Source organism: Mirounga leonina, unplaced genomic scaffold (genome assembly GCF_011800145.1).
Source record: "Mirounga leonina isolate KUSES-001 unplaced genomic scaffold, KU_Mleo_1.0 Mir_101595, whole genome shotgun sequence".
Lineage (NCBI taxonomy): Eukaryota > Metazoa > Chordata > Mammalia > Carnivora > Phocidae > Mirounga > Mirounga leonina.
In genome coordinates this window covers 1340591-1483030 of record NW_023270158.1, presented here as the reverse complement: position 1 = coordinate 1483030, position 142440 = coordinate 1340591, and the positions used below count along the sequence as shown (strand labels likewise).

At 43.3% G+C, this 142440-nt stretch overlaps 5 protein-coding genes across 20 annotated transcripts in view; all 5 read left to right on the top strand.

Moving 5' to 3' along the window:
- Positions 1–14315, top strand: part of PIR (pirin) — a 103473-nt gene extending 89158 nt beyond the window's left edge. For 3 of the 7 annotated variants that reach the window (XM_034999896.1, XM_034999852.1, XM_034999859.1), the window contains 3 exons: positions 2187–2269; positions 8803–8869; positions 11639–12138. In XM_034999896.1, the coding sequence (XP_034855787.1) occupies positions 2187–2269; positions 8803–8869; positions 11639–11829 (341 nt within the window). In that variant the 3' untranslated portion in view covers positions 11830–12138. Of the gene's footprint in view, positions 1–2186; positions 2270–8802; positions 8870–11619; positions 12141–14017 lie in introns of those variants that run through there. The other 4 variants (XM_034999867.1, XM_034999878.1, XM_034999906.1 and 1 more) reach the window with 4 other exon arrangements.
- Positions 14316–14395: 80 nt separating this feature from the next.
- VEGFD (vascular endothelial growth factor D) lies at positions 14396–52228 on the top strand. Of its 2 annotated transcripts, XM_034999831.1 has the most exons (8): positions 14396–15270; positions 35393–35603; positions 39879–40069; positions 42934–43082; positions 45139–45239; positions 45454–45516; positions 50576–50771; positions 51567–52228. In XM_034999831.1, the coding sequence occupies exons 1-8, from the start codon at positions 15181–15183 to the stop codon at positions 51688–51690; spliced, it is 1125 nt and encodes a 374-aa protein (XP_034855722.1). In that variant the 5' UTR covers positions 14396–15180; the 3' UTR covers positions 51691–52228. The 2 variants fall into 2 exon arrangements, with proteins under 2 accessions (XP_034855722.1, XP_034855732.1); XM_034999841.1 differs by lacking the exon at positions 45454–45516.
- A 6495-nt stretch (positions 52229–58723) lies between these two features.
- PIGA (phosphatidylinositol glycan anchor biosynthesis class A) lies at positions 58724–71251 on the top strand. Of its 6 annotated transcripts, none has more exons than XM_034999778.1 (6): positions 58724–58763; positions 60738–61512; positions 65793–65925; positions 66690–66822; positions 66981–67187; positions 68919–71251. In XM_034999778.1, exons 2-6 carry the CDS (start codon positions 60795–60797, stop codon positions 69183–69185), a joined length of 1458 nt encoding a protein of 485 aa, XP_034855669.1. In that variant the 5' UTR covers positions 58724–58763; positions 60738–60794; the 3' UTR covers positions 69186–71251. The 6 variants fall into 6 exon arrangements, with proteins under 6 accessions (XP_034855669.1, XP_034855710.1, XP_034855703.1 ...); XM_034999819.1 differs by having other exon boundaries at positions 68362–69052; XM_034999806.1 differs by lacking the exon at positions 58724–58763 and adding an exon at positions 58803–59133.
- Positions 71252–73774: 2523 nt separating this feature from the next.
- Positions 73775–105023, top strand: ASB11 (ankyrin repeat and SOCS box containing 11). 3 transcript variants are annotated; one of them, XM_034999747.1, is made up of 7 exons: positions 73777–73996; positions 82118–82197; positions 85599–85706; positions 89329–89479; positions 92536–92670; positions 94225–94416; positions 104439–105023. In XM_034999747.1, exons 1-7 carry the CDS (start codon positions 73816–73818, stop codon positions 104561–104563), a joined length of 972 nt encoding a protein of 323 aa, XP_034855638.1. In that variant the 5' UTR covers positions 73777–73815; the 3' UTR covers positions 104564–105023. The 3 variants fall into 3 exon arrangements, with proteins under 3 accessions (XP_034855656.1, XP_034855638.1, XP_034855646.1); XM_034999755.1 differs by lacking the exon at positions 73777–73996 and adding an exon at positions 74700–75061; XM_034999765.1 differs by lacking the exon at positions 92536–92670 and having other exon boundaries at positions 73775–73996.
- Positions 105024–110882: 5859 nt separating this feature from the next.
- ASB9 (ankyrin repeat and SOCS box containing 9) lies at positions 110883–139280 on the top strand. Of its 2 annotated transcripts, none has more exons than XM_034999724.1 (7): positions 110883–113176; positions 121214–121293; positions 128587–128694; positions 131031–131181; positions 133540–133674; positions 134925–135116; positions 139070–139280. In XM_034999724.1, exons 1-7 carry the CDS (start codon positions 113086–113088, stop codon positions 139192–139194), a joined length of 882 nt encoding a protein of 293 aa, XP_034855615.1. In that variant the 5' UTR covers positions 110883–113085; the 3' UTR covers positions 139195–139280. The 2 variants fall into 2 exon arrangements, with proteins under 2 accessions (XP_034855615.1, XP_034855625.1); XM_034999734.1 differs by having other exon boundaries at positions 134925–135184; positions 139070–139155.
- The last annotated feature ends 3160 nt before the right edge of the window (positions 139281–142440 follow it).

Here is a 142440-nt window from a genome sequence, read left to right as displayed (position 1 = left end):
ATGTGGTTTATCTGCCATCCAGTGATTGCTCTGAGTTCTATCCATGGGTCCAGGGGCTGCACTGACTAGGTTAAGAACTCCCACTCGGTTAGAATCCTATTTCACATTTGCAAACATCACAGTGAGCCTTGTTGCTTCACACAGGTTATCTCCCAAGTGGAGTTTGCAAGGGAGGATTTCTCTAGAAAGAAAAATAGCTTTGTTTGGACTCCAGTAGTCACAAAATTCACAAATTAGGTGTCTGTTTATATAATAATTCCTCAAGCTATTATTTTCATTTAAATAAGCACCCCCTAATTGATTAATCAGCTTTAACGTGTCAGGGGGATGCCCATATTTATATCCCCAAATGTCGTGAAGGTGTATCCCTCTTAGATGTCTCTGTGGGCTTTTCTCCCTGCTTGCAATCTTTTCTCTGTTGTCCATTTGCATGTCTTGGTTTTTTACCCAACTGAAAGAACCAGCCCAAACCCCACCTCCTGTCTCCAGGCTCCTGTGGCTATTCCAGCCCACCCTGGCTTCTCCATTCCCTACCCTCGTGCAGAACCACTGCTGTCATCTTCAGGTCACTATATTATTCTGTTCCTAGTGAGGATCCTATTGGACTCCTCTCTCCCACTGTTGCCAAGTCCTTTAGATTCTTTCTTGACCCCACCTCTAAAATCCGTCCCACTCTCTCAGTTCAGATTGTAATTCGATTTTATTTATCCATTTGAGAGAGAGTAGAGAGCACATGTGTGCGTACTAGAGGGGGGCAGAGGGTGAGGGAAAAGGACAAGCAGATTCCCCACTGAGCATGGAGCCCAATGCGGGGCTCGATCCCAGGACCCTGAGGTCTGAACCTGAGCCAAAGTCAGTTGCTTAACCGACTGAGCCAGCCAGGTGCTGCCAGACCGTAATTCATTTTCACTGAGACTGATATTAAACACCTAACAGGTCATCCTAACTTCACTCTTGCCCCCTCATTCTATTCTACACTCTGCTCCCAGAGTTATGTCTTCAAGACATAGATCTGACCATTTCACACCCCACTCTCTCCTCAGAGGCCCCCCACTTTATATGGATAAGCATGGCTTCCAAATCTTATCTTGATCTGAAGCCAGTCTACATTTCCATCATTCTTCCCAGAGAAACGTTGCAGCAGTGGTAGAAGGATCACCCTTCCCCTAGAGACGCCCTGCGTGTTCCCCACACCTTACCTTTGCACAGGCTATTGTCTTGTCTAGAATGCCCTTTCTCCTAGCTTTTCCCAGTGTAGGTCTCTGTAATCCTGCAGAGCTCTATTCAAGTCAACTGCTCCACAACAAATCCTTAGGGCCCCTAGACCTGAGTTAGCACCTACACCTCCGTTCTCTCATTGAACTTTGCTCATTATTTTATTGTTGCACTAAGACACAATTTCATCTGTATTTCATCTGTCAGTCTCATTATAGAAGGGATAGAACCGTAGCCATCCTGAAAACACCCCCCCCCAACACACACAGCATTTAGCACAGAGCCTTGTTCATAGTTCACTAGCTATCCCACTTACTTATTTTTCAAGGGAATTACTCTCTGATTCTTTAATGAAAATATATTTAGCTCCTCCCAATGAGATTTGAGTTATTTGTTTAAAAGGAATCTGAGGGGTGCCTGGCTGGCTCAGTCGGTAGAGCTTGCAACTCTTGCTTCTCAGGGTCATGAGTTTGAGCTCACGTTGGGCATGGAGCCTACTTAAAAAAAACAACAACAGGAATTGGCTTTGCTCTTCTTTGGATTTTCTCATAGTACTAAGCACTTATGGGTGCTCCATAAGTACTTGTTGGCAGGAATTAATGATGGCATTTACTAATTTTCCTAAGTATGCTTAATTCTTATGAGGTATGTATAATGTGCTCAAGGAAGCATTCTTATTAGCATGTAATCCTGAAGACGTTGCTTATTAATTGAACTGTTAGACCTGCTATCAAAAGTATAAGTGGAAACATGATGCAGGATTCATCTCCCTGTTTTTTTCTACATTGGAAGCCAGCCAGTTTCAGACTTTAATACTTGCAGATATAATCAAGAGATTTAAGGAGATTCCTAAGTCTCTTATGTCTGAAGTTAAAATGAATATTACAGTGCTGTGGAGTTAACCACATTTGTAACCATGTGATAAATGTACTATAAAGAACGTTCGATTTCATGGGTCGTCTTCTTTATAGGGCCTGATGATGCACAACAAAAAATAGAACCTCATCACACAGCAGTGCTGGGGGAAGGTGACAGTGTCCAGGTGGAGAACAAGGTAAGTATTAAAAATCGTTAATTTTCTTAAATTGCACTTTCTACTAGTTTACAGGTAAATGCCTAAATCTCCAGTGCAGCTGGAAATTTTTCTCTCTTTCTTAGGCAAAGAAACTATACCCCACGTTTATTATCCCCTTTCATTAACCTCTTTATTTCTATTGGTTTGTTTTAAGGTTTTCTCTATACCCATTGCTCATCTTCTGGACTCACCTGAAGTCTCTGTTGTTTACCCCTAGACATTTGAATCTGGAGGCAACATGTCTTCCTTGTCTCATAATTTTCTTTCTTTAGACACTTGATTTATTTTATTTTTAGATTAAGTGAAAATGGATCCGCCCTCTGGGAGTATAAATATAGATCTCCATGCTTACTCACAGAGAGCCCTTTGCAAGTCAGCCCCATTTCGAACCGAGAGGAGCATATGATGCATTTCATAGTCCCTCTTGTGTTGAACCCCTGCTTCTTAGGTAGAGTTTCTGAGATTTTAGGAGTCCCCTTGCCTAGTTTCTTCCCTGGCTCTCTTTCATTCCCTTGGGTGATTCTCTTACTGTCTTGTGAGCCTGCTAAGCCAATCTGATGGCTTTGTGTCGTTTTCATAAAGAGGATTGAAGAGACAATTGTGCAAAAGCCTCTGACAAGCTGAATTTTTCAAAGTAGGGATGAAAACTACTTCAGTGTGTAGGTGACTGGTGGAGAGGCAGGCTGACTGCCGTGTGGCGCTCTGCCCCTGGGGTTGTAGAATGCAGTGGATTTGAAGTATTACTACATCCTAGCCCACTTTTCTGGCAGCTCACCTACTGCTGCTTTAGTTATCCATGGCACCACCATGAACTAGGAATTAAGTAGAAGAAAATCCTCCGGGGCACCAGAGAAAATGCAGATCTCGGGGTCCGTGCCCTCTCTTATTAGGTTGAACTGTTTGAAATTGCTACTTTTGACCTACGGAAATGACAGTTTCCTTTGTGCCGACCCCATGCAGGAAAGAAGCATGGAAGCTACACATAGGCCAGAACCTCCTGATAGCAGATTTGTTTGTAACATTATCCGATTTAACTTGACACCTCCGTTCTTCCTGTAATCTAGCAGAGGGCACATTGCAAATGAGAAGGACTCAGAAGCTGGAATGAACCACCAGAAAGTTGCCGAGGAGAGCCAGAAAGACAGGAGGCAGCTGGGAGAGCCAGGAGTTGGCGAAAATGTCAGTTCACTGGCTCCAAAGGCACCGTTCTGTTGTGGACACTTCTGTCATTAATGCTATGTACGAGCACAGCTGGAGCAGCAAGGCATGAGAATGATTTCTATGAAAAAAAAATTTTAGAAAACTAGCATTTCAATGGGTGTGTCATGCTTATGTCCGTGGGTAGCCCCAAGTCCCTGTAGATTACAACGGAGAAGGAATAGTGAAGGTATCTAGGTAGCTTAGAAAGTTCACTATTCTGAACGCCTAATTTAATAGATAGTCACGTCAGATACATGTTACCTAATGAGGATTCATACTTTAGGCCCAAAGATTCAGGGCACATAACGGTTTCTAGAGCTAGAAAAAGCCTCTAAAGTGTCCTGATTCACTCCATGGCCCCAGGTCAGGGTTATCTGCACTGGGAACTGAGCTTGAGGATTAAAGAAGGAAGATGTGACTTCCTAATGCTCCCCCTAATCCCATTTGCACTGAGTTGTGGTCAAGAATAAGGATTTGGTATACTCCCTGGCTTCCGTCTAGCCCTTTCAGTACTCCTTACTTCGGAGTCTTCCACAATCATGCCTGTCTACCTGGTTAACCAGTGGTATGTGTGGTTTCCTCTAGAGTGGCCAAGCCTCTGGGGCAGGAGAGGGGGGCACTGAAGGGTTGATGTGGATCACGTCTGTCCCCAGGTTTCCTGCTCCATCTTAGCATTTGACTTGTCTTAGAGTCAGCACATTTTCGGCTACAGGGACCCCTGTCTTCTTGCAGAGGGTGGATTGTCCTCTGTGACTATTACTCTGAAGTCTTCCATGGCAGGTAGCAACTGCAGGGGGCCTGGTTTATGCCAGATTTCAGAGTCTTTAAGCCAGACCGTTGACTTTTTGGAGGAAGCCCTAACTCCCAACAGTGGCTTCAAAATAGTCTTAACTTATTCATAGTTCTTAGAGATTGGGATCAACCCCATGCTGCACTGGGCATTTAATCCTGGACTGTACTGATGACCCTGAAACAGCGTCTGTTTCAGGGAGTAAGGCTCCCTGTGCTGCTTTGGCCCACAGTTGGTGCTCTGGGTGTCAGGATGGCTCCCTGATCAGGAGCACATTGGTTTGATATGAAAGGCTAGATGTCACCTTGAGAGACATGTCCTATTGAGAAAGTCTTAAGCCTCACGCATCAGCAGATTCACTTGTAGTTTGTCAAGGTAGACAATCAATTCTTCATTGGCTGCCCCCAAAACAATATTTGAGAGTCACGATACTCTTAACTGCCACCATTCATGGGGAACTCAGTAAATGAATACAGATTAACCTTTTGATTCAAATACAGATCAAAAGACAGAAATAAAACAAAACACCCTATTTAAGCTAGAGACAACTTTTTTGCTTATTTATGGGTAAAAATTCATAACCATTAATTTTTAAAAACTGGTAACAGTTCACTGTTTTATCTTTAAATTGGCCTAAGAAGTGTGAACAGTGAAATCCAGTAAGAACAAGTGCATGCAATTAAGTCAAGCTGAAGTTCGGTTTCTTCCTGGTAATTGTTTTGCAGTAATGTATCACTATGAAAGGTGTCCTTAAACCAAAAGCATGCCCCTTAACTCATTCACAGAGTCCTACTGCCATCTCAAGCTTCAGAATCAATCAGACTGTGAGTCCATACTAACAGTGGAGAAGTTATCAACACTTTCAGTGAATCATAGGGCCTTCACCTGGGTATTGATCATTTATTGTTGGTATCAGTGGAACTCAGGACCTATCTTGGCAATAATATTTACGGGATAACAAGAGCAATTTGTAAGAGGAAATTATTCAGTAAACCCAGAAGGGCCTAACTCTGAACTAAGAACTCTGAGAAGGTTCACTGAAGTCAAAGACATGGTCTGGGCTGGAAGTGATGATGATCTTCAGGTGGGGTAACTATACATGAAGCAGTAAGTGGGCTCCCGTTGCCTTTGTATGGGGTCTTTTCATCAAGCCCTAAAAGGTATTTACTGAGATCCTCACAGGGACTCCTGTCTGAAACAGCTCTTCATTCTCTTTCCTTGTGCATGATTTTCATCATTTGACATTATACACAAGGACACCGTAGATGAGGACTTTTCAAGGTAACAGCAGTTGGGACTTTTAAGCACATCAGCACTCTACTAAAGTACAGAAAGATGATTAGCTTTCACCAAAGAAGGCTAGACAGGGAAAGAAAAAAAGATACATTTAAGAAACAAGAAAAGGACATCAAACATCTGGTTTGGGGTAGAGGAGAAGGGGCTACTGAGAGGTTAATTTAGTGGAAAGGTCATTAAAGGAAGTGTGGACCATCATTCAGGTTTCTGAAATGGGAATCCAAACTCCTGACCTCCTCAACACCCAGCAGTGAAATCATTTTTCATTTCCCATCAAATGTAAGTGTCCCTTTATTATACTGTCCAAATTATAAGTGGAAAGTCATCATTTGATCTAAGTAATATCAAAAGAAGCAAAACTCTTATTTTTAAGCTTGATCATCATTCCTAAATGTGTAAACTGGAAGATACTTTGTCATTCACAAAAGGTGCATCTTCTGAATTAAGAAACTTACATTCTTGGGACACCTGGCTGACTCAGTGGGTGGAGTGTGTGACTCTTGACCTTGGGGTTGTAAGTTTGAGACCCATGTTGGGTACAGAGATTACTTAAAAATAAAAATTTTTTTTTTTGAAGAAATTTACATTCTGAGGAGTTGGCACATCCATGACCCAAGGAGGTCGGCCATTCCTCGCCCCTTCTCCCGTAACCCCCAACCCTTTCTCCGCCTGCTGACCCTAAAACTCAAGTGTGTCTCTAAAAAAGCACCTCAAATCATTATGCAATGACATCTTCATTCACATTAAATTATATATGATATAGTACCAATGATCAGAACTATTTTTCTAAAATACTTTTCTTTCACGTGTCTTTTGATTCACATTTAAATTTCACCACTCCATAGTCGTTCGGGAATAAAGCTTTCTTGATAACTGCATTTTTTAAGTTGAATTTTTAGTCATTTAAACGTGATGTTGGAAAAAAAGATATCATTTCCGATAGAAACCCCACCCTTTCCTGTGGGCTTAGTGTATATTATACACAATTTAACTTGTTCACAACCTTGGATCATCAGCATGTGTATTAATTATTGTCCTGAGCTATAATGTATGATGATGTCTGTAGAGCCTGTTGGCTTCACTAAGTGGTCCTAGACTAATTTTTAAGCTTCTGTGCCTGTTTTACATAGTCTTTTTTTTCATTTCCATCATTGATCTTAAGCTATTTTCTTGTATTGCTCTATAGTAGTTACTTTTCTGTCTTCCAGCTCTGAATCCCTCATAGATCTGAAAACCACAAAGCCTAATTGTTAGCATGATGTCTAAAGCAAGAATAAGTAGGGACTGAGTGTCTGCACTTAGTTTAAAGCGCTAATCTTTAGTATACGGAGTTTATGACATCTCTTTTTAAAATGTGAACTACCAGAAGCCTTTTTAGGCTTTTTGATTTTCAGGTGAGTTCATGTTAGCATACTGTGACAGCAGGTTGGGTTATCGATAGGTAAGGTGATGATGTATAAATAAATAGAGCCTGGAAATGGTTAAACAGAGATGTTTTTTAAACACGAAGAACTGATTAGTGCACCCGCTGGGTGGCTGTGCTAAATGGCACCAACCCTGGGACTGTAGGGGGTAAGTTATGACTTTTGCAGAAACCGTTCTACCCCAGTTTGCCTTTTAATACTTTAAAGTTGGAGGCAGAAGGAGAAATCAATTTCAGTCCTGTACAATACGAATTTTTTTTTAACTACATGGAAGTCTAAAAAATTATTTATTTTTGCTGAATCTAGATAAGTCTTCTGGTACTAGTAACATTATAATGATTTCTACTTAATAAGTTTTGTATTAGAAGTATATAAATATAATATGATGTAGTATAATTATCTTACCACATATTTAGAAGTAATGCTATATTAGGGGCGCCTGGGTGGCTCAGTGGGTTGAGTGTCCAACTCTCAATTTCGGCTCAGGTAATGATCTCAGGGTTGTGGGAGGGCTCTGCCCTCAGCAGGGAGTCTGCTTGAGATTCTCTCTCTCCTCTCTCTGTCCCTCCTCCTGTGTACGCTGCCTCTCTCTAATAACAATAAATCTTTTTTAAAAAAGAAAAAAATTTAAAAAAGAAATATGCTATATTATTAGAATAGGGTGAAGTTTTAAACAATTTTTGAAGGCTTTGTTCTAAAGCTCCTCATCATTATTGCTTTATTTATTATTTTATTCTAAATTAGATAGACCTAAAAGATGCCTCCAAAGAACGTTCAGTTCTCTATTAGTGATTAACAAATCATCCTAAACTCTAGTGGCTTACAACAGTTACTGTTTCTCACAAGTGAGGTGGGGGTTCTTCTGCTTTCTCTGGCATTGCCAGGTCACAGGACATCAGCAATAGTGGGGGTTCGGAGTCATACTGTCAGTGTTCTCTGGAAGGATTCCTGTAGCAGCTTAAAATCTCCCAAATGATCTATAAACGTGTCTTTTTCCCTGCATCCACACTGGCACTGGACATTGTAATTCATACTTCCAGTTTGGGGGAAAAAATCGTTCTAAGGACAAACTTTTAGAGACTTTAATATAATAGGACCCGTTTGGAGAGAAATTTACCTGAGCAGATGTCACCTGGATGTTTTTAGAAGGTTCCATTTAGTGCAACATTTCTGGGTCATATTTTACATTAATAGCAAAAAATGTCAACAGTAATCAAACCTTACTTTTGGATTTGCATAGATAATGTTCCCTTTTAAAAATTGTTAATGGGACATTATAAACCCTGTAATACGATAAGCAAATCCCATGGTTTGTCTTAAGGGTGTTTCCGGTTAAAGAAAATCTTTTAATTTGCATTCTCCTCCTTTATCTGAGAAGGTTAATCTTTTGGCCGTCTGGACGTACTCTTGAGTGCTGATTGAGAAGACCAATCATCTTAAGGAATAAATGTTTCCATATTGAGTGTTACACAGAAAATACTTCTGGAATTTATATTCAGAATTAGGAACATCATCCTTCTGGCCAGCATGTCAGTTTCAAATTATTCCTAATTTGACATTCAGAAATAAGCATGTTTAGGGTGCTGCCTGGGTGGCTCAGTCAGTTAAGTGTCTGCCTTCGGCTCAGGTCATGATCCTGGGGTCCTGGGATCGAGCCCCATGTTGGGCTCCCTGCTCAGCAGGGAGCCTGCTTCTCCCTCTCCCTCTGCCCTTCCCCCTGCTTATGCTCTCTCAAATAAGTAAATAAAATCTTCCAAAAAAAAAGCATGTTTATTGTTTGATGTTTTCTTCCTTCACTTTAGGATCCTGAGAGAAGCCACTTCGTCCTAATTGCTGGGGAGCCATTAAGAGAACCAGTTGTCCAACATGGTAAGCCCCAAACGATGGCAATTTTCCTGGTTGATTTCTTTTTCTTTGAAACTAGTATACATGTATAGTATTATGGGGAAGAATAGCTGGATTTTTGTCCTCCTTACCTACAAATTCGAAGATTTTGTTTCATTGTTCCATCATCGGAGGAAAATATATACATGGTATTTATTTCCATATTCATTCTCTCCTTCTTTTAAAGGAACAGTTCTTGAATACCTATCACGTGTAGGACATTGAGCTTAGAACTGTAGGGAAACAGAAGTAGTGTTTTGCATTCTGTCATAGGAAACTTCAACTTACAGAAAGATTTTGTGGCCTGCTGCTGGAATATCATTTTTATCTTTACTAAAAACAACAGTGATTTCAATACTGTTTGTAATCCATTGTATTTTTAGTGAAAAATAGGTACCTCTTAAGAATATCTCTTGTGGCAGTTTCGAAAATATTTGAGTCACTCCTTCTTTGTTTAAAAAACAAAAATGAATAGAGGGAACTGTGGTATAGTAGAAATAGGACTTTAGTTGGAGGCAGAAACTCCTGGAATAAGTAACCAGTCACTTCACTTTGTCTTGACTTCCTCATAATATTGTTGTTTTATTAAATGAGGAACATCTAAAAGCACCTAGAATCCAATTTAATATTCATTTTTATTAAGAAATTTTTTTGCCAACTTATTTAGATAACTGCCTATAAAACATGTCTACTTATCTAATTATGAAATTTAGTGTGCCTTAAAATCCCATCGTATTACCTTGCCTTGCGTGAATTCCCAGGTATACACAATGATTTCAGGGAAAAAAGCCCAGCTGATAATACATTTCAAGAACAACTGATTATTTAAAAAACATTGTTTTTGTTCTATTAATAACTTGAGGGGAAAACATTAAATTATACTCCACCTAGCCAACAGTGGTTGGCCTCCATTTTGCATGCTTCAGTTTCCACTCCAAAGGTGCATGGTTCTAGTTTCCTTTTATCTTGATTGAAGAGCACTGAAATCATTTGTTCTTCTGGAAGAAGCCTGAAGACAGATTGAGAAGGGTCATAATATTTATTCATAGTGGCTAGAATTAGGTGGGAAAAGGACGTGTGGGATGTCTTTTGAGTTTAATAATTGCCTCTGCACCAATGATGAGAAATGAGAGTCCGACCAAATGAGGTGACAGACCGAAGGGGTAGGTTTGCTGGGGGCCCCGCCTCCGTTCGTGTTAGGGGAATCCTCTCTCAGAGGCTTGGATCTTGGGAACACTGCATAAGCCTGCACATTCAAACTCAGATTAAGAAGGGAGGAGCAAGATGGTGGAGGAGCAGGAGACCAAACTCAGATTAACCAGACAAGATAGATAAGTGCCTTGACATCTGTTAATGAGAAGCAAAGCATTTTGTTTGGTTTGTTTATTGTGGAATTTTTTGTTTGTTTATTTTTACTTTTTAAACCCCAGAAAGTTTTTCTTTTACCTGTGTGTGTTTAAAGACAGCCACAACCATCTCTTGGCTGTTTGGGAACCAGTACCAATTTAATGAACTAGCCAAGGACCTTGTTTTTCTTATCAGGGAGTGTCCTTAATAATGTGTGTACAGATTAAGCATGGAATGTCACAGAATGTTGGAATAGGAAACGTCTTTAGCATCGATGTAGTCATGTCCCTTTTTATAAATGAGGAAAATGAAATCAATATATTTTATTTATTTACGTAACAGATACTTGGGTAGTATTTATCATTGACTATGATGGGTCAAAGTGCTTTCCATCTATTAATTCATTTAATCTTCAGGACAACCTTATGAGGTTGGTACCCTCATCCCCATTTTACAGATGAGGAAGTGGAGGTACAGAGGTTCATTGGCTTGTCTACTGCCACATAGCTGGATTCACAGTCGGGCTGTCTGATTTCCAACCACCCTGCCCTTCTGCTTCTTACTGTGTTGGGTTGACCCTCGCTCTGCCCTCTGGCTTCTCTGTTGGGAAGTGATGATTAGTAGTGGAGCTGGGATTCGAACCCTAGTCTTCTGACCCCATGCTTTGTGCTCTCCACTATACCAGGGTTCTACATAATGAGAGCTTGAACTCACACCATTTTTATTACTCAGGAGGGAGTATAAAGGTTTAAGTAGAGAAAAGATGAAAGCTGTAGTTTGAAAGAGTATTTACGAGATTATTGATGACTATCAAATAATTTCCTTGTTTATAATCCTTACAGTTGATCGATTAAAAAACATGCTTTCTGGGGGATGTAATGTGCAGCATGGCGACTACAATTAATAATACTGTAGTGCATATTTGGAAGTTGCTAAGGGAATAGATCTTAAAAGTTATCACCAGACTGAGGCGCCTGGGTGGCTCAGTCAGTTAAGCGTCTGACTCTTGGTTTTGGCTCAGGTCATGATCTCAGGGTCATGAGATTCAGCCCTGTGTTGGGCTCTGCACTGGATGTGAAACCTGCTTAAGATTCTCTCTCCTCCTCTGCCCCTGCCCTCCTCCGTTCTCTCCCCACCCCCCAAAAAAGTTCTCATCACAAGAAAAAAAAAAATCTGTAACTTTGTGTGGTGATGAATATTAACTAGACTTACTGTGGTGATCATTTCACAGTACGTACAAATATCAAATCATTATGTTGTACATCTTGAGACTAATACAATGTGTGTCAATTATGCCTCGATTTCAAAAAAACAATAAATTTAGTGATATAGTATGCAAAAAAAGAACAAAAGGAAAAGAAAAACAAAAACATGCTTTCTGGTTTTAGTTTTCTTCTTCCTCTTAAGGACTCGAGGAGACAAGCTTCCTCAGCTCGGCTTTTGAAGGCTCCAAGCTTCCAGTGCTTCCCTTGTTTCTCAGTGTGGCCCACGGACCAGCAGTATCTGCATCACTGAAGAATAGTGAGAAATGCAGGGTTTCAGACTCCACTCTAGACCTCCTGAAACAGAATATACATTTTAATAAGATTCCCAGGTGATTCACATGCACATTATAAATTGAGAAGCAGAGCATCATACTGTAGAAAAGTGTCAAAATGGAAGCCCAGAAGTATACCATTTTTTTCAGAAAAATAATCAAGGGATGGGAGAGGTGCTCCACAAATCCAGACTGTAGTGGTATTATGACGTGCAAGAAATTGGTCCTTGGCCCAGGATCTGCTCTCATTTTGAGTTCCATTTCCCTTTCTTCTATATGTCCTTTAAAAGTTGACTTCTCAGGGCACCTGGGTGGCTCAGTCAGTTAAGCGTCTGCTTTTGGCTCAGGTCATGATCCCAGGGTCCTGGGATCGAACCCCGCATCGGGCTCCCTGCTCAGCGGGGATCCTGCTTCTCCCTCTACCTCTGCCTGCCACTCTACTTGTGCTCTCTCTCTCTCTCTCTCTCAAATAAATAAATTTAAAAAAAAAGTTGACTTCTCCAAGGTGTCCTCTTGGATTGATTTTGTATATGAGAGCTCTTTCATTCTTTCCTACCTGATATAGTCCAGGTCTCTATCTCCAGATGAAATTTATCTCATGAGCCCCAGATCCATGTTTCTAGCAACACACCAAGCACCTCTGCCAGGAAGCTGTTCTCTTGTCTCCACTTCCTTCATGTCAGAATATCCAGAGCTGGACTCCTTGTTCTACCCACAGCCTCCTGTGTCTGGTATCTCAGCTGCCCTTAACAATTCTACCATCGGGGCGCCTGGGTGGCTCAGTCGTTGGGCGTCTGCCTTCGGCTCAGGTCATGACCCTGGGGTTCTGGGATCGAGCCCTGCGTCGGGCTCCCTGCTCCGCGGGAAGCCTGCTTCTCCCTCTCCCCCTGCTTGTGTTCCCTCTCTCGCTGTCTCTCTCTCTCTCTGTCAAATAAATAAAATAAAATCTTTAAAAAAAAAAAAAATTCTACCATCAACTCAGCCTCACAGGCCAGATACCTTCTCTATCCTGGTGCCAAAGTCTTTAAAAACTGCAAATCAGATCACATTACTGTCTGCTGAACCCTTCAGTGACTCTTGATCGCCTGCAGAATTATGCCCGAACTTCTTCCCACAGACCACATCCAAAGCCCACAGGGGTCTGGCCTCTTCCTGCATGGCCATTCTTCCCCCCTTCAGTCTCTCCTTCTAGCACTGTGCCCCCATCCTCAATTCGTCCACTTTGAGCAAAACCCGAGTTCAAATGTAGGAATTAGACAAAGGCGCCAACAGGCTGTGACCCGTGGGCCAAATCTGCCCACTGCATGTTTTTGTAAATAAAGTTTTATTGGAACACAGCCATCCCTATTCACTTTCATATAGTCTATGTCTACTCTTATGTCAACAGAAGAGTTGAGTAGTGGGGACAGACACTGTTTGACCCACAAAATCTAAAATACATACTATCTGGCCCTTCACAGAAAAAGTTTGCCAACTGGTAGAGAAACCAAAATGTGATGGTTTCTTGACTCAAAATGTTTGTAATCTCCTGTTTATTGCCAATGAGTTGCTGCTAATTTTCAAAAGTGACTCAAACCCCTCATATAAGGGCACAGCTTTGTACACTGTGTAGACACCAAAACTGTGACATTTGCCAGTTCTTTGGATCAGATCGGTTCAGTTCTTGACCTCAGCTGTTGCTATCAAACTAACAAACACAGGAAATCTTAAAAGTTCCTACCATGAGAAAAAACAATTCTGTGTGTGGTGACAGATGTTAACCAGATTTACTGTGCTGATCATTCCACAATATATACAAATATTGAATCATTGTGTTGTCCACCTGAAACTCCACCTGAAAATACAACATAATGTTGTATGGCAATTACCCCTCAGTAAAAAAAAAAAAAAAAAAAAAGGAAGAAAAAACTCACAACTATAAAAATTGTTTTAATGGAACCAAGCCCAAGAATATTTCGAATGAAGAGATTACCATTGCCGATGACAACTTGCAACAGTGACTTGAGTGGGATGCAGTTGTTTATGTGATTTGTTTATCTGAAGTTTGGCCTTTATAATTCTACAGAATACTAGTCAAGAAACTTGTATTATAGTCCTTAGGGATTGGACGCTGCGAAAATCACCTTTTACTGCTCAGATATGCCTGGATTGGTTTCCGATTAAGAACTCCAGAAATATATATCGTTTTTAGTAATAGAAGAAAATATTATCGTCACCCAGAACTTTCAGAATGTCTCTTTCTGCCCTAGGTCCATTTGTGATGAACACCAATGAAGAGATTTCTCAGGCCATTCTTGATTTCAGAAATGCGAAAAATGGGTTTGAAAGAGCCCAAACTTGGAAATCAAAGATTGGAAACTAGTGAAGAGCACCAGACCAGGTCTCCGTGCTTTCTAGAATTTTGCCAGGCATCCATCCATTCAGCACATTGAGTTTCCAAAGCTGACTGAGCCGATGCTTCTAAAGTGATAACACGGTTTTTATAGCAATGCACACGAGATATTTCCTGGTCCATGCAAATAAACCTAATGGTTGCTTCTTTAAAAATCAGTGTTCTTCATTTTGATCTAAGTTACTAAGTTTCTGTTTAAACAAATCATTTTGTGTATGTCTCCCTTTTCATGTGTATATGAATGTTTTGTGATTTTTGCGCACGGGTGAGTTTTGTAAGCGTATCTGATTGCTTTCTGCGTGTCCCTGGCAGTGGATGTGTGAGCGTCTGAGGTCCCTTCCCGGGCAATGCAGTTTCCATGCAACATTCATGCCTGTGTGCTGGGGTTTCACATTACGGGTTATCTGCGTTAAAGTAACAGCAGTCCTGAGGGTTTGAGTCAGTTTTTAAACCGGCCCTGCTATTGGTAGGGACGCGACAGGATTACAGCCAAGACGTCCCTGCATTTTCTGCCAAAATCGCTGTCAGATTTAAGACACATGCTTCCGCAACCTTCCATGAGGGTTGCGAGAAAAGTTTGAATCCAGAATTGGGTTCCAGCCTTCTGTGGCTGTGACATTGGTGGCCACATCACCTCCTCACAGAGCAACTAGAACCTGGGGCATAGGGTGGAAGGATTGTTTTTGTTTTTGTTTTTTTTAATTTGCTGGACGTGAAGTGAATTTCGAGTGCTTTTTCATGTCAAGTGCAAGTTATGTCCACCTCCTGATTATTTTTGGAGCATGAGAGCATTTAAATTTTTTTTTTTTAATCTCTCTCCCCGCATAAGATTGAGCAAAAACGTTCCTTGACTAATTGAAGTCATTTCATTGGATTTTGATCACAACTGATTATTTGTTTTTTTCCATGTGAAGTCTTGGGGTTTCGAACTTTCCTTCTGGAGAATGCCTTTTGAAACAGTTTGCTCTCGCTGCCTGATGTCAACTGCTTGGTAAACCAGTGGATATTAAAATACTCAAAATGTACAGACAATGGGCCATGCTGAATGTTTTCATGATGTCTTATCTGCAGTTGGTGCAGGGCTCCAGTTATGAACATGGACCAGTGAAGGTAGGTGGCTTAATTTTTAGTGTGATGCAGAGTTTTCTTATTGGCTTATACAGAGGACTTTCTTTCTTTGCCCCCCATTTTCCAGACAATATAAGACACTCCTAGTAGTGGACAGGATATATCTTGCATTGGTTAATGAGTATTCTGGTTCTTAGGCTTACTAAGATTCTTGCCATGCGTGTTTGAAAATGCTGGGTTTTTTTTTGTTGTTGTTGTTGTTGTTTGGAGATGTAATAGAACATGAATGAGCCTTCTGGGCACTTTTCAGATGGCTAAGTTTCTCCTTAATTAGATATGCAGATGGCACAGTGATTTTCTAGTGAAACACTGATTTGTTTTTGTGACACGGATAACTGTGTGGGCCATTTATTCACATTGTTTATAAGCAGCAAACGTTAGTTTAGTTTAATTTCTTTTGTAAATCGCAAACTGCAATACTTTCTCCAGATAGTTTCTCTCTGGTTTTCTAAAATACCCATAGCTACCATCTAGAAAAATGTCTTCTTGGAAGTCGTTTGGTTTTTGGCTTTTTGAAATGTGTAAAATTCAACAGTAATTGAATCCTTGGTTCTATGGGCAAGCCTCGGAGGCGGATGAGTTGAGAGTAATGCAAAAGAATTAACTGGGATGTTACTTGGCGAGCAATATTTTGCCCAGTTTCATGTATTTTGTAGATTATACTGTTTTCTTCAGCTCTTTAGTTTGAAAATGATTTGGATTTAATTGTTTTGACATAAGCGGTGCTGAATTGTTACTGATTAAGGAATTTCTGGCCACGAGCAGTCAGATATGAACTTGAGGTTTTGTAGCTGTTGTTAGGACACACATTTTCAGCAGGGGTGATATCGCCCCCAACAGGAGAAGATTGGTCCTTGGGGTGAACAAGTCTTCCTCTCATTCCATGTGGAGTACAGATGTACACACGGTGCCTAAGCAGACACACAGTTTGTCTGTGAAGGTTGAACGCTGTGCTGGGGGACAGCCACCTTGTCTGGCAGTCTACTCAAGTCTTTCTAAAAAAAAAAAAAAAGAAAAAAGAAAAAAGGAAAATCTAGCTTCCCAAATTCCACATGCACTCCGGAGAACCCACAGCTGCTGTTCGGCTCCCCCTCATTGCCACCGGCGTGCGGGCTGCATCTCGATGCCAGATGGCAGGCGAGAGGAATCCACTGTTGAGCCTAGGTGACAGGGGAAGAAATTGGACTTGTTCGAAGCAAATAAGACTTCTCAGGCTGTTCAGCTTTTTTGAAGTCCACGAAACTCAGGAATCCTTTAGATGTGCTGGGTTCATGGAAGCTTTTTTTTTTTTCTTTTTTCCTCTCCAGTGTTACGCATGGATTTAAAAAAAATGTTTCCATTTGACTTTGAACGTTACTGCATTGGACAGCACAAGAGGAGATTTTGAATTGTTGGAAAGAAGTAATATGCTTGAGGTTCTTCCGCTCTTTTAAAGAGCTCAGACACCAGGAATTCTTTAGGTGCCCTAGGCATGGTGAGGTTTTAAGTGTTTCAGATGTACTGATCACACATGAACTTATTTCGTGGGGCGGTGGAAGAAAGAGTTTGAATTTGCATGTGACAGAAGACATGTCCTTACACATGGAAGATGCAGCATTATATGCTTAGTAATATACTATTAGCGATTTTTTCATATATGTCTGAGTTTCCTTTAAAAAATGAAGCTCCAGGGCGCCTGGGTGGCTCAGTCGTTAAGCGTCTGCCTTCGGCTCAGGTCATGATCCCAGGGTCCCGGGATCGAGTCCCACATCGGGCTCCCTGCTCTGGGGAAGCCTGCTTCACCCTCTCCCACTCCCCCTGCTTGTGTTCCTGCTCTCGCTATGTCTCTCTCTGTCAAATAAATAAATAAAAAATCTTAAAAAAAAAAATGAAGCTCCATATATTGCGCTTCTGTCTACCCAACCCCTAGCTAAATTAAATGTTTCCGATGTGAAGGGCGGGGGTGCCTGGAGTAAGCAGAAGTTTTGGCATAGATGTGACTGGGTAGTGTGAGGGATAAGGAGCTGCACCATATTGGTTATTGGACTTTTCCTTTAGCCCCTTTTTCTTAAGAGAAAATCTAAGAAGAAATATGCTTCTTAATGTTCTTGTTTAAATGAAAATTTAGTATGGAAGTGTATTCGAGATGGTAACAAACACTGGGATATGAATTTATTTTTTTGCTCTGGGATATAAAAATGTTCCATTTATTATTAGACATTTTCAAGTTCTTCCTTAGTAGTAGGTCCATGAACGTGTTCTTCTCTCCACCCTCCTGTCTTCTAGCCCCCTCTGTTCCTAAATGGATGGCAATGCCAATTCTGTTCCCTAGGTTGCCCTTCCCTTACAGTCCTCACTTTCTGTCCTTGAACATTGTCCTTGTCTTCAGGTTAGACTAGCATTGCCTCTACCCTAATTATACGAGTCTGTGAATATTTTTCCTGCAACAACCATGCATCCAGCTACTGATACCCCAGACGATTGCACTTAATGCCACTGGAGTGTGAGGCATCCTAATTTCATTAGTCTTGCTACTTGTATTTAGGAGAGCTGTTTGGGGTCAGCAGTGCATGGACTTTGTGAACTGAGATAATTCTGTTTGAAAATCTCAACGCAAATCTGTATATACTGTTTAGCTGCTAAGTTTCTCAATCTAAGCAGAACACATTTTCTTCTAGAAACAGGGTTAACCCAGTGCCTGATCTTGGCTCACTGATATAATCAGATTAACCATCTAGATGTGGGATTTATTGGTGTCTGTTTTCTCCAGATTTTTTTCTACAGTTGGGGTAGTCCTATATAGTTGCACAGGATGTGCACTGCCCAACTCTAGGAAGCTTTACATAGACTCACATCTGTATGTGACAGCCCTGAGTACCACAGTGTTCACATTCTGGGCATTCGGTCATAATTACCTATAATTTCACTGTCCAGTCGTTCACACTGACTGTCTGGCCAGCACTATTTCTGGTTTATTTGATAAGCAGTTCTTGTCATTGGGAATCCTGGCATCTCCTTGAGCGCTCCTATGAAGCCAGCCTCCATAAATCTTTTCAAAGTCACTGATGCAAACATACCACTAGAGTGATGAAGGAATAACTGCAGGTTATGGTAGGCTTCCCCCACTCTTTTCTGGCAAAATTGGTTTCCTTCTCCTCCACACTACCTCCTAGCCCCCTCTTTCTTCACTGGTGGATGAATGTTGGTGGGTGTTGGAGCCATTCAAACTGTATGTGATACCAAGACCCACTGGAACGTCTGAACTTTCATGAGAAGTCCCATGGCCGACAGGACTTCATAGGCTTGGTGTCACGTGCCTTCTCCTGAAATTGACTCTAGAGTGAATTGAATAACAAGAACTGAGGGCACCTTGCTTATTTCACTCCAGGAAGCAGACCCTCTTTTCCCCTCCCTCTTTTCACTTCCTAAGTCATTCACTGGAGAAGTCCATTGACTCTGTTGCTGGTCACATGGCCCAATGAGTTCTTGTTCACTTTTCGATCAGGCACAGTCCTTGGCACAAAAGACATTTGAAATGTTTTCTATTAACGTCTTCATTTATGAGCCTGTAGCTAACTGTGTTGAATTACATGCTTCTATACACAGATCTGTTCTACGCTAGTCAGTCACTTTTAACTGGTGGTTGAAGCTTTTTTATCACCATAGCATGTTATTGGTATTCAGGATACAATAGAACCCACCGTATCTTACATCTTCCTTGTATGACTTATTTTTTAATTTAAAAATCCTGATTTGGACTTGTGGATAAACCTTTATTGTAGGCCCCTACGAGCACTAGGAAAAAAATACCAGTAATGCTAAATGTTGAACGAGTTCCATTATGGAACCCCTTTGGGGAGCAGCTTATAAAACGTAGTTTATGGGATGAAAATATAGTATTTGGACACATGAACCCTTCCGTGTAGAGCCTGATGTAAGATCTGGAACTCCTGGGTACATTTATCACTACCACAATTGGCTGGAGGTCCTAGAGAAATAAGGACACACATGACAGTAACCTTGTTTCTGAGCACATTTCTAAACTTAACTCTTTCCTACCACTCGAGATTAGCAGAGAGGGTGGGGAACTGTACATAATTGGGAATGTCACTGAGATGAGAGGCAAGGAGACCTTTCTTCTTAGGTGGCTTCCATGCAAAGTCCAGTTTTTTCTCTCTTGGCACAAATTCTTATAATCTCTAGCAAGATACTAGGACATTATAAAGCAAAGACACACTGAGGCCTCCCTGCATCGTGAAAGATTTGACCGATCATAAGGTCCCAGTTGGTAAAAGATCTCCCTTGCCTCGCGTTAGAACTTAACTGTGTTCGACAGTTCATTCACTCAGTTGTTGAGTGCCTACGATGTCTGGGCACTGGCGTCAGTGCTGGAAATGCAACAGGAAAGAGGACGGTGCTTCGACTCTCCTGGAACTTACATTCCAATGGCGGGGAGAGGCAGGCAGTAGCAAATCTATAACCTGGCAGGGGTCGTGCCATGGAGAAAATCAGGCAGGAGGGGGAGACACAGAGTGATGGGTGGGGGAGACTTCTCGGATTTGATTTCACTTGTGCAGAGCCCTGAAGGAAGTGAGGGGGGCCGCGGCAACCGTTGTGCACTGGCCATGGGGAGGGCAGGGAGGTGGCTTGGGGGTTTGGGTCGTAGCCAGGGGGCCAGTGAAGCTGGAATAGGGAGGGAGGGGGCGCCAGAGCCACAGTTGTTGAGGTTGGCAAAGTAGCCAGGGCGGATCATATAGGGTGTGGCTGTGTTCCAATAAAACTTTATGGATACTGAAATTTGAATTGCGTATCATTTTCATGCATTGTGAAATAATCCTCATCTTCTCTTCATTTGTTTCTCCCACTTAAAATTACAAAAAAATCATTCTTAGCTCATGGGCCATAGTAAAATCGGCTGTAGGCTGGATTGGGCCCGCGGATCATAGTTTGCCAACCCTGATCTATATCATTACATGATTTTATCTTCTGCATTGTATGTATCAGTACTTGAAATTTTTAATTTGGTGTAAGTTTAGTGCTTTGTCATCTTCCACTAGAAGGAAAGCTTTTTAAGAACAGGAACTTGTCTCTTTTTTTTTCTCTCCTCCTTCGTTTTAAGAAGGTGCTTATGCTCCTTGGCGTCGGGCATGCACCCCTGCTCCAGCCCCAGCCAGAGTTCCTTCAGAAGTTGCTTATGCTCCTTGGCGTTGGGCATGCACCCCTGCTCCGGCCCTAGCCAGAGTCCCTCTGCCCCAACGGCAGCCAGTCCAGTGCACCTGCGGCGTGTCCTTCTTACCACCTGCAGGGTGCCCTGAGCATGGGAACTCTGCATTACGTGCTTCGGCATCTCAGTCACCTACTACAAAGCCCGTGAGAGAGTAGATACTACAAGAAGTGTGTGTGGACTGACTGATGGACAAGGCATCTGGGATTTTGAGATACCCAGCTTATAAACTGCTGCATTAAATAATCTCCAACATCTACTCTCACCATGGCTTGTCTGATTTCAATTGTTTACATTTGGAAGCATTTTTGATAAGGCAGTAGATTCACCCTGTGCGGTTTGCCTCTGGGGATTAGAGAGGGTTCACATGGCGTTATCAAAGAACCCTGCAGTGTCCTTTTAGCCACAAGCCCTCCCGTAAGGTGTTCACTGCTAGGAGCCAGTTACAGAAGGAAGTCCCCTTTGCCCATATTCTAGCCTAGTGGTCACAGAAAGAGAGACAGGCAGAACAGCATTGGGCCACACGGCAGCTCTGGATAAAACACGGACATCGTGATGATTTCCTTCACCTTGGAGATCCCTGAGAAGTGCTGTCCATGTTTTCATCTGGTGATTGGTGATTTGTGGGGATGTGGTAGATTATGGCAAAGTACTCTGGTTGGATACTTTATCAGTCAGCATAGGCCAGGATTTGCTGCAACAATAAGCACCCCCCAGATCGTGGCAACTCAGAAACAGGTTTATTTATTGCTCATACCAAAGGACCATCCTGGTTAGTTCAGGATGAAACTGGCTGAGCCTCCATATCTTGAATGTCATTAATCACTGTGACAGAGGGCAGGAGAGCCCCAGAGAGTCTTGCCTTGGCAATTAAATGTTCTGGCCCGGAAGTGACACATGTCCATTGACCCATTGCTCCATCGAACCACAAGGGGCCAGAAAGTGCAGTCCTTCCATGTACTCAGAAGATAAAAAGCTGGAACTATTTGGTGAACGGTATTAATGACTAACACAACTCTGATTGCTTCTAAATATTTTTGAACATGTCTTTGAGATGGGAAACAACCATGGTTGGATACTGGGGTAGAGTCGCTGAAGGAAGGCACTTAAGTTTATTTCTCCTGTTCAAGAGTAGGTTCCTTTTCCCTGGAAAAAGAACAGCTGTACATTCAGTTCAGTAAGTATTTGTGGAATGTCTATGATGTGCCAGGCACATGAGTGGAAATGATATTTTTATGAAATAAAGATGTCTTAGTTATTTTCATGTCTTACCAACAACCGAGGAGTTCAGTTTGGCCTGTGGGAAGGATAATTTTAAGGCCTGGAACTTTAGGTAATAATGTAAATTTTTAGGAGTCTTTTTTTGGTTGTTGTTCATTGTTACCTAAATAATTATAACACTCACATGTTTGAGAAAAGTGTTGCTTTTCTGAAATCTAGGTTTGGCTAAAATTGTTTCTGGAGAGAGATAATGACATTTGGGGGATATTTTGTTGCTGCTTACGGTTCCATTCTGCAGAGAGTTAGGAAGGGTGTAATTTTGACTGGGTGAATGCCCTGATTCATCCTAAGTTAAGATTCCTCAAAAAGGGGTGCCTGGGTGGCTCAGTTGGTTAGGTGACTGCCTTCAGCTCAGGTCATGATCCTGGAGTCCTGGGATCGAGTCCCACATCCGGCTCCCTGCTCAGCGGGGAGTCTGCTTCTCCCTCTGACCCTCCCCCTTCTCATGCTCTCTGTCTCTCATTCTCTCTCTCAAATAAATAAATAAAATCTTAAAAAGATTCCTCAAAAAGAAGAGTGGGATGAAGAAGTAAATGCAGACTTTGCAGTGGTGTGCTTGGTTCATAACTATACCCTCACAGCAAGACTGGGGATCATTGGGCATCTTCGATGGTGCAGAGAATATTGGCAAGGAAGAGAAGGAGAGCCCTGGATGTTGATGTGAGACCATTGTGTCTTTAGAAGAAGGGAAAAGTGGGACACACTGGGCTGACTGCCAGCAGTATAGTGGGGTGCCTTGCCAAAAAGACATGAAGTTTTACGTAAAGATTCTCTGCCCATCCAACAGATTGTGGTACACTTAGGCTGAAATAGGGCTGTAGCAGTTAACTGTGCCACAATAACGCTGTGTAACAAACCAGTCCAAACTTCAGTGACTTCAAAAATCTATTCTCACTTGTGTTGCTCTGGGTCAGCTGGGAGTCAGGATCAAGGCTCAAGCCATCGGTTGAGTGTGGGTCTGCCCCACATGTCTCTCATCCTCCTTGGATCAGTGGGCTAGCAGGGGCAGGTACTTGTGATGGCAGAAATATAGAAGTGTACACTCGTGAGTACATTTCAGTACTCTGTGTCATATCTTGTAATGTCCCACTGGTCAAAGCAAGTCACATGGCCCAACATCAGTAGGGCTTAAATACTTCTCCCTTTTGGGGCGCAGCGGTGAAGTTGTTTTTAACAATAACCTAATTACCATGAAGGCTTTGAGTTGTTTCCTTACACATTGGGCCCTTGATCTTTGAGATCAGTGATAAAGAAACTGTAACAGACCTCAGGAGTACATACTCTTGGGGTTATTCAGAGCACCCTTTTGAGTCTTGCCACTCAAGTCCATCCCACATTCATCTACCCCACATTTCCTAAGCACAGATACATCAGATGGGAGCAGAGGCATTTGAGTAGAGCCTGGATTTAAAACATGTAAAGGGGGTGGTGCCTGGGTGGCTCCGTCAGTTAAGTGTCCAACTCTTGATCTCAGTCATGAGTTCAAGCCCCACATTGGGCTCCATGCTGGGTGTGGAGCCTACTTAAAAATAAAAATAAAATATGTAAAGGGGGATGTTAACTAAATTGAATTTAATAAAAAATTTTTTAATATTTAGACTTAAAAAAATGTAAAGGGGGGCATAGACATCTCCCCAAATCTCCCCACTTGGCGGGGGAGAAAACCACCCACAGGATTCATCAAACTGGATGATGTGGAGGTCCCAGGCATCTTAGTCCTCCAGTATCCCCCTAAAATACCCAGACACCTATGCACACACACAGAAATACATGCACACGTGTGCGTGCTTGTGAGTACATGCAAACACACACAATTTCCCTGTGTTTGCGATTCCTTTCCTTAGTCAAGTTTAATTAAACACCCTAGGTTTCTCATGTATATACATTTCAATACAGAACTACATAAGTCAAAGAGCCACCGAGAGCAGGAGGCCCCCAGATGGCCAGGTTCCTGGATTTCAGAGAAGCAGGACCCAGGCCCTCGGCTGCCTCTGAGCAACTCCAGCAGTAATTACTAGCAAGCCTGTATTCTCCTCCCTGCCCTCAGTTGGTGCACCCCGTTCCATTAGGTACCATCTATCTCTAGGTAAGGCCAGACCCCAATAACAGAACACAAAGGTTTAAGAAGTGGGTTGTTTGTTTCTTCACCCATCTATAAAGATATAGGTAAAGCCTGAGCAGATTACTTTGAAATTGGCCTTTCATCTGAAAACACTTCCAAGAAATGTTAAAAAAGAAGACGAAAAAGCTTGTCCTTGCTTTACCCTGGAAAAGTTTTTCTCTTTTCAATTTTTATTTACTGTGATTGAGGTTGCGCCATCTTGCTCTTGTCAGACTCACCTCTGGTTACTGAGGGAGACATGGGGCCAGAAGACACAGACCTCTGAACTGCAGCATAGGACCAGTCTCCCCCCAACCCCCAAGAAAGGAAAGAAAGGGCATTAACTTTGCTAGACACCTACTCTATGCCTGCCCCTTTCCCCCATGAGACCTCATGTAATCTCCCCATCAGCTCGCCGAGGTGGGCACTGGGAGCATCACCAGCCATAAAATGAGGAAAGGAAACCAAGCCTTAAGGAAGCTGAATAATTGACCCTCAATCACATAGCTAAAAAGGAGCAGTGCCTTGATTCAAAGCCTGCTTACTTTATGTTTTAAAGTCATTAATTTTTTTTTTCCCTTTTGGCGGGCAGTTCCATGAATTTTCACACACCATAGAGATTTGTGTAACTAGTGCCGTAATCAAAATAGGGAAACATTCATTTATGCTCTCCTTTCCACCAAGCTCTGGCAGCCTCTGATCTGTCCTCCAGCTCTATCATTTGGGTTTTTTGAGAATGTCATAAATGGAGTCACACAGTAGGTAACCTCTTGAGATTGGCTTCTTCCACTGCTGATGCCCCGCGGACCCATCCGAGTTGCTGCACGCACTGGATCGTTCGGTTTTCTTGTTGAGTGGCATTTCACAGAATGGATGGAGCAGTTTGCTTAACCACTCACCCACTGAATGACATACGGGTTGTTTCCGGTTTGGGGACGATTATGAAGAAAGCTATTGTAAACATTAGTGTAAAGGGTTTGGGGTGAACATAAGTCCTCCTTTATCAAGGGTAAATTCCCAGGAATGTGACTGCTGGGTCATATGGTGAGTGTCTGCTGAACTTTGTCAGAAATTGCCAACATGTTTTCCAGGGTGCTGTTCCATTAAAAACCAGTCGTGAACAACTCAAATCCATGTGTTCCCCTCTCATTAGCTGTGGTTTATGGATATCAGGCAAAGCTTCCTTTCAGGGAATGTTATTTTTACTTGGGAGCTACGGGAGGCAAAGGCAGAAAACTTCATTTGGACTCAGCAGAGTAACATGGCCCAGGGATTCGAGGGGCAGGGGGAACAGTCTTCGTGGAAGACAGCTGGGAGCATGACTGTGCCACCTGGACCCCAAACCAGGAAGAATTCAGTGGTTTTGGCTAAGCTTTAAACGTTTTGTTGGAATTGAAATGGAATTGAAATGCCAAATGCTCTTGCCGCAAAACAGAAGTTACTAAAGAGACGGAGGGAACGCAGAATTATTTGTGTTGCAACCTGATCCATCTCCCCAAACCCACTGCAAAGGGAAATTGCTGACTGCTTCAATGCCCCGACCTCCAGGGGCAAGTAATAGAACTGTGTCCCCAGGCAACACTTGTAAATCCCTGAGCAAATCTAGAGAGAGTCTTGTGAAATGTGTTCCCTCCATAGCTCACCCAGAAGCTTCTGGATTTTCCCCGATATATAAATTCTGTTCACTCCACCTCCTTATTACCGAACTTCCTGAAGATATTGCCAACATGGTTGACAAAATAACATTTTTTTAAAGTTTTTTTTTTTTTTTAAGATTTTTATTTATTTATTTAACAGAGAGAGAGAGCACAAGTAGGCAGAGAGGCAGACAGAGGGAGAGGGAGAAGCAGGCTCTCCGCCAAGCAGGGAGCCCAATGCGGGGCTCGATCCCAGGACCCTGGGATCATGACTTGAGCCAAAGGCAGCTGCTTAACCGACTTGAGCCACCCAGGCGCCCCTTTTTTTAAGTTTTTAAGAGGCTTGGAATCCCAGGCTTAGACTCCGCATTCTCAAAAGGTCCAGGGAGGAATTTTGCAAAATTAGTCTTCCTTATCTAGGACAGGAGGATTCCTAATAGCATGGGACTGGATGGCCCAAGAAAAGCTTTTCCTGGCGCTTTGAAGAAAGTAGTCAGCAACCCCACTCCGAAATTGCTTGCCAAAAGTCTGAGAGCTCGGAGCCGGTATCTGAGCCCTGCCGTGTACTCCAAGCCCTGTTCCTGCCGCCTAGGCATCCATGTTTATACTCCTTATTTATGTTTTCTTTCAAATACTTTATGGACTGCCTTGTGAAAGGACTCTAATTTACACTTCCCTGTTGAATTCCAGTAGGTCAAAGCACTGCCTATTATTTTTATTTCTGTTTTGAGAAATGGGTTGTTTTGAGTCCTTGGAAATTTGAGAAGCAATTTATTGTCATTTAGCCTGGTCTCAAGAAAGGCAGCTGACCTCCTCATGCTCTTTGGCCTGGAAAACGTTATTGTTGGTCTTCAATCTTGAAAAAGGCATACAGGTTGGGAACTGGTCCACCATCAATCAATCAGCTGACTTGAGTTAAGACAGGCTTTGGAAATCCAGTAAAGCAAGATACTTACACAAATATTTTGAATCCAAGGTGTAACCCAAAAGGGTTTAAAGAATACGATTATTTCTCAGCATGCGTCTACCATTTATTCCCTACTGAATGGACTAACCAAGGTCTTTGGACTTTCACCAGCATGCACCATCCCCCAAATGAGTGGTTCTCATTAAAATCACTTGGTAAGATTTTTTTTTTTTTTTAAGATTTATTTGAGAGAGGGAGAGAGAGAGCACGAGGCGGGGAGGGGGGAGGGGAGAGAAGCACACTCCCTGCTGAGTGTGGAGCCCATCCTGGGGCTTGATCTCATAACCCTGAGGTCATGACCTGAGCTGAAATCAAGAGTCGGCCGCTTATCTGACTGAGCCACCCAGATGCCCCAAATCACTTGGGAAGATTTTTAAAAATAAACTTTTTATTTTGAAGTAGTCTTAGATTTACAGAAAAGTTTCAAAGGTAGTATGGAGAATTCCTATATATCTCCCGCCCATCTTCCCCGAAGACTAGCAAACACTCGGAAAGTTTAAAAAAGAATAAAAAATCCTGATGACAAAGCTGCAGCCCAGACCCATAAAATATGAACCTCTGAGGATGGGATCCCAAAGCATCAGTATTTCTTTGAAGCTTCTTCCCCGGTAGGTTCAACGCAAAGCCAAGATTGAGAACCGCTGCTACAAACCCTTACTTCTCCAAGTATGGTCAGCCAAACAGCAGGACCACCGTCACCCGGGAGCTTGTTAGAAATGCAGCATCCTGGGGCACCTGGGTGGCTCAGTCAGTTGAGCGTCTGCCTTCGGCTCGGAATCGAGCCCCGCATCGGGCTCCATGTTCAGCTGGGAGCCCGCTTCTCCCTCTCCCTCTGCCTCTCCCCCTGCTTGTGATCTCTCTCTCTCTGTCAAATAAATAAATAAAATATATATATATAAAAAAAGAAATGCAGCATCCTAGGTCTCGCCCCAAACCTCCTGCATCAGGATCCGCATTCTAACAAGATGACCAGGTGATTTGTATGCACATTAAACTTTGAGAAGCACTACTCTATACAAAACATTAAACAGACCACACAAACCTGGGTCTGATTGCTCTTTGTCAAATGCATGTATGTATTTATTACTCATCAGTTTCTTCCTCACATATGTAAGTGCTTATCGTGTAAAAAGGACGAAGCAGACATGTATTCTACCTTCAAGGAGATCACAGTCTAGTGAGGAAATGCAACGTGTTCATAAATCATAGAGTCTAAGTTAGGGACATCATATAAAGCTTGATGGAGGAAGCGGCATTGGATTTGGACTTGGAAAGAGGACACCTGGAGGAAGATACTTGAAAGATAAGTGACGTAGTTTGAACAAATGAATAATCTCAGGGTTAGATTTTCTCTAGCATTTGATGAATCCATTTTTTTCATATATTTAATAAATCTTTATTTAGCTCAGACATCTCATTTCTGCTTCAGTAGCCCTTACAACCCAGTGGGGCAGACAAACACTAAGCAAGTAATGACACAAATAATTCATTAGTGTCAGTGGTGATAAGCGCTGGGAAGGAGAAAAATGGGGTGCTCTGAGTCCATGTGACCTAGGGACCAGACCCAGATGGGAGGGGGTTGTGGGGGAGGTTTCCCTAAGAAGGTAACACCTGGCTAAGAAAGGCTTACCTGGACAGAGAGTGGAGGGCACTCCCAAGCAGAGGGAACAGCGTGGACCAAGGCCAGAGCAAGAAGAAATGAACAAAAGAGCAAACCAATGAAATGGATGTCCAGTAATATTCAGCTCTCCAGTGTTTTCCATTGCCTCCTGAATTGGTACAAGTAGCCTGGCCTTTAAGCTTCCAACCCTTCCACTTTTGGTTTGAGACAGTAATGGTGATAGACAATCTACATACCCTAAAACTTACGCATTCACCTGTTTTAAGTAAATCGATTTTTAGGAAACTTACTGAGTTGTGCAGCCATCATCTATGTAAGATCCCTTGTGCCCTTTTATAATTAACCCTCATTCCCACTCCCAGCCTCGGGTGGCCAATAATCTATTTTCTGTCTCCTGGTGGAATACCTAGGAGTGGAATGGGTTGGTTGTGTGGTAAATTTATGTTTAACTTTTTAAAGAACTGCCGAACTCTTTTCCAAAGTGGCAGCACCATTTTGCAATCCCATCAGCAACGTAAGAGGGTTCCCATTGCCCCACATCCCCGACAGCACTTGGTGTAACTAACTGCTAGTCTTTTTGACTCTAGCCATCCTAGTGATGTGAAGTGGTACCTCTTTGCGCCAACCTCTCCCTAATCTTATTTGCCCGTCCTCCCGCTCTTCAACTTGCTCCGTTCCCAACCAAAGTGACCCTCCCACTGTTCTTTTCAGTGTGGCTTCTTGATATCCCCAAATCATGCCTCTGTTTGCTCTTTGAATGTGTTACTTGACTAGATATTTTTGAGGAGGAGGGGGGATGGAAATTTAGAATTCAAATTATCAGGCGTACAGGAGGCCTTTGGTTTCCCCACAACACGGACACTTCCAAACCCCTCCTACAAACCCAGCCACCATACCTTTCCAAGCATCTTGCCTGCCATTTTAATCACACTTGGCCCAGATTGCCGACTAAGCCTGAGCTGGGGAGCTGCTCCTGCTTCTTCGGGGGCGAGTGCCCCGGGAACTTAGCAATTAACAAAAGGAGAAATGGCTACTCTTCGTCTTGCACTGCAGAGAACAGTATACATTTAAATAAGGAGACAATCTTGTACAAAGACTTTAAGCCTCATGTTTTAGAAACTGGCTGTGGTAGCCAGGACATCAGAGAATGATTTGTTACTTAGGAGTGAAATTGCTAACAGTATCGGATTAATTATTGCACACATGAATAAAAAGACAAAAACAGAGACCGGGTAAGCCTGCTTCCCTTCCTTCCTCTTGCTAAGTGCTTTCTAATTACTTTAGTTTTGACTAGGACTTCCACTAGAAAAGAGGAAGAAATTATGAGCAACTTATTTGGCAAATGTTTGGTAGTTAAAACTGTTGAAATCAATGGTTTAAATTAGATATGGGACTCTATTTTACGCTTGGTGAGTTTAATTTTTGTCTTCCCAAGCAGATAACATCAAGTTAATTATACAAAAATCAACCAGTGCGGAAAGTCTATTGGAGACCAACAGCCTTTCTTGACCCTTTGTAGATGTATCCCCCGATGAATTAGTTGTCAGATTTCAGCTGATGTTGAGTGGTTAGTACTCCCACTTGTAATAGTGAAATGACCGTCTGCAATTTCTCAGCTATTTCAAACTAGATTTTAAATTATGAGGCTTAACGCATGCTTAGATAACTCTGAGTATTTGAGTAAACACTGCGTTTTTTTATGATGAGCAAATCATATGAGCCGTTTGGTGCCTTTCATGCAATCCAGAGATTTGATATTTTCCTCCCGAGCTCTCAGTTGGATATTTTAAAAACATTCCTGAGATTGAATTAAAGCCTGTCAGAACTATGGATACATACATCACTCTATATTTATGGATGGTATTGAATGAAATTTGCCTCAATAAATAAAAATCCTTTCGCTACAGCATGATTTTTAAAACATTTAAAAAGCTGTTTGATTGGTTTCATTATTTTCATGTGGAAGCAACGCTGTAACAAAATTTTATTTCAAAGATGATGTTGAATATGAAGAAGTAACACTGTCCAACCAGAAGAGGCAATGAATAATCAGGAAAAGCTCGATTCATTCTGTCCCAGTATACATCTAATAATCAGGAAAAGACAAGTGAGCCTTTAATGGAGAACCATCGCATTTCCAAGTTGCTTTGAGACATGAGCAATTATGCAGTTTCATCCCCAGATCTCCTAGATGAAGAAGCTGTGGCCTGCTGCTTAAACTTGATGCCTGTTCCACAAACCCTGTCTTTGTTCTTCAAGCTTCCTCCTCACCACGCTCCCTGAAAATTGCCTTGATTTAAACTTCACAGAGAAGTGAGAAATCATAGGTCACAAGCGTCCTTGCTGTCTACAAACCCATGTCATTCTCTGCGAGGCTCCTATTTTGGAAGGTGATCCTCTCATCCATGAATCCATTTATCTCTGGAACTTAGGTCAAACCAACCCCTCTGCTTTCTCTCTCCTGCATATGTGTTCAGTGTCTTCCTCTCTGGTGGCGCTTTCCCTCGGCTTAGAAATATGTTCAAGACTCCCCCGCTTTTATTAAACACACATACATTCATATCTGAACTTCCAAGCAAGATGACCTTCTCAATTCATGTTTTGAGATCTTTTATAGTCCATAGCCGTGATAGGTAAAATAGAAAATCGATCAAGGGGCACCTGGGTGGCTCAGTCAGTTAAACGTCCGCCTTCAGCTCAGGTCATGATCCCAGAGTCCTGGGATTGAGCCCCACGTCGGGCTCCCTGCTCAGCAGGAAGCCTGCTCCTCCCTCTCCTCCCCATTCATGCTCTCTCTTGCTATCTCTGTCACTCTCTCTCAAGTAAATAAATAAAGTCTTTAAAAAAAATTGATCCAATGCTGGTAAACATCTGCAGATGGCAAACATTGGCAGGAATGGTACCAAAACCAAGAAGCTGAAAAGATCAACACGTTGTACAACCCTAAACTTATACCAAGTTGTATGTCCGTTATATCTCAATACAAATAAACTTTCAAAAAACATGAAGCTGAAGCTGCAGGACTGGGTCTGGAAGGCGGAGGCCCCCGAGAATTCAACCTCAGTGGGCAGTGTGCTCTGTGAGTGCGTTCCCTCAGCTCCCTGGAAGCCGAAGGAAGAGTTACCGCTCATTGCTGCCTGGAGCGTGTCTTCTCTGACACTGTTTAACTAGGGGCAAAGGAAGAAGCAGATACTTCCTGGCAACCAGGACTCGAAATAAGCTGATCCGAGTCATAAATACTCAACAAGATTCTGGATTCAGGGCCCTGGGAGTCAGGGGGTGCAACCACAGAACTTCTCAATGAAGAAAGAATAGAGAGAAAGAAAGACAAACCCCCCAATGAAGGTGAAACTACTAAACAAAATTCCAAAGCACATACGGGTAATTATTACTAAGAGACCGTCAATAACATTTATCATCAGGATATAAGTCATATATATTAAGTTAAAATAGAATTTGAAGAAATAAGTATATTTGGGACCCTCAAAGTGATAAAGGAATAATATAAGATAAAATGACAAATTAGGAGAAACATACAGAAATGAAACAAAAAGGAAGGAGAAGGAAGGGGAAATATTTGAAATTAGAAATACGGTGATTGAGGGTGCCTGGGTGGCTCAGTTGGATAAGCAACTGCCCTCGGCTCAGGTCATGATCCTGGAGTCCCTGGATCGAGTCCCGCATCGGGCTCCCTGCCCGGCAGGGAGTCTGCTTCTCCCTCTGACCCTCCCCCCTCTCATGTGCTTTCTCTCTCATTCTCTCTCTGTCAAATAAATAAATAAAATCTTAAAAAAAAAAAAGAAAGAAATATGGTGATTGAAATGAAAAACTTACCAAAATAAACTCTAGGCTCACACAATTGGAAAATTGGTGATTGGGAAGATGAATCAATTAATTTAACACATTGAAGAGAGGTGAAGGGAGAACAAAACAGATAAATATGAAAGCACATTTAAGAGACATGTAAGATCATTAAAAGCCTCCAATATATGTCTGATAAGTATTTCAAAAATAGAATTGAGACAATATAATACATGGAATAATGAAAAATATAATGCCTGAAAAGATAGAGAATTGAAATTTGAAATGGCCTCAAGGTTCAAACTGCTGAGAAAGTCTCTGTTACAACTTTTCAACCCTGCCATTACAGACAATATGTAAATGAATGTGCTTGGTGTGTGCCGATAAAACTTTACTCATGAAACAGGCAGGTGGCAGGCTGAATTGGGCCGGGGGCTGTAGTTCGACAGCCCCTGATCTAGAGTAGGAACCATTGTTTATATTTTCATGTACATCCCTCCAGATATTTTGTATATATAATTTTACATATATGATTAATGATGGTTAATTGCTTATATATGCATACATATATCATGTACATCATACACACATAAATTAAAAAGGCATCATAACTGAATCGTACAAAACTTGGACCACACTTGCTCCTCTGGGCACCCACTTTTGGACAACACTCAGTACCCATCATTGTATCTAAAAACAAAAAATCCTACTCCTAAAATACTGATGAACGATGCAGGTTTTAACTAAAGTTTCTCAGGGGCGGTGGAAGGGGGTGTACATCACACCACTCAACATAAAGCTTCCTGAAGGCCCCATTTGCTCACCTCTCTTTCCCTGCTGTTCCTCCCCCTGCAGCAGGCAGCTGATCTCCACCTCTCTGTCCACCTTCCTCAGTACCATCCTGCAGCTGCCCTGGTCCCTCGGTCCCCTCCTCATCCAGCTCTAAAAGTCCCCTCAGCCTGCATATCCCAGCTGCCCAGGAAAAGATCCAGAAACCACAGGCTCGGCAGGAGAAAATCCAGGTGCCTAACAATGGGGACAGACCACTGTATCATTTCTCCAGCACGTTCCAGGCAGGAGCTCGATTCATTCTGTCCCAGTATACATCTACATCACTGGTTTTTATGACCACGTGCTATTTCATTGTATGTATGTATCATTGTTGATATAACCAAGCCCCTAATTTTAAACAATTTAGCCACCATACTGAAAATACTGTATTGGCAGGGCGCTTGGGTGGCTCAGTAGGTTGAGCGTCTGCCTTCAGCTCAGGTCATGATCCTGGGGTCCTGAGATCGGGCCCCGCATCGAGCTACCTGCTCAGCAGCGAGTGTGGTTCTCTCTCTCCCTTTGCTCGCCACCCGCCCCCCCCCCCACTCTTGCATGCTCTCTCTCAAATAAATGGAGAAAATCTTAAAAAAAAAAATTTTTTTTTAAAAAGAAGAAAATATTGTATTGGCAGTCTCAAAAATCCATGCATTGTTGTCAGCCAATACAGTTCATGCAACTGTGTAGAAAGCAAATTTTCAACATAAACTTTAGAAGTGTATTTTATCAGAAAAAAAAAGATGTCTTTGAAATAGTAAACAAGTTTTTCAAAAAAGGCTCAGGGTCTTAAAACCTTCCTTCTTGTGTGACTGCAGGCAGGGTCCCCAGGACTTTGTGGGTCAGTTTCTCAGATCACAGGAACGAAAGCCATTGTCATTGGCTCCTTTTTTTTTTTTTAAGATTTTATTTATTTATTTGACAGAGAAAGAGATAGCGAGAGAGGGAACACCAGCAGGGGGAGTGGGAGAGGGAGAAGCAGGCTCCCCGCCGAGCAGGGAGCCTGATGCGGGGCTCGATCCCAGGACCCTGGGATCATGACCTGAGCCGAAGGCAGACGCTTAACGACTGAGCCACCCAGGCGTCCCTGTCATTGGCTCCTGTCATAAAATAGTATGATTTTGAAATTTGTATTAGTTTCCTGTGGCTCCTGTACCAAATTACTATAAAGTGGGTGGCTTAAAACAATAGAAATGTATTCTCTCAGAGTTCTGGAATCCAGAATTGTGAAATCAAGGTGTTGGCAGGGCTGTGCTCCTTCCAAAGACTCTTGGAGAGAATCCTTCCTTACCTCATCCAGCTTCTGGGGGCTCCAGGCCATTTCTGGCTTCTGGCTGCATTCCTTTAACTTCTGCCTCCGTCTTCACAACACTTCCTCTGTGCCCATGTCTTCCCCTCTCTGTCTCTTATAAGGACATTTTGCCTGTGTATTTAGGGTCTACCTAGATAATCCAAGGTGGTCTCATCTCATGATCATTAACTTTATTACATCTGCAAAGATCCTTTGCCCAAATAAAATCACACCCCCAGGTCCTGGGGGTTAGTACATGGACATATCATTTTGAAGTCCACCATTCAACCCACTACGATATTGTTTTTATTTTTTTAATTTTTATTTTTTATTTTTTTAAAGATTTTATTTATTTATTTGAGAGAGAGAATGAGAGACAGAGAGCATGAGAGGGAGGAGGGTCAGAGGGAGAAGCAGATTCCCTGCCGAGCAGGGAGCCCGATGCAGGACTCGATCCTGGGACTCCAGGATCATGATCTGAGCCGAAGGCAGTCGCTTAACCAACTGAGCCACCCAGGCGCCCCACGATATTGTTTTTAAATGTCCTGAGAACCCAAGGGAATAATTCCTTTGATTCAATCATAAATGAGCAGAATGTGAATCAAAAATACTAGTATTTTTCCTATGCAGCTATCAAAAGGAATAAGATCTTGCCACTTGCAACGACGTGGATGGAACTGGAGGGTATTATCTGAGTGAAATAAGTCAAACAGAGAAAGACATGTATCATATGACCTCACTGATATGAGGAATTCTTAATCTCAGGAAACAAACTGAGGGTTGCTGGAGTGGGGGGGGTGGGAGGGATGGGGTGACTGGGTGATAGACACTGGGGAGGGTATGTGCTCTGGTAAGCGCTGTGAATTGTGCAAGACTGTTGAATCTCAGATCTGTACCTCTGAAACAAATAATGCAATATATGTTAAGAAAAAAAAAAAGAAGAAGAAGAAGGTAGCGGGAGGGGAAGAATGAAGCAGGGGAAATCGGAGGGGGAGATGAACCATGAGAGACGATGGACTCTGAAAAACAAACTGAGGGTTCTAGAGGGGAGGGGGGTGGGAGGATGGGTTAGCCTGGTGATGGGTATTAAAGAGGGCACGTTCTGCATGGAGCACTGGGTGTTATGCACAAACAATGAATCATGGAACCCTACATCTAAAACTAATGATGTAATGTGTGGGGATTAACATAACAATAAAAAAATTAAAAAAAATACTAGTATTTTTCCTAGACACTGGTGTACATTTGAATAATTTCTCTACTTTCTTTTCAGCTCTATTTACATCTTTAAGTGTCAGCAATGAGGGTTATCAAGACAAACTAAAACTTCAGTAACTGGCTTTGAAACCAGTGTTTTTGTTTTTTTTGTTTTTAAAGCGGACATCTCGGTCAACATTAGAACGGTCCGAACAGCAGATTAGGGCAGCTTCTGGTTTAGAGGAACTGCTGCGAATCACACACTTCGAGGACTGGAAGCTGTGGAGATGCCGACTGAAGCTCAAAAGTGTGACCAGCACAGACTCTCGCTCAGCATCCCATCGGGCCACCAGGTTTGCGGCAACTTTCTATGACATTGAAACCCTAAAAGGTAGGTGTGTGTGCGCGCATGTAAGTGCGGACGTGTGCATGCATGTAAGCCAATTCTTGCTCTTTATCAGCTACCAATACATGTACCAGTTTCTTCCAAAGGTTTCAGTAGGGTAGGCACGTGTGCAGGAGAAGAAAAGGGTGTCTTTGATTTCATAGCTTTGGTGTTAGCAAAGAATCCTGGTTTCCTGTATTTACTCTATAGAGAAATATATTCAATATGATTTTGAGATCTAAAACTGACACAAAAGAACACTTCAGAATTCAGAAATATATTGAACTCAGAGACGTGAGTGCAAAACAAACCCAGAAAGACCATTCTTAATAGAAAAAAAAATCACTGGGCTTACTTAAAAACATAAAACAACCTAGGTCTTCATCAGCAAGGAGCATTCTACTGCCATACCTACATGAATAAAAACCAGTGGATTAGGCAGGGCTTTTTTATTTCTTCAAAATTCGGTGATTTTTTTTGTAGTAAAAATGAAAAGTAGAAGTCGGAAGCTGAGTTGTAATATTGCATATGGAGATTACTAGGTGATGGAGGTGGGAAATCCTCTAGACGAAAGAATCCAAACTCCAGACAGGAAATAACCTAATTTGAAATAAGGGGGATGATTGTTCCCTAGTAAGATATGGAGGTTCTTTTTTTTTTTTTTTAAGATTTTATTTATTTATTCATGAGAGACAGAGAGAGAGAGAGAGAGAGAGAGGCAGAGGGAGAAGCAGGCTCCCAAGGAGCAGGGAGCCTGATGTGGGACTCGATCCCAGGACCCTGGGATCATGACCTGAGCCGAAGGCAGACGCCCAACCATCTGAGCCACCCAGGCGCCCCGGTATGGAGGTTCTTTATAAGAAAACCATTGTCCTATATGTACTGTGCCATACCTGAATGAAGCTTGCCAAGGATAGTTCTGTGGCCTCTGATTAGGCATCTAACTTTTTGGATGAAATAGCAACACAACACAAGAAGCCACTGAGGCATTGTTGATCTAGCATTTGAGACTTGATTAACATATGATTAAGCTCTAGTTGTTTCTATGTCGTGAATTGGCATGGACTTCATGGAAATAAAGGGGTCAGACCTCACCTCGAGATCCAAGGCCTTAACCAGATTCCCTATCTGCAAGTGTGAGGTGAGCCTGGAGATACTCTGTGAGAATGGAGAGAGACAAGCATTTACCATACAACCAAGACTAGGCAATTAAAAAAAAAAAAAAAAAAAGTCAGCGACATTGACATTCTCTAAGGAGGAAACCATAAAAAAAGATAAAAGTATATTTTTAAAGATTTTATTTATTTGAGAGAGAGAGCACATGTGCGCGTACATGAGTTGGGGGGAGGAGCAGAGGGAGAGGGAGAAGCAGGCTCCCCGCTGAGCAGGGAGCCCCTCTAGGATGTGGGGCTTGATCCCAGAACCCTGGGATCATGACCTTGAGCCAAAGGCAGACGCTTAACTGACTGAGCCACCCAGGCACCCAAAAATATTTTTTAAAAAACATAAAAATATGGCATTTTGCCAACTCTAAAATGTCTCTTATTACACGGGGGATCATCTGAAGAGATTTACTAAGTTCGAAGCGGTAAATAATCAAATCGATGTGCTACACCAATTGTAATTTGTTATCAACTCTCCCTCATGGATTTTGGGGTGATTCCCTGAGGCAGAGCAGTCCTGCTGGGCAGTAGGAAAGGATAGCAGAGTTATGAAGCTTTTAAGCAGTGGCATTAGTCATAATTCCACACAATTTTGGTTAAAATCTTACCACTCTGACTTTCAAAACTTAGTTTTACAAAAAAGCAAATGGAAAGGAACATTTAAGTAGAATTTTAAAGAATGTTTTCATAAGTTGACTACTTGTTTTTCCCAGGATTCGTGATTAATAACAGTGAATTAAATAGTACTCATATTAATGCCTAATTGGGTAATTTATCTCTCATGGTTACAGTCTTTAGGCTCTTTATATAAATATTCATAATTGGAAATTTAAAAGGGTCTCTTGTGTTAGAAGATTTTATGATGAAAAAACAAATTTAAGGCAAATTGTGTAGCGTATGCAGTGTTTCTCGGGTGGCCAAACATCTTGTCTTTTGTGTTTTCAGTGACTGAAGGAGCAACTTCTGAGGAATATTAAGATGGTGGGGGGGGGGAGGAATAAAGATATGGAAAGGTGTTTTAAGGGAATAATTTAGACACTTGGGTCAGATCTCCAACAATAATACCGTATCTGTATACTTTGAGCAGAAGTTCTCTTTGTCCTTTCTAGTGGAAACAGGTTCACATCTGTGGGAACTCAGAATAATGTCATCTTGGGCTGCAGGCAGCTTCTCAAGGTTTAATCCGGGCAGGATGTGCTTCCCAGTTGACTCGGAGGTTGTTGGCAGAACTCAGTTCCTCGCAGGCTGTTGAACAGAGGGCCCCAGTTCCTCACAGGCTGTTGGCCAGAGTCCGCTCTCAGTTCCTTGCCATGTGGACCTTTCCAACATTGCGGCTTGCTTCATCAAAGCCTACAAGAAAGAGCGAGCCAGCAAGAGATAGAGACTGCTAGCAAGACAGAAGTCACAGTCTTTTTTAACCTAATCATGGAAGTGACATCCCGTCACTTTTTCTGTATTCTCTTCATAAGAATCAAGTCACTAGGCCCAGCCCATACAGAGGAGGGGATTGTGCAAGGGTGTGAACACCAAGAGGTGGGCATCATTGGGAATCAGTTTAGAAGCTTCCTACCACAGCATGTTTTCACCACCCCTCCCAACATATAATACACTCTTCAGTTGCATGACAGGCTAAAAGAAAACCTTTAAAATTGTCTTTATCATAAAATTGAATCATTTCCCAAAACATCTGTAGAAAAGGCTCTACAACTTTGAGTATCGAAGTGTCAGCATCTAATTTTTAAAAATAAACTATGCGGGCGCCTGGGTGGCTCAGTTGGTTGAGCAACTGCCTTCGGCTCAGGTCATGATCCTGGAGTCCCGGGATCGAGTCCCGCATCGGGCTCCCTGCTCGGTGGGGAGTCTGCTTCTCCCTCTGACCCTCCCCCCTCTCATGTGCTCTCTCTCTCTCTCATTCTCTCTCTCAAATAAATAAATAAAATCTTTAAAACAAACAAACAAACAAACAAAAAAAACAAAAAAAAATAAAAATAAACTATGCTGGAGTGGGGGGTGGGGTGGGAGGGATGGGGTGACTGGGTGATAGACACTGGGGAGGGTATGTGCTCTGGTAAGCACTGTGAATTGTGCAAGACTGTTAAATCTCAGATCTGTACCTCTGAAACAAATAATGCAATATATGTTAAGAAAAAAAAGAAGAAGAAGATAGCAGGAGGGGAAGAATGAAGGGAGGGAAATCGGAGGGGGAGATGAACCATGAGAGACGATGGACTCTGAAAAACAAACTGAGGGTTCTAGAGGGGAGGGGGGTGGGAGGATGGGTTAGCCTGGTGATGGGTATTGAGGAGGGCACATTCTGCATGGAGCACTGGGTGTTATGCACAAACAATGAATCATGGAACACTACATCTAAAACTAATGATGTAATGTATGGAGATTAACATAAGAATAAAAAAAATAAAAAAATGAACTATGAGAGAAAAGCAAGTACTGTTTTACGCGAAAGTAGGTAATCTTTTTATTCCCAGAGGCTTGTCTCTTTTTCTTGTTTCCCTCAAATTAGCCAGAACGGCCAGAATATTGCTCCTGCCATCGAATAAAACTGGCCTATTTCATTATTTTACTTAAACATCGGTATTGGGCACTCGCACACGAGAAAACCCTCGCTCGAGGAAAGATTAGTTCCACTGAAATTTCCGTTCATGTAATTTGCTTGCTTTGAATCCTACCGTAGTTACTTAAGCAACCAACAGAAATGTGTTTCTTGACGGTGTGAAGACCCACCCACACCTGACTTCAGGTAGAAGAAAGGCTATCCAGCTGTGTCCTTAAACTGCTTAACAAATGACACTTACATGTTATTTCTTTACATGCTTCCATTTACCCCCTTATTATCCAGCTCATCCAGATGTACCCAATGTTGTTTTATAGGGAGATGGTGTTCTTTACCAGAGAAGGTACTGTATACATGGGAAGGGGCACAGATTTGGGGTTTAATTTTTCTGAAAACAATCTTTGGCTAAGGGATTGACAAGTTATCCATCTCGTAAGATAACCGCCACTGGACATGTGAACATGACCGTGTTCAGCACCACCCTGGCGCGTGCTGGCCTGTCAGGGCCATTTCCAGGGCCGGCCCCCATGAGCTTCCTCTCTGCAGTGATAGATGAGGAATGGCAGCGGACCCAGTGCAGCCCCCGAGAGACGTGCGTGGAGGTGGCCAGCGAGCTGGGGAGGAGCACCGACACCTTCTTCAAGCCGCCCTGTGTGAACGTGTTCCGGTGCGGTGGCTGCTGCAATGAAGAGAGCCTCGTCTGTATGAACACCAGCACCTCCTACGTTTCCAAGCAGGTAGGAGGGCATCCGCCACTGTGCCCCGCTCCGAAGGAGGAAGGGCTGGTGAAGTACCCAGTGCTAGCAAAAGTGGGGAGCTGTTGCCACCCTTGGGCCAAAGAGGCTAGGGGCTCGAGCAGTTTCAGGAACCCTGAGAGAAAGGGGAGACGAGAGCTGCTGGACCAGTTGGAGGAGTGGCGGCAAGGAGTTGGGGGCAGGGGGTGGAGGAGGCAAGAGGACCTACAGATGCAGACATGGAGGTCAGCGTCTTGAGACCCAGAGCACGGTAGGAAAGGAAGGAGGGAGGGCGGCATCTCTGGTGTCGCAAATGGAGCGTATCTAGCACAAAAGATCTTTGAAAGTTAGTCTGTAGTCCCCATGAAAGAGATAATTCTTCCCTCTCCATCTTGTAAAATCTCTTTTGCCCAGTAGGTAAGTTATCTTTTCTATCACTACCGTATTATTGTCAAATGTAAGAAATGTTGCATTGAAGAGCAGTAATCACAAACTTAGGAAAACATATTAAAAGGCTGTAAGTCCAACTACATTCCTTTTGGTTCTGTGTTGCACATTCCTCGTGCATGTTGATGTATTCATTCAGTTGTCACATTTACCTTTGCAATCTATTCTCTGATTGTGAACAGAGGTAGTATAATAAAATTACATATGCAATGAATATATCCATGGTAGGAAATTATCTTTTTTTAAAAAAATTTTTAGGGGCGCCTGGATGGCTCAGTTCGTTAAGCGACTGTCTTCGGCTCAGGTCATAAATCCAGGGTCCTGGGATGGAGCCCCGCATCGGGCTCCCTGCTCGGCGGGAAACCTGCTTCTCCCTCTCCTACTCCCCCCCCCCCGCTTGTGTTCCCCCTCTCGCTGTCTCTCTCTCTCTCTGTCAATTAAATAAATAAATAAAATCTTTAAAAAAACCTTTTTTTTTTTTTTAGAGAAGGCACCAGGAAGGGGAGGGGCAGAGGGAGAGGGAGAGAGAGAATCTTAAGCAGGCCCCAAGCCCAGTGCGGAGCCCGACGCGGGGCTCGATCTCACGACCCTGAGATCATGACCTGAGCTGAAATCAAGAGTCGGATGCTAAACCAACTGAGCCGCCGAGGCACCTCCACCCGTTTTTGGAGGAAAATTATCTTAATTGGATGGGAAGAATGGAATGCTGATTTGTTTGATAATAGGTAAACTTACCCTTCATTTTGTTCCCCCTACCTCCTAGAATATCTCACAAACTGTTGAGTTTCTTTTTCTAAATTCTTTCAGAGAATCTTGGAACTTGTAAAAATTCTGACTTCTTACTATTTGACAATCGGGGGAAAATGACATAAGTATGGCTAAGCATCAACTGTCAGTAGAAACAAAGCTTGCATAATGTAAGAGGCTTTGGTTCATGACCATGTTGTTCCCTAAAGCATAGCTGAAAAATTTCGCAAGAATATGAAGTTTATGCAAAGTAAACACTCTAAAAACATTCTCTTACTTAGACTCGTAAAGGGTCCATTACGTATCAAAAGGTCAGAATAAACACAACTTTAATGGATTGTTTCCACTTAACAGATGGTTGAGTACTTTATTTTTGACTGTTGCACTCAACAAATGATTAGTTTTAAAGAATGTACTTAAGTGTAAGTCTACAGCAGTTTTCCTTTCCAAATATGCACACTTGAACATTTTAATAGTGGCTTAAAAAAAACTACCTCTCACCCCAAAGTTATGGGCTATCTGATGAAATACATCTTTGAAACTAAGTGAATAAATGAATACTCTGTGTAGTAGAATGGGGATTGAATGAACAGAACACTAAAATCAAGTTCAGATTTATCCATACACCATAGAACCAGTCTAAAAACAAAGTAATTGACATTTCTCTGAATTCTACTTGGCAAGATCCCACCTTGCTTCTTCGGGTCACGGACATTTTGTTCCAAAAAGTAATAAGGCATATTCTTAAGAGTATCAGCTCTGGCTCTAGAGCAGACTGCCTGAATTCAAATCCCCTCTCTTCCAATAAATAGTTATGTGGCCTTAGGCAAGTTATGTAACCTCTCTGTACATCTGTTTCTTCACCTGTAGAATTGGGGGTGGATAAAGAAAAAACCCACCCTATAATGTTGTTATAAGGGGTAAATGAATTAATATAAAACAGGACCTGGCATATAGAAACACAGAAAGAATGATATTCGTGTTACTTATAATTATTTGGTTGGGCATGATGATCTTGTATCAGTCAGGTATTACTGTGTAATACACACTCTAAAACTTCGAGTGGGCTCACTTGGGCTTGACTCCAAGCTACAGGTTAAGTGCAGGTCTGTTCCTTGTGGCTCCCATCTCTTCGGCCAGCACACCTGCCAAATCATGCTCTTCTCATGGCTACAGCATACGCAGGAGAAAGTGAGCCCACAAAGCACACACAGTTCAAGTTTGTAGTTGTGTCATGTCTGCTAACATCCTGCTGGCCAAAGCAAGTCACATAGCCAAGTCCAAAGGACTGAAAAGGAAAGAAAGGACGCAATAATCTATTCACCATGGTCTCAAAGAAACTTCATAGCTATAATTTCATTTAGTCCGTATAATTTACACTCACATTTCAAATAGGAGCAGGGACCAACAGTGCCTTTTACAGGGGTACCAGTGACACCAAAAAGTTAAGAGATTTGGTCAAGCTTAAATATTTGGTAAAGTTGCGTAAGCCCCCGGTCTCCTGACTCCCAGCCCAGCATCCTTTCCATCATGCCAGCCCTTATCCTTATTAGTTCTGTTGTTAATGGGCAGCTTTGCTAAAGTCACTACCATAAAGGACAAAGGCAAAAATGCAGACTATAGAAGTTATTATCTAACAATATATATGTGTTATGGTTCTTTCTCTCTTCTAGCTCTTTGAGATATCAGTGCCTTTGACTTCAGTACCTGAATTAGTGCCTGTTAAAGTTGCCAACCATACAGGTTGTAAGTGCTTGCCAACGGCTCCCCGCCACTCATACTCCATTATCAGAAGATCCATCCAGATCCCAGAAGAAGATCAGTAAGTACTTCTTGTATTCAGCTATGCTTGTTCTTGCGTTTGCTAAAGTTGTATGTGGAGAATACTTCATTAATTAGGTATTAGATGTATATTGCAGTAGGACCAAAAAGCTCAGTGGTTATGAACTTACCCATCTACTTATAGACACCTTTGTTCTATTTTTAAATTATTTTATTTATTTATTTATTTAGGAGAGAGAGTGGGTGTGTGCGTATGAAACCAGGGGGCGGGATAGGGGTCGGAGGGGCAGAGGGAGAAGGAGAGAGCGAATCTTAAGTGGGCTGCATGCCCATGCCCAGTGCAGAGCCTGACGCGGGGCTTGATCTCACCACCTGAGATTGTGACCTGAGCCGAAATCACGAGTCAGATGTTTAACCAACTGGGCTACCCAGGCGCCCCTAGACACCATTGTTCTTCTTTTTTTTAAGATTTATTTATTTATTTTAAAGAGAGAGTGAGCATGGTTGGGGGGAGGAGCAGAGGGAGAGGGAGCGAGAAACTCAAGCAGACTCCAGGCTGAGCATGGAGCCACACGCGGGGCTTGATCTCACGACCCTGAGATCATGACCTGAGCCTAAAACAAGAGTCATGCTTAACTGACTGAGCCACCCAGATGCCCTGAAACCTTTGTTCTTAATATGCATAGTCCAGTGTGGTTGTTAAGTGCAGCCTCAACTTTGTTGTGCAGCCTACTCCAGCCTCAACTTTGGCACATGTCCCTATTCCAGAACAAGCATTACATGAAACTCATTTCCAGCTCTTTATCCTTTTAACTCCCAAAATTGGGGGAGGGAGGAGGTTCCCAAAGTCCCTGAGAGTGGTAAAACTATCTGCATCTGAGTTTGGTGACTTTTCTGACTTTCCTCTTAAGAATACCAAATGGAAAAGTCTTATTTTAAATTAAAATGGCTTAAAATTAATTTGACATTGAAATTTCCTGAGAGTAGTCTGTGGTTCTTTATGAGAAAAATTATGACGCCCTGGTGTCCTGAAATCAAAGGTAAGAATCACTGATTTGGGGGAAAAAAAAAAGAATTCCATAAAGAGAAACAAAGGGCAAATGCCAGTGAACGAAAACCTAAAGTAACTAAGTTAGATACTTAGATCTTGCAGAAGTAGAGCCGTAAAAGTATTGGGTGGGTGGCAAGTGGAGTGAGCTGGTACTTATGTTAGTTATTACCGAGCCAAGTAAACACTCCTATTGCTCTCAAGCAAAAAAGAAAGCTCCTATAAAAAGAACGTTTATCCTCAGGTTGTTCCTGCTGTCCTCGCCAGTGTTCTTTCCTCCATTTTATTTTATTTTTAAAGATTTATTTATTTATTTGAGAGAGAAAGAGAGAGCATGTGTGCGGGCCAGGGCGAAGGAGAAAGAGAATTTTTGGGAGGTTCCACGTCCAGCATGGAGCCTGACACGGGGCTCGATCTCATGACCCTGAGATCACGACCTGACCCGAAATCCAGAGTCGGATGCTCAACCGACTATGCCACCCAGTCGCCCCTTATCTCCATTTTAAAGAAGGTAGTGCTTAAGAGCTATGTCAAGACAATGTTTACTTTTGGTAAATAAGCTCTGTCGACAGCTAGTCTGCACCGTTTTAACAGCAATCTTTTTTTTTTTTTAAAGATTTTATTTATTTATTTGAGACAGAGAGAATGAGAGAGAGAGAGAGAGCACATGAGAGGGGGGAGGGTCAGAGGGAGAAGCAGGCTCCCTGCCGAGCAGAGAGCCCGATGCAGGACTCGATCCAGGGACTCCAGGATCATGACCTGAGCCGAAGGCAGTCGCTTAACCAACTGAGCCACCCAGGCGCCCTTAACAGCAATCTTCTTAAAAAGATTATAAATGTCCAAAATTACAGTTTAGTTTCCTAATAGAATATTTGTGCTTACAGAATTACTATCTAATAACATACAGTTCATAAATATGGATTAAGCTCCTTAAAAATCTTAACTATTCTCCACTCAGAAACGTATTCAACATTTTTTTTAAAAATGCCCCAAAGGTATGATTGCCCTTGAAAGATTTTAAATCTGGTTTATTGTTTTCTTTTCCTAGCTGTTCCCATTCTAAGAAACTCTGTCCTATTGACATGCTGTGGGATGGTGACAAATGTAAATGTGTTTTACAGGAGGAGAATCCACTTGTTGGAATGGAAGGTAATGATAACAGTAAGAAAATAATAATAGTAATAATAAAAGTAACAATTGTAACTAACATCTATTGAGCGCTTACTATGACCCGGCAATGTTGTAAGCCTTTTAGATGTATTAACTCATTTAATCCTCACAACAATCTGTAATGTACTATTATTATCCCTTTCTTTTACAATGACAAAATGGACACACCAAGATGTCTTGTCATTTTCTCCAGATTACACAGCTAAGAGTGATAGAAGCAGTCAGGTTCCAGAGCCCTCTGTGTTCTCATTATACAGTAAGTCTACCGATGCATGACTCTGCGTTTTAATCTTAAAGAAAAGCCCAGTGATTAGAGCATCCCACAGCATTGGATTTGAAAGGCACTGGAAGCCTTTCATGAAAGCCACTTCAGAGCTAAACACTAGTCAACCACATTTTACTTAATTTATTTGTATAAAAGTCTCACAGGAACATAAAGTAATTTTAGACTTGTTGGTTTCTTTCAACGGTGGCATGTGAAAACAGACCAATTATTTGAGAAAAAAAGGGGGAGTAGGAGAAAACTTTTTCTGAAACTAGGGCAAAGTAAAAGCAAAACATGGCTAGCTATTGGGCTAAGAGGAGTTGGGAACCAAATGTCATCACTGCTCAGAAGTCGTAATGCTGTGATGTTTGGTGATGACTCTTTGGCTGAAAATGAATGCACTGTTAAAATTTATTTCCCAGAGAACATGACAGGATTCCACTGAAAAAAATCACAAGGAGTCGTGCACTTTGAACCTTGCTTGTTTTAAACTATGATCTACAAGCAAGACTCTGTAAGGACTAAACTCTATGCAATACTGTCCTAGAAACCGTAAATAACATTCTATTTTCTAGACTTCTGTCTCTCAGTTTCCTTCTAAATGCTTTCATGAAAGCTCATGCAGGTTTTGAATGTCATCTACATCCTTCCCTCCAAGTGTTCAGATTATCCTCTGCTAGAATATACCTCAGTCATGGAGGAGGCTGCCACCTACCAAGGCAGCCCAGTTACCCTGGGCACACTCTTTTTAGTTAGTAAGCTATATTGAACCTCAGTCTCTCTCTCCAGAACCGGACTGTCCAATGGAACAACAGTGAGAGTCATGTATGTAACTTACATTTTGTAGTACTCACATTAAGAAGGTCAAAAGAACAAGTAAATTTAATTTTTATGTATTTTTATTTAATCTAACATATCAAAATAGAATCATTTCAACATGAGATCAATATACAATTAATAAAGGAGATATCCTGGGGAGGGACTCAGCTGGTGCACGAGTGTGCTGAGGAAAGGAGAGAAGAGCTCTGAGCAGGGGAAACATAAGCGCTCAGGACTGGAAGTGCGAGAAGGTAGCATGTCAGCGTGCTAAAATAAAGTTCAGCATGGTGCGAACATAATGGGAGAGGGCTGGGTAGATGTGAGAGGAAGCTGGAGAGGTTCACAGGGGACCTTGGGCACCTTGTCCCAGAGATTGGATGTGATGCTAAGGGCAAAGGGAAACCCCTCAACTGGCTCAAGCCGGAGAGTGAGAGCACCAATTAGAATTTTTTTTTTTTTTTAAGATTTATTTATTTATTTTAGAGAGAGAGAAAGAGCACGCACATGAGTTGGGGGAGGGGCAAGGGAAGAGAATCTTCAAGCAGACTTCCCGCTGAACACGGAGCCCAACGGGGGCTCTAGCTCATGACCCATGAGATCACGAACCATGAGCTGAAACCAAGAGTCAGACACTTAACGGACTGAGCCACCCAGGCACCCCATGGCGGCACCAATTTGAATTTTAACACAATCAACCAGTGACAAGGTAGAAGAGGATGTGTTGGCCCAGGGCATGAAAGGCGGCAGGGGACTTTGGGGGAAGTTGTAGCAGTGATGGAAGTGAGAGGCATGGGGTAGCTAGATCACGGTCACTCCTCCAGTGGCCTCATCAAACTGATGACATATACTGAGTTTACTGTTCACTAAACACCCTTTTCACATATGTGGCTGTTACACCAACTGCCTTTTCTCCATCCACAATGTCTTCTCTTCCCTGAATGAGCGAGCACATGTGGGTTAGTGAATCCAAGACCAGTTTAATTTCATCTCATTGGATTCAGATCATAGCTTCAAAGTGTTACAACAAACAATACCAAAAGAGAAAAAAGAAAAATTGGGGAGTCCTCATTTTCTATTTTAAATTCTTCCAGATAGCCACAACTTCAAGAATTTATTTGGAAGAAGTCCATGAGCTTATTGAGAAAAATGATGAATGAAACAAGGCTGGGAACAGAACTCATGGCATTCCATCATCAACCCCCCTAGGATTGAAATCAATATGTAATACTTCAGGGTATCACCCTTAGCTAGTTGCTGCTTCACTCAGTTCTCCTACCCCAGTCTCTGGTACTTGTTGTTTTGTTTTTTTTTGTTTTTTTTAAGTAATCTCTACACCAAAGTGGGGCTCGAACTCGTGACCCTGAGATCAAGAGTCACATGCTCTACCACCTGAGCCAGCCAGGTGCCCCAGTCTCTGTTACTTTTTTTTTTTTTTTAAGATTTTATTTATTTATTTGAGAGAGAGAGAATGAGAGATAGAGAGCATGAGAGGGAGGAGGGTCAGAGGGAGAAGCAAACTCCCTGCCGAGCAGGGAGCCCGATGCGGGACTTGATCCCGGGACTCCAGGATCATGACCTGAGCCGAAGGCAGTCGCTTAACCAACTGAGCCACCCAGGCGCCCTCTGTTACTTTTAATTAATGCCTATAGGGATTCAAACCAGCCTCTGCCAACTACCTTGCTGCAGCTCAACAAACACCTAGGGGACTGTTTCCTTAAAGCATCTAAGGGCACTGGTTCTACCTGAGGTGGTCTGAATGAATCTCTACCGCCACCCAGTGAATCATGCTAATCTATTAAGAGCTACTTAACTATCCTTTAACAATCTGTTTTGTTTTGTTTTGTTTTTAGTTTTTATTTTAATTCCAATATGGTTAACATACACTGTTAGAGTAGTTTTAGGTGCACAATACAGTGATTCAGCAATTCTTTTGAATTCCACATCACCTGGTGCTCATCACAGCGAGTGCCCTCCTTAATCCCCATCACCTATTTCCCCCATCTCCTCACCCACCGCCCCTCGGGTAACCATTAGTTTGTTCTCTAGAGTTAAGAGTCTGTTTCTTGGTTTATCTCTCTCCCTCTTTTTTTCCTCTTTGCTTGTTTGTTTTGTTTCTTACGTTCCACATAAGAGTGAAATCATAAGGTATTTGTCTTTCTCTGACTTAGTTCACTTAGCTTTATACTCTCTAGCTCCATCCATGTCATTGCACATGGCAAGGTTTCATTCTTTTTTGTGGCTGAATAATATTCCACTGTATACATACATACCACTTCTTCTTCATCCATTTATCAATCAATGGACAATTCCAGCCTTGAAGTTATATTATTAAGCTATAGTCATCAAAACAGTATGGTACTGGCACAAAAATAGACACATAGATCAATGGAACAGAATAGAAAACCCAGAAATGAACCCACAATTATATGGTCAATTAATCTTTGACAAGGCAGAAAGGAATATCCAATGGGAACAACCTATTCTCAACTTGCCCAAAAGTGGCATTTGCCTCATTGGCATATGGCTTACAAAGCTCACCTTTTTCCTCTTCACGCAGTTCCAAGAATCTCCCCAGATCTAGCCTTCCAACACCTTTTCCACATGGTTCCTTGCATATCATCAACCACAGAGCGGTTAAAACTATGAGATTAGACAACATGAGATTGCCATTTTGATATACTATCAGTGGTCAGATATTGACAAGAACATATGGTTTAACTCAATGTCTTGGAACGATGGCTGGGATTCTTCAGAGTCTTCATACATGAGCCTGTTTCAGGACCCTTTTATTACAGCAGATGAACTCAACATTTATCATGTGCCTATTTTATGTCAGAATGATGAGCTCCGATTCCCATAACCTTCAGCATTTTTAATTCATAGAGGAAATAGACAAATGTAAACAGTGCAAGAAAGGACAGGATGGAAATACGCACAGGGTAAGGGCACTTAGCTAAACTTGTAGAAGTTGGGAAAGCTACCTGGGGAGGTACCTGACGGGCAGGAAGGGCAAGGCCAAAAGCATGGAGCTGAGAGACCCTGGCATATCAGGGGAACAAAAAGTAGTATAATTTGCTATGGATGGAACATAGGATATATATGAAGGGGGGGATGGGGGAGAGGGAGAGAGATGAGCCTGGGAGGTTAGTAAGCTCTAGTTCATGGAGGGTCTCATATGTCCTGGTGGGAAGATAGTCTTTTATTGGGAAACTTTTAAGGAACTTAAAGCAGTAGAGCAATGCGATTAGATTTGCATTTAATAATATTGTGGAAAATGGATTGAAGGGATAAAATTTGTGATGGCAAGATCTGTGACAGCCATCTACACAAAAAATATAAGGGTACTGACTGAACTGAGGGGGTGGCAGTGTTGATGGAAATGATAGAACAAATTCAGGATGGCAGAACCAGGTAGACAAAGTGATGAGACCCAATATGGCAGTAGAGTCAGGAGTGATGGCACCATTTTGGAGAGAAGTGGGTTTGGGGAAGAAACTCACCACGTACTGGCCTCCAGAACCTTCAAGAATGCTCAAGTGTCACAGTCAAGTTCTTCCCAAGTTTCTATCTCTTCCATTTCCTGCACTGAATGTCAACTTGATGATCAGAATTGGACATGGAGCAGTAGAAATAGCTGTCAACTCGGTGTGTCAAAAACCTCTCAGACCCTCCTCTCAGCTGAATGTATTCTTCCAACAGATGTCTGTGGAATCAAAGTTTATCGTCATTGTTCTATCTTTTATAACAGCGTTGTGATCTGTGGTGAGGAAATACATCACTGTTTCTATCCACAGCCTGGAAGGTCTAAGGTGTATTTCTATCATGCCAATACCTCTGTTCCTCCCTCCTTTTAATCTTCATCTAAAAACTAGGAAGGACCAGACTCATAATTCTTAGCTAGCCTATGTTTTATTCCTAATACTTGGTTGTGAAAGTTTGCATTTTGTAACAAGTCACCAACCAAAAAATCTCTTTAAAAATGCTATCGAAACTATTCAGCTTATAGCCTCTTTCTCACCAACTTAAGAGAACACATGAATTCACTGTTTGTATTATGAAATCAGAGGTGAACCTCCTTCACCGCGTGAAAAGATGAGGGAGCAAGAATCTACAGGAAAGGAGATTAGGAGAATCCCAGTTATTTTTAGAATAATGGAATATATACAACAGCTTTGATGCCACGTTATCTGTGCGGCAGCCGTTTGAGCAACCCTTCTCTGTTTCCGTTTAGACCACTCTCATCTCCAGGAACTGGCTCTCTGCGGGCCGCACATGAAGTTTGACGAAGATCGTTGTGAGTGTGTCTGTAAGACGCTGTGTCCCAGAGATCTCATCCAGCACCCAGAAAACTGCAGTTGTATGGAGTGCAGAGAGACCCTGGAGAGCTGCTGCCAGAAGCACAAGATATTTCACGCAGAAACCTGCAGGTCAAAGGCATTTTCACTTTTATCTTCATTTGACCCACTGACATTGAATGTGAATGCCCTTCCGATTTGGTGAGATTCCTTCTTAAAGCATTGTTTGCAGTGCCCAAGCCCCTTTTTTTGGATAGTAAAACAGAGGTTTGGCAACTGAGGATGAAGTGAGAGTATATAAAGTGATGATTAAGTGTGAAAACAAGACAATCCTGGGGCGCCTGGGTGGCTTAGTTGGTTAAGCGGCTGACTCTTGGTTTCAGCTCAGGTCCTGATCTCGGGGTCCTGGGATCGAGCCCCGTGTCAGGCTCTGCGCTCACTGGGGAGTCTGCTTGAGACTCTCTCTTTCTCTCTCCCTCTCCTCCTCTCAAATAAATAAATCAATCTTAAAAAAAAAAAAAAAAAGAAAATCCTGCCTGCTATTGTTGGGTATGGATCTTCAGCAAAAAGTTAATTGATGAGATTTAAACAATTATTTGGGGGGTGAGTTTCAGATCAGCAGACTCTTTGGTTTGATCTCTCTCAATATATGTCCACCTAACTATGTTTGTTTTTTCTTTGAGGAAGGGGCTGGCACTGGATTTATATAGCAAGAAATTTATTGATTAATAGAACCCTTACAGGTTACCGTTTGGGCTTTCATAGATTTTGCATCCATGTGGAATAACCATTCAGGATTTTATATTGACATTTTCAGTACATATCTGGAAAATTCACTTGGATAAACGTAATCAAATCAGAACAGAGTTATTCCTTTGAATGTAGTCCTTTATTCTGAATTGTCATGTTTATTTTCTTTTGCAACAGCTGTGAGGACAGATGTCCCTTTCACACCAGAACATGTGCAAATGGAAAACCAGCATGTGCAAAGCATTGCCGCTTTCTAAAGAAGAAGGCTGCCTGTGGGCTCCACGGTCAAGAAAATCCTTGACTCAAATTTGTTCCTAAGTTCCCCATCCCTGACATTTTAAACAGCATGCTGCTTTGCCAAGTTGCTGTCACTTTTTTTTTCCCCAGGTACTAGAAAAAAATCCGTTTTACCCATAGTCCCACAGTGACTCCAGATCACTCTTCCATTGCACACCAGCTGAGAATTCCCTGGTTCACTGACAGATGTCTTCCAACTGAGATGCCCCTGCACACCGAGAATGGAGAGGAGGGGACCTGTGTAAACCCTTTTTTTTTTTTTTTTGGTGAATGAAAAGGGTCTGATCATCCTAGAATCAGAGGGGCCATATGATTGATTACTCCAAGCCCATGAGGCAATTTTATAGTCTCCAAGTCCTTTGCTAATGCAACTCTCTTGTGAATCATTCTGACTCTTTATTATGCAGATTTTGATTTGTAGGATCAGCCCTGATTTTCTGATTACTGTCCAGCTTGTAGTTTCGAGTTTACTGAACTACTGTCTGTTGTTTCATATTTAAGTGTATTTAAAGAAAATAAACATAATTATTCAGGCCATGGAATTTTGTGTTATTTAATATGGTATCACTCTAAATTTTATGCCAAAGGACAAAAACATGTTTTAAAGAGAGAAAGGAATTGAGAAGGGGGAGGGATGGGGAGAGACATGGCACAACAAAACTTGAGGTCAGTTTGGGAAAGCCCAGGGAGTAGCTCTCAGAAAGTTTAAGATTCTAAATGAGGTTAAGCGTCTGCCTTCGGCTCAGGTCATGATCCCAGGGTCCTGGGATAGAGCCCCACATTGGGCTCCCTGCTCAGCAGGGAGTCTGCTTCTCTCTCTGCCCTTCACCCTCATGCTCGCACTCTCTGTCATAGATATATAACATCGTTAACAATACATACATACATACATACATACATACATACATACATACATACATACGGTTAAGCAAGTGTGACCCAAGAATCAGCTGTCTTTGCTTTGAGATTCAATTTGACTTCACTTGACCCACATCTCATGATGGAGGAGAGCTCACTGATAACCCCTGATGTCTTTGAGAACTTGCGTCTTCTGGGTGCTTCCAGCTCCAACTTTGTGCACTGGTTCTCTGGTCGTTCACATCTCCCTTCTCGTGACCAAGGGATTCTTCTCTCTGTCCCACGGCCACCCAGGAAGGGAGCATGGGCCTCTTCCCTTGCTTTTTCTCCAAAATATTCCCACAAATACTTTTTTGATGGCATAGACTTTACTGAAAGTTTGGTAAACCGGAGGGAGTTAGCATTAGCAGAATGAAGGTAGATTTACGAGTATTAAGTGTTTTTAGCAAATTAAAAAGTTAATGCACAGAATCAAGTTGTTTAGCAAATAACTTAAAAATGGATGCCCTCCCCAGCATCTTGCAGAAATAGATAGAAAGATCAATAGATACACAATCTATTACAACACTTCATCACTTTTGTAAATAGTTGTGTTAATGCTTCTCTCTCCATACACTGCGACCTCCTTACAATTGGAAACTGTCCTGATCAAAATTGTGTGACCCAAGCTGTACAATAACAAGGGGGAAGAAGATAACCAACAAACACGGCAAAATAGTTTTGTTTCTCCTGATGCTGCATGGTAGAATTGCTGGATCCTGGCCCAAATCCCTGCCCTTCCTCTCCCGGTCCCTAAGCAGTTCCTGAATTCTCCTCTCGTTCACCCAAGTCCTCTGCGGCCTGTGGCTCCGGGCCCCTGTTCCTTTCCTGGCTTTAGTTCTCAGTCTCTGCCCTGGGGACACGGCTGATCTGGACCTGGCTTGGGACCAGTCCCCATCGTGCTGCCATTATCACTTCTGTCATTTGCTGGCTTTGGCCCAATCATTCCTCTCTGTAACTGTTCCTCTTGCCCCCGCTTTATGACCTTCAAGCCAAAGGGCCTTCTTCCTTCTAGTTTCACTGTTTGAATCCTAGCCTGTTGAAAGGGCTCGTACATAACACATTAGCATTCAACTCCTAGCTGTGTTCCTTCACTCAGTTCCTACCCCTCTCTCCTCTGTAGTTGTTGGTCAAATTCCCCTGAGAGCTGGGGCAGACAGGCAGCCCGAGGGACACTGCACAAAGGAGTCACTTTGCTCATCTTTGGTAAAAAGAGAGTCTAAATTCAAGGACAGGCTCTGCCACCTAATCTCATTGTGAGGCTGAGAAACCCCATGGATCCTTAGTTTCCACACCTGCCAAATGTGGGTGATAATCCCCTCTCCTTGCTCTCAGAGTTGCTAACTTCACCTGAGTTATGGAAAGTGAAAACAATTTGAAAAATACAATGTAAATTACAAATTAAAGGGATCATCCTGAAAGAGAGAAGCATGACTGTGAGCAAATTTCTTGGTTTATGCTGGATTCCCGGATCTTCCCTAAAACCAACTCAAACCATGTTTTGGTTAGTGGCTCTGGCTTCCTAACTGCCATTTAGATGGGGATATAATAGAGAATTCTGGGCTAGGACAAAACTATTTACTGTCTGGCTTTGCACTTCTAACTCTCCGTAACTACCAAGGGATGTGCACTTGGATCTCTGAGGCTGCGTCTGAGCTGGGATGGGGCTGGTCCTCAGGGTGGAGGTGGGATAACTGGCCTACTGCCTTATTAGAATTTACTGGTCATTGTACAGGAGTCCTTGTCATACTAATAGCTTTGGAATGTGGGCTGAAAATTCTCAATTTGTTGCAAAATAAAAATATGTGGGAAGCCTCAAGAGCTTAAAGCAAACACAGTAAATGTGAGTGATGCATGATGTCTCTGATTATCTAAGCCACAAGGCTAGAGAATGTGTTAATAGGGCAGCACAGATCATAAATCTGTGACTAAAGAAAGCAGTGTGGCAGGAGGCCCTTTAGAGTTGGAAACAGATTAGACAGCATAACAGTCAGAGTTGGATGAGATTAAAATACTGAGATACTTGATCAAGGAGATGACACAAATCATCCATTTTAAGGCTTTTTTTTTTTTTTTTTTTAAGTAAACTCTATCCCCAATGTGGGGCTCGAACTTGTGACTCGGAGATGAAGAGTCACACACTCTACTGACCGAGCCAGCCAGGAGGCCCCCATTTTAAGGCTTTCAAGGAAAGTAGTAGTTTGGTGAAAATTGTGACCTTAATGGATTTGGTCACTGGGTCAACAAGAGCTGGACTTTGTCTAATTTACTCATAATCCTCAGTGTGAAAACAGTGGCTTACATTTAGTAGGTACCTAATAAATAATAATCAATAAATAATAAAGAAGTATTACATTAATTTTGTGGAAGCCCAGGATGAACTCTCATTCTCCACGGCCTCTCTCCAGGTGGCTTTTCATCATTCAGTATCTTGCCTGAGCTTCTTTGCTGCATAGCCATTGGCGATCAAGAGGAGAGTATCCATTAGGTCATTCCTCTGTGCATAAGCACTTACTAATTAAGCTTCTGCTGCCTCTCATTTACTGATGACCCATTGGCCAAGCAAGTCACACAGCCCAGCCTGGAGTCAGTGTCGGAGGGGATAAGATAAGAGTGTGAATACTGGAAGGTGGTTCATTGAAAGCCGCCAATGTAAACGCCTCCCCTGCCAATGTAAACGCCTCCTACAAGCCTGGTTCCTGTCTCTAGCCACATGCAGAGCCCTTAGTCTTTGTCATTCTTCAAGAGCTGAACCCTGTTCATGTCTCCCTGCTTCCACATACAGAGTCCAGGACCTGTGGTGGCTTTGGTTGGATTACCATTTTGCATTTTGGTTCTCTTTCCGGCACGCGGAAATCTTTGTTCTTTTTTAAATCACAGCTATAACATTTTGATTTTCTCATATCTCTTTTTCTTTTTGAAGCAGAATGGGGAGTGAATCGTCTCAAGATGTTAATTGAAAATATTATTTCGGCTGCAAGTCTGGCTCAACATCAAGTCCATTTTCCTCAGGAAGATCCTCCACCAGTTTGCTTCAACTTTTGCTGGAAATGCCACCGTTGTCCTGTCTGAATCCCCCCCCCCCCCCCCCCGCCCTCATCCCTGCATAACCACAGTAGTATACACTGGACAGTCAGCACCTGTCTCTCTACCTTGTTCCTATTGTTCTTGGAATGATCTTGCTCCCAACAGTTGCATGAGCACCTTTTACTTCTACGCTGAATGCTGGCAGCTAGAAATACTCTTTCCCTCTGAACTCCCAGTGTTTTTCTTGTAGTTCTCTTACAGTGCTTATCACTTCCTACCTCTTCTCACAGGTATGCCTTAACTCCGTCTTGGTTCCTTGGGTGTAAAGCTCGTGCCAGAATTTCCCTGCCTCGTGTCTTGTATATAGATAGGAGGCTCTCGATACAAATATGTGGCCTTCCCACTCCAAAATTATCCAAGGGAGCTTGGAGTTGAATTTACAAAGAGCTCGATTTCAAGGGAAGGGGATATCGACATTTATTTTATACCTTCTCCATTTATAGGCCATTTTATACCACAACTGGTACTGACTGCCCTCATATTTTACTAAGTGTAATCAGAATACACTGCCTGTAAGTATTTTACTTTAATTTTAGTAGTTTCTAAGAAAATTCTCTAAAAGCATACCTTGATTCCATACATTTAAGCAGCACACTATAATTAGAATTATCCCTAGTTTTATAACTTAATCCTGATGCTACAACTTTGCTTTGACTTTTAGAAAGTAGCCTTAAATTTTAACTGACTATAAATAGAGTCTCATACCCACATGAGATTGTGAGCCATGTGCAGAATTATGATTTATTTGCCTTTAATGCTCAGTGCCTAGGTCAGAGACTGGAGCATGATGAATGAATTTCAATGTTTTCAGACTGCCAGAACCTATACACTTCACTGGAACAGCCTGTAGTTTTCTCAGCCCTCTCCCCCGCCACAGAGACTCAGCAACAGTGTGCCTTTATTAATTATTTATAAAGGTCAGCCTGTCCTACAGTATTTAAAACACAAAGAACATTTCAAGGAAACTGGATTGTTTTTTACTATTGCAAAAGGTATATAAAAGCTAGGAAGGATTTAAAAAAACTTTTAAAACATAGGGACTATGTTTAATATTCCTTGTATTCCCCACAAAGCCTTCCACGGAGTCGGCACTCAGTAAATGTTTGATGATAAAGGTAGAAAATATTCTGTTTTGAAAAAAGATCACAACTCTTTTGAAGGAATATTGGCATTAGGATCTTAGAATTTCAAATGGGTATTGTGATTAGAACTATGGCACTGGCAAACCAGGGGATCAAGAAATGGGCTTACTATACTTTCCAGGGTCTCTGCCCACACCCTGTGTCTTAAAACCTATCACAAAAATGAAAAGGAGACCAAAGCAATGCTGTAGCATCTGGTAGTGTTGGTGCGATCTGGGCAACCAACTGCAACTTATTAAGCTTGAATAAGTATCCTTGAGCCTTCATTATCTTTATTCTCTGATGCTTCAATATTAGTGCAGCGTATCTATTCCTACTTGACTTAAATAACTTCAACTCATTAAAGTTAACTCACTAATACACTTCAAATCCTACAATCAAAATGCTCTTTGAATTATATCACTGAACTGTAATTTTTAAAAAAGATTTATTTAGTTTTAGAGGGAGGGAGGGAGAGAGAGAGAAGGGGCAGAGAGAGAGAATCTTCAAGCAGACTCCCTCTCCCCCGCCCAGCGCTGAGCCAGACGCTGGGCTCAATTGCACGACCCATGAGATCAAGACCTGAGTCAAAACCAAGAGTCAGAGGCTTAATGGACTGAGCCACCCAGGTACCCCTGAACTGTAATTTTTATATGGCACACTCCATAAAATATTTTTAATACATTTTATTGGGTATATAATATGTTTTTACTGGGACTGTACCGGTATTGGATAAAAAAAATTCATTAATACAACTAAAACTTATTCAATGTCTATTACCAGGAACAAACCCTGCCTCAGCTTACTATCTGGCCAGGAGGGCAGACATTTAACAAGAAAATTCAATTGCCAGTTTTCAGAAAGAAGTCCATGTGAGATCCCAAGAAGATAGAGTTCAGGAAGGCATCTGCTCTTCCAAAGTGTATGCAAGGCAGAGCTGGGGGAACTCCAAGCACCAAATGGAAGGGGTGGAGGGTCATCAGACCACTTCCACGGATTCATTAGCCTCCTGGCCAAGCACCACCATAGCCAGTTGAACCAGTCTGAGTGGGAATTGATATTTCAGGTCAGACCTTGGATTTTTTTTCTTCGGAGTGCCTGATAAAATATAAGATACCCAGTTAAGTTTGAATTTCAGATCAACAACGAGTAATTTTTTAGTAAGGTCTCCAATGTTTGGGATATACTTGTATAAAGAGTGTTTATCTGAAATTCAAATTTTTATAAAATTTGATTTTATTTTACTCTTTATCTGTGTATTTTTATTTGCTACATCAGGCAACCCTAGCAGGGTGGCTAAGAACAAGCATCGTTCTGCTGCGGCACAAGAAAACCACAAACACAACGCCACCACGACCCCGGTAGCCTTCCGCCCCAAAAGTCTCTCCAATTCGAAGCCAGTGAGAACGGGCTTCCAGAAAACAGACGCTGTAACTAGGCAACCAAGACGCGAACCCACCCGACCTTCCGCAGAATTCAGGTTTAAAAGTGCGGTGCATCCTGGGAGTGAGTTTTCTAAGTTCGGCTTCGCTTCCAAAGGCCACCAGACTACAACTCCCAGCAGCCCTAAAGGCTCGCGGCGAGTCACGCTGGGATTTCTGACTTTACCCTGAGGAAAGCTCCTGGTAGGCTGCTTGTGTCAGAAGAGACAAGGGACGGTTTCTAGAGATTCGCGACACTAAGAATTCATCTAAAAGGTTAAACCGAGGATTACTACTTTCGATGCAGAGAAAACTAGTCCTCCCGAACATTGCGAAAACATGTGCCTACGCGCGCTGACGTTACATCCCGCGCCGAAGGGTGGGGACTGAGCGGCGCTCCTGCACGTGATGCCAGCGCATCTTTGCGATTGGCCGCCTCGGGGGCGCGGCGCTCGGGCGCGGACGCCTCGGATTGGTGTTTCGGGGTAGCGGGGTGGGACTCTGGCTGCAGCCGCGGGAGGTCCGGACACTGGCGGCCATGGGACTCGCCGGTAAGTGCGCGTCTGACCCTGCGCCGGCACTCTCGGCCGCTTCCGGATGGGACTGGGCTGCACCCGTGGGAGTGTGGCCGGCGATGGAAGGGGCGAACCTGGCGAGGCTTAGAAGCTCGGAAGTCGGGGTCGAGAGCCTCTGGAGTCGAGTGGGGCTGAGGGGCGCTGGGGCGGCCGCGCTGGAGCCGGTTCCGCCGAGACTGAGGCGGGCAGGGTGAAGGGCTCTGGGACCCCCAGCCTCAGACCCCTGCCCACTGTCTGGCCATCCTCCTCCTTTTGGGCCTGGCGAGACCCTGCTTGACTCCAGCGGGGTCGCTGATTGAGCAGGGTCGTCCCTTCCTTGGCCCTGGCGCTCTTCGGTGACCTCTCAGTGAGTGAAGCCGGGGAATTGCCCAGGGTGTGGGTGTGGAAGCACCGTCCTCTTGACCCACGCCCCCGCAGGGTCTCCCTAAAGCTCTTTGGGAGCGTCTGCTGCTGACTGCCCAGGGACTCGTTGGCCATGGTGGGTGTAAATTTACGGCCATCTCGCATTTGCCACTTTAGTGGCTGGGTGGAGACCTTGGGCAAATCGCTCAACTTGTTCGGCTTCTCATTTGTAAAGCGAGGGAGGTATTCCTGGATCTCCAAGCCTCTCGTCGGCTTTAAAATCTAAGATTCTATGGTGGTTCCGTTTGTTCAGCTTTTACGCCATAAAGATGTTAGGTGTGATAACCCGATGGAAGTAGGCTGACTCCTCACAGAACGTTTGCAGGTTAATGACAAAACTTCAGATAATTTCATGTGGTTCTTTACCCTTTTTTAAAAATCATTCATATTTTTAAATTGAATACAACCGGAAATTCATGTTTAGGTGACAAACCACAGTAAGAAAATGTTACTGAAACCACTTAAAAGTACAAAACTGAAGAATCGCAATATTTGGTAATCTTGAATCTTAATTAGTAAATTCAGGTCAACAAACACTTATTGAGTATTTCTGAGAATATATTTAAACTATAGATGATTTCGTTGGCAAGAAGAGATAATTAAGGGTTTACACAGGCTGTTACTTTGCATTTCCTGAGTTTGCAGGTGAAATCAGAAACTCAGACCTTAGGATGGCTTTCCATTATACAGTTCAGTTTCCGGAAGTGTGGGGATCTCATTTGTCAATCTGAGGAAGATTTTCACTAGCTTTCCAGGACACGCTTTGGCTTTAAAAGTAAGAATCTGTGATAGTACTGAGTACTGAGTGGGCATTTTGTGCTGATGAGGATCTAGAGGACCCCTGAGATCAATATTTCCTACGTTAGATGTAGAAAATGGCCCCAGATCCACTCCATCTCGAATTGAGCCTTTATCTTTAGACTTCAAACCAAAGAGAGGGACACTTCTGGAAGAAAGGCCTACTTAACTGAAAGAAAGGTTAAGAAAATGAAAGCAGTTTATCGCCATCCTTGAATAAGGAAGAGGAAAACGTAGATGGGTGTCAGCAGCCTGTGCTGTAGGTGATACTTGAAAAAGCTACTGTCAAAAAGACACTTCTAGCTCCAGGTATATTTTAGTATAAGCCACACAGTGAATAGCAAAATTGTATGAGATTCGTTGCATCAGTGGCTAAGCTCTAGAGCAGGGTTGGCAAACTTTTTCTGGAAAGAACCATATATTTAATTATTGGAATGAACTGGTTTGTTAGCATAGCACATTCTTCTCTACTGTGATGTAACAAACTAATTTTTAAAAATTATGTGTAGCAGTATTTTTAAAGCAAAATTAAAATGTAAGGGCATTGTGCAATCTAGTTTTGTTGTATAGCACAGAGTAAATGCTAAGCAAGTAAATGTCAGGTGAGTAATTTCATTATATGCTTGTGTTTTATTTCTCGGGGGAAAGCTAGCAAATTTACATTAGCATAAAACAGCGTTTATATCTGGATTTGGAAAAGGTAATGTATTTTGTCTCTGAGCTGAGATCTTGTTTTACTCTCTCTTTCAGGTACTAGACGACACATAACCGAGTTGCACTGAGGACAGATGCCTAAACCATCTCAGCATGGCCTATAGAGGAGGAGGTGGGCATGGCCAGCCTCCCTCAGCTGTGCGCTCCCGTGTTAGCCCTGGAAGTCTGTCAACATGTAGGACCCGCACCCATAACATATGCATGGTGTCGGACTTTTTCTACCCTAACATGGGAGGCGTGGAAAGCCACATTTACCAGCTCTCTCAGTGCCTGATTGAAAGAGGGCACAAAGTGATCATTGTCACCCATGCTTATGGAAATCGGAAAGGCATCCGTTACCTCACTAATGGCCTCAAAGTCTATTACTTGCCTCTGAAAGTCATGTACAACCAATCTACAGCCACGACCCTCTTTCATAGTCTGCCGTTGCTCAGGTGCATATTTGTTCGGGAGAGAGTCACAATAATCCATTCACATAGTTCTTTTTCTGCCATGGCCCATGATGCCCTCTTCCACGCCAAGACAATGGGGCTCCAGACAGTCTTCACGGACCATTCCCTTTTCGGATTTGCTGATGTCAGCTCGGTGCTCACAAACAAGCTTCTAACTGTGTCTCTTTGTGACACAAACCACATAATTTGTGTCTCTTACACTAGTAAGGAAAACACTGTGCTAAGAGCAGCACTGAATCCTGAAATAGTGTCCGTCATTCCTAATGCTGTAGATCCTACTGACTTCACTCCAGACCCATTTAGAAGGCATGATAGTATAATAACTATTGTTGTTGTCAGCAGACTTGTTTACAGAAAAGGTAATGAAATGATAGCTACAATTGCACTGCACAGACTTTTTTTTTTCTTGTAGAAAGCTGTTGAATACTTGAATGTAATGATTGTTTGGCTTTTCGTTTTGTTCTATGGTTTTATAACTACTTCTGCATTAAATATAGCAAAGAAAGGTCTAATATTGTCTTATACATCCAAAAAGAAATTTTTGGAATGGTGGTGAATGCTTCCCGCTCCCCCCACCTTTGATGCTTTAATAGTTACTTAAAAATAAAAACCGTGATCTGATGTTGTTTAATAGGTCAGGTCTTTTTAAAGTTAAAACAGCCGTGTATGTGTGGTAAGAAGTAAAAGGCTGAGCCCACCGTGTAGCCCTTTCTGATGGCAAAAGTCATGTCTTTCATTGCAGGTATTTTAAAAACTCAGAAAAAGCACAGGGGTGAAAACTAAAATCAGCTGTAACTGTACTATTCAGGGATGACCCTTAGGAATATTTTGATTTACAATTCTCCTGTGTTTTATGCATATCCTCAAAATCAATGAGCTTGTCCCACACATGGCTGTTTTGCAGCTTGTCTGTTTCATTTAGTCACAGATTGAGACATTAAGAACATGTAGGCAAGTAAGTAGTGAAGGCAGGGGGATTAGACAGCCTGGAGTCTGATCCTGGCTGCATCCCGTTGTGTGATTGAGGACAAGCTACTTAACGTCTCTGAGTCTCAGTTTTTTCCTTTGTATGATTTGGGCAACAAGGGGAATCTTGTGAGGGTTCGGTGATGGTTCCTCTGAAGTACTTAGGCCAGTTGGTATTTGATAAGTGTCTGCCGTTACCAAGGAGGATTTTTTTTTTTTTTTTAGTGCCTCCGCAGCACTTACTGGACACCGCAGTAGCATTCGTAGAGCCTCGGGTACTAGAAGCTTGGAACAGTCTGATTATTCAAAACCTAACTGGTCTTCTGGATGGTATTTGAAAACCTGTCCAGTAATCAAAATTGTCACTTCAAGTAGGGAATTATTAAAAAAATAACATGTACCCTTCCTTAAATACTTGAATTTGACTCAAAATGTTATTAACGTGCACGGAGTTGCCAACAGTCTGATGTCGGCTTGCAGGCGTAAGACTACTGGTCTACCACTTGGAGCTGCGTCAACTTTCTGGCACAATCTCCTTCAAAAAGCATAATTTATAGTTGCCACTTTAGGTTTTTTTTTTTTTAAGCGGGGTGAGAATGTAATGGTATATGAAATAATGTACTTCTATTTTATACAGTGGTTTAAGATAACCCCTGATCTGACTAGAGCTTTTTTCCGTAACCTTGCTTTGTTGGATTTTTCGAACCATTCAGCTTAGTTTCATAGAAACTTATTCTGTCAGTTTATGTGCTGTTTAACTAAATTACCCAATGCAATAAGAAGTGTAACTGGCATCAAACACGTGGACAAATGCAGCTGATTGTTGGTAAGCACGAAGCTCAGCGGTGGGATCAGCAGCGTCCCGGTGTGCTAGGGACCGGCCTGAAATCCACGCATGGGCCTTGGTCAGTAGGCTTTATATTTGGAACAGAGCCTTGGTTGATCCAGCAATCCACTTAAGCAGAGGTTGGTGGGAAAACTGCTGAACTGCATTTTCTGGGGTGAAGGCATGCTCTTGTGATGTGCTTTCATTCCTGAATCAAGAAGATGTGAATGGACCAGCATTCTCTGTTTGAATCCCTCTTGGGATATTGGTGATGTGTTTGTTGTAACTTAGAAAATGTGCCTAGTTTGTCTTTTAATCACACAGTATATCTTCGTGAGATAGCTAGCCGAGCAAGCGTGTGATGCACGCATGGTCGAGGATCAGAACAAAATGAACAATTTGTACAAAGATTAAACCTGTTACCTTTACTTCACTAGTGATGGTATTTTAACCAGCTGAGCTAACCACCAGCCACAGAGTGAAGGTATGGCCTGTCATGTTCTCAAATTCAGTACTTTGACAAATACTGAACCCTCTCCATATGCCAGGCACCGTGTAAAAAGTAACATTCTCAGAAGGAACGGCCACATCCGTAGCCCAAAAGTGAGTAGCTGTATTTCTGGTCCGTTACTTATTAATTAATTAATTTCCTTAGGAGGTGTTCCTTTGGACCAGTTCTCAAAGGCCCACTGCCACGTATTGAGAGAGAGGATAAGTCCCAGTTCTTATCCCCCAGGTTTTCTGGCTACCTTCCTCCTCTAGAGCCTGTTTTGCTCTCAGTCAGGGTTTCCCGGTGCCCTGTGCATGCGCAGGCACAGCCCACTTCCTGCTGTGGTGGTAATGACAACTTCCATTTATATTCTGCAGTTGATAAAGCCTGTGCATGGTACAGTACCTCACTTGACCCAACAACTGTAGGGTAGATGTTATCTGCATGTAACAGACAAAGAAACTGAGTCTCAGAGAGGGTAAGTAACTCGCTCAGGTTACACAGTAAGTATCAGAGATGACAAACATGAGTTCAGCTCTTGAGTTAAGGTCTCCTGTTCCCCTCACCTCTGGCCCAGCTTCTAGGTATATGTAGATTGATTAGATTCTTTGAAATACTGTTAGACTGAGCTTTAAAAGCAGTTTGAATCATGATTTTCCTTTGTCCATTATTTTGTGTGACTATGGCAATTGAAAGCCCTTTTGTATGTTCCATTGTGTTAGACTCCTCTTAGAGGCAGGAGAGTATCTTTTATTGTTTGGGAAAACCTTTTATTCTTAGAATAATGTTATAGATCATTGATAATATTAATCACTTCTGTTTCTTATAAGGTAGTTGTCAGGATTAAATGACATAATGCACTTAAGGGACATAGCCCGATGTAGTAACCACTCAGTAAATGTTAGTTGTTATCAGCAGTTATGATTATTACTCTATATGTGTTGCATTTTTCATTTGAAGAATGGGTTCTCAACCTCTGTATTAGAAGGGAGAAGGAAAGGAAAGAAAGAAAATGAAAGAATTAAAGGAAGCTAAATGTTAAAAGTCATTAAGCCACCTTCTGGTTTATGTAGAAATCCAGTTGATGGATTTTGTAATTGTCTCAAAACAAAGATAGCTAAGATTTTAATGAGAAACCTTCACAATTCAGAAAAGCTGCATGTGAATTTATGTTTGCTAATGCAATCATATTTTGAAAATACTGGCCGAGTTTACTTAAATCCTTACTTTGAATTATTTAATAAAAATGACCCCGCATAAATGATTTCTCCCACCATCTTTTTTTATAATTCATCTGCCTGTACTTGGGAAGATTGATAGAAAAAGTGCAATTCTTATGTATGTGCTTGTGTATGTATGCATTTCTTAATAAACTTTAACTGGGTTATTTTACATTTACTTTTACTTTTGAATGTGTCCAATTGATAGTTGTTACTGAACTAAATTCCCAAATAGTGTCAACATTGCTGTCACTTTAGATAGCCACTTTCAGACTGGTAGGGCATGGTTTATGTTACTGCTTTCTAACCTGAGGTTGTGTTTACGTATTATAAGAAAAGTATTTCATTAAAGAAAGGAACCAAGATGCACCCTTCTGTTCTCTGGACTATAATGATCTGGCAGTTGAGGTCCTGCCACCTTCATTTACTCTCCTTCAAGGGAAGTGGGCTATGTACGGCAGGTTTGGACGGACTGCTCTTAAATTTGACTGATACTAAAAAAAAAATTTTTTTTGACTACTACTATGGCGTTCGTTCTTTACAAGATCCTCTGTACAAACTGCCTTCTCAACAAAGTGGAGGCTGCAGTTACACTTTGTTGCTTAGCCCCTTCCTGTGGTGGGAAGTGGAACACATGTAGAAATTTTGTAGCTGAAAGAGACCTTGGACTTCAGATACATTTGGTCTCTTCATTTTCTATATCAGAAAACTTTCCCACAATCAAAGAACTTGCTCATAAAATGGCTGGGACAAGACCTAGATCTCCAGTCAGCTGTCAGGCTCTGTAGAAAACTTAAATGTTAGCTACGTCAAATACCTTTTTTAGAAGTAGGTGATGTGTAAACACAAGTGAATAACTTAAAGAATATTACGTCAGAATGAAACAGAATAGTCTGGGTATTGGGTAACAATGGATGTCAGTGTATGTATCTTTAAGAATTGCAACTCTTAGGATACCACTGGTAGTTTGGACACTCCACCTTCCCAGGAAAGGTTTGAGAGTTAGTTTCTCTACTTAAGGAGGGCATAGCTAATACTTTTCAAAGTGAGTGGTTTCTCAGTTCTGATGAGTTGTTTTTTTTTTTTAAGTTTAAATGTTAACAATTTCCAACATTCAACTTTATTTTATATTTTCAGGGACTGATTTGCTTAGTGGTATAATACCTGAACTCTGTCAGAAATACCCAGATTTAAATTTCATAATTGGAGGAGAGGGACCTAAGAGAATCATTTTGGAAGAAGTACGAGAAAGGTACCAGCTCCATGACAGGTATTGATGGATTCTGTATTGTCTTGGGTGAGAAAATATATTACCTAAATTCAGTTTTGGTTACATGTGTCTGTTAAGTGGGCAGCTTCTCCTACATGCACTTGATGAAAAAATGTAACACGAGACCTATTTTAAAAAAGTGTGTAAAATGGGAAATCTTAATTTTAACAAATCACAATTTAATTTTTTTTGTTAGTCCAATATTATTTGACTTTTAGGGGCAATGGTTGGAAGTACCCTGGAAGGCACGTGCACGTGCACGCGCACACACTCACACACAAAACAACCACTTTGGAAATGTTTGTAGATTTTCAAGCCTTGCTGAGTTGTGATTTGTATAGCATGGCCCAAATCATGTAAGTTGTCCTGCACACACAGATTCAAATACTTCTCTTTCTCAGTAACTTAGAAAGGTATTTGCTGTGAAGCGTCAATTTAAAAGGGGCCTTTTTCTGTTTAGAAATGACTCTTTAATAATTACTCACCAAAGTATATTAATATCTTCACTAAATGCCAACTAATTTTGGAGAAGATGAAATTTGTAGGCGTGACAAAAGTTAGAAATATGTTAGCTGCATGAGTTTTAACCAAATAGCTTTAAAGGACTCTTTTAGATCAGAATATGGGGATATTAATCTTTTGTGGTAGAAAACATCAGAACCAGCAGTGATCTAAGTATAATGTGAATAGCACACTTGGCTTCTAAATGATATTTATTTTCTAGCATGATTTTCACTCCCTTCTTCTTTCATTTCAAAAATCAGAGTGCGTCTCTTGGGAGCCTTAGAACACAAGGATGTTAGAAATGTCTTAGTTCAAGGACATATTTTTCTCAATACTTCCCTTACCGAAGCATTCTGCATGGCGATTGTGGAAGCAGCCAGTTGTGGTTTACAGGTAAAAAGCTTTGAGGGCTTACATGTTGGGGTTCCTGTACTTGTTATTCTGAAAAATAAGCAGATGCATTCTGTAGTGACTTTTAATTTAGGTTAGTTTTGCTGATTTTCCTGAGATATGAACTATGGTGTATTGTATATTCTTTTTCTCTTTTTAAGGTTGTAAGTACCAGGGTTGGTGGAATTCCTGAAGTACTTCCAGAAAATCTTATCATTCTGTGTGAGCCTTCCGTCAAGTCCTTGTGCGAGGGTTTGGAAAAAGCGATTTCCCAGCTGAAGTCAGGAGCATTGCCGGCTCCCGAAAATATCCATAACGTAGTAAAGACTTTCTACACCTGGAGGAATGTTGCGGAAAGAACTGAAAAAGTATGTCATGTGCTAAGCAAAGGGTATTTGAAGATTGTGTCTAAATTCTTGGCGTTTCACGTACACGTTTGCTTTTTCTTGTATAGGTTTACCCTTTCTGTTGCTTAAGTATATGAAGTCTCTTCAGATGAAAAGAAATGCACTGTGTACTACTTTTGGTGTATGCTAGGCTGAGTTTCTAGTCAACTCGTTGCATTTGACATCTGAAAATAGCAGTAATGCCATCTAGACCTTTCATTAAAGTGGCCATAGAGGAAGTTACCAAATTTTCTAGAAGTCACAACCTTAAAGGCCAGACTGATAACTAAAATCTACTCTTAGACGTTTTCTTGAGGCTGTTTCTGATTCTAAAAAGCATGTCGGTCTATTAGAAAATACATGGTTTTGCTTAGTCCAATGGCGGCAACTTTAACACTTGCAAACGTTTAATTCAGGCTCCTTCCCAAAACTCTTGCATCACCTTGGCTAAGTACCTTGATTATCTATGGGAAGAGGATTTTTGCATCTCTGGGCTGACTGAGAACATAGTAAGTTAGGATTCAGAATGCACGTGACAGATATTGGAAATACCACAAATAAAAAGCGGCGATAGAGAATTTGTAGTTGCTCTCTTAATTCTACCTGTTCTGCACAGGCCGTTTCGATCCTTTTCAACTCCTCCTCCGTAGTTTAACTGTGCTTATTTAGAAAATTGATGAAGAAATTAAATTGGAGTTCACGCTGGAAACATACTTTGTCAACTGTTCTAATTCACCAGTCTCAGCATAATTCGGACTGAAATGTATCCCAGATGTTTTGAGGGTAGAAGAGCTAGCTGGAAACAGCCGTACCTTTCCAGAGGCTGCTGGCCTGTAGAGCTCGCCCTGCACGTCCCAGCCTTCCTGAGTTCCAAAGGAGATGGCTCACAGGTCCACTGTGTGACAGTGACCACAAGTCATGCTCGAATGCAATCGAAACAGATAAATGCTGGCCTCGTTTATGTGTTGGAACTAAGTGTGTTTACGGATCTTTGTTTTTAAAATATTTCTGAATTTTGTGCTTAGCAGCGCTTCCAAACAGCAAGCCACCTACTACCGGTTCTCAGTGGTAAACGTTGTTTTGTTTGCCAAAAGTGTTTGACCTATGCCATCTACTAAAATTTCCCCCATCTTTTTCCCCTTCCTTTTATTTGGAGTCCACGAAATGGTTCTGTATAGTCTCACCATCCGTGCTCAGCAACACGGCCTCCCGTGGCTGTGGAAAGAAGAGCCTCTCAGTACTCAGCAGCGCACTAGATTAGAGCTCTCTGATGGTGGTTGATGTCTGCCAGCTAGCCGTGAGAGCTGCTCAGCCGAATCAAGGAATCTTAGAAGGCCAGTCCTGCTTCAGGAAGTCACTGCTGAATTAACTATGGCCTCGACAGAGGTGACCCGAAAAGCGGTTCCAACTTCTCAGGACTTTGGAATTCTCGTAGTTGGTTAAAATTGATGGTGATCCCCTAGGGGACAGGAGCCTGGCATATTCGTCTCTGTGTGATGCGGTGTCTAGCCCAGTGTTCTGTCCAGGATCAGCACTCCATACGTGTTGAATCACATGGCAATAATTACTTTAATTTCATTAATCACGTCCTTACTAAAACAACAGCAACGAAATGTAAGCGCCTCCTGTTTGCATCTGTAAAGCATCCCTGGTCCGTGCAGGTCGTTGTTTCTTGTGGGTCAGAGTGCTCACTCTCGGCCTCTCTCCCGCCAGGTGTACGACCGCGTGGCAGGAGAAGCTGTGTTACCAATGGACAAACGACTGGACAGACTCATCTCTCACTGTGGCCCAGTAACAGGCTGCATTTTTGCTTTGTTGGCTGTATTCAACTTTCTATTCCTCCTTTTCCTGAGATGGATGACTCCAGATTCTATCATCGATGTCGCAATAGATGCCACAGGGCCCAAGGGCGCCTGGACTCATCAATATCCTTACAGTAAAAAAGGGGGCGAGAATAATGAGATGTCTAAACCCAGGTAGAAGAAAGCCTGGATTGTAAGGTTTTACACATTTGTAATAGTTCTAGTAAGACGATGGAAAATAACCTTGCTTTTTTCTTTTTTTTTAAAGTTAATTTAGTAAGTTATGCTACCTCTATATCATTCAATGTTTTATTTTGAGGAAAGATAAAAACTTATGCAATTCCTGAGTGTAGAAACTCCTTGCACTTACTTAAGACTTAGGAGAGAACATTGAAGCCACTCAGGTATGAAATTTTTCAGACTACTGAAATCCCTCTAACAGAGATGTTTTAAAATTATATTTTGGGAGCTTTGGGTGCTGAAGGGCCAAATGTTTTCTGGGCATTTTTGGGCCAATTTTAAATGTTCTACCATCAATTAGACATTCACCAGATGTTTACAGGTTTTCTTTCGGGAAGTACAACAACGATATGAACTCTTTTTGAGTCCTGTTCAGACACATTTTAGTCATTGAGGTCATGTTCTTAGACGTTTATTTGGTACGCTCAGTGTTACAGATCGTCAGCAGGTTTCTTGAGCAAGATGGTCCATCAGTTATTGGCATGTTTTAAGCATCTCCTACTGTGTGTAGAACATTGAAGTAGGCACTTCGTGCTGTTGAGGACCAGGGGCACATTCAGATGCTCTTTGTTTATCGCTCAGATGGCTCACTTCATTGTAGTCACAGTTGACGGAATGGTAAACTATCTAACATGCCAAAAATGCTCAGGCTTTCAATGCCAGGAAAAATGGTCGGCAGACTCCGATTACTTCTTCGATCTTGTCGTATGTGTTCTCCTAGGTAGAGCCTTTGTCTTAATTTGTGTGTGTGAAAAAGCTTCTTGCTTCTGGAATGCTAGGGACGAATACCACTGTTGGCGACAGTGCAGAGAAACCCTCCGCGCCTTCCCCGGCATCACTGAGTCCTCTGTAAATGCCTTCGTGTTTTCCGAGCAGAACGTACGAGCTGTGCCATCTCCAACTCAGCTGCTCCCCTCCACTACCTTTGATAGAAGTCACTTCCCTTCACTTGTGGCCTAGCTGTTGTCTGAGAAGTCTTGTCAGTGTGCAGGAGTCTTCACCCCAGTATGTTCTATTTATAGCTAATTGAGTCTGAAAATTGTAGGAACACAGTCTCTTTGTGGTTGTCTGTTGTTAACTGTAATCGTTGTTGCCCAGAGCCATGGGTTTTTAAACCCCAAATTATCCACATGGTGTGTCTTATTAACTCCTTGAACTCCTTAGAGTACGTTTTTGTGATAAAGGACTGTGAAATCCAAAGAAAGAGGTGCTTGTGGTGCACTAGGAAGCTGCTGGCAGTATTGGGGTTCTGTACAGGATTGGTTTCCTTTTGTTTTTAACGACAACGCTCATAAAACTTCTTTTTTAAAAAGTATCTTAACATGCCTGTTAACCGGTTGCCACTGATCTGTAAGAAATAACGATTTGTGTTTTGTGCCAAAACACAAATGCGCGAGTGCGATTCTTAAAACCTGGAAGTTAAGGGATCTTTTGTTAAAGAAAAATGGACTGACCCGAACCATTAAATCTTATTGGGATTTTTAATGCACAGAAACTGATTTATGTAAATATGAAATAAACAGTGCCAATATGCACGCTAAAGCAAGAAACTAACCTGTGTTTTTATTTATTTGCTTCAGCAGTTTTTAAGGGCATACTACTATTTGTTCTTACATTTTTGTTTCTCAGCGTATTTTTGAGATGGCCATTCATTTCAGATGGAAATGGGATGTCAACTTGCATGTAAAATATGTAATTTGTAAATCAAAATTATGTCCTTTGTTTTTAACAAAGGGAAGTAAATTTGCTTGTTCTAGTAAATCTTAATTTTCAGGCTTCCTGGATACCTTAATTGTAACTGTCAGTGTTGCACTGGTCAACATGTGGAACCATATTGTTCGACCCCGCTACTTACATTTATTTGAAAGTGAACTTGCAGTGATGAGGAATTTATGAAAAATGTATTGTATTTCTTTTGATATTACAAAAACTAGCACATATGAAACTGGTTTATGAAAACACACTACATGTCCAAAAATAAAGACCAAAATGACATTTTGACAATTTTCTGAGTTTGTCTTCTTTGATGAAGAGAATATGATTTTACTCGTTTAACCGTGCCCCACTCCCACCCCCTCCCTCGTCTGCTTGCTCTTTCACTGCCATTAGATGTGTTGCTTGGTCTGTTAGTAAAATAGGAACTGTCCTTCAGATGATGAATTACTCTGTCATCTTTTCTTTCTAGAGTACGTTGTCTCTACTCGTGGAGTAGCAAGTTGAATTGTGCCTCTGTGTCCTGATCCACACAAGCCCTGTTTTTCCCTGCGCTGGAGTTGTCGCATGAGACAAGTGAATACATCTAGAAGCTATTGTGTGTGCAAACTACATAATTACACTTTCTATCTTGTAAGCTATTTTAAAAGGAATTTGAATTTTGATTTCATTTACAGAAGCCCAGCTTCTCCCACCCCTTTTGTTGGAAGCAGTGGAAAGCAGTCCTCTACGTTGGTATGTTCTGATTTATCTTACGCCAAAACTCATTTTTGGCAAAGTCAGGGTATCACAGGTCTGTGTTTACTTTTGCACAGGATTTTTAAAGGCCTCTTCTCCGTGTTCCTGAAAGAATATGGCGAGATGTTAAATTGTATCATCCCGTGGCTGGGCTTTTTTAAATATGAAATTCTAAAAATTCAAGTTCTGTACAAAATTTAATTTGTATTCACTAGTATTTTGGGGAGTTGATTTTCCTTTGTTCTTTATATTTGGCTATGGCTCAGTGGTTCTTAAGTGGATGTGGTAGAAGGTAGGGGAGGAGGGGGGCTGGCGATTTTGACCCATAGGGGACACGTGGCAGTGTCTGGAGACATATCTGGTTGTTAGCCCTGGATGGGAGTGGGGGTGTTGGCATTGAGTGGACAGAGGGCAGAGGTGCTTCTGGATAGCCTACAATGCTTTTGGATAACCGCGTGCCCCCAACAAAGAATTATCTGGCCCCAAGTATCAGTAGTGCTGAGGCTGAGAAACTGTGGTGCCACAGAGGATTTCGTCTGTGAAGGATGCTGTGAATTAACCCCTTACTTCAGTGGCCTTTTGTGCCCATCTCAAATGTAATGCTCAAACGTAGTTAAAGATGGTCTCTCAGAAATAGCATAGACATCCATTTGAACCTTACAAAAAAGCCGAGCTCCTGATGGCCAACTTTTCTGGTGTATAACACAGAAAGTACAGTCATGTTTTAAATGAAGATTAAGGCCCGAACAAGATTGAATAACATCCTATAATGTCACTGGGCTGACTTGAGTAAAGGACGGGCTTCTTAGAGGGCAGTGTTCTTGTGTTCCCAGATGCTTGTGTTCGCGGATTCTCCTATGTTGGCACTCTCTAGGTAGGAAGCTGTAGGTCGGGACTAAGCTGGGTCCAGAAACCCTGTATGTTGATCTCAGTTCTTGGGCTTGGGAACTGCACCGGATCTTCCCTGGTTCTGTAATTCAGTGAAATGGACGCAGCTTATACTGTGACACAAGGCTGTCTGCTCACACATCAGCCTTTCCCCAGACTATAGGGAGCCAGTTCTCATAGAGGTCGTCATTCTAATTTGCCTGAGTGCTATGAGAAACTCCCATATTTTTTGCATAAAGCATTTAGTAAGTAAGATTTCTTTAGTCTGCTCTTGCAATTTTTTTTTTTTTTTTGGCTTGCCTTTTTCAATCGTTTGTAGAGATTTTTGAAAATCTAATATAGCCAAGAATGAAAGAGGAGACCTGGATTTTCCTCATCTAATTTTTGTAGGTGAGGGAAATGAACAAGAAGTTGATTTCCCTTGTATTGGCCCGCCGACACACGTTGAAGAGTTAGGGCTGGAAGAGAACTGTCCAACGAGGGAAGGTATTGATACATAGAATCTTTGGGTAATTCACCCAGAATGGAGGGCATCTTCTTTATCCATTTTGCTGTAACTCTTCCACAGTCAAGGAGAGTGCCCATATTCCAGTCCGAGGCACCACCTTTACTGACACTTGAAATGGGAAACGCATGATGGGCTTTGCCGGCAGACCTTGTCACGGATGAGACCATGAGAGCAAGTGGTCTAATGCTTTCAATCGGACACATCCACTTGGAGAGGCATCCAAGAGGGGCCCTTTACTAAATACTGCCTTAGAGTAAATGGTCTTGTTCAGATGGTCATATTTTAGATTGGAGCATTATCTCCCCAAAAACCTCAGGAGGAAGAGAAAATGAAATGGTCTGGCGTCAGTTCTTCCCACTTCAGATAACTTGCTCCGTCCCCATGGGATCTGAGAAGTTTGTTTTCTCTCTCCAATAACTGCCTTCCCACATAATGTAGCACAAATTGGGATTTAGGAATAAAAAAGATCCGGCCAGGAATCCTGTGTGTTAAATAGCACTAAGGAATGCAGGTCTAAAAGGAAGTTTCTGGAGTTCATTCCACATTGCTATGAGAGACTGCACACGCAGCCGCCAAATCACAGTTAGCTTAGAATGTACGAGCGAGTTCTCAGTAACAGGAGCACCAAGGGCTAGAAAGTTGAAAATAGATGTCATATGATACCAGTTATAACTCAGTGAGATTTTGCAGTACCAGGAACCTATACAGAGTATAAGCCAAAATGGAAGACAGTCCTGTTTCCTATGGCTTTAAAAACATTTTTATTACAATGTTTGCTACTTTTTTTTTCTTCAAACTTTTAATTAAAGTTTGTTTGGCTCTCCTAACTCACTTCTATATCGTCAAAGGAAATAGAAAAGAAGCGGCTAGGATAGCAGAAGAGATCTATGGTGGAATTCCAGGTAAAAATACACGGATTTGCTCCTAAAACTTAAAAAAAAAAAAAAACCCTCCTAGATAGTTCATATGAATAATATTTCTAGAGGGCAGATTTTATTTATACTTTGGCTTTGTGTGGGTAGTTTTAAAAATTATTATTTAAAGTAGCAAATGATTTTGACTGCACCAATTTGAAGGATTTTCAGCTTTATTTTTTGCAAGTTTGTAGTTCTGTTAGTGGCTCTTATTTAAGAAGTAAATAGGGTAGTGGCTTTCTAAGAGTATTTGCAGAAACCTCATTTCTACTAACCTAAAGAATGACTTATATGGAATAATTTTCTTTAATATTTTTAAGCAAACTTTAACAATGCATTCTAACAAGACTAAGTTTCCTCAGGAAATAGAACGACCAGTAAATCCGATTTAAAGCAGCAAATGTGGCATGCTATATATATTTTTGTGTTGTCATTTGCAATTCGAATCCATTAGCTACTCATCACTGTCAGGAGAAACCCTGCACTAAACCCATTTATACACGGCGCTGTGCAAAGCCCTGCCAACAAAGGTTTTTCTAATATGAAATGCCAGCATTTGGGAAAAACATTTTAAAATCTCATGCTCTGTAGGGTTTAGTCTCCAGTTCTCTGAAGAAATGATTCACCTTAATTGGAGTGAATTGCCACAAAAGTAAATGAATCAGATACACTTGTCACTGCTGGGATGGTCACTTGATAGAGGAGTATTTATTTGTAAACAGAGTTCACCATTTCCCTCTGTATTCTTAGTGTTCATAGGGGTTCCAGGATGATGTCATTCCTGATCTAGTATCCATGTCAATTTGCACCTGGGATTCTCTTTCAAAATAGACCTGTGCAATGTGATTCCAATACAGTAGATTAAGTTTGAAGACACTAAATGACGGTAGTCTCATCCCCCCCAAAAATAAGACCTCCAAAGGCAAAGCCTCAGAATGCTTCAGTTCACTGGGGGAAATGAAGAGAATCTTGAAGTTTCAGGAAGTGTCAGAAGGCCCGGAATGTGGAAAGAGGTTTCTTTCGGGGATTACATTTGTCACACATTTCAGGGAGGTATGTTGCTTAGACTGTTTTAAAAAAAGTTTCTCTTTCATTTTGAATTAAGTGTGATCTGGAAATCCGTTTTCTAATTTAATATGTAAGTGTGGGCAGGGGCTTTCTAAGAATTTCAGTAACACAGTGTGGATGTTCTTGTAGATTGATCCTCCTCACGGCTTAAATGAGGTAAAGTCCAACAAAGTCCATGTTGGCAGGAGCATGTTAAGAATGTTTCGTCCTGTTGCTCACGTGCATTGTTTCTGTCTTTGTCATCCTGAATTAAGTACGCTCTTAAAAAGATTCGGTAATAGTCAAAACCCATGTAAACATGGTTTGGATTTAGGTCTGGACCATAACACAGATTTCTTAAATAGAGCTCATTCATTCTTCACCTCAAATGTCCTCATTCGGTCAAGCTCCTAGGATAATATTCATTTAATTTGCAAGTAGCATGGTGTTATAAAGTCAAAAGCGTATTTTTTGATTATCATTAATGAGGCGGGGGAGAATAGTACATGTCAATTTCTCAGTTTAATTTCCTTTCTATGTATACATATATGTGTGTGTGGATGACTGTGTTTCTGAATACACACCCACCCCCACACGTATATATAATGGACAGTATATCCAGAAACAGTGTTGTTGTTGTTTTTCTTTTGACACTGTTAGGAGTCAGATGCTATATACTTAAAGCTAGATGTATTAAAAATAACGAACAAAATTTTGTGCCGGTCTTCAGCTCAAACTGGAAATTCTCTTTGCTGCTCACGGGTCAGACAAATGTCGGTTGGGAAAATATGTGACATTTAACCAGTAAGTTAGCTAATTGACTTAGAATAAGTCTCAGTCCAAGGTTAAACTTCTTGATTCCAATAGCATATTATGTTCCTGTAAACTATCATCAGAGCTGTCAAAAACAAGGGGAGGGTAGTTAAAAGCTCAGCCAGGCCATGGTTTAGCCTGTCATATAGGTCCTGGCACGCTTTCTTCTGGACTCTCATATTCTGGAATGCATCATTCAATATGTCTTTGTGGCTTAAACTATTACATTTGTCAATAACTTACCAGACTTGAGGTAAACTATGGCTGGCGGGTTTTTTGATTTTTCGGGCTTCTTTGTGTAATTGGTCAATTATAGATACCTATGTATTTAAGTTTAAAACATTATCATTGGCCCTTGGTGCTGCATCTCGAGCACCGGATGAATCACTGGATCCCACCATCAGCCCATAGAGATTTCTGCAGGCATTTTCTCCTGACAGATGTGGTATATGATTTTTCTACCTTTGCTTAATTTGGCCAGAATTGAAGCTATATTTAGTCCAGGGCTTGGTCATCAAACTTGATAAAAATAAAGTATCGAGCTACAGGTTGATCATCTGTTTTCATGACCCTTGGGCCAGACGTGGTTCAGGATTCAGGAGTTTTGGGGATACTGGAAAGACTGCACGGCGTGTACAGCGTATTATCTCACAGTACTCCCATAATCAAACATTTTGATATTTCTATTTCTGTATTATATTTGATATTTTACACTAAGCGGAAATACAAATGAAAAAGAGTAAATTGCTTAACCTGAGTCCTCACCATGTTTAGCTGCCAAAGGAGTTTGCATCAAACTTGGGGGAAAGCTTGGTTTTCAAAATGTGGGCGATTTTACAACTGCAGGTAAGAGATTGTGGAACTATTGTACTCTTTTTTTTTTTTTAAATTTTATGTTAAGCCAAATGTAAAAGATTAGTTGGAGTCTGAGTGTGTAACACTTAGAATCAGTTGACCTTGTTCTAAATTCAAAAAGGACTCACCTTGATTTGATGGCCACGCCTCTGTGTGACTCAACATCCTGATTCCTTTTTCCTGTCCTTCCCCTTCCACCAGGTTTTTCCTGCTTTTGGTCCATTCTTGCCTAATCCTCTACCTAGCTTTCTACCCTTGTTGAGTTTTGCTGGTTGTCTTCTCAGGCCTTGGCCCAGCCACCCTCTGCAGAGTGACCTCTCACAAGTGCCTGCTGGCTTTCCCAAATTTGGACACCCAGTCCTTGGCCGGGGCTCTGCCCACACCCCCTGTTACCTTTAGCCCACAGCTCTCCTGCTCGTGATGGGCTCAAGGGCACCTTCTTTCTAACACCCTACAGAAAGATGTTTGTTGACCATGGTGCATCTCCTGACAAGAACTGCGTGTTCTAGAGAGTATGCATTTTAACTCCGTTTTAGTATAGTATTTTAGGTATCCCAGGAAATTATTATAATATGGGTTTTTGCCAATTACCTTTGTTTGACTTAAAATACCACTAATTCTGCTAGGCTCTTGTGTATATTTTGTTTCAAAATTGAGATTCCTTTTGAATTTTTTTATTTGATAGATGCTACAGGAGAAGATATTGGTTCATATGATTTTGGAACTTGAATTAAGAGAACAAAGATTGTTCCATGTGCACCAGAGATTATAACCAGTTAGATGGTTCTTTAAAAATAATAAACCAGTAATCTTAAATACTTGTTGGACTTAGGAAGGGGAAAATTGCAAAAAAAAATTTTTTTTTAAATAGTCATAATAAGTTTTATCTTGAATACTTGGCACTCAGACAACTGTATTCCTTCGGAACCAATTTTGTTATTGAAATCTCTGGTTTTAGAAGTTGTCATGAAATTGTTATTCAAAGAATCTGAGAACTAGAGATATGAATCATATTCTGAGAAAAAGTCAAAGGGGGGGGATGAAAAAGTACTTGAACATTTTCCATACACCTCATCAGGAACAAGTAAACATATTTGTCCAGTAAACTATCTTCCTAATGTGCTTGCAGCCCTGTGACCCAGGCAGTCTGCCAAGGGACTAAAAATAGGCTGCCTTAGAAGAGAATGGTTGATTCCTACTTAGGCGTTCGTTTATTTGGAGAGCTTAGCTGATATTTCCTGAAAGGAATGGAAAAACTCCCTAGTTGCCAGCTACCTTTTATCCCTAATTTCTCACAATTAGCTCCAATTTGCAAAACAAGACTGATAAGAGTGAGAGGCTGCGTGTTGGGAATAAGAAGAGGAAAACAGGAGAGCCCACCTTGGTGGAGTTGCTGGAAAGGGTTTTGTGTGAAAACTCAAGGTCCTTGGAAGCAAGTGCTGGAAAACAATGTGACTAGAAAGGTGACTTCCCTTGAGAGTGGTTTTGTTTCCAGCTGGGAAGCAAAAATGAGTTCTACATTGAAGGTGATACGAATGGATTCATTTCATGCTATGTATGAGGAGATGGTGGATAGAGCTAAGCATCCTGGGCCGATAAATGGGCCTTGAAGTTAGGCGGGATTTAAAACTAGTAGTTCTTAACGCCAGAGCAGGGGGTGTTCTAAGTCACAAAACCTTGGAATTCGGTACTGTTTCTGCCACTTGCTGCAAGTGAGATCTCTTCATGTGGGACAAATGGGTTGGCATGCATTTTGGGGGTGCTCCCTCTCTGGAAGGCCAAGGGTGGGGGCTCCAGGAGAAATACCAGTTGAGATCAGGGGCCCCTGACAGGAAGGGAGCTTGGTATTTCCCTCTCAAGGTGGAAGTCCGCTCAGGCAACTTGCTGAGCTGCCTCCCGGGCCGAGCTGCCCCGCCACCCCCCGGGCCTCTCCTATGGGAAAAGAGAAGCGGAGAGCAGTCCTGTGGTGAGGGACAAGCCAGGGACAGCTCACCATTCCTGCTTTCATGGTGGAGTGGAAGATGGCCCCACAGGCTTCCCATGACGTCAGAGGCAGGGGTGTCAGAGGGTGCTGCATTAACAGGGGCACCAGGAGAGGTGGCTCAAGTGGACTGACCCGTAGACTAGTCGTTTCAAAATCTCTTTATTGAAGTACTTTGTAAATACAGACAAGGGCACAAATTCTAAGTGAACATCTGCATGGATTTTCACAAGGTGAACGTGATCAGGTTTCGGCTCCCAGGAGCCAGAAACTGCATATTATCAGCACGGCCCCTACTCTTTCCTCTTCCAGTCAACCCCCGCCCCTCCTTGGGGTCCTTCTGACTCCTAACACCCCAGGTGAGTTGGGCCCCCTTTCGTACATTAGAGAAAGGGATCACACAGCACATGCTCTTTGGTGTCTGGCTTCCTTCACTCAACATTACGTTTGGAGATCTCTCCATTGTATGTGTGCAGTGGGTCTTATGGGACTGGTGAGTAACAGAAGTTACTAGAAATAGGACAAAGATGTGGTTAAGGTTCCTGCTTCTCAGAAGGAAAGGGGACGCCACAGCCCACCTGGAGGTAAGTTTTAAAAATAATAAAGCCATTTCATGTTAGTGTTCTAATTTCATAATAGCAAGTTACCATGTAAACCTTGTTTTTATTTTTGAATCAAACACTTAGATAATATACCTTCAGGTGACTCGGGTTGACTGGCTTTTCTTGGAACAAAAGAATAACCGAGCTGTGGCTGTGGGTTTGCTTCTTACATTGGTCAGGGGGCTGAGTTGCCATCCGTGGGTGAAGACTGTCCTTCCAACCCCAGTGCCTGTGTCCATTGCCAAGAGCGATGAGGCAAGAGGGTGACGCGTCTGACACACAGTTCATGTTGAATGAGGGGGAGATGTATTAGAAGAAAACCAGGGCTGACTAACTGAGGATTATATGCATTCATTATCTCATTATTCTCAGCTTATGCAAATTATAAATGTCGAAAGAGATTTAAAAATACTCCATTCATCAGCTTTTCACTGACTCAGGAACAAGTGGAGATACGAGCACAAGATTTTTTCCCTGTTAACATTTTTATCTGTTTTTCTTATAAAAGCATCACACATTCGTATCAGGAATATGAAAACCCAGTGATTATATGTGTATACAGATAAACTTATATATAAATTAGTTCCAGTTTATATATGTGTGTGTATCACACTTTTTAGTTTTGGAACTAATTTCAAAGTGACAGAAAAGTTACAAGAGTGGTACAAAGAATTCCCACTTCTCTTTGCCCAGAGACCTGCATTCCTATTTAGCCAACTATCCTAATAATGTCCTTGAGAGCGAAAGGATCCCATGTGGGCCTTTAGATGTTGTGTCTCATCAGCCTTCTGCCATCTGCAGTGGTTCCTCAGTCCCTCCTTGAACTGGTTACAGGCCACTTACTTTGCAGAATGTCCCTCGGTGAGTTGGTTCACAGTGTCCTCGGGGTTCGACTTGGGTTATGCATCTCGAGCAGGAATATTACACAAGCTATGGTGTGTTTTTATCGTTGCATTCCCTCCGACAGCATGTGATGTCATCCATCGCCCATGACACACTGTGCCAATCTGTCCCATCACTTCTGATGCTAACTTTGATTCCCTGGGTAAGGTGGTGTCTACAATTTTGTTCCACCATAAAATGGCCCGTGTTTCCTTTATAACTAGTAATTATTTTGTGAGGAGACAACTCGAGTCAGATTCGACAATTTCTTCTACATTTCCCAGTTGGTGTTCTACTATGAGGAAGAGCTTCCTCCTTGCTATGTATATGTTAATTTATATCAGTGAGGACTTAGAGATTCCTATTTCATTTGATAGGGTATAATCTCCTACTACCATTTTTTATTTCGATGCTCAAGTCATCCCATGTTTGACCAGTGGAAGCCCCTGCAAGCCAGCTTCCATGTCTTTTTGACATGTCCCATCATTCATTGTGTTTCCAGCCAGGTGTTCGAGGCCCATCTTATATTTTTCCCGGCCTGGCCCCGGAATCAGCCATTTCTCCAAAACCTTGTTAAAGTAATATAAATATGAATAGAAACATAAATACATACATGTTGAAAATCACCTTTTCGTACCAGCTACTCCAATTTCAATCCAACCCCATAGAGTTCATTCTAGCCTTGCATCTTTTCATAACCCCAAGGGTAAGAGAAGATAAAAATTGAATTGCAATATAGGAAGAGCGCCTACTGAAATGTTTATGGCCCTTGTTCTCATCTGTTGGAGAAGTTCACTCTGTCCTTGTGGCCTCAAGCTATTTCACACTCACATAATCCCATCTTTGGCGGGGTTGTGTTTGCCAAGGTCACAGGTATAGAAAAACCCGAATTCTTGGCACCATCAGGATCCCCCAGAAAATGTTGGTAAGATGGACCCTTTGTGTGAAATCCAAATTGTGTTACATGCTATTCGGTGAACGAAGAGCACAATTATGTTTGAAATTTTACAAACTGGAACAGGTGTTCATCCCAAACATGGCATGTTTAAAGAGGCTTACTTCTCAAATGCCCCTTGAAGCTGGTTAGTCTTGTTTACTAACAAGCGATTACAGGGAAAAAAAAAAACTCACCCTACCATGGGTACTTATTAATCATAAGTTCCTTGAATACCTAACATTATGGATGTGTTTTATTGGCCTACTTTGAGACCAAAGCACTTGCTAAATACCAAATTACTAGACCCCCCATTTTACAGATCACGAAATTGAGGTCAAAATTAATTTTAGTAACTTGCCCCTCTCGGCAGAAAGGGGTTGAGGTCGGACTTGACCCCAGGCAGTGTGGCCCCACGGGCTCCGCACTTAGCTGTCACGTTCAACTGCCCACAGGAAATTGTGGAAGACTGTGTCATCTGAAAAACCATACCTATTCTGCATCGTGGTAATAGATATGCCTCATGACCAAAATGAAACCGAGACAATTACCTAGGGCATTGAGAACCAACCCATTTCCCCTGATCCTCCAGCCTCCTTCGTGGGGTCCCGGCTGTTGAGTTTTCAGGGTAGAGGTGAGGGTGGGAGGCAGGGGCAGGATGAAAGCAGGGAGGCTCTGTAGAGCCTTCCCTGCAGATGAGGGAAGCCTTGCCCTTCACTTTGCCTTGTTTAGAGCTGTCAGATCCAGGCCCGGGGCAATATGTATTCGAACTAAATCTATTGCTTGTTAAAACTGCCCCCCAAAGAGTGAGAGAGATGGTCTGTGCTCCCTCTGCACACACCACTAGACCCGTGAGCTGTACACTCAAGTGGCTTATCACCCTGAAAGTGGCTGATGATGAGAAAGCCCGATGTGTGGCACGGTGGGTGGGCAGTGGGACTGAACAGCCGGAAGAAGACTCCAGACCTTGACTCTGAGCTTGATTTGTGTTTCAGATTGCTGGGCTGACCGATCCCCACTACATGAAGCTGCGGCCCAGGGGCGCTTACTGGCCTTGAAAACTTTAATTGCACAGGTAAGTAAACCAAAGACGTGTTCCTTTGTGCTTCCGCTATAATGGGCATCGTGCTTTCATAGCTTTGGCTGTGGCGGAAGTCTTGCTCACCCCATCTGGGGGCCTGCACGGCCAGTCTAGGTGTACATATCCTCATTTTTTTTTTTTTTGCCCAGCACCCTCTCCCCATTCTGGGCCTGCCTTCACCCCAGAGGCAGTTTCCCTGTGACGGGGACAGCAGATGCCCTCACATTTTTCTTGCATTAACTCACCCTATCCTCTCCCGGTGTGCCTGACTAACAACAGCCCTGAAATTGCATTCGTCAGCTATTACCACATAACAAATGACCTCAAAAACACAGTGGCTTAAAACAACAAGCACAGATTCGTTCACTTTCTGTGGGCCAAGGGGCAGCCTGGCTGGGTGGTTGTGGCTTGGAGTCTCTTACAGGCAGCCAAGTACCAGCCAGGCCCGCAGTCACCTCACAGCTTGAGGGGGGAGGATCTGCTTCCAACCTCACTCATGTACTCGTGGGCCAGCTTTAATTCCTTGCACAAGGGCCTCTCCACAGGACTGTGCCATGAAATGGCAGCCAGCTTCCCCCAGAGAGAGCACAAGCGAGTGCCTAAGAAGCAAGTCTTAGTATAACCTAATTGCCAAAGTGATGTCCCATCACTTCTGCCATATTCTATTCATTAGATGGGAGTCAGGGAATCCAGCCCACACTCAAGGGAAGGGGAGTACACGGTGAGCCAAAACCAGGAATGAGGGATCACCAGGAGCCATTTTAGAGACTCCCTACCGGGATGATACAGTATCTCAAGAGCAAACATTACAATAGGTTGACATGGGTAAATCTTACTCCTTTGGGAAGATTTATTAAAGTCTTAGTTATTAAGGCTACTTTATTTTTATTGATGACTATCCCTAGCACCTTGAACAATGAATAACGGCTCACTAAATATTTGTCAAATGAGTGAACGAAAGTGTATATGCTCCATTTACTTTGTTTGTTTTAGAGTCTACGTGTGTATAGAGGAGGTGATTTATTACATCTTTTTTCCACATTCTAGCTACCACCGAAACTGGCTTCTTTATCATTTTGAATTTAAACAGCTGGGCGCACTGTTCTGTGTGTGTGCGTGACGCACACACACAAACGCACACACGCACACCTTTTTTTTGGCTTCCTCTTTCACGAGTTGGGTTACTTCTTAAGAAAGTAGAGGCAATGGGGCGCCTGGGTGGCTCAGTCAGTTAAGCGTCTGCCTTCGGCTCAGGTCATGATCCCAGGGTCCTGGGATCGAGCCCCGCGTCGGGCTCCCTGCTCTGCGGGAAGCCTGCTTCTCCCTCTCCCACTCCCCCTGCTTGTGTTCCCTCTCTCACTGTGTCTCTCTCTGTCAAATAAATAAATAAAATCTTAAAAAAAAAAAAAAAGTAGAGGCAAAAGGAAAACAGTACTGCCCAGTAATGATCAAATGGATTTTGTACTTGATTTTTATCACTTGCTTATTTATTTTTAAGCACTTAAAATTTGATTCTTTTTGATATGTAATATATTCACATAGTTCGAAAATTAAAGTGATATTAAAAGGTGAAAAGTCTTGCATCCACCTCCTCCCTCTCAGCCCCACACCTCAACACTTCTATTAGTATTTTTTTTAAGTAGGCGCCACACCCAGCATGGAGCTCACTGTGGGGCTTGAACTCATGACCCTAAGATCAAGACCTGAGCTGAAATCAAGAGTCAGACACTTAGCCGACTGAGCCACCCAGGCGCCCCTTATTAGTATTTTTTTAATAAACTTTTAACTTTGGAATAATTTTAAAGAAGAGTTGCGAAGAGAGTGCAGGCAGTTCCCACATACATGTCACCCAACTTCCCCTGGTGCTAATATCATACATAAGCATGTACTTCAGTCAAAGCTAAGACATTAACATTGGTACAATAGTGTTAACTAAACTACAGACTATTGGAATTACACCTGTTTTCCCACAGAGTCCTTTTTCTCTCCCAGGCTCCGATCCAGGATCCCACATTGCCTTTAGTACTTCATTATTTTTATTTTATTTTATTATTTTTTAAGATTTTATTTATTTATTTGAGAGAGAGAGAGAGTGAGAGGGAGCATGAGAGGGGAGAGGGGCAGAGGGAGAAGCAGGCTTCCTGCCGAGCAGGGAGCCTGATGCGGGGCTCGATTCCAGGACCCTGGGACCATGACCTGAGCCGAAGGCAGACGCTTAACCAACGGAGTCCCCCAGGTGCCCCTTTTTATTTTTAACTATACTCCATAAGCATGTTGGTTTCTGTAAACTGGTGTGCTTAAATGTGTGAGGAGCGTTCTTCAGAGAGAAGTTCAACTTTTTCACAGTGCATGGCCTGCTTCTTCACCCTTACACCCTAGTGAAAAATGTTTTACTCTATTTTATTTTTTACTTTATTTCACATACAGTGGGGTGGAGTAAAGCATTAAACCAGGCATCAGGAGCTCCTGACTCTCAGAGTCATCTGGCTGTCATCGACTGCTGGGGAGCCTTAAGTCTTATTAATAATTTGAACTTTCTGCCTCTCCATTTCCTCGTGCACAGTGGAGGCCATTCACTCTAGATGGTCTTTCAGGCCGGTCCAGCATTACACATGCAGAAATGCAGGGATTCTGACAGCTTGCCAGCCAGATGCAAGTTTTTTTTCTAGTGCACTGCTGCCACCTTGTGGACTAGCCTGCTTTTTCTTATTTTCTTAAAAGGAAATCCTATACAGGCAAAGGACAAGATTTTTCTAATTGTATTAAATACCCAATTTGAAATCTGTAGCACAGCTCTCGAGTAATGACATCATACTCAGGACACGAGAGTGGACAGGACCAAGAAGGCATAGAGAGGCCCTAAGATGAAGGGACCTGCAGTCTTGGGCATCAAGGGAGGTCTGGCAGGAGACGGTAGGGGTTTGAGGTTTGGGGTTCAGGGTCACGCACTAGGTTTTGGAAGCTTTCAACGGGCCAGTGAGGAGGCAGGAAATCAGAAGCAGAACTGGGCTGGGAAGGACTGGCAGGGACCTAACTTATTTCCCAGACAGAAAGTGGTCACCATGGGGCGGGATGGGGTGGGGGGAATGGTAAGGGCCAAGTTGTGAAAATCAGGGCATGGTCAGAGTTGGCCAACAGCTACGCTGATCTTGTCATCTGTCACATGGACTCTGAGACGAGGAAGGTGGAGGGTGGCAGGAAGAGGAAGGGGACGTGCTGGGACTGGGCTGGGATGAGGGTTGGGACGCAGCGGAGTTGCGGCCCCCAGCAGTGCTGCTCCTGTGGTACTCGCGTCCTAGGAGATCCGTGTGCCTTGACTCTGTACTCTGAAGTCCCGGAGTGGCTACCATTGCTATCGCTAATGCAGCCTTTAACCCCTTCTCTCCAAATTCTAGGGTGTCAACGTGAACCTCGTGACCATTAACCGGGTCTCTTCGCTCCACGAGGCGTGCCTTGGAGGCCACGTAGCCTGCGCTAAAGCCTTATTGGAAAAGGGCGCGCACGTGAGTCCTGCCCCCCCGCCCCCCGCGGCTCTGCCCAGGTGCACCTGCTAGCGTCTACAGAGATGCTACCTTCCGGACGGTGCACCCCCTGGGGGTGTAGGCAGGTCTGGCCCTGTCTGCATGCACGTTCCTGAGCCACTGACAGACACACTGCGGGTCCCTCCCCTCTTCAGCCTCTGTGCCCGTGGGCGAACATTCCAATGAGGTAATTCACAGGAATCTTTGAAAATTGTGATGCTAAATTTCAAAAGAGCAACTGGAACTGAAGTTATCTGAAAACCGATCTTGGGAAATTGATTGGGAAACATTGGAAAGAACACAAATTAAACGAACAACAACAGAAACACTCTTAATGCAACACTCTAAACCAACTTTTCCTTGAGCAAAATCATCACATGAGCTTTTAGTAAATAATACATTGAAAAAAATCCAACAGAATTAACTTTATCTTATTTTAAAATTCTACCCTTATTTCTCTTTTTCTTTTGTATATTTATTTTATTTATATATATATATTTTAAGATTTTATTTATTTATTTGACAGAGAGACACAACGAGAGAGGGAACACAAGCAGGGGGAGTGGGAGAGAGAGAAGCAGGCTTCCCGTGGAGCAGGGAGCCCGATGCGGGGCTCGATTCCAGGACTCTGGGATCATGACCTGAGCCGAAGGCAGACGCTTAACGGCTGAGCCACCCAGGCGCCCCTATTTTTATATTATTTTTTAACTCCAGTGTAGTTAACATACAGCGTTATATTAGTTTCAGGTGTACGATATGGTGATTCAATGCTGCCACACATCACCCAATATCCTTAGTTCAAGGCTAAGGAGTAGCTGAGGTGCTGTGTGTAATAAACATATCACAGTAGAATTGTAAAATTAAAACTTTTGAAAATCTCAGTGACATTTATTTAGTTTCCAGCTATCATTTTGTTGCTAATTTTTAAAAAAGATTTTATTTATTTATTGGACAGAGAGAGAGAGAGAGAGAGAACACAAGCAGGGGGAGCGGCAGGCAGAGGGAGAGGGAGAAGCAGGCTCCCAGCTGAGCAGGGAGCCCGACGCGGGGCTCGATCCCAGGACCCTGGGACCACGACCTGAGCCAAAGGCAGACACTTAACCAACTGAGCCACCCAGGTGCCCTGCTAATTTTGGTTTTTAAATTCAGTCCCTGTGTTCTTTGTTTCATGAGCTGCAATGTTTTTAAATGCTTACAGGAGATTTTCTTAGCATTTTATGTGGAAGTTGGGTTTCTACATGTAGAACTGAATATGAAAGTCTTTCTTGGGCAAAGCGATGTTCCTGATGCCGTAGTGGTCGTGTATTTTTATTAGGTTACCACTTAGTCAATTCACGTGTAATGATGAGGGTGAGGTTGGGTGTGGGCCATTTCCCTTTTTTAAAGATTTATTTGTTGATTTATCTATTTATTTTAGGTGGGGGGAGGGGCAGAGGGCGAGGGAGAGAAAGAAACTCAAGCAGACTCTGCGATGAGTGCAATGCGGGGCTCGATCTCGTGACCCTGAGACCATGACCTGAGCCCAAACCAAGAGTCGGATGCTTAACCGACTGCACCAGCCAGGTGCCCCAGAGGCCCCTTTCCTTCTGTTGGTGGAAAAGAGCAAACAACATCGGGTTGTAGAGGAGTGTGTACTGGTACAACGCTGGGAGGTTTTGTGGAGGACAAAGAAAAGAGTAAGACATGGTCCCTTGGTTTTGGCAATCTTATGAGGGAAGAGTTGATAAATATTGTATTATTTAACATTTAAATCGGAACGAGAGAAAGAATCAAAGAACGTTGGTCCATCAGTAGAAAATTCCTCACAATTGGCAGCCCTGTGGGTGCCTCAAATTCAGTGCATCTGAAACTATGCTTAGGATGCTCTTCCCTCAGGGACCAGCCCTCCTCTGGCCCGCCCAGTCTCCACGACCCGGCGAGACACATCCCCGCTTTCCCACCTTCCAAACCTGGGCTCAGCCTGGATCTTCCCTCTCCCCCGCTAACTAATCCCCACAGCCTGCTCATTTTCTTCCGAAATACTTCTCAAGTCGCTACTCTTTTGTCTTGCTCCTAGAGTGATCTAAAGCTCCCATTACTGTATCAAAATCATCTGTGTCTCTGTGGGTCTTCCCTGATAGAATTCAACCGATCCTGGAGAGGCAATTGTCTTCCTTGCCTTTGCTTCTGAAACACTGGCGCCTAATAGGCGCTCAATAAATGTTTGCTGACCTGAACTGAGAAACTTAGGAAATCAAATTTGAAGGCTTTGGGACTGAGGATGAGGATGATTCTCAGTAAAAACAAATCAAATGAAACCAGCCCCACCAAATCTTTTTCAGGAAAAATGTAAATAGGTTAGAAATCCCTAGACTATATGAATTCACACACATTTTGCCCTGCCCTTGTCTGTCTCCGCCACCTTAGCATCTCCTCTTTCACTTTCTATTTTAACAGGGGCTATCCTGGCACTGTGGAGAAATATCTTTTGTTGTTTCTTTTTTTTTTTAAGATTTTATTTATTTATTTGAGAGAGAGAGAGAGAGAGAGAGAATGAGCGGGGGGAGGGGCAGGAGGAGAGGGACAAGCAGACTCCTGGCTGAGTGGGGAGCCATACACTGGGCTTGATCTCAAGACCCTGAGATCATGACCTGAGCCGAAATCAGACGCTTAAACCAACTGAGCCACCCAGGCGCCCCCTTTTTTTGGTTTCTGAAACAAGAAAATTTAGGATCCTGATTATCACAAGCATATATACTCAGTTGTTAAGGCAAATGGTTTGACATCAAGCCTTCATTGTCCTCCATTTCAATCCTGTCAGAGGCTCTCCACCCGAATGCCTTGGCTCCCTGATGTTCATTCCAATCTATTGCTAATACTCAAAGATGGCTCCCACATCCTTGGAAGGCAGCAAGGGTGGTTGGAGACACCATGTTGATGGCTATTTTCTTTGTGACTTTGGCTTGATCTCGATCTCTTTTTTTTTTTTTGCAAGCACAGATTTGAGGACCTGGTTTCTCCAGCATTTTTGGTTCCTGCCATGTTTGTTCATGATTGGGAGCGGGAGTCAGATCCTTATTAATGGGAAGTGAAAATAATTGTTGTTGCAAATGCTTAAATGCTTACTGGGCACCAGGCAATGTTCTAAGTGTTTAACACATAACAACTCACTTGATCCACCCAATAACCTCATGAGGTAGATTCTTTTATGGTTCTCATTTAAGGAAACTGAGGCACAGAAAGTTAGTATTCCAACCAAGATCTCTGACCAGATAGAAGAGAGGGTGCTGGAACTTGAACCCAACCAAGCTAATCATTCCAGAAGCCATGTTCTTAACCACCAAGGAGGGTAACCCCTCAATGATTAGGAGGCTCCTAAGAGACTCTGGAATAGCCATGAATACATTTGAAAGCTTTCTCCCATTTTGCCCCACTTGCAATATTACTTATAGGTAAGACTTGATAGGCTACTGGGATCTAAAGAACGTAATTAAGTGTAATGATGTAGCGTTCCCTCGCTCATTCACCGGCCTGGGAAATTCCTCCCTGCAGATGCACAGAGTACACGCTTGGAAACGGTGAGAGAAGCATGACAAATCCCCTGGGTCCCTTTGCTCACCATTAGGTCAACGGAGTGACGGTTCATGGGGCCACGCCCCTGTTCAATGCGTGCCGGAGCGGCAGTGCTGCGTGTGTCGACGTGCTGCTGGAGTTTGGAGCCAAGGCCCAGCCGGAGGCGCACTTGGCTTCACCCATCCACGAGGCAGTCAAGAGAGGTAACGGGGCCGTCCCATTGCACACGCCGCATTGGTGGGCTCGCTCCGATCTGCACGAGTCAGTGGTACAGGGGTCACCGTGCAAGGAACACCCAGACCTTCACCGGTAGTCTGTGTGGTGCTTAGAATCCCAGAGCTGCAACTTCAGAGCCCCTGAATCTTCAGGAAGTACCGGTGGGGCATGCAACCGCCCTTCTTGGGCCCTGGGAACAGTTTTCTGTCTCAGGAGTCGCATTTCCTAGGGAGTCAGTCTCTCCGCAGCCCTTTCTCGAAGCTCTTTGCTGGTGTTTTGCGGGCAGCTGGCCCAGTCAAGCCTGCGGGGGTGACTTCCATGAGTCGTACTTTTTGCTTACGTCTCTGTCTTTACTAGAAAAGAACAGCTCTTCTCCCAAATCCCATAAAACATCAGCCACTAAAATAAATGATGAAAGCGTCTGAAAGCCAAGGCTGATAGGAGCCCTAATGGAAGATTAAATATAACTGTCCACGGCAAGCAATATACTCTTTTGAGATGAGCTGCTGACTTCAAGGTCATTAGTTATTGCAAAGAAATTGCAACTTTAAAAAGCATGGCATTAGACACCTGGAAGTTGATTCTAGACCCCTGTATTCTCAGTTACTTTTGAAATGAGCGAAGAGAGTAAAGTGAAGGTCTTTAAAAACTTTATGCATCCGCTAGACATGAACAAGAAGAGATCACTGAAAGGCCAAGGCCATTTGTCAAAAGTCACACCGAGAGAGCAACATTTCTGTTACTCAGTGGTGGAATTATTCTATTATATTGAGATAAATAAAATGGGGAAGTTAGAACACTGTAGAACAGTGATCTTTGCTGGTCTAATTGGGGATGAAAGTCTTTATTTCCAAAGGCAATAATGAAAGATTTGCCCCGGGTTAATAAACATTGTCATTTGGTAATTTTTTTTTTTTTTGCAGCAGATTATTTTTTTTCCTGTGCTTTTATTTTTTTCCCCATGTTTTAACAGTTGAAGTATAATTAACGCACAGTACTATATTACTTTCAGGTGTACAAAACAGTGATTCAACACCTCCATACATCACCCAGTGTACTCTTCATCCCCATCGCCTGTTTCACCTAGCCCTCCACTCCCCTCCCCTCTGGCAACTGGCAGTTTGTTCCCTGTATTTGAGTCTGGTTTTTTTTGTTTTTTGTTTTTTGTTTTTTCCGTTTGTGGATTACTTTAAATGAAACAAAAGACCCAAATCTCAATGTATCTATTTATGGTTTTGATGTCTTACATGTATTTAATAAACATTTATTGATTAATAACTGATGCTGGTCATTTTCCAAACTCCAAGTACATCCTTTAAGTTGAAGGGAAATGGTCTACTTTGGAAATGATCTAAAAGTCTTAAAAAACTTTTTTTAAGGTTGATTTGAAGTAAAAGTTCATCCGTTTGTTGCATTTCCATCCGAACATTTAAAAATAGATAAATATTGGGAATGGTTTGAATTACTGAAGTAATTCTGCAGTACTTGGATGGTTTTATGTTGGAGTGTTTGCTATCTATGTGCCTACAAAATACATACATGCTTATCATAAACACATCAATTCATGTGTCTATGTATTCTTTTCTGTATCTACAAGCATGTTAGGGACCATCATCCACAGGATGGAAGAACAAATAACAAATTCATTATTTTAGATGCTGTTATATTAGTGCTAATCATTTATATATTAATTTTGTAATTAATGAGTGTTGTGAGTACTTAAATTTAACTCAGACCAGGCTCAGTTTCTTCTGCAAAGAAAAAGAAAGAAAAAAAAATTAAAAGGACAGGAATTATTTAAAAATGTTTATTAGATGCCCTGTATTTACCAGGCAGTTTTAGGTACTGACTAGATATTTTTTCTGGATTTTTTAAACATCTGCCAACAGAGTAGGTCAGTCTGAGTCCATGCTTTGACATATTGATGCTATAATCCCAGTATAATATTTACTTATGTGAACAAATAGTTTGGATCCATAGGATCCTCATTTGTACATTTTTAAAAAAATTTTTTTTAAAGATTTTATTTATTTATTTGAGAGAGAGAGAGAGAATGAGAGACAGAGAGCATGAGAGGGAGGAGGGTCAGAGGGAGAAGCAGACTCCCTGCCGAGCAGGGAGCCCGATGCGGGACTCGATCCCAGGACTCCAGGATCATGACCTGAGCCGAAGGCAGTCGCTTAACCAACTGAGCCACCCAGGCGCCCCTCATTTGTACATTTTAATGCATATTTTTATTTAATTTAGCATTTGTGATAAATCAAGCAGGTTTGAGAAGAAGCTTGCTTTTATGTTATCTTATAAAAAAAAGATTAGTGAAGTGATGGTAAGATTTTTTTTTAAGAAAACACTTAAATCTTCAAAGAGAACACTCTTTATAAGCTCCCATCAATTCCTCAGAAGTATTTGGTCCTGATCAAATCATTCGTATGCTGCAAATGAATCAAGTCTATTCATTGGGCAGCCTCTCCAAGGACAATGCTTGTCTACATACTTCTTGTTAGCCACTGAATTTGAAAGTGCAGTTAAATATATCCTATATTTGAGGATTTGAAAGTGCAGTTCAATATATTCTATATTCAAGGCTTTTTATTCTCAGAGGTGTCTTCCAGGTTAACCAAAATAAGGAGGTGCAACCATACATGGGTGAAGAAGAGAATGAGAGATCTGTAATGGAGAGGGATCAGGGCTGGGCCTTGCATTTGAATGCTGGCTTTTTCAGGGTAATAATAGGATGAGTCGTTCACCCCTCTGCATCCTGCAGCCTCTATTTATAAACTGGTGGCTTCACTGTAGAGAGCCCTTAGTCTAGTTGGAGGTACCTCAAGGGCTGCAAAGGGGAATTTAAGTGGGGAAGTATGGGCATGCTTTTCTTTTTAATGGTTTTGATTTTGGAGTTTTCTAGGATTTCTCCACCAATTTTTTTCTGCTTAAAAAAAAATCTAGGTTATTTCTAAAACCCATTACAGATAAGCAATTCTATAGTTCTATAAATAGTCAATATTTCCCTTACTTGAGTAAGGTTACCTTTTTTTCCCACCAGGTCATAGAGAGTGCATGGAGATCCTGCTGGCAAATAACGTTAACATTGACCAAGAACTGCCTCAGCTTGGAACTCCCCTGTATGTGGCCTGCACCTACCAGAGGGTAGACTGTGTGAAGAAACTTCTAGAATTAGGTAATTTCCAGAAATCTTTTTATGAGAGGAACCTATTAACTTTGTTGGTTTTCCATGGCTTTAAAGACAAAGTTCTTGGGTGCCCGGGTAGCTCAGATGGTTAAGCGTCTGCCTTCGGCTCAGGTCATGATCTCAGGGTCCTGGGATCGAGTCCCGCATCGGGCTCCCTGCTCAGCGGGGAGCCTGCTTCTCCCTCTGCCTCTCTCTCTCTCTTTCTGTCTCTTATGAATAAATAAATAAAATCTTTTAAAAAAAGATAAAGACAAAGTTCTTGTCAGGCTGGACAAAATTCTGACAGTATTTGATGTTTGAATGCTCGAAACAACTTTTCCAGAGAAATGAATGTCTACTTCCTTTGATATTGTCTCCATTTACCTGGTCTGGTTCTCCTTGATGGTTTCAAGAGAGAGCAAGAGTCTCTTTTCCATAAGTGCTAGTGGGAAAAAAACAATTTTATTTCATTGGCTCTTTTTGAGTCACATGCCCATCTCTGAGCCAATCATAGTGGCCAGAGGAGTACAATGCATTGATTGGCTTAGGCCTAGATTTCAGTCTCCACTGAAGTTGTTGGGCTTCACTGGAAACACATGAACTGGGAACCACAGGGGATGGTTCCCCAGAGGGAAATCTAGGTGTGGTTATCAGGAAGATGCCCAATAGCAAAAATAACAGACATTTGCCATAGACTCTTTTAGATCAGTCCTGCTAAGATCCTTAGCAACCTCTTTATTTTTATTTTTCATTATTTTTTTAAAAAGATTTTAAAATTTATTTGAGAGGTGAGGGGAGGGGCGGAGGAAGAGAGAGAGAGAGAGAGAGAGAGAGGATCTCAAGCAGACTCCCCTCTGAGCATGGAGCCCAATGCCGGACTCGATCTCACGACCCTGAGATCATGACCTGAGCCAAAATCAAGAGTCGGATCCTTAACCGACTGAGTCACCCGGGTGCCCCCTTAGTAACCTTTTTAATTCTAAAAGGCATAACAAAAACTGGGAGTCCAGGGAAAAGTAGAATGTCTTGAACTATTATTTGGTAAAAGATTCCCCAAACGTAGCTACCGACATAAAGGTAGAGTCTGTACTATGAATCTTTAAATCAGAATTTTTATCTCTAAGATTTTTTTTGTCTTTTTCATCCCCCATCATTTACTACTCCCTGTAGTAGTTCAGAAACCTTTTTTTTTTTTGAGCCCAGAATAAGAGAAATACTAAAGAAACTTCACTTTCCCCTTTGCCAAAACCCAAAATAATAATTCTGAGTAGAAGGAGCTGCAAATATTTAATTTTGTTCGTCACACAGTTCATACGGGAAAGCAAGTAACATATTTTAAATGACTAAAAATTTCTTTCTTCACTTTTCTCATCAAAATAGTTGGCGGCGGTCTGAGTAGCCATCGCTGAGGTTCTGGGCTTAAGTCGTGTATTTCCAAACATCTGTCAAGCACGTCATGACATTGCAGATACCTTTGCAGATGTCTCCAGCTACTGTATTTGCAGCTCCTGGTATTTCCACGGTAACGTTTCGCGTTGGCTTGTGGTCATCTGCTTTCTTCAGGAGCCAGTGTGGACCGCGGCCAACATCTGGACACTCCCCTGCATGCGGCGGCGAGGCAGTCCAGCGTGGAAGTCATCCACCTGCTAGCTGACTACGGGGCTCCCCTAAAGCGCAGGAACGCCGGGGGCAAAAGCGCGCTGGATCTGGCCGCTCCCAACAGCAGCGTGGAGCAGGCACTCCTGCTCCGGGAAGGTAAGGAAGGGCTGGGTGGGCCTTTCTCCTCCATAAGCACGTCGGCTCTCTCTCCTTCCTGTCTTATCTCTGGACTGTCTTACCTTTGGCCTTTTCTCTGTTTAATTGGGCGTGTGGCAGGCCGCAGGTGTCACTTGCGTCGCTGCCGAGATTTTATAGGCTGTATCTATTCACTTATCACAGAAGGGCATTCATACGGCTGGTATGTCCCTGTGGATTTTCTGTAACGAGAAAATAATCAGAGAACTTGGTTTTCACCACGAGGAGCTCGAACTGCTGCATCTGTCCTGGCGTAAGCGTGCAACTGAGTACACCAAAACTGTGCTTTGTCATATTCGGGGTAATTAGCGATACTTGAGCTAGAGGCTGTAGGGTGGACACAGAGTGCGTATTTCGGACGCGGGACTAAACAGCGAAATTGCTTGCCAGATCGGTTTCTCCAGATCAGGGAGTAGGTGGATCTGTGCCCTCCATTGCCTCGCTCCCATTTCCACCACGGGCTAACGGAGCTACAGACGCCAGAGGAGAGAAGGCAAGTCTCTAAAATGCGCTGGATTCCAGATTCAAAAGCGAGCCATGCTAAGTCCATACAGAAAGAGAATATTATCTTAGCCTATACTGATCATTTGTATGCTTGGGAGACTCTTAAAGAATAATAGTAATTATTCAGCGTTATGCATGTGTCAGGCGCTGAGCTAAATTTGAAAATTAGATGAATCTCCCTGAATTGTGGAAACTTAAAAGCAGGGAGAACTTTAGAGTAACTTGTGCTAACCCAGTTGCAAATGGGAAAAGAGCAGCATAAAGATACTGGCTTGCAGAAGGTCATATGTATGACTCCTCAGAAGAACTAGGATTCCAGCCAAGCAGTCTGACCCCGGAACACATACTCTTAATGTTATGCTGGCCCAATCCTAAACCTTCTGAAACAGTTTCTGGGGGAGACGGGTTTTACTTTACTCACCAGTCCCATTTTATGAGACCACCCTCACGTCTTCTATACCTTCCAAGTGGAAAGCTTGGTTCAATAATTGTAGGCATACTTTCTAGGTCAGTGCTTCCTGAGTTGTGCCGTGAGTACAAATCACCCCGGGGTCTCATTAAAATGCAGATTTGGATCCAGGAGTTCTGTGGTGGGGTCTAGACTCTGTACACCCACAGGGTTCCCAGGTGCGGCTACTGCAGCAAAAATGTTTCCAGGTCCAGGATTTAGATTTCTTTTTTTTTTTTTATATTGTTTCATACAAGCTCATTTTCTTTTTTTTCTATTTATTTATTTATTATTATGTTATGTTAATCACCATACATTACATCATTAGTTTTTGATGTAGTGTTCCATGATTCATTGTTTGTGCATAACACCCAGTGCTCCATGTAGAACATGCCCTCCTCAATACCCATCACCGGGCTAACTCATCCCCCCACCCCCTCCCCTCTAGAACCCTCAGTTTGTTTCTCAGAGTCCATAGTCTCTCATGGTTCATCTCCCCTCCAATTTCCCTCCCTTCATTTTTCCCTTCCTACTATCTTCTTCTTCTTTTTTTTTAACATATAATGTATTATTTGTTTCAGAGCTACAGGTCTGTGATTTAACAGTCTTGCACAATTCACAGCACTCACCATACCACATACCCTCCCCAATGTCTCCCCACCCTATTCCTCCCACCCCCCCATCACTCCACCAACCCTCAGTTTCCTGAGATGAAGAATTCCTCATATCAGTGAGGTCATATGATACATGTCTTTCTCTGATTGACTTATTTCACTCAGCATAACACTCTCCAGTTCTATCCACGTCATTGCAAACGGCAAGATTTCATTCCTTTTGATGGCTGCATAATATTTCATTGTATATATATATACCACCTCTTCTTTATCCATTCATCTGTTGATGGACATCTTGGCTCTTTCCACAGTTTGGCTATTGTGGACATTGCTGCTATAAACATCGGGGTGCACGTACCCCTTCGGATCCCTACATTTGTATCTTTGGGGTAAATACCCAGTAGTGCAATTGCTGGGTCGTAGGGTAGCTCTATTTTCAACTTTTTGAAGAACCTCCATACTGTTTTCTAGAGTGGCTGCACCAGCTTACAATCCCACCAACAGTGTAGGAGGGTTCCCCTTTCTCCGCATCCCCGCCAACATCTGTCATTTCCTGACTTGTTAATTTTAGCCATTCTGACTGGTGTGAGGTGATATCTCATTGAGATTTGGATTTGGATTTCCCTGATGCCGAGCGATGTTGAGCACTTTTTCATGTCTGTTGGCCATTTGTATGTCTTCTTTGGAAAAATGTCTGTTCATGTCTTCTGCCCATTTCTTGATTGGATCATTTGTTATTTGGGTGTTGAGTTTCAGAACTTCTTTATAGATTTTGGATAGTAGCCCTTTACCTGATAGGTAATTTGCAAATATCTTCTCCCATTCTGTTGGTTGTCTTTTGGTTTTGCTGACTGTTTCTTTTGCTGTGCAAAAGCTTTTTATCTTGATGAGGTCCCAATAGTTCATTTTTGCCCTTGCTTCCCTTGCCTTTGGCGATGTTTCTAGGAAGAAGTTGCTGCGGCTGAGGTCAAAGAGGTTGCTGCCTGTGTTCTCCTTTAGGATTTGGATGGACTCCTGTCTCACATTGAGATCTTTCAACCATTTGGAGTCTATTTTTGTGTGTGGTGTAAGGAAATGGCCCAGTTTCATTCTTCTGCATGTGGCTGTCCAACTTTCCCAACACCATTTGTTGAAGGGACTGTCTTTTTTCCATTGGACATTCTTTCCTGCTTCGTCAAAGATTAGTTGACCATAGAGTTGAGGGTCCATTTCTGGGCTCTCTATTCTGCTCCATTGATCTATGTGTCTGTTTTTGTGCCAGTACCATGCTGTCTTGATGATGACAGCTTTGTAATAGAGCTTGAAGTCTGGAATTGTGATGCCGCCAGCTTTGCTTTTGTTTTTCAACATTCCTCTGGCTATTCGGGGTCTTTTCTGATTCCATACAAATTTTAGGATTATTTGTTCCATTTCTTTGAAAAAAGTGGATAGTATTTTGATATGGATTGCATTGAATGTGTAGATTGCTCTAGGTAGCATTGACATCTTCACAATATTTGTTCTTCCAATCCATGAGCATGGAACGTTTTTCCATTTCTTTGTGTCTTCCTCAATTTCTTTCATGATTATTTTATAGTTTTCTGAGTACAGATCCTTTGCCTCTTTGGTTAGATTTATTCCTAGGTATCTTATGGTTTTGGGTGCAATTGTAAATGGGATCGACTCCTTAATTTCTCTTTCTTCTGTTTTGTTGTTGGTGTATAGGAATGTCACTGATTTCTGTGCATTGATTTTATATCCTGCCACTTCACTGAATTCCTGTATGAGTGCCAGCAGTTTTGGGGTGGAGTCTTTTGGGTTTTCCACATAAAGTATCATATCATCTGCAGAGAGTGAGAGTTTGACTTCTTCTTTGCTGATTGGGATGCCTTTTATTTCTTTTTGTTGTCTGATTGCTGTGGCTAGGACTTCTAATACTATGTTGAATAGCAGTGGTGATAGTGGACATCCCTGCCGTGTTACTGACCTTAGGGGGAAAGCTCTCAGTTTTTCCCCATTGAGGATGATATTCGCTGTGGGTTTTTCATCGATGGCTTTTATGATATTGAGGTATGTACCCTCTATCCCTACACTCTGAAGAGTTTTGATCAAGAAAGGATGCTGTACTTTGTCAAATGCTTTTTCTGCATCTATTGAGAGGATCATATAATTCTTGTTCTTTCTTTTGTTAATGTATTGTATCACATTGATTGATTTGCGGATGTTGAACCAACCTTGTAGCCCAGGGATAAATCCCACTTGGTTGTGGTGAATAATCCTTTTAATGTACTGTTGGATCCTATTGGCTAGTATTTTGGTGAGAATTTTTGCATCCGTGTTCATCAAGGATATTGGTCTGTAATTCTCCTTTTTGATGGGGTCTTTGGTTTGGGGATCAAGGTAATAGTGGCCTCATAAAACGAGTTTGGAAATTTTCCTTCCATTTCTATTTTTTGGAACAGTTTCAGAAGAATAGGTATTAATTCTTCTTTAAATGTTTGGTAGAATTCCCCTGGGAAGCCATCTGGCCCTGGGCTTTTGTTTTTTGGGAGATTTTTGATGACTGCTTCAATTTCCTTAGTGGTTATAGGTCTGTTCAGGTTTTCTATTTCCTCCTGGTTCAGTTTTGGTAGTTGACACATCTCTAGGAATGCATCCATTTCTTCCAGATGATCTAATTTGCTGGCATAGAGTTGCTCATAATATGTTCTTATAATTGTATTTCTTTGGTGTTGGTTGTGATCTCTCCTCTTTCATTCATGATTTTGTTGATCTGGGTCATTTCTCTTTTCTTTTTGATAAGTCTGGCCAGGGGTTTATCAATTCTTTCAAAGAACCAGCTCCTAGTTTCATTGATCTGTTCTACTGTTCTTTTGGTTTCTATTTCATTGAGTTCTGCTCTGATCTTTATTATTTCTCTTCTCCTGCTGGGTTAGGCTTTATTTGCTGTTCTTTCTGCAGCTCCTTTAGGCGTAGGGTTAGGTTGTGTATTTGAGAACTCTTGTTTCTTGAGAAAGGCTTGTATTGCTATATACTTTCCTCTTAGGACTGCCTTTGCTGTATCCCAAAGATTTTGAATAGTTGTGTTTTCATTTTCATTTGTTTCCATGAATTTTTTTTAATTCTTCTTTAATTTCCTGGTTGACCCATTCATTCTTTAGTAGGATGCTCTTTAGCCTCCATGTATTTGAGTTCTTTCCGACTTTCCTCTTGTGATTGAGTTCTAGTTTCAAAGCACTGTGGTCTGAAAATATGCAGGGAATGATCCCAATCTTTTGGTACTGGTTGAGACCTGATTTGTGACCTAGGATGTCATCTATTCTGGAGAATGTTCCCTGGGCACTTGAGAAGAATGTGTATTCTGTTGCTTTGGGATGGAATGTTCTGAATATATCTGTGAAGTCCATTTGGTCCACTGTGTCATTTAAAGTTTTTATTTCCTTGTTGATCTTTTGCTTAGATGATCTGTCCATTTCAGTAAGGGGGATGTTAAAGTCCCCCACTATTATTGTATTGTTGTCGATGTGTTTCTTTGCTTTTGTTATTAATTGGCTTATATAATTGGCTGCTCCCATGTTAGGGGCATAGATATTTACAATTGTTAGATCTTCTTGTTGGATAGACCCTTTAAGTATGATATAGTGGCCTTCCTCATCTCTTATTATAGTCTTTGGTTTAAAATCTAGTTTGTCTGATATAAGGATTGCCACCCCAACTTTCTTTGGTGTCCATTAGCATGGTAAATGGTTTTCCACCCCCTCACTTTCAATATGGGGGTGTCTTTGGGTCTAAAATGAGTCTCTTGCAGACAGCATATCGATGGGTTTTGTTTTTTTATCCAATCTGATAGCCTGTGTCTTTTGATTGGGGCATTTAGCCCATTTACATTCAGGGTAACTATTGAAAGATAGGAATTTAGTGCCATTGTATTGCCTGTAAGGTGACTGTTACTGTATATTGTCTGTGTTCCTTTCTGGTCTGTGTTACTTTTAGGCTCTCTCTTTGCTTAGAGAACCCTTTTCAAGATTTCTTGTAGGGCTGATTTTGTGTTTGCAAATTCCTTTAGTTTTTGTTTATCCTGGAAGCTTTTTATCTCTCCTTCAATTTTCAATGACAGCCTAGCTGGATATAGTATTCTTGGCTGCATATTTTTCTCATTTAGTGCTCTGAATATATCATGCCAGTCCTTTCTGGTCTGCCAGGTCTCTGTGGATAGGTCTGTTGCCAATAATATTTCTACCATTGTAGGTTACATATCTCTTCTCCCGAGCTGCTTTCAGGATTTTCTCTTTGTCTATGAGACTCGTAAGTTTTACTATTAGATGTCAGGATGTTGACCTATTTTTATTGATTCTGAGAGGGGTTCTCTGTGCCTCCTGGATTTTGATGCCTATTTCCTTCCCCAAATTAGGGAAGTTCTCTGCTGTAATTTGCTCCAATATACCTTCTGCCCCCCTCTCTCTTCTTCTTCTGGGATCCCAATTATTCTAATGTTGTTTCATCTTATGATATCGCTTATCTCTCGAGTTCCGCCCTCATGATCCAGTAGTTGTTTATCTCTCTTTTTCTCAGCTTCTTTATTTTCCATCATTTGGTCTTCTATATCACTAATTCTCTCTTCTGCCTCATTTATCCTAGCAGTTAGAGCCTCCATTTTTGACTGCACCTCATTAATAGCCTTTTTGATTTCAAGTTGGTTAGATTTTAGTTCTTTTATTTCTCCAGAAAGGGTTTCTCTAATAACTTCCATGTTTTTTTCAAGCCCAGCTAGTATCTTTAAAATCATAATTCTGAACTCTAGTTCCGACATCTTACTAATATCTGTATTGATTAGGTCCCTGGCAGTCGGTACTGCCTCTTGTTCTTTTTGTTGAGGTGATTTTTTCCATCTTGTCATTTTGTCCAGAGGAGAATAGATGAATGAGAGAAGAAAATGCTAACAGGGTAACAATGTCCCCAGAAAATATACACTAAACAAATCAGAAAAGACCTGAACCTGGGAGAAAAGAAAGGGAAAGAAAGAAAAAAGAAAAAGAAAAAAAAAAAAAGAAAAAGAAAAAGATAAAAACAAAACAAAACAAAAAAACAGAATATGATCAAATATGATCAGGCTGGTGCATAGATCAGTGCCACATGCTAGATTTGGGGCATATTTTTGTCTGTTAGAAGAAAGTGCTTCCCAAAATTTTAAAGAAAGGAAAACTTATATATGTACAAAAATAAGGGTTAATATGATGAGGGGATGGAATATGACTGTAAAGATGAAAATTATAAAAGATTTTATAAAAGGAATTGATAAGAAGTTGGTTGAAAAAAGAAAGAAGAGGATTTAAAAAAAAAAAGAAGAAAAAAGGAAAAAAAAGGGAGAGAATGTGATTAGGCAGGAGACTAGAACAAAGCCATACAGTAGAGATTTAGGGTATATTTTGATCTGTTAGAAGAACTGTATCTCAAAATTTTAAAGAGAGAACAACTTATATATATATACCAAAAATAAGGGTAGCTACTATGAAGGGATAGAATATGACACTAAAAATGAAAAATAAAAAATATTTTTTAAAAAAGGGATTGATAGGATGGTTGAAAAAGGGAAAAAGAAAAATTCAAAAAAAGAACAGTTAAAAAAAATTAACTTTGAAAGACTAAAGAATCATGGTAAAAAAGCCATGAATTCTATGTGCAGTATTCTCCTAGCGCTGGAGTTCTGCCATTGTCATTGATCGGTAAACTTGGTCTTGGCTGGCTGTTCTCGCTGATCTTCTGGGGGAGGGGCCTGTTGCCATGGTTCCTAAATGTCTTTGCCGGAGGCGGAATTGCCCCGCCCTTGCCCGGTCAGGGCTAAGTAATCTGCTCGGGTTTGCTCTCGGGAGCTTTTGTTCCCTGCAAGCTTTCCGTACAGCTTTGGAGGCTGAGGGTGAAAATGGCGGCCTCCCAATCTCTGCCCCGAAGGAGCCGAGAACTCGGGGCCCTGCTCCTCAGTGAACCCCCAGAGAAAAGCAATCAGTCACTCCCGTCTCCCTGGTCTCCAGCCGCACTCTGTGCTCCCCCGGCCTGTGACTGCGCGTTTCTATCTCCGGCACCCGACCCCGTGTGGAGTCTCCAAACCCAGCAGATCCCTGCGGTGCACTCCCGCACCTCTCCTCCCGGGGGAAGAAGGGGAGTCTCCCCGGATCTGCCACTTGTTGGGTCCCTGCTGGAGGAGCAGTGGCCCGAATGTGCCGCGGATCACGGTTTATGGCAACCCCAAGCTGAGAGCCCGCGCCTCGGCTCCGTCTCTGCAGCCGGCTTCCTGCTCCAATACCTGGGAGCTCTGCCGCACTCAGGCACCCCCGGTCTTTCTGTGACCCCGAGGGTCCTGAGACCACACTGTCCCGCGAGGGTTCCACCCCCCGCTTAGCCACTGGAGTGACGTCCCTCAGTGGAGCAGACTTCTAAAAGTTCCGATTTTGTGCTCCATGGCTCTATCACTTGCCAGAAGCGGCAGACGGAGGCCCCTCCCCCACTGTCTATCCTCCCAAATATCGCCTCGGATTCACTTCTCCGCACGTCCTACCTTCCAGTAAGTGGTCGCTTTTCTGTTCAGAGAGTTGTTGCTATTCTTTTCTTCGATCTCCTGTTGAGTTTGTAGGTGTTCAGAATGGTTTGATCCCTATCCAGCTGAATTCCTGGGACCAGATGAAATCCAGGTCTCCTACTCCTCTGCCATCTTCCTCCGCCCCCCCCCATTTAGATTTCTTCTAAGCGAGTTCTTCTGTCCTCTGTTGTCATAAATACAGCTACTTCATCCAGAAGGATGAACACCAGCTCTGTCAGAGTTCACTCTGGTATCTGAGTTTCTGTAGGCAAACTAGACAGTCTGTCTGCGTTACTGTTTTCCAGAGGAGCTTTGGGTGACAGGTAGAGATGCTTTCCATTCTTGCTTCCCAAGATTTTAACTGAGGGCAATTATTTGTTCTTTCTATCACATGAACGCTCCTTGGAAACATCAAATCAAATGTGACCTGGCTATTTGCATAGGCAGTGTGCCATTTCTCATGGGGTGCAGGATCCTATTACAGTAGGATTTTCTTGACAAGGACAACCTTGTGTCATCCAGTAACCACACAGGTCTAATTGAAGATCTCTTTACCGAGACAGTCAGGTTAGGGAATAATGGGAAATTACAAACGCCTCGGTATAAGTAGTGTTCCAGCCCAAACCTCATTTGTCCTACTCAACCATATTTTGGCTCCCCTTACTTTCCTTCAGCCACTCAAAGCCATGGGTGTGATGACTCCATGAGCCTCCTTGAGACTGAGGTTCTCGGGCATAATGGGGGTTAAGCAAGTTGGGTCCTTTCTCTAGATCCTCTGTTGAGCTGGGAGCCTGGCGCAAATGGAGGGTCCCTCCCAATAGGACTTGGGACCCAGCCAGCACCAACTCGTGAGCAGCTAGAGCCAGGAAGTCTAGGAGGCCTCTGTGACCATACAGACCCCAACACCCGCTCGGCAGTTGGCCCTTGCTTGGCAGCTCTGTCTCAGGCTCCTACCTGCTCAGTGCTTCCATTCAGGTTTTCTTCTCAGCCGGTATTATCACATTCATTGGCATGTACAGTGCATGAATGGATTGCATTCCCTTTATTTATTTTTCAAATTTTTAATTTAAATTCAATTTAATTAACACATAGTGTATTACTAGTTTCAGAGGTAGACTTCAGTGATTCATCAGTTGCATACAACACCCAGTGCTCATTTCATCCCATGCCCTCCTTAATGCCCATCCCCCAGTTACCCTCTTCCCCCACCCACCTCCCCTCCAGCAACCCTCAGTTTGTTCCCTAGAGTTAAGAGTCTCATGGCTTGCCTCCCTCTCTGTTTTCATCTTATTTTATTTTTCCTTCCCTTCCCCTATGTTCATCTGTTTTGTTTCTTGAGTTCCACATATGAGTGAAATCATATGGTGTTCGTCTTTCTCTGATGGACTTATTTCGCTTAGCATAATATTACCCTCTAGTTCCATCCACGTCATTGCAAATGGCAAGATTTCCTTCTTTCGGATGGCTGAGTAATATTCTATTGTATACATACACCACATCTTCTTTATCCATTCCTCTGTCAGTGGACATCTGGGCTCTTTCCATAGTTTGGCTACTGTGGACATGAAGTGAATTCCCTTTAGGCCTCACGCTTCATTCCTGGCTTGCCTCTGGTTAGCTTCACTCTTCAATATCACTAATACAATTACATTTAGAGGGTCAACTTAAATGTGTCCCCACCTGGGGGGGGGGCAAACTGGGGTCCCTGTGTGTATTTAATGTCTGCTCCATCATTCTGTAATCCATGTAGAGATCCAGCCTCTCTTAAGCTTGTAGAACATTTCAGCCTCTTCCAGTCCTCTGGTCTTCCCTTCTCCCCCACCCCCACTGCCCTGAGCTTCACACATTTTAATTTTTTCCCCAGGCCCACCTGCTCTTTCCCAGCTCTGCCGCCTGTGTGTTCGGAAGTGCTTGGGTCGAGCATGCCATCAAACCATCCATGAACTCCATCTGCCAGAGCTGCTGGAAAGATTCCTGCTATACCGGTAGCCCCAGCTGGCCGAGGGAAGATACTTGGAAATAAGCAGGTTGTTGCCTGCTGTATCCAGGGTACCTAGTGTAGATGCCCAACCACTAGACTCTAACTATCTTCGAATGAGCTAAGGCAGTTAGTGTAGGTCCCCGATGAACCGGAACACTTGAGGAGTGGAAACTCCTGGTTAATGCTCTCATTAACCAAGGGGCAACCAGGAGCCTTTTTGTCTTTAGCTTTTGTTGTTAAGAAACTTTAAAAGTCTGTGAAGGGGAGTGAAAATAATCTATGTTTGAAGATTCACGCTCTTTAATTATCTAAGGGTCAATATTCTGAATATCATGCAGACACATGTAAATCTGGGCGAATAAGATTATGATGAGTGTACATAATTCAAGATGTGTTCCTGATTTAGTTCCTCCCTCCTTACCCCTTTCTTTCTTTGCTTCTGTGAATAAACCTCTGCTATAATTTTGATTTCCTTGCTATTTATATATACACACATACATATATATATATGTATATATATATATGCTGAATACATTAAGAACATCACAGTTAGCAGAGACTTCCAGTTACCGAGATCCTGGCTGATAAGAGAGATGTTGGAAGAGATTAGCTCACCCAGAAGTTGGAGTCTATCACTCATCACTTCTGATATTAAATGCTGTTCCTTGACGTAAACACTTCTAGGCTCGAGCAACACTGGGCGTTCCCAACTAGCTGAACCCACAGGCACTGTTTGATGCTTGTTGCAACCCAAGCATCTATCAGCTTATTTTCAAAGTCAAGAGCCTCAGGATTTTTGTCTGACATGTTAATGCCAGTCACTGAGATGGGCTCGACGCTGGGTCAATATTATTTCTGTGAGTCTGGACCCCAAGTAAGCTTGATGATTATAATAGAAAACACAGCCTTCCCCTCCCCCTCTCTTTTTCTTCTTTTCCACCCCTCCCCTTCTGCTTTCCCCACTGCTAGCCTTTCTTTATCTCCTCCTCCTTTTTGTGAATTCAGAACATGGAAATTGGATAGATTTTTAATTGTTGTAAGTACTACTGTCATGGTTCAGTGACTAGAGTAATATTAGCTTCTAAAAAGAAAATTTTCGGGGCGCCTGGGTGGCTCAGTTGGTTAAGCGACTGCCTTCGGCTCAGGTCATGATCCTGGAGTCCTGGGATCGAGTCCCGCATCGGGCTCCCTGCTTGACAGGGAGTCTGCTTCTCCCTCTGACCCTCCTCCCTCTCATGCTCTCTGTCTCTCATTCTCTCTGTCTCAAATAAATAAATAAAATCTTTAAAAAATAAATAAATAAAATAAAAAGAAAATTTTCTCTCAAATGATCCTAAGTTTGGTCCAAATATGTATTCCCCCCCCCCCCCGTTTTTCTAGCCCTTTGATTCTCAACTAGGGACAATTTTGCCCCCCCGCCCCAGGGACATTTGGCCAAGCTTGGAGACATTTTTAGTTGCCACAACTGAGGGAGGGGTGCTACTGACATCTAGTAGGTGGAGATCAGAGATGCAGCTAATCATCCTACTGTGCCCAGGGCAGCTCCCCACAGCAAGGAATAATCAGGTCCAAAATGTCAGTAGTGCCGAGATTGAGAAACAGTGCTCTAAAGCTGGGCTATTCAGTACAGGAGCCACAAGACCCATTAGGCTGTTGAGCAGTTGAAATGTGGCTGAATTGAGATGTGCTGTGGTATTAAAAAAAATACCGTGTTTTGAAGATTCAGTACAGAACATGTGAAATATTAATAATTTTGATGTTGATTACACATTGAAATGATAATATTTTGAATGTACTAGGTTAAATAAAATTCATCATTAAAATTAATTCCACTTCTTTTTACTTTTTAAATGTGACTACCATACAATTTTAAATTATACATGTGGCTAGCATATTTCTGTTAGTACAGTTCGAGACCTTTTTCTGATTTTCACAACTTGGGAATATCAAATAAGTTAATTAGTTAACTATCTGGGGAAAAAAGATTAAATTAATTTAAATTCCTATTTAACATCACGTTCCAAAAACAAATCTTGGTTTTTTTGAAAATGTTAAAAAAATTTCAAATGCTCTAAAATACTAGAAGAAAATGTTCATGAATGTCCATGAAAGGGAAGGTCTTTTCTAAGCCTAATATCAAAGGCAGAAACTTTAAAAGAAAATACTGATAAATTAAAATACGTATCATAGATATTCAGTAATTAAAATATGTATCATAGAACATTCAGGAATTGGAGGCTTTCTGTCTTCAAAGTGTTCTCCAGAGTGCATTTTTTGGTCAATGTCTGAGCTCTGTGTTAAGCCCCAGGATGTCCTAGGATATTTCATCCATCTGTGGCCCTGAGGAACGTGAGGATCCTGCTGTTCCATCTACTTTCTGAAACTGCAGACCACGGATTTCACGAATCATTTGTATGGACCTCCCAGCTCTGGTAGGTGTGTTTTGTGCATGTGTGTGGAGGGGGGACACTCTAATTCTGAACTGAGTCCCAAGAGACCACTTACCAGACCGATCCTTCTGATTCCAGAAGGATGTGGACACAGAACAGGTCCAGATCCCTGGGTCTTGGAGCTGTTGCGATGTTTTATGATTTATGAATATAGAGATTGGACATGAAGTAGTCTTTAAATTCCCTGTGAGTCCTACGATCCATCAAGCTAGAATGAAGCCACCAGATGGAATCTTCTGGTTTATATGATATTAGATTGCTTGCTTTGGGGGGTTCTTAATACTAATCTAGATTATTTCATTTTTCACAGGATGTGGGATGTCTTATTCCCCAAATGGTGTAATTTTCTACAATTTCAATCATATTTGAAGTGCTGTAGGATAACTTTTCAATTAATTCATTAAATACATTTTTACCTGGCATCTGTTATGTTCCAGACACTAAGCCTATGAAAAAGATAGACAAGGTCCTTGCCCTCGACAAGCTAGTAAGTTACTGGAGGCAACAGAGAGTAAGCAACACATACATACATATCATCCTGTCAGGAAAGTGATAAGAAAAATAAAGCAGGCTGAGGTAAAGTGTGATGATGAGAGCTACTGTTTTAGATAAGGTGATTAGGCAAGACCCTGGCAGGGTGACTGAATTGTGAAAGAATTCCTCAGGCATGTGTCTAAAATTTATTAGTTTATTTTTACTGTGAAGGTTTTAGTGACTTTTTTCAGTATATCACATTTGTTGTTTTGTTTTGCTTTCTTTGCCTGGTTTAACGTCATGATCCTGTTATAAGAGTATTTTTGATTCCTGCTTTTCCCCCAAACCATACTGTAATGATCTTCTAAGTTTCAAACGCTTCGAATCTATCCTCTTAAATGGTTGCATCCTATCCCTTAGCTATTTCCATATTGCTGGAATACTTAGATTACTTCTAATTTCTTGCTGTTACAAATACCACTAGAGTGAACTTCATTTTTTTAATAAATCTTTTTAAATGTTTGAGGTAGTTCTTAGAAGATGTTCAGAAGAGGTATCTACCGATTAAGAAAACTGTTTAAAATAATAGTTGGGGCGCCTGGGTGGCTCAGTCAGTTAAGCATCTGCCTTTGGCTCAGGTCCTGATCCCAGGGTCCTGGGTTCGAGCCCCGCATGGGGCTCTGTGCTCCAGGGGGAGCCTGCTTTTCCCTCTGCCTGCTGCTCCCCCTGCCTGTGCTCTCTCTCTCTCCCTCTTTCTCTCTGTCAAATAAATAAATAAAATCTTTAAAAAAAATAAAAAAATAATAGTTAAAAATAATTGGAAATATTACACAATAAATCACTTTAAGGGAAAAATATTTTCATAACCATACAAATATCCAGTATTACCTATCCATGTACCATGTGTCTCTCTAAGGAGACATGTAATACATCAATCTCTATACCCTGTGTCTGTCTCTCATCTATCTACCCATCCATCATTTATCTGACTCTATCCCTCATCTGCCTTGAGCCATTATTTTAAAGAAAGTAAGCTTGCCTGTTTTATTTGGAGACTTAAGCCTCAACTCTTTCAACATCCCTTAAAATATTTAAAAGGTTAGGTATGTCATTCAACATCTCTGGTTTTCCTGTGTCCTTTGTTAAGGGACGGTTTCTCCCAAAGTGATTCTCCCTGATATTTCTAATACCTCATCAGAGAAATCTGAGGTTTACAGATACTTTTCTCAGCCACAGCGCTCGTGGTAGAGACGACTTGGCGTGCCTGAGGCTGGCACGGGGAGGGAGGAAGGGTGTATGAACAGCTTGCTAGGGAAGGGCGCTTTCAGCGTTGGAGGACCTCCTGAGCTCACCCATCCCAGACCGCCACCAGCGGCTGCTTTCGCTCGGGGTCAGTAATCTCCCTTCTTCAGCCGAGTCGGCACTAGGATGAGCATATGGGACACACTTTAGCCTGTAAAACATGCACACTAGATTTTTAATTTTTATCTGGTACATTTTCCCCCATCACTGTTGTTTTGAAACTTTCCCAGCTTACAGAAAAATGACAAGAATAATACCACGAACATTTGGATACCTGTCACCTCAGTTCACCCATTTTTAGCATTTTGCCACATTTGCTCATCTGTGTGTACACACACATGTGTATATGTGCGTGCACACGCCTGTAGAATGTATATGTATATAAACCATGTATAATGAATACATATACTAATAATTTTTTTAAAGATTGATTTCTTTTTGAGAGAAGGAATCTCAAGCAGACTCCCCACTGGGCACAGAGCCCAATGAGAGCCTGATCCACGACCCTGAGATCATGACCAGAGCCGAAATCAAGAGTCGGACGCTAAACCTACTGAGCCACCCGGGCACCCCTGTACAAATAATTTTAAATGGGCCATTCATGAATAAACTGTGGAAGTCATGATTCTTCCCCAAGACCAACATTAGCTGAGGCCGAGTGTTGCAAAAAATATCAGGGGGGCACCCAGGAACTCTATCATCGAAGTAAATATTTTAGTGCAATGTTTAAAAAAATTAGATGTTACAGAAAAAAGCCCACGATGACCAAAAATATCAAAAATTTTAATAAAGATGGGCTGTTGTTTGTCTTACAGGCTTAACACAATTGTGCAAGGAGAGGAATGTTTCCAATCAGCTGGAGGTCCTGGGACATATGAGGAATGACAGTGGCTTGTGAACAGATTGGGCAATGAGGGCTTTATATATACTCCTGTGTTTTGACTGTGGAGCTTGCATTAGCTTTTCCTCTTTGATGCACAATGTGTCCAGAGGGGCAGGCATTTCTCCCTCTGCAAGCTGCATGTGGCTCGGCCCTAAGCACTTCAGCAGGCACCTCCTAGGAGCACAGAGATTCTTTTGTATCACCTCCGTGCAGTAATCACATGCAGGAAGCTCGACAGTGATGCACTTGGACTATGTGATATGAGTCCATATTTAACTTTTGGCGATTGTGCCATTTATGTCTTGTCCCCCCTCTCCCAACACACCCCTAGTCAGGATCTGATCAAGGATCATGTACTGTTGTCTCCTTCGAGCTAGAAAGCCTCCCCACCCCCCCCTTTTGTCTTCCGTGCCATTGGCCTTTTTGAAGAATCCAGCCCCATTGTTATGCAGACTGTTTCTCAATTTTGATTTGCCTGATGGTTTTCCTCAAGAATGCTGCACTCTGTCGGTTTAAAGAACTCATCCTTGTTTGAATCTGGCTGTCCTGCTAGATGGAGTGGGAGTGAGTGCACTCCCAAGTAGCAGCACCAGCTCGCTCAGCGCCAGAGCCAGCTATGCCAGAACAGCACAAACAGCTCTGCTTTTTGTGGGAAGGGCAGACCATTCCACATTATCAGAGGAGATATGTACCTTTTGGGTTTTAAAGGTTTTGTGCTAGAAAAATGGCTGGCTGGAATGACAAGAGGTTTCTGCTCCTGGGCCGACTTTGACTGCTTGGAGGTGACTTTCAAGGCTCCCCAAGGCCTGGCGGGGTGGAGAGTCTGGGAGTCCATGAGTGACGTCAGCTGTGGACATCTGGGTGAGGGGGGCGCAGAGGCACTGGCTGATAAGACTGCACTTGATAAAGAATGACTGTAGCTCATACACATGTAAATCAACTCTATCCTCATATAGACCCTTAAAAATGCATGACTTTCTCTTTTTTTTTTTTTCTAAGATTTTATTTATTTGACAGAGAGATAGAGAACACAAGTAGGCAGAGAGGCAGGCAGAGGGAGAGGGAGAAGCAGGCTTCCTGCCGAGCAAGGAGCCCGATGCGGGGCTCCATCCCAGGACCCTGGGATCATGACCTGAGCCGAAGGCAGCCACTTAACCAACTGAGCCACCCAGGCACCCCTGCATGACCTTCTCTTGTAATGGTTTTTGAATTCCTGACCAGAAGTGTGGTTAAACAGTTAAAAAAAAAAAAAAATCAGTCCCCATCCTCCACTATTCACGAGAGGTGACCAACATTATAAATGTAGGGAGAAGGTTAAAAGCTGAGTAATTCCCTCCCAGGTACTAAGGCAACAACCTAGAAATCCCCTTTATTGTCATTTTGGACAATAAACTTAAATTTGGTTATGGAAAAGTGGTATCTTCTTGGAGTTTCATTAAAGGTAAATAAAGAAGCCGTACCAGGAAGATTTTACTCAAAGAACGGGGTTAATATTCAGGATCCCCATGGTGCCTCTCTGTTTAACTCCTCGTCATCCAGTCTACGTGGGGACTACATTTCTCAGTCTCTGCCAAATGCAGGTTTTATAGTTCTTCGACTCTTTCCTGGTGTTGTAGTGAGCAATGCCTATTATGCCCGTGGCCCGTTCAGTTAATTCTGCAAAGAACCGGAGGGCAGTTTGGCAGAGTTTCTCTCAATCTTAAAAGAACAATTCCAAAATGAAATTTATATTGAGATAATTGTGCATTTGCATGCAGTTGTAAGTGGCAATACAGAGAGGGCTCCTGTGTCTTTGCCCACATTCCCCCAGGGACAGCTTTCTGCAAACCTCTAGTCCAGTGGACCTCGGCCACCGACCTCGTTCAGAGTTCTCCAGTTTGGCTTGTAGTCACTTCTGTGTGTGTCTTTAGTTCTGGACAGATCATCGCATGTGTAGGAGCAAACCTCTGACCGGCCTTCCCCCTCTTAGGAATGTCTCCTCCAGAAATATTTGCAGTTGTACACACAGCCACTGAGACAAAAATATGGACTGCGGCATTTTTGTGATAGTGAAAGAAATGGTCACAGTCTGCCTCCATCGTAGGGGGATGGTGAGCTAGTTGGGGCCCAATATGGAAAGCTACACAGTAGTGAAGAAAGAAAGGGCCAGCTATATATGCACGGGGAGAGATCTCCAAGATGAAACAAGTGTGAGAGGCATGGGACAAGATGGTAATATAATTACATTTATGGGAAAAATGTAAAGGGATAAGTGTGTGTCCATATGTCTGCACAGAAATACATTTTAAAATGTGAAGGACACTCCTCATGTGGCTGCCACGTGTTTCAGTCAGGGATCCCTCTTTGGCATTAAAAAAAAATAAAAAAACCCCAAAAAACCTCCACATTCATTTCACAGACAGACTATGCCTGAGACTAACTCAGAGCCTTCCCTCCCTGGGAAGAAAGATGCCCTTGGGACGGCCATCAGCCTAAAGCAGCACCCAGGGATGCAGGGAAACTGGGTCCACCTGAACAAGGACCCGCTGTTTTCGGAAAGGCAAGCCTGTGAAACCTCTCCAGAGTAAAACTTTTTATAATTAACAAAGTAGCAAGTTTCTCCCACACCCCACGGCCCTGCAGCAACCCATTTTCCAATAGCAACCATTAATTATTTATTTAGAAGTTAAAACACAGCGTGGGGAGGAAGGACGAAGCAGGACACTAGGATTTAGGGAAATCCTTGTGGCCAGAGGGAAGAAAATAGAAGTTCTGTCCAAAGGGGCATTTTGGTAACATATAGACACATTTTCCCATAAGAAACTCCCAGAAAAACTGAAACCACATGTGCAGATGGCCTGGGCGTGCTGTGCATGTTGCTGTGCAAGCAATTCAGCAGGGCTGCAGCAAAACCAGCTCTCTCAGCTCTTGGGTTCTGGGGCTTTCTCAACCACGAGAAGCCCCCAAAGAACAAGCGGATCCCAGCAGAGCAAACAACGTTGCAGCAGGGAGTGGTTTCCTTACCCCCACCCTGTTTGTTCCCTTTGCTCTCCAAAAAGTTACAAACTGGCTTTCCTTCCTGATAAACCAAGGCTTCCTCACTGATTGGTCTCAGTTTGGGAAAGGACGTGACATCAGCAACTTTGCAGACTTGGGGCTGGGGGGCCGTTGTGAGCTTTGGCCAACCTCCAGGCAGCTAGGTGGAGCATGTGTGTGCATGCGTGTGTGTGTGTGTGTGTGTCTGGGCGCGTGCGTCTGACCACAGGTAGTGCTCAGATTACCCCGCCTGTTCTGTTCTCTGCTGTTCTCTACCGTCTGACCAGGACGGTGAGGCTCAGCCAGCCCCAGCACTGGAATTCCCAGGAGCAGGGGGGGCATGGAATTTGGACTCTCCTGAGCAACTGAAGTGGAGCACAGAGCTTGCCCGGCCCAGGAGGGCACCATGGACGGTGAACCACGGGGCAGGAACAGCAAGTTCCTGAGGCCAGGGGACCCTCCTGACACCAGGCTCCTCTCAAACCCGTGGATGGGGGGTGAGTCGATGGGCTGCGGAACCCGAGTGCTGGGGTGCTGGGGAGGCTGTCTAACGTGCTTAGGGGAGGAGAGGGCGGGGTGATTGCAGGGGCTCTATCTGGGGTGTGTCCGCAGCTCTGGAAGGTATCTATCCTTTACACGGTTGTTCAGAAAGGGGTACACCTCTATCTGCAGAGTCCCAGAGACTGTACAAAGTCAATTGTCACAGTTTATTCACCAGTAGAAACGTCAGCTCCAAAGAATTATCCTTTGTGGGCCAGATGTATCATGTATATTACATCGGAGGTATAAAACTTATAAATAGGATATTTTTACTGCCAAGAGATTTATGAAAAGGTCTTAGGTATTTGGCATGTAGGTGGGGCTGGGTTCATAAATGATGTCCAAACATTGAGTCCTGATTGATTCACTTTAAAAGGAGACTTTTTTTTTTTTTTTTTAAACTTTGGAGAAGCATCTTATGGGGATGAATCTCACCTGTCAGGTGGTGGCTTTGCTAACTATAGAGTCTCGTGCCTCTGGGCAACTGTCATTTTTTGTGAGCATTCAGCAGGTGCCTGGTGACTGAAAGGATTCTGAAAAATGGGTCTAAGCATTAGAGGAGTAATGATGACTTTCAGATTCATGTTATTAGCAAGGCTGCCCATAACACTTGTCTATCAGAGGGGCAATATGCGGGGACTGAGCAGTAGGGTAGGATTTATTACTCTATCCTACAGCTGCTGAAAGGGGGAAAAAACCCAGATGAAATAAAGTAACAAAATGCCTTCCCTCCCACTGACTGAGCGGATAAGACTGCTGTGTATCCAATTTTACTTGCAAAAGGAACAGAGCACTCCACGGTAAGTAGGATTTGGATCCGCAAAGGCAGAACTGGACTAATCCGGTTTTTTGAGCACAAACTTGGAGCAGTAGAAAGCAGAGTGGCACCAAAAATTGCTTTTAAAAAATGAATTTGATAAATATATTTTTAAAGCAGCAAATTATATTTCCAAGTTCATTTGGGAAAGAATCCGTAATCTGGATGACTTCCACATGATTATTTTATACCTAAGTATGATGTTTATTTTTATTTCCACTCCAGAGAGGGGTGGCAGCCACTTTTCACTGATTAGGGTTTCTAAAGGTCCTGATCCAACTCCATTTGGGGCAGGATTGGTGGGTGGAGGGGAGCAGGTGCCCATATACTCAAAGGTCTGGTGCTCAGAAAGCGGACACACTGTCTCAAGTACGATGCAGATAGTCTTAGGGAGTCTGCGGAGGACCAGTTTGGAGAGATGGAACTCAATCATGGAGCTGCAAAAGGCTCGGTGGAGTTAAGCCTTCATGAGGCAGGGAATTGAGAGCCATCGATGGTTCTGGAGTGGAGCTCTGGCAGTAAGGAAGACTGTTAAGTAAATGAATTTGGTGGTTACAGTCAGGATGGATGGTGGGATCAGGGGAAATTCCTGCACTAATCCGCTGGTTCTCCAGGTGTCTCATGCACGGGCATCACCCGGACGGTTTGTTCGCATGCAGATGGCTGGGCCCCACCCCCAGGGCTCCTGATGCCCTAGTAGGCCTGGGTGAAGCCTGGGAGTCTGCATTCCTAATAAGCTCCCAGGTGATGCTGATGGTGCTGTTTGGGGACCAGGCTTGGAGAACCATGCACTCACTATCTAAGCATGGAGCTTACATTTGGCTCGAATTTGGGAAATGACAGAGAAAGGGGAAACGGGTGACAATTTCAAAGGAGAGAACGTTCAGGGTACATTGCTTGATTAAATATTGGGACTAAAGGAGGGGAGGCAGCCGAAACTGTAAAGTTTTGAAGGCTAAACTAATGTCAGCCAAGGGGACGAGGTAAGAGAGAAGCTGGGGACGGGAGCTGGCATGGGAGCAAAGTGAGGAAGGGAGGACAGGGCTTCTGCTTTGAACATCTAGCGCACAGCGTGACCATGTGGCCCGGACGCTGGGAAAGCGATAGGTCAGGATGCCGAGACCTCAGAGTGGTCTGCAGGGGCTGTGCTGAAATTCTGGGAAAGGAGAGCTGGTCCCATGGCCCAGAGCTGAGAGCCAGGGATGGAGCCCCGGAGCTAAGCCTGCAGGTGAGCGTGCAGGACCAGTGAGTTACAGAAGCAGGAAGAGATTCGGATGTCGTCATTCCCCAGGAACTAAAGGAAGAAAAGTTTCCAAAGAAGCAGAAGTCACAAGGGCAGATGGTAGGACACCTCTGCTCTCCTCCTTCCTCGTCCCCTGCCTCTGACTGGCCAGGTCCCCCTCACCTTCCGCCCCCCAGCCTGGCCACTGCCACCACGAAGCCCTCCCGGGCTTCTCTGCTGCTCCGTTCCTGAGTGGAGCCCGGCTCCCCCTGCTTGGCACCAGCCCTGCCCCTTGGGCACAACCTCAGTTCTAGCTGAATTGCTCTTGGTTATGCTTCTGCAGTCCTGGCCTTGGTGAGGTGTGGAACGTCAAGTACCCAGAACGCTGTTTCCCAATGACCCAGCCGAGAGACTCAGCTCAGGTGAAGCGTGTCCCCCAGGACAGAACCAGGTCAGGGGTTAACTAGGGCCTAGGTGCTGTTCGTCTGGGGGAACTTGGCTGCCGCCTTTCTGGCTTGCAGGTCTTTCTCGGCCTCCTTCTCTGAAGCCAGGGAGGAAAGGATATGCAGAAGAGCCCAGCTCTTCGTAGAGACTGGTTTAATGCTTCGGTCCTCTGCCGGGAGCAAAAACCAAACAAACGGACAAAGGAATGTCTTTTTTTTTTTTTTTTTGCCCTGAAAATACCTTGTTATGAGTTGAATTCTGTCTCCCCACAAGATAGGTCGGAGCCCCAACCCTTAGAACGTGACCTTATTTGGAAATGGGGTCGTTGCAGATGTGATTAGTTAAGATGAGGTCATTCTGGAGTAGGGTGGGCCCTAATTCAATGACTGGCATCCTCATAAGAAGAAGAGGGGAGAAAGACAGGGAGAAGGCCTGTGATAGCAGAAGCCAAGATTGGGGTGACACGTCTAACAAGCCAAAAAACCCAGAGAAGATGGATGGTCACCACCTGAAGCTAGAGGAGGCAAAGAAGGAAGGATTCTTCCTTAGAGCCTCTGGAGAGAGCATGGCCCTGACAACACCTTCCTATCTGACTTCTAGCCTTCAGAACTAGGTGACAATGAATTTCTGTCGTTTCAAGCCAACTTTGTTACGGCGGCTCGAGGAAACCAATGCATACCTACTTGTAGCAACTTAGGAGAATACGCTGAAGGAGAAACGAAACACCACCCATAACCCACTGAGTAGGTCATTACTCCTGCAGGTTTTTGTAGAGAAATTTCTTTCCTCACAAAGTCGAGCCCACCCTGTAGGGAGTGGGCTCCCATTTAAGGAGCAGACAGGCACCGACAGGCATGGAAAGGAAGCAAGCCCATGCGCTCATGGTGGCTTTTGAGATATCGGAGTGCCTTGGCTTTTCTGGGGAAACCTGCCTGACCAGGCAGAATGGGTGCTGCCGTGAGGTCCCTGTGGAGAAGGCAGCCTGAGAGAGAGAGAGACAGACAGACAGACAGAGACCAAGAAAGAAGAGGCTGGGCGATGGGGCTGGAGAAAGAATGACAGTGGGCAGGTCTGACTAGCCCAAGAGCTGCCTCAGTGGGCCTTTCTGTTTCCTGTTTCTGTTTCTCTTCCTCCTCTTTTCGTTTGTCCTGAAATCCAGCCCGGGTCCATCAGAATTGTGACCCCAGCCCCCAGCTCCTCTGCTGTGTTGGTGCCACCCCCGAGCCTCCCCTTACGGCGTCCCATAGGCCAAAGGCAGACGCTCCTGCCCTCTTGCGGCCCCCCAACCTCCCTTTCTGCCCCTTGACCTTGCAGAACGTTTCCTAGGAGGGAGGCAGATTTATGCCACTGCCTCAGAGCTCAGAGCTTCGTTAGTAGCTCTCCCCAGAATGTACCAATTAACGCCTTTAAAATCCCTTCTGAAATAATGGAAAATTAAAAAAAAAAAATCATTCCAGAATTGCAATAAAAATGAAATGACAGCCTTCCTAATGCGCTGCAGGGTTTGACAGAGACTCGATTTAAGAGAAAGGTAGGTTTTGGGGCGCCTGGGTGGCTCAGTTGTTGGGCGTCTGCCTTCGGCTCAGGTCATGATCCCAGGGTCCTGGGATCGAGCCCCGCATCGGGCCCCCTGCTCGGCGGGAAGCCTGCTTCTCCCTCTCCCACTCCCCCTGCTTGTGTTCCTGCTCTCGCTGTGTCTCTCTTTATCAAATAAATAAAATCTTTAAAAAAAAAAGAGAGTGAAAAGTAGGTTTAATGGCACTAATTGGAGGACTGGTGGAGTGGGCTCGTTAGGAGCGTGGCGTGCCCCATTTTCACCTCGAACCCCGCTGCTGTGTCTGTGGCATTGCCAGCGACCCCACTTGGGCGTCGATTTTCTGGCAGTAAAACCAGTAGACCCTGGCTGAGCGAGGGTTCGGGAAGAATCCTTAACATACACTCCGGGCTGTGTCATGTACAGATAATGGCCCTTGAGTTTCAAAGATGGTGGTGGGGTCAGTGGAAGAGGGGATGGTGACCTTGAGTCCCCTCTTCATCCAGTCTCCTCCTGGGAGCATTTGCGCCTTCTGGCGGGAATAGGTCCCCTTTCCTGGCCTGCGTGCTCTCTCTGGCGTTAGCAGGAAGGCAGGCAAAGCTGCCATCCATAGCTCAGTGCCTGCCTGGGTGTGGGTTCCGGAAAACCCTGGAGAAACCTCTCCCTGATCTTCCAGGGCAGGACCCACACAAGACGTCCGTCTCGCCATCTCTTCAGTGTGTTCCAGAGCGAAAGAGAGTGTGTGGGGACCAGTCCCTGTTGCAAATTACAGTGTTTACTAAACCGTGTGTGTGCATGTAGGCGTATAGATACATATCTCCATGCTCTCGATGCTAGAAAAATGTCCCCCTACCCACTGTCACGATTTTAAGTCTTTACATAATCACTCAGTTGTTCAGAGACCTGCTGAGGCTGACGTCCTCGTATAAATGTGAGATGAAGTTTGGCTTTGCCAGGACCCAAGTTTTTCTCCCGGGCAGGAGCGATAGACGCGTTATGATAGGCTTACCGAACGCTAGTCTGAAATGACTTTAAATTAGAAAGGGAAGCCTCCTACACTGCTGACGGGAAGATGAAGTGGTACGACCCTTTTGGAAAAGAGTTTGGAAGATCCACAAAAGGCTAAACACTGGGTGCCCGTGTCCTACAGCGCTTCCACACCTAGGTATGAAGCCAAGAGAACTGAAAACGGCCACGCACAGATTTGCGCATGAGTGTTCATAGCAGCGGCATTAATAACAGCCAAGAAGTAACAACAACCCAGGTGTCCATCAACTATGAGCGAATAAATAAAATGCGGTCTATCTATACAGTGGGTGTTACTTGGCCATGGAAAGGGATGAAGTACTGATACGTACTATAATGTGGATGGACCTTGAGACTTGATGCTAGGTGGAAGAAGCCAGTCACAAAGGACCACGTACCGTGTGATTCCACTTACATGAAATGTTCACTTTGGCAGATCTATAAAGACAGACAGTAGATCAGTGGCTGCCTGGTGTCAGGGACAGTGAAACTGGGGAGTGACTGCTAATGGACAAGGCGTTTCTTTTGGGGATGATGGAAGTGTCCGAAAATTGACACTGTAGTCGTAACGGTTGCACAACTCTGTGAGAACCAGTGAGTTGTACACTTGAGGTGGGTGAAGGGATGTAGGTTATAAGTCAATCAAGTTGTTAGACAGACAGATGTAGATGGTCAGCCTCCCACCACGTGCACCAGGGCAACACCCTGTGCTTCTCGATGACACAGACTGTGTCTGCTTTGTAAATACCACATTCTAAAGTTGGGGCACCAAACCGTTGCAGGTTGCCTTTTTTATTCCTCTTTTTTTTTTTTTTTTTAGATTTTATTTATTTATTTGACAGAGAGAGAGATAGCGAGAGCAGGAACACAAGCAGGGGGAGTGGTAGAGCGAGAAGCAGGCTTCCTGCCGAGCAGGGAGCCCGATGTGGGACTCGATCCCAGGACCCTGGGATCATGACCTGAGCCGAAGGCAGACGCTTAACGACTGAGCCACCCAGGCGCCCCCTTTTTTATTCCTCTTAAAGGAGTACGCAATTCTTTATTTACTGTAAATGGAAGGAGTAATGGTTTCAAGACGAAGGAATAGAAAGTAAAGCCCATTTTTGTCTCTAGTTGATAATATAATTGCATCATTTTTATGAAATCTGAACAGAGTTACAATTTAGGAACCAAATTACCTGCCCGGACTATTTAGGCTGTCAACTCTAATTATCCGAGCTCCCTTTAAGAAAGGGGAATGTGCCAGGTATGTTTCTTACCAGCTGAACACTTGGAAGGAGAAATGGATTAATCATCACGCACATGGTGATCCATTCAGGTACCATTTGCAAATTTCTTTTAAAACGGATTTTCAAAACCTTAATTTTTGGCTCTTCCTTCTCACTCAAGATTTTGTGCGGATTGTATTTTGCATTAGCTCTGAGAGTGCAGAATTAGTTGTCCTTTTAATTCTAACTTGGAGACAGATCTTTCCGTATCTGTAGTCTGGAGGGTAGGCTCCAAGCCCTAGAAACAGCAATATTTTTTCCCTGAGAGAATCAGGAACTTCAGAGAATGCTGCGAGGCCATCAAGTTTCTATTGAGCACAAGGTTTTGGAGGTAGGACAAGCCATTTCACGTAAGGTACTCGTAGTGACCCCAGAAGGAAAGCATTGGATGGACTGCATGTCGGTAGGCTTGTTCAGCTTCCTCTTACCTATAAATGCTTCATGAATCCATCTGGAAGGATAGTAATTTGCTCCCTGGGACAGATTTTCCAGGGCCTTGATAGCTCCAGATAGCAAGGCAGACCTCAGCCAACGCATGTTAAGTACAAAATGTCCTAGCCTCCTCCTTTCTGGCTTTTTCGGTTGGTAAGGCGGTAGTAACTGCCCTCGTTGCCCAGGTCTCCGTAGGTTTTAGGAGACACACTGGTTCCTTTAGGAGGCATGACTGCTATCAGACCATTCTGCCTTGTCACATTCTGACTTCCTGTGTTTGTTCTGGAAATCAGACACAGCTTGAGATGAGGAAAATCAGGTCTCTGCCTCATTCGGGTTACCTCCACGTTCAATTAGAGAGAGGAAACCATTTAATATGTTGGGATAGGGTTTACAGGCTTCCTTCCGAAGAATGTGTATTCTTCCTACGTGGTCGTAGAATACATTTGCTGTTTGAAATAGCAGTGATGGTGGGGTATAATCAAGACTCTGCTTAATGGTAGGGCAGGGTAATGATAGTAGCTAATAGGTATTGAGCTGTGGGTAAGTTTATTGCTGTCCTCACGTGACAGGGAAGGAAACTGAGGCTCAGAGCCTGTCCAGGGACCCACAGCTCAGAAGCAGCCAAGCGGGTCTGAATTCAGAGCTCTCTCAACCACACTGGCATGCTTCCTTTTGGGGTAGATAATGTCCCTGTTACAAGGTTAGACTGAACTCTACTTTGTGCTTGATATTGGGACAGAAGATAGTCCATAAATAGATATGGTTCTGTTTAAATCTGATTTCAAACCTAATGGTGTATGTAATGATGTGATTACTACTATTCGTATATGGCGCTGTTTGCCGAGATACCAAGTTCGGATTTCATGCAGGAAGCTTGACTGGCCACCACAGCTTAACACGCTAATGCTGGTAATTAGTGAAGCTCTCACTTAACGAAATGGACCCTTTGCCTTTGAAACCAGTATGTAAATGGAAGTCCAGTGGTCAGTCATCCCAATCTACCTCTTTTGTCCTCAGTTTGGAGACTGGCTGGAGTTTGTTCTTTAGCTATCTCGACATTTCACATAAAATGTGTACTGGGAGCATCAGTAGAAGGGGGAAATGCTGAAGGGCTCATGGGAGTCTTGGCTGATTGACTCCAATGTCTCCATCCAGGAAGACCCCTTGGGCTCTTATTGATGGGCGAGGATGCACCTCGGGTCTATAGCACGTTAGCAGGATATAATCTGTTCCTCTCTTTCCATGCAGATGTTGTGTCTGATTGGTCTCCTGTGCATGAAGCTGCCATCCATGGACGTCTGCTCTCTCTGAGGAACCTCATCAGCCAGGTATGTGGCTTTTGAAAAAAAAAAAAAAAAAAAAGACATATTAAGAATATCCTATTGCTCACCACACTGAGAAAAAAATCAGTCTGATTTATTAAGATAGAAATTTCCTCTTTGGCAAAATGAGGTGAATCTCGACCCCTTTAATCATTTCTTTATCTGGAGGCTGGCGTAAATACTAGAATTTAGTATAATTCTATGCACATCATAGGTACTATTATACCTGTCGGGTGAATAACAGGCAAATTAGTGCATTCAAGTTGCTTTCACTTTACTCCATAGACTATGTTCTTGAAAATTATCACGCGAAACAGTTTTTCTCAACTGGGGCAATTTTGCCCCTTAGGGGACATTTGACAATGTCTGGAGACTTTTTTGGTTGTCACAGCTGGGAGTGGGGGTCGGTGGGGAGTGCTACTGGCATTGAGTGGATAGAGACTGAGGATGTCACTAAACATCCTCCGTTGCGCAGGACAGCCCTCTACCTCAGGAAACAATCCAGCCCCAAATGCCAGTAGCTCGGAGGTTGAAAACCCCTGGTATAAAAGAAATGCTTGAAAATGTCTTTTTAAATATGTAATCTTACCATTTCAAAGACCTTTTCAGTCTTACGGAACCTCTAGCTGGTAGTGGCTCTGCCCAGTTTGATACCAGTTTCTCCGCTCCACAGGTGTAATTTCAAGTACACGTTAATTTGAGTTTTGGTGGTTTGAAATTACTGGGAACTTAGGCAAAGATACTTGTAAAAACAGTTGAAATCATCATTCAAAATTCTAATAAAAGTTTTTGTTCAGAATGTTCTGTTTTCTGAAAAGACTATAGATCTTTTCAGGTGGGAGCTCTTGGCCCTTTCTGTACCCTGGACCCTTTGGCAGTCTGGCAAAGTCCGTGGACCCCTTCTTGGCCTAATGTTTTAAATGCATGAAACCCAATACTGAGAAGACCTATCAAATTAGCGAAAGAACAAATGAACTGCATTAAATGAGATTTAGTGGCGATTCCAGTAACTACCATATTTTCTAAGTAGGTTGAGTGGGTATTTTGAGATATTTTAGATGTCTACAACAATCGTAGTGCAATAAAAGTGTCTGATTGCTCTCAGTGACAGTCGTATGTACTGCTATTACCACTGTGGTTTGTTGTCTGGATTCCTAATGGAAGGACATCAGACATTTTAGGTAGTTGCCAGTGAAAATAAATGTTTTAAATTAAAAAAAAAATTCCAATTTCATGGATCTATCTAGACTAAGAAATCCTCCTGTAAGATAACAATTTCTAAAGAAGAACTTCAGACTACCCTAAGCCACTATCTTAAGCTGCTTATGCTAGCAGCAGCCTATTATAAACAGAAATCTAGATAGTAACACATAACTCTAGCTAAAAGCAGTTAAGCTGCTTCTCAGATAAAATGAAGCATTTACCTTATTTTGGTAGGATGAAAAATGATCACTGTAGCTTTTATATCACTTATTAAATTGGACCAATACTCATTTATAATCAGTATTTATATGTTTACTGCACATCAGATGGAACCATATCTTTATCTAAGCTCTATCACATTTTTTGAGCAACCTATCTTCTTGGAACCTCAGTTTCTGCCTTCATAAAATGAGCATTCCAATAACGACCTGTATCAGTCAGATCTTGCTGGGCAACAAACCACCCCGAATGGAGGGGCATAATCGTCCTCAGGGCAAAAGGCTGGAGCACAGCAGGGCAAGCCCAGCCGGGCAGAGTACTTCCGGTCTGTTCATGTCACATCTACCAACATCCCGTTGGCCAAAGCAAGTCGGAGGACCAAGTCTGAAGTCAAGGATGAAGGAAGTACATTTTATTAACTGTGAGGTGATGGCAAGGGTGTGAATGTATTACACTGCTATGGGAGAGTAAAGAATTAAGACCAAAAATTCAGTCTATTAGGTTACCTTATGTGGGTCTGCGAGGATTAACTGAGGTGGCGTCATGTAAATTACCTATTCCCGTTACCGTCATCACACATGGTATTTATTTTCTGATTACGATCTAGTAAGACTTCGGCTAATCAAAGAATAATGACAAACACAGTTGCTAAACCAAACATATTTTAGGAAGGGAAATAAGACCAACATTCAAATGTCTATAAAACAAAGAGAAAAGAGAAAAAAAAGAGGAAAGAAATTCTCGTTTGGCCCAAGAAGGGAGAAACTGAATCCATAACTGTTCTTCACCATGGCTTCACATTAAAATATCTGGGATGTTTTAAAAAAAACAACAATGCCTGGGCCTCACTCCATATATTCTGATTTAAACTAGGGCAGTCTTCATGCAGTAGTAGTTTTTTTTTCAGATTTTATTTATTTATTTGAGAGAGGGGGGGGGGGCAGGGGCAGAGGGAAAGGGAAAGGAAGAGAGAATCTCAAGCAGATTCCCTGCTGAGTCCGACTTGGGGCTCGATTCTGTGACCCTGAGACCATGACCTGAGCCAAAATCAAGAGCCAGATGCTTAACCGACTGAGCCACCCAGGTGCCCCCCCCTGCTTTGGTAGTTTTTTAAAAGCTCCTGTAGAACCACTATGTTCAAGGATTTTTTTTCTTTCTTTTTTTAAATTAGCATAATGTATTATTTGTTTCAGGGGTACACGTCTGTGATTCATCAGTCTTACACAATTCACAGTGCTCACCATAGCACATACCCTCCCCAGTGTCCATCACCCAGCGACCCCATCCCTCCCACCCCCCTCCACTCCAGCAAACCAGTTTGTTTCCTGAGATTAAGAGTCTCTTATGGTTTGTCTCCCCTTCCGGTTTCGTTGTTCAAGGATTTTTTTTTTTAATAAAAGAGACCATTATGATAGTGTAGGAGAGAGAGAAAGGCAATTGGACGTGAAAGAAATAGTAGGAGGAAAGAAACAAAAAGACCAATAAGTTGGATTTCATTAAAATTAAGAACTTCTTCATCAAAAGGCAATATTTAAAAAGCAAGGAGGCAAGCCACAGATGAGAAAATATTTGCTATGTATATATATGTACATCCATCCATCCGTCCAATGAAGGGCCTGTATTCCTTGTCTAAAATTAATACAAAAAAAGGCAACCCGACAGAAAAATGAGTGAGAGACTTGGACTGGCACTTCGTAAATATTCAGTAAATGTATCCCACTATGCTGATTAGTAATTGGGGTAATTCAGATTTCACGTAGGAGATGGTACTACCAGCTCTGCCCAGCGGAAGGGGTCAATGTGAAAAGACCGATGATACCAAGCTTTTTACCTGTGTAGTGATAACATGTATATTTTCTTTATGATAATTCACTGAGATTGACACTTAGGCTGTATGGACTTTATTGCACTTCAATAAAAATTTATTTTAAAAAACAGTAGCGGTTTGTTAGGTCAGCAGAAAGCAATCATGGTACCATGGGACCTTAATTTGGTGGTTCTCCATCTGGACTGCACATTAGAATCGCCTTGAGATGTCTGGGATAAGGTGGGGCTCTTAGAAATCCTGATACCTGACTTCAACCTCCTTTGATTATATGGCAAATGCTCTGAGATGCAGCCTGGGTATCAGGAGTTTGAAAGCTCCCCAGGTGATTCCAAGGCACAGCTGAGACCGAGAACCTTAGCAATAAGGTCTGGCTGCAAGCAAGTGGTGGAGACTGGCTGTTCAGTTCCTTGAATAAAACTCCTTATGCTGCCCCCTGCAATCCTCAAAGGGCTAAGTCACTACCGAGTGGAAACGAGGAATGATCCCGGTGTTCTGAAACATCAGATCTTTCAGATGTGGCAGCTAATGGAAGGCTAAGTGGTAAAGAATAAGAAGAAATCTCAGATCATGACTGCCTGCAAGTTACAGCGTGCTAAGCATACATCATTTCTTAGTCCTCGTAACAACCTTATAGGATAGGTACAATTGTCCCCATTTTACAAAAGAGGAAACTGAGGCTTAGGGAGATAAGTAACCGGCTCAAGGTCACACTGCTTGTTAGGTGATGGTGCCAGCATTTGAACTTGGGAATCACACTGCTTACCCCCGCTCTGAGGTCTCCATCCTAGGTATGAGACAAGATAGTGGGGCCATTCAGAGAATTTGGGCTGGCGAGACAAGGAACCCTTTTCAGGGAGAGTTTGGTTGTTGGCAGAGGCTCAGTTTATGTTGTTAGTTGGGTCTCTAGGTGGTTATGTCTTAGCAGGAAATTAGAAACATGTACCAGGGGCAGAGATTTAGTTTTGAAAGCCCTATACAATATGTAGAGAGTATTGAGAGAAAAAAGAAAGGATCTGAGGGCAAATCCTTGAAATGCCTGCATTTAGGAGGTGTGAGGAGGAAAAGGACACAGTTAGTGAGAGAGACAGAAAAGGACAGTAGGAGGTCAGAGATCGAGCTTTTTTCAGGGAGAACTTGGTTTTCGAAGCCAGAGGAGACGTTTCACGAGGTTGGGATGAATACATAGCAAATCCAGAGGTGGAAGGAGGCAGAGGACAGGGCAATATATATTGGATTCAATAAGTAGGAAGTCTCTGGTGATCTTTAAAAGCAGTTTCAGCAGGATTGTGCTGGTAGATGAGAGAAGGGCTAGAAGTAGAGACAATGGGGACAGACTATTTTTGAATAAAGGGGAGGGAAGCAAAGGGGAGAAGAGCCTTCGATGGAAGTTTGGTAGAGGGTCAGGAATGAAGATGGGAAGACTTCAAAAGGCAAAAGGAAAGTGTGCCTGAGGAGGAGAGAGCTGGGGAATGCATGTGAGAAGGTGGCTGAAGGCAAGTCATGAGGTGGCAGAGGGACCAGGTGAGGTCACGGGCTGTTGGGGTGAGCTCAGATGTTTCTTTCTCAAAGAAAGGAGCAATGGAAGAACAGAAGACTGGAGACATACAGAGAGATTTTAGGGGTGGGGAGAGGGGAATGTAAGAAGTCCTCTTAGGGGTTTGATGAACGTGAGGGAGACAGCTGCTCGTGACCTTCTGCCCTGAGTGTAGAGAATGATGTGTCAGGTGTGTACAGGACAAAGGAAAAAGCCGAACCTTCCTGTAGTCTTCAGGTTGGTTCAGGTGGGGGGGTGGGTGGGGGACATGTGGTTTGAGGCTGGAACAGAAAGCTGCCAGGTACCGAGCGCTGTGTCACTGTGGGTGCCCAACCCCCAGGCCCCGTCAAAAAGAGCATCTGATGATAGGCTGAGATGAGGGACAATTGATTACAGAAAGGGTTAAAGATAAGCCATTTAATCCATGTTTTAAAAACCAGAGAACCCACTGGGGACCGGACTCTGTGTGAAGTAATGGGTTAAAAATCACCTGATGATATTCTAGGATTCAGATTTGTTGATAGTTCCGACCAGTTGCCACCATCCATTTAAAGTAGCGCCGTAGCTCAGTGAGGGACTATATGGGCAGTCCTACATTTGCAAAGTGAACCTGAAGGTAAAGGACCCTCTTTGTCATGTGCTTACGTAATGTGTGGTGAAAACTTTTTGTATTGTGACTCATTTCTTTTTTGCATTTTCATTTACCTGGGTTGATGTAGAAGTACCCAAATGATTGCTTAGAAATGGCAATGGTCTAAAAAAAAAAAAAAAAGAAAGAAAGAAAGAAGAGAAATGGCATTGGTAACCGGAGGAGTACATTGGTAATAACAGAACACCTAATACATAATTCCTTTAAAGGGGAGGTCTTCTTTCATCTCATGATCTGTTGCCCCGGGGAGTTACGAATTTCTTGTGTTTTCTAGCAGTGTGAGTGGAAGAGATTGGACAAATATAGAGCATTGAGGGGGGGCAAAGAAGGATCTGAGAACAAATCTTTGAGGGGATGTCTCCAATTAAATAATAAAATAAAATAGATGCCACGCTCAAGTCCACGCACAGCACTTGTGAAGGGATCAATGCAATTTTGAGTCGGTGGTCAGTAAGCATTTATTCAGTGCTCATTGGGTACAGAGGGGATGCAAGGTTACAAAGGAGGGGAAGATGTCGTCCCTTCCCTCCCTGTGAACAGCAGGGCCGGGGGGGCAAACTACTGTAAGGGATGTTGGAATTTCTCATTTACGAGAATAACTTACGGGTTATTTCGAGTCTCCCAGAACCCCTCCCCAGGTCCACCCAAAGAAAGGCTCTGGATTCAGGATCCTGTTGACTCAGGCGTATGTCTATGAGGTCACCCATCAGAGAATAAAAGCCGACAGGACAGGATGATCAGGAGGCTGACTGACTCATAAATGTCACACAAGTGGAAGAATGTTTGTTAGGAATGATGATGTGGGAGGCAATTCAGTGGAATGATTTTAGGCAAATTTTAACTATTAGGGGAAGAAAAGGTACAATGTATTACCAAGTCATTAGTTAAACTAACCATGTTCTTAACTAATGTGTCCCAAGAAAAACAACTTTTATTGTACCCAGTTTCCTCCTGTTAAGGATAATGTATTCCATGATCAGGACATCTGTGGAGCCTCTCCTGGAGTTCTTTTGATATTTTGCTTGGTTTGGGCTCATAATCCATCTCCTGGAGAGCATATTTTCCCAGAGGTTGGTGAACCCCAGGGCCTTCTGACAACTCTCTTGGCTCTTCGGACCTCGAGTACCTAGAGTGAGAACGTAATCGCCCCTCAGCCTTAGGACTTTCTGCCTCTGTCAGTGGAGGTTCACCTCATGCTTTGGCCCTGCGTTAGTCATCTCATGCTGTGTAACAAATTACCCCCAAACTCAGCAGCTTCATGTAATAGACCTGTTTTAGCTCACAGTGTCTGTGGGTCAGGAATCTAGACACAATTTACCTGGGTCAGGGACTCGTATGAGTCTGCAGTCAAGGTGAGGGTCAGAGACGGAGACATCTGAAGGCTCGACTGGAGGTGGACCTGAGTGCTAACTCACTTACGTGGCCATTGGCAAGGTTCAGTTCCTCCCGGGTTGTTGGACTGAGGGCCTCAGCTCCTGGGTGGCTGTTGGCTGGAGACTGCTCTCCGATCCTTGTCGTGGACCTCATCGAGACAAAAAGCCAGCAAGTGAGAGGACAAGAGAGAGGGAGAACAAGATAAAAGTCGGTCTAGAATGTGTATCCCCAAGAGTCAGATTGCTGGGTCACAGGGATGCATCTCGTCAACTCTAGTAAGAGGCTGTCCAACTGTTTTCCTGAGTGGCTGTGGCATATTATCCTTTCACCAGCTGCACGAAAGTTCCTTTTTTGTTTGTTTGACATCATTAGCAACACCTTAGCGTACTGTCAGACTGGGAGCATTGTCATAGGGCTGGATGTGTGGCTGGAACGCCACCCTGTGGAGCTGTGGCTTTGCACCCCTTATTCTGCCCACTTCCTCTCCTGCAGGGGTGGCCTGTGAACCTCATCACCGCAGATCGTGTGTCCCCACTCCACGAGGCCTGTCTCGGAGGTCATCCCTCTTGTGCAAACATTTTATTAAAGCATGGAGCTCAGGTAGGTGTGACTCAAATAATGTCTTAGAAACCATGACAAATGCCCATTTCCATCCCTTTTGAATAATTTCTGGCATTTTTGACCAGCCTGATTTGAAGGTGGAAGAGGGGTGTTTTTCAAAAGTATTACATCTATCAAGCTGCTTTGCCTTAGCGATAGATGAAGTACTGAATTTTTAGCTAGGGAGTAATGGTTTGAGTCTGCATCATTTTCTTTAACAGTCACTACTAATAAATAGCTGTTGGATTTCTGCCTTTGTTCCCATGGCTGGAAGGTAATGAAATATTATAGAAATATAGAACGTTTGGCCCCATAAGACCTGAATAATGGTCCCAAACCGTGTCTACCATTTGCTAATGTCGGAAACTTGGGTAAGTTATTTAGGTTCTGAGCTTTAGAGTCCATAGCTGAGAAGAGGGGGAAAATAACAATGAAGCTGTGTGCCCCGGAGAGAGGAAAGAGCTTTGTGGCATGTACAGCATCTCCGCCCCAGTGGGAGATTACCAAACACTGTGTCTACCCGTTATATTTGGCCATGTAATAAGCCACCGCAACTTAATGACCTAAGACAAGAGCCATTTATTTATCTCACAGTTCCTTGTGCTGGCCAGATAGTTCTTCAGGTCTGGCCTGGGTTGGCTGACCTCAGCTAGGCTAACTTAGGCATTCCAGGTTAGCTGACAGGTTGGCTGGGGCAGACTGCTTCGTGATGACCCTGCTGGGGTGGCTGGGGAGACAGGAAACCTCTGTGTGGTCTCTCTCGCATCCTTTCCCAGGTGGCCTGGCCTGCTTCCCCTGGTAGCAGGGATGCCAAGAGCATCAAAAGAAGGCAAGCTCTCGGCTTGCCTCCCATTTGCTCTTGTCACATTGGGCAAAGCAAGTCCCGTGGGTGAGCCCAGATTCAAGGATTGGAAAAGAAGTCTCCATCTTGTGATGGCAGGAATTGCAACGCTGCGTCGCAAAGCGATATGCATACTCTGCAGAGAATCTGTGGTCGTTTTTGCAAACTGCCATCAAATGACAAGCGTGAATACTAAGGTGGTTGCTAGGAGCACACAGAAGTGTTGCTGGCCTTTTCTGATGGGGTGAGAGAGGAAATCTGAAGAGGCCTCCTGGGGGAATGATGTCTAAGCCAAAACGCGAAGGACCTGTTGGAATCCGCCCGCTGAGTCGTGGGTTGGGGCGAGTTATGGGCTTCCCACCCACTGGGAAGAGCAAATGCAAAGACTTGGAAGTGGAAGTGAACAATTTTTTTTTTTAACTTCAAATCACTCCTTATGGCCGCAGAGCAGAGTGGGTAAGAGGGGCCAGAACACAAACAGCCTCGTTGTCCCTGCCAAGAAAATGGGCTTTGTCCTGAGAGCAGTAGTAGAGAGCCATAGGTGAGCGCATCATCGGGTTTATACTGGGGTTAGGAAAACTTACTGCACTCGTGGACACAGGGCTAGGACAGTGGAGAGGCTGAGAGACACCTAAGGTGCCAGTTGTAGGAAGCCTCTCCCTCTGAGGGTTGTTGAGCACTCGCGTGCTCCTGGGAGGGAGTGTCCCCTTAAACTTGGCACCCTGGACATCTTTTGTGCCTCACTAGTCCTCGCCTTCCTTGGAAATGGCTTGTGAGAATGATTTCATCGTCTTCATAATATCCTTGCTTAATAATGTAGAAAATTTGCATTTGGCTTTGCTCTTCCCTATTTGATTATAGCCCAAACACTGTGAAGTCAGATGTGAACTTGTAAGCTTTGGTCGGATTTCCAACGTTAGAAAAGATGGCCCCAAAGACTCTAGTTTGATGGCCCTGTAGGACATTAACCAGTCTTGTATCTATTAGCAGATTTATTTCAGCATTTAATTGACTGAAGATATAAATTCTCCCTTGAGCCAGCTGTACCATCTCACTAGTTCTAGAAAATCTTCGGCACATATTCACCCTCTATTTCTGTGAAAGTCCTGTTTGAAATTTTTTAAAAATAATACAGTAACATCTCTAAAAGGTTACTCTCACTGCTGGAAAGGATACTGGATTGGGGTGGGACGGGTCTAGAATGGAATGTTTAAAGCAGGGATATTAGTTTGTAAGCTATATAGGATTATCCTGACTAGTGTCAAAGTTCATGTTCCTGGGGGCAGGGAAGTGATAGAATATTCGGTAACATGTTCTCAGTGCTTTACCTCATTGAGTTTTTCACAGCCTTGTGGAATTTGGCATTTTTGTCCTCATTTTATAGCTGTGGAACTGAAGGCTCAGAGAAGTTAGATAGCAGCTTAAAGTAGTGGAGCCTAGATTTGAACCCGGGACAGCCCACTGCCTGCTTTCAGCCTGGAGCTTTTCTTTCCAGGTGAATGGTGTCACTACTGACTGGCACACCCCGTTGTTTAATGCGTGTGTCAGCGGCAGCCAGGACTGTGTGAATTTGCTTCTGCAACATGGGGCCAGCCCCCACCCAGCGAGTGATCTGGCGTCCCCCATCCATGAAGCAGCTAAGAGAGGTAAATCTGTTGAGAATTTACGTTTTCCACCCCTCCTTCAACAGACATCTTACTGTTGTGAGAGGAAGGGTGACTTTAGGGGATCTTTTCTCAGTGTGGGGCCCTGGGACCAGAAACATCAGCCTGGCCTGGCAGGCGATTGCAGATTCTTGGCCCCCACGCCAAACCCATTGACTCAGCAACTCTGGGGTGGGGCCCAGCCATCTGTGTTTTGTTTAGCAAGCATCCAGGTGATTTCTGATGCACAAAAAGTTTGGGAATGACCTTTTCAGAGCATCTGGAATGTTGTTCACGGCTGTGGTTCTGGAACAGGGTCTGGCACATGGTAGACTATCCATCAAGATGTGCGGAATACATTGTTGAACCCATGACCCCAGAAAAATCAAATTATTTATTTTTTTAAATAATTTTTAAAAAAGATTTTACTTATTTGTTTGACAGAGACAGCGAGAGAGGGAACAACCAAGCCGGGGGAGGGGGAGAGGGAGAGGGAGAAGCAGGCCTGACACAGGGCTCCATCCCAGAACCCTGGGATCATAATCTGACCTGAAGGCAGACGCTTAATGGACTGAGCCACCCAGATGCCTCTCAAATTATTTTATAAAACAAATTCTATTCTATTCTTTTTTTTTTTTTTTTTTTTTTTAGGGCCCTAAAGAATATTGTCTCAGGGCCACCTAGGTTTTCTTTTTTTAAAAAATATTTTATTTATTTATTTGAGAGAGAGCATAAGCAGGGGGAGGGGCAGAGGGAGAAGCAGACTCCCCGCTGAGCAGGGAGCCCCTTCCCCCAGATCAAGAGTCGCATGCTCCACCGACTGAGCCAACTACCCTTAAAATCATATTCTTTTTTTTTCAAGACTTTAAAAATTTTTATTTATTTTTCAGAGAGGGAGAGAGCACAGGCAGGGGGAGGAGCAGACGGAGAGGGAGAAGCAGACTCCCTGCTGAGCAGGGAGCCCGACATGGGGCTCCATCCCACGACCCTGAGGTCATGACCTGACCCAAAGGCAGACACGTAACTGACTGAACCACCCAGGCACCACCCCCCCACCTAGGTTTTCTAAGTGAAACAAACTTGCAATTTTTGGAAATATAAGATGCTATATATAGCTCAGGGTAATTCTCCACCATGCCGGGCTTTACTGAGTTAACATTGACAAATGAACTTGTATATATTTAAGGTGTACTAACATGATGACTTGATAGACACCTACATTATGAAACGGTTACCACAATCAAATTAATGAACACATCCATCGCCTGATAGAGTTACCATGTTTTGTGTGTGGGGAGAAGACTTAAGATCTACTCTTAGGCAAATTGCAAGCATACACTATGGTATTGTTGCGTACGGTTACCATGCTGTATATTAGGTCTCCAGAACTTCTTCAGCTGGGGTAATTCTTTTCATAACACCATAGTTTTCCTGATACTCTTAACTCTGGTACAAAACAATGGCAAGTTCTGCTTCTCCCCATTGTCACCATCATGACCACACGTGGCCAGAAGAGTGTTTACTTCCCTAGTGGCTGTCACAGAATGGCTCCCCATGAGCCTTTACAGCAGCCCTATTTCACTGAATCCATTCCTATGATAATTATCTCCCAAAGCATTGACTTTTCTTCGTTAAGAGATCGCCTGGGTGGCTTGGTTAAGCGCCTGCCTTCAGCTCAGGTCATGATCTCAGGGTCCTGAGATCGAGCCCCGCATCGGGCTCCCTGCTCGGCGGGAGGCCTACTTCTCCCTCTCCCACTCCCCCTGCTTGTGTTCCCTCTCTCGCTGTGTCTCTCTCTGTCAAATAAATAAATAAATAAAATCTTAAAAAAAAAAGAGAGAGAGAGAAACGCAAAGGAGTACTGTTGAAAGCATGACATTCTAGACCAAGCAAGAGCGATTCGGCTTTCACCAACCTAGTTTGCCAGGCTGGGCCCCACTCGGGTTGGACTGGGCAGCTGCTTCTCAGCCTCGCCTGTGTCCACAGTGGCCTGTTTCTCCCCGGGCCGGCCGTGGGTGAGCTTCTGGGCTGCCTCCTCGGGCCCATGGCCCATACCATGCCCTTTCTTCTTCAGGCCTACGTGCAGTCCCTGTTCCTCCAGCCCTCTGCCCACTCCCCCTTCCATTTCTGTATTCAGTCTGACTGAAAAGCCACAGCCACTTGGAACAGGTTGCTGGTTGCTTCCCGTGGCTCGGAAACCCCAGTGGAGTTCCGCCCGGAGCTGCAGAGAGAGAACCTCCTCCAGGCAGCCCAGTAACTGGGAAATAGCTTTTGGTCCGTGGCAAGTGTAAGCACGCAGGAGAGAGGGAAGGTGGTGTTTCCCTGGCTAAGAGAATGTCTTTCTTCTGCCCTGGGCTGCAGGCCACGTGGCGTGTGTGGAGACCCTTGCGGCTCACGGGGGCGACGTGGACCATGACATTGGCCACCTGGGCACGCCGCTCTATTTGGCTTGTGAAAACCAGCAGGTGGCTTGTGCCAAGAAGCTTCTTGAGTCAGGTAATGCAAAAAGCACACGGAACAAGGAAAGAAAATGACAAGTAACCCGAACGTCTTTTAAAGCAGTTTGTATTGTAGCAGGGGGAAGAGTGTGCACCACGGCGTCAGATGAGGTCAGGGTTCGGGGTGGCTGTGTTCCCGGGGAGGATAGATTTTACACTGTTCGCACTTTGGCTCTCTCACTTGTAATGAGAACGATGATGATGAGCGTATCTCCTCCCAGGGTGGTCCTCGGTGATTGTCTGTTCTCCCCCCCTTCCGTCTCACCTCCTCCCTCCGGCCAGTCATTCTTAGCCCGGCAGGACTCGTACAGCAGCTGGAGCCGGGCTCGGCCTCCCCCCAGGGCCTTCTTCTGCAGTTTGCCTTGGTTTGGAGATTCAGCTTGCCCCATTTTTAGCTCATTGTCGATCTTCTGTGTTCCTCGGAAAGCCCCATGTCACATCATTCTTTTTCATCTCCCTGTTGTCCAGACCCTTCTTCAGCCTTGGAACTCCACTTCATCACCCTTGTAATGACCTGAGTCCTGCTTATTCTTTAAAACTCCAGTAACCCTTCCCTTCCCCTGAACATTCCTGTGGTTCTTGTTGCCTTCTACTCATTTGGCAGCCATTGCCATGAATTAGGAGATTCATTCTCCTTCTCTCTCTCTCCTTCCCTCCCTCCTTCCCACTGTCCTTTTCTCCCTCCCTCATTCCCCGCACCCCCAATGCTCTAGGGAGATTTTAAGGTCTTCATCAGGGAAGGGTAGGGTTTCTCCTCCCTCACAAAACCAAGAACAGTACCGAAACAATCCAGCTACTATTTGTCCAGTGGGCATCAGTTTCCATTTTACGAGGGGGACAGCAGCTCAGGCAAAGCCACATGTCCCCACATGTCCCGGTGGGAGCCTGCAGCTGGCCAGACTGGGGATTTGTAGAGAGCGTAGGGATGGAATTGGCTTGGGTGGTTCTAGAAATCCACCTTACTCCTGAAGAGGGTTTTACTTGTAGGTAGCACGCCTGTGGTCAGCACTCAGAGGCAAGGTTTTAAACCGCGTATGCTATATAGCTCGCCTTGTACCTTCAGTCACATCGTCTGATGGCACTTTCCCCGTCTTATTCAATGGAATGAAGTCATCTCCCATTTTCCCGGGACTGTCAGGCCCACTGTCGAAGCGCTTTTGTTAAGGGATTTGGGGGCACAGTGCTGTGAGAAGGGGGACGCTTGGACTCTGCTCCCTGGCTGCCTCTGTTGTTCTTGTGACTCTTTAGGAGCCAGCGTGAACCAAGGCCGAGGTCTGGACTCCCCTCTTCATGCAGTGGCCAGAGCGTCCTGTGGAGACCTGGCACTGCTGCTCATGGACTTCGGAGCGGACACCCAGGCCAAGAACGCCGAAGGCAAACGTCCCTCGGAGTTGGTGCCTCCAGAGAGCCCCCTGATGCAGCTCTTCTTGCAGAGAGAAGGTGCTTCTCCTTTGCCCGAACCTAAGCCCTAATCCATAGCGACTCCTGTGGGCTCTCGCAGGAGGCAGGTACTTACCGAGTTCTGACTTCTGATACTGTATGAAAGACCGTTCTCTGCCGCCAGCGAATGTGGGGAGCTGAGATAATCTAGTGTCCAACAAGGTATGGTCCCGGTTACGTGGTAAAGAACCATCTGTCGCTTGGGATGTTGAGACAGGCTGTTTTGGATGATCTCGTGTTCATGTATGGGGTAGGCCAGCTTTGAAAGAATTAACATTATTCTAAACTTTCGATACTATATCTAAAACATGCTTTAGGATGATGCAACAGAATCCTCTTCGGGGTTGTACCATGCCCCCGGGATGCACTACACATGGGCCAAACTGCTGCACTTGCTTTCTGGGGGCAAGAAGGCTACTCGTTAAGTGCTACAAGGTCTTCCTTTAATGATCGACAGCAATCTGAAGACATTCACTGTTGCAAGTCATTCAACACCTAAGTCCACACTCCCCCCACAAATAGGAACCGACGCTTGCAACCCAAACAACTAAACACTGTCATTGAGAGCCGTGCAAGGGGGTAGGGTGGTGAGGTTGGGGGTGGGCTGGGAGCAGAGACCTCTCCGATGGCGTTCCTAATTGTCCCTTGTAACGGAGAGCAGCCAGCTCAGGATCTGCTTTTTTACTCAAGTGTGGGTTTTGTTACGTTTTCGGGGTTGTGGGACTTTGAAGCAGGCTTCCCTACCTGAGGGGTTCTGATGGCAGGTTATCGGGTTGTATTCTGCCTGCACGCTGAGGATTAGGCTTAGCTCCGTGCAAAGTTGTAAAGCGGCCACAGAATCTTCCTCCTCCTACTCCGACTGCCCAGCATACTTGCAGCCAAAGCCCTGCCTTAGGGCCTCCAGACGAGGCCTGTCCTCCGTGAGCAGTGTCAGGCATAAGGCACAGCTCAGTAGAAACCCCTTTACGTTAAGCAGTGTGACTAATCATCACCAGGCCACTCTCCCTGCATTTCGATGATTGTTTTTTAAAAAATTCTATCTGTCTATATATAGGGCCCATTTCTCCAGCAGGTACAGACGACACAATGCTTGGGGCCCATGTTTTTAGGGGCCCATAGAAATGTGTTCATTTCTTTTAAAATCCGAAGGAAGAAAGGGATAAAACTCAACCTGGATTATGTGTGTCTTTATACCGACAGAGTGGTAAAATACCATTTTTTTTTTTACTTGGGAAAGAGATCCACAAAAGCAAAAGTGCCTCATGGCCCCCTAAAGTTACAAAGTCGTGCACACACACACACACGTGCATGCGTGTGTGTGCGTATGTGTGTATATGTGTGTGTGTGTATCCATATCTATATATCAGTATCTATATCTACAGTCCCTCATCCCCTGCCTCAGCAAAAAATTCCATTGGATTTTCAAATTGCCCCCACTGACTCTTCCCTTCCACTCGATTCCGCAGGCCATTCGTAGGCACCTGCATTGCCTTTCTTTTCTTTTCTTTTTTTTTTTTTTTAAAGATTTTATTTATTTTTTGACAGAGAGAGAGACAGCGAGAGAGGGAACACAAGCAGGGGGAGTGGGAGAGGGAGAAGCAGGCTTCCCGCTGAGCAAGGAGCCCGATGTGGGGCTCGATCCCAGGACCCTGGGATCATGACCTGAGCCGAAGGCAGACGCTTAACGACTGAGCCACCCAGGTGTCCCACCTGCATTGCCTTTCATTCCTTTAATTCCCATTTTGGTGACAGTGTGGTCAATGATCGCACTGCTTTATAAAATGTCATTTGTTCCTCGAGAAAATTACTGCTGCTTTTGCCTCCATGAGTCATTTTTGGGGTTTTGGTGAGGTCACCTCTCAGCAGTCTGGAAGCCCACAGGGCGTGGGGCCAGGCCAAGTGCAGAGAGCCAGACCTGCAGATCCAACACAGCAAATTCGGTCTCTGGATGTCCCAGGAAAGGAGTTCAGGAGTATGACCACCCCACTGGCCTCGAAAAGCATCTAAAGCAGTGTTTACTCACGGCACACAATGAAAACTAAAAATGACTCTCAGCCCAGCATGGCAGGAGCTATAGTGGGTTTTCAGCTCTATTTCTGGGACTTAAGGCTACACTTGTTGTGCATCACCCTACTTAGGGTAAGCAGCAGGTATTCAATTAGTAGCGGTAGTTGCGCTGACCTTCCTCGGATGTCCTGCTTTTCTGCATCTTCCGATACTGCTTTATCCGTACGTCCCACAGTTGTCCGCGCCCACGTGTCTAGCGCATATGATTAGCCACGTCCTTCGACCTTCCTTAGTGAGATGGAAGTAAGTTCCGTTTCCCCACCGAGTACTTTTTGCAGTTTGTTAACATATGCCTTGAGTCCACCGGGAAGCAGTTCATTAGGAGCTGCCTTGAGTCCCCTGAACAGAGTCCGGAAGGTGCCCTAAGGCCCGATGGGGGCCTTGTGAATGTGCTCGGACGTCCACATTGACAGGACTGCATTGCTTTCTTTGGTTGTGGAGGGGTCTCTCTGCCCTTATTTCTTCTTTTTACTTGCTTGCCTACCGTTGCGCTGATACAGGTTGCCCAGCTCCTTGGCTCGTAGGGCTGCCGTCGCAAAGCCGAGCCGCTGTATCCTTTCACTCGTGTTCTCAACCCTGGCTCCACGATAAGATGACCTGGGGCACGTGCCTTTAAAAAATCCGGATGCACAGGTTCCACCCAGCATGAGCAGAAGCAACGGCCTTGGGGTGGGGCCCAACGTCCTGTGGTTTAAAGCTCCCCCTGATAGGTGCTTCTGAAATGCAGCCTGGATTGAGGGCCACTGCTCTATGGGATTCTAGAGGGTATATAGCTTTGCTTTTGTGTGTGTGTTTAATAACAAAAAGAGAGTTCCCATTACAATTTGGTGCAGGGGTTGGGGGTAGGGGGAAATCGTTTCCTATCCTTTTACTTCATAGTGGGGTTTCTCAGCCTTAGCATTGGTGACATTTTGGGCCCCTTGGGGACTGCTGTGCACCCTAGGATGTTTCGCAGCATCCCTGGCCTCGACCCGACCCGCTAGATGCTAGTAACACCTCTCCCCCAGGTGGTGTCAAACAAAAGTGTCTCCAGGCTTTGCCAAGTCTCCCTTCCTTTTCCCTTCCACCCAACCCCCTGTTGAGAACCACTGTCCTAAAATGTAAGCTCTTGGCTGGTTCCCGATGCAAAGTTTGTGCTCGTTTACTTTTCACCTCTGAGCCGAAGCATTGGGTTAGCTCTGAATGCAGAACAGAAAATAAAGGCCTGGAGAAGATAACATACCCGTAGGCTTCACTGATAGCTCAGTATATTCGAATATCTTTTTTTTTTTTTTTTTAAGATTTTTATTTATTTATTCATGAGAGACAGAGAGAGAGGCAGAGGGAGAAGCAGGCTCCCAAGGAGCAGAGAGCCCGATGCGGGACCCGATCCCAGGACCCCGGGATCACGACCTGAGCCGAAGGCAGACGCTTAACCATCTGAGCCACCCAGGCGCCCCAGTATATTCGAATATCTTAAAATTGCTAAATTATAAAAATGTTTGTATCTAGAAATGCCTTATTTTTTTGGAAATACCTTCTTTTTTAAGGTAAAACACAAGAAAGCTGTTAAACGAGAATTTCGTTTTCATTATTGGGAATTTTGTGTGGCTTCCTAATTCCAAAATTAGCTGCCTTAAGCCTCCATTAGTGAGACTAAGCTTTGACTTTTTTTTTCCAGTCTGTTCTAAATCAAAACCGAATAAGCTCATTTCAGCTAGCTACCAGAAAAAGAGAGAACGTGGCCTAAAAATGCCTCCTACTACAAAAGCCCGAAAATGGTCTTAAGCAGAACCATGTTATTTCCCTATGACAGTGTTGCAGCTTGTCTGTTGTCAGGAAGGAAAGGAGAAGTAGCCTTAGATCAATGACACCAACGTGTGGCTTGTCTTGCGATCTTTCTCCAGGGCCCCCTTCTTTGCTGCAGCTCTGCCGCCTTAGGATCCGGAAGTGCTTCAGGACCCAGCAGCATCACAAGATCAATGGGCTTGTCCTCCCCGAGGAGCTGAAACGGTTTCTCCTTCACATGTAAATGTGTCAAGGGACTGGCATCACAAACAACCCACCCCGAGTTGTGGCCGCTGGCATTTTGAAATAAAGTCAGGTTCATAGAGCTTCGCTGGTCTTGTCACTGAGATTTTTGTTTTCGCTGGAAACACACTGGGAACTTCGGTATTACTGGTTGGGAGGCATGAGGCCTTTCCGCCCTTCCCTAGAAGAGGGCGGTGAAAATCCCAACTCTTGTTTGAACCGCTTCTGAAGCACGAATTCTGCCTTCCCAGCGGCCCTGCCAGGTAGGTACCAGCCCCCCCTCCCCTTCTCCAGGGGAGCCGCTGAGACTCCGGGAGGTCCGTTCCTCCAGTTCCTCACAGTGACTTGAGGGAAGCCAGGTTCCAGGATGGGTTTTATGAGGCTAACCTGGGGACTCTGGCGTGAGGTCGAATCTTCAGACATGACTCTCGGGGCTCCATCTGTTACGTGGGAAGGAGGATAAAGAAGAAAGAGATTTCTTTGTCTACATCTGACTTTTTTTTTTTTTTAAGCTTCCCCGTTCTTATGAGAAAACCATTAGGCATGTTCTACAACTATGCCGTCCATTCCAGTAGCGACTAGCGCGGTAGTTCTCAACCAGGGGTGATTTTGTGCCCTAGGGGGCATTTCTGGGGCAACGTCTGGAGACTTTTTTGGTCATCACAACTTTGCGGGGGCCGGGGGGGTACCCCCGGCATCTAGTGGGGAGAGGCCAGGGCTGTTGCTAAAGCACCCTGCAGTGCACGGGCAAGCCCCCGCCGCAGAGAATGATGCAGTCCAAAATGCAAATAGTGCCCAGGTTGAGAACCACTTACACTAGCCATCGGTGGCTGGCTATTTTTAAAAACGTAAAGTAATTAAAATTGGATAAAATTAAAAATCCAATTCTTCGGTGTCACTGACCACATTTCAGACGTTTAATAACCACACGCGGCTAGGGGTTCCTGTATTAGACAGCACGCACAGATACGGATCATTGCAGAAAGTTCTATTGCTGCATCGCTGCAGACATTTCTACTGGACAGCACTCTTCGGATGCTTAACAAGTGGATTTTAACTGCCTTTCAGTTTCTGATTTACATGAGACCTGTAATAGAGTTTAGTAATAACGGCTGTAGTCCGTCTTCTCTCGGAGAGATGAATTTGGGGCTCCATTGTATCAACAGAAAGAAAGACAGTGTTGTACCGACTTAGGGCCAGTCCTTACCTGTAAGATGACACATGGCCTAGATTATCTCTAAAGATATTTCTGAGATAATTTCCGTGACTCTAAATTCAATTTGCTTTTTGGAAAAAAAAAAAAAAAAAGGCTTCTAGAATGTGGTTCTAAAATGCCCAACTAGTTACCCAGCAGATGGCGCTGCTGCCACATCGTCACTTAAGCAAAAAGGCTCCTTATAAATGACCCATTGTAAGATGGTTTACAACATGGGCTCTGGAAATTTCCATTCAGGAACAAAAACTTTGTAGTGATAAATTCCATTGACGCTGGGTTTCCTTCTTCCCGTCCAGTGTACCCCGAAATGCAAATATGACTCTACAGAACCCCACTTCCCTGCTCCTTTGTTTTCCTTCTCCATCTGATCGTGTTGACATTTATAACTGCTCAGAATTTAGACAAAAAGAACATCAGCATCCTGCCACTTGCTAATTCATTTAATTTCGCTAATTCACTTATTCAGGAAATAATCCGTGCCTGTGTCTGGGCTAGGCCCTCTTCTAGACACCATGAAGGAGACAGGCAAAGATATTATGTTGACTTTCTGGATCTTAACACTGTAGTTGGGGGAATCATTTGCTAAGGAGTAAGGAATGATAGGCATTTTGCTATCGTTCTCTTTTTGAGAACATTAGTTCAAAAAATAGCCTGGTTTCTCATTTAAAATGTATCGGGCAGACTCTTGCTTATGTTAATCTTCCCTCAACCAAATCCTCTGAGTGCAGGATGGTACAGAATTACTAGAACAGCATTTTTCTTCTTAAATCTTCCAGACAATTAACCAATTTGCAAATCCCTATAATAGATGGTCATCTCCACAAATGGGAAAAATACCACCACTACCTCCCTCATTGCAGTTTGGGAAAATTTCAAATTACCTCATTTAGCAGTGCTCAGAAAGAAGATTCGATTTAAATAGGGAGCCTATTTTTATGAGTCTAGATGTGGTTATATTTATAAGTGGCATATACCTTTGAACACTTATCACAATCTGGCACAACCTCATAAATTCATCAAACTGGTTCGGTGACATTTCATAGACCCCCCCCCCCCCTTCATGCATGAGGGATGTAGATTTTTAGCCTCACAAAACCATCTTTTAAAAATGGTAATTACTATGTCTGTTTTTAGAGTGCTAACTTAACTCCTACTTATTGTAGCCCAGTCTCCTATTGTCGGTGACTGCATTCCCTTGGTTTCATTCCAGTAGAAGATGCTGACCGGTTGGTACCCATCTCTAGCACAATTCCTGTTCTAATGAAACAAGGGAGCAAGAAGAGGAAGGCAAGGAAGGACAATTGATTGACTCTGGGTTTGTACCGGGGTTGATTGACGTGGTGCGGTACTCCGTGTACCAGGTTGGAGCAGTTAGTCATTAGGCAGACGCTTGGGGCTCAGAAACAAGGGACCAAGATGTGCTCAGCTGTCTGTTGTGGAGAACGGGGTTGGGTATTTATAATACGATGAACGCTTGGTATTAGGGCTTGGGTAGAAGACCCCGGCAGCAACAAAAGCAATTAAACAGCAGCTCCCATTTTAGTGGGCTCGCTAACGGCGAGGTCCTACGTATCAGTGATTTGTAAGCCTTACCTCAAACCTTCACAACTCTGTTATCCCCATTTTCCAGATGGGGGTGCGGAGGGGTTAAGGAATTTACAAAAAGTCGCACCGTAGGTGGCTATACCAGAGTTTAAGGAAGAGGCCAGAGCTCTTAAGCCTTAAGCTCTCTGGTTTCTGTCCTTTTCCATAGATCCCAGGGCTCTGGTCCCTGGGTCCTGAAATCCCCTGCCAATTCCAGGCCGGTCTTGGAAGTGGAGGCGGAGCCAAATATGTAGGTCAAAGGTCTGCGCACACCTGTAGGAGGTTGGACGTCACCCAGCCCTCTCCCCGACCGAAGGAAACCAGCCTGGGAGGCCCCAGACTTGCTGCTTTGGGGGCAGGCAGCTCAGCCTTGCCTCGGCCGGGATGCTGGTGAGTACAGCACACATTTTCCCGTGAGACCAAGCCCTGAGTGGCAAATGCCATTTC

Coding starts and splice junctions, on each gene's coding strand:
- VEGFD (XM_034999831.1), top strand. CDS start 15,181: ATGTACAGACAATGGGCCATGCTGAATGTTTTCATGATGTCTTATCTG. Junction 15,271..35,392: donor ATGAACATGGACCAGTGAAG/GTAGGTGGCTTA, acceptor TTGTTTTTAAAG/CGGACATCTCGGTCAACATT. Junction 43,083..45,138: donor CAGATCCCAGAAGAAGATCA/GTAAGTACTTCT, acceptor TTCTTTTCCTAG/CTGTTCCCATTCTAAGAAAC.
- PIGA (XM_034999778.1), top strand. CDS start 60,795: ATGGCCTATAGAGGAGGAGGTGGGCATGGCCAGCCTCCCTCAGCTGTG. Junction 65,926..66,689: donor AGGTACCAGCTCCATGACAG/GTATTGATGGAT, acceptor TTCAAAAATCAG/AGTGCGTCTCTTGGGAGCCT. Junction 66,823..66,980: donor CAGCCAGTTGTGGTTTACAG/GTAAAAAGCTTT, acceptor TCTCTTTTTAAG/GTTGTAAGTACCAGGGTTGG.
- ASB11 (XM_034999747.1), top strand. CDS start 73,816: ATGGAAGACAGTCCTGTTTCCTATGGCTTTAAAAACATTTTTATTACA. Junction 82,198..85,598: donor TGAAAACTTTAATTGCACAG/GTAAGTAAACCA, acceptor TCCAAATTCTAG/GGTGTCAACGTGAACCTCGT. Junction 94,417..104,438: donor GGCACTCCTGCTCCGGGAAG/GTAAGGAAGGGC, acceptor TTTTTTCCCCAG/GCCCACCTGCTCTTTCCCAG.
- ASB9 (XM_034999724.1), top strand. CDS start 113,086: ATGGACGGTGAACCACGGGGCAGGAACAGCAAGTTCCTGAGGCCAGGG. Junction 128,695..131,030: donor TATTAAAGCATGGAGCTCAG/GTAGGTGTGACT, acceptor TTTTCTTTCCAG/GTGAATGGTGTCACTACTGA. Junction 133,675..134,924: donor CAAGAAGCTTCTTGAGTCAG/GTAATGCAAAAA, acceptor GTGACTCTTTAG/GAGCCAGCGTGAACCAAGGC.